The sequence below is a fragment of the Salvelinus fontinalis genome, chromosome 15 (genome assembly GCF_029448725.1).
Source record: "Salvelinus fontinalis isolate EN_2023a chromosome 15, ASM2944872v1, whole genome shotgun sequence".
Classification (NCBI taxonomy): domain Eukaryota; kingdom Metazoa; phylum Chordata; class Actinopteri; order Salmoniformes; family Salmonidae; genus Salvelinus; species Salvelinus fontinalis.
Window position 1 is genome coordinate 5,800,801 of NC_074679.1, and position 144,179 is coordinate 5,944,979.

The 144,179-nt window shown below is 42.4% G+C and overlaps 4 protein-coding genes and 1 pseudogene across 4 annotated transcripts; 2 read left to right on the forward strand and 3 right to left on the reverse strand.

The window, feature by feature from the left end:
• Window positions 1–10,187: 10,187 nt before the first annotated feature.
• Window positions 10,188–11,443, reverse strand: prlh2r (prolactin releasing hormone 2 receptor). The gene has a single exon (XM_055864056.1). The coding sequence runs from the start codon at window positions 11,434–11,436 to the stop codon at window positions 10,213–10,215; it is 1,224 nt and encodes a 407-aa protein (XP_055720031.1). The 5' UTR covers window positions 11,437–11,443; the 3' UTR covers window positions 10,188–10,212.
• Window positions 11,444–14,560: 3,117 nt separating this feature from the next.
• Window positions 14,561–19,298, reverse strand: LOC129811320 (coiled-coil domain-containing protein 32-like). Its single transcript, XM_055862536.1, has 4 exons — window positions 18,998–19,298; window positions 17,658–18,047; window positions 15,667–15,820; window positions 14,561–15,499 (listed from the first exon to the last, which is right to left on the reverse strand). The coding sequence occupies exons 2-4, from the start codon at window positions 18,037–18,039 to the stop codon at window positions 15,316–15,318; spliced, it is 720 nt and encodes a 239-aa protein (XP_055718511.1). The 5' UTR covers window positions 18,040–18,047; window positions 18,998–19,298; the 3' UTR covers window positions 14,561–15,315.
• Window positions 19,299–33,799: 14,501 nt separating this feature from the next.
• On the forward strand, window positions 33,800–36,554 carry LOC129811322 (pseudouridylate synthase RPUSD2-like). Its single transcript, XM_055862538.1, has 3 exons — window positions 33,800–34,662; window positions 34,843–35,139; window positions 35,367–36,554. Exons 1-3 carry the CDS (start codon window positions 33,958–33,960, stop codon window positions 36,162–36,164), a joined length of 1,800 nt encoding a protein of 599 aa, XP_055718513.1. The 5' UTR covers window positions 33,800–33,957; the 3' UTR covers window positions 36,165–36,554.
• LOC129811321 (protein dispatched homolog 2-like) lies at window positions 36,428–53,043 on the reverse strand. Its single transcript, XM_055862537.1, has 7 exons — window positions 51,965–53,043; window positions 44,066–44,488; window positions 43,383–43,506; window positions 42,681–42,808; window positions 42,208–42,326; window positions 41,867–41,964; window positions 36,428–41,488 (listed from the first exon to the last, which is right to left on the reverse strand). The coding sequence occupies exons 1-7, from the start codon at window positions 52,054–52,056 to the stop codon at window positions 37,988–37,990; spliced, it is 4,485 nt and encodes a 1,494-aa protein (XP_055718512.1). The 5' UTR covers window positions 52,057–53,043; the 3' UTR covers window positions 36,428–37,987.
• A 777-nt stretch (window positions 53,044–53,820) lies between these two features.
• On the forward strand, window positions 53,821–83,778 carry LOC129811323 (extracellular tyrosine-protein kinase PKDCC-like; annotated as a pseudogene).
• Window positions 83,779–144,179: the final 60,401 nt, after the last annotated feature.

Below are 144,179 nucleotides of genomic sequence, written 5' to 3' on the forward strand. Positions count from 1 at the left end.
CTAGCCCCCCGACACATAAACCACTGCAGCATAAATACTGGAGGCTGAGACAGGAGGGGTCAGGAGACACTGTGGCCCCATCCGATGATACCCCCGGACAGGGCCAAACAGGCAGGATATAACCCCACCCACTTTGCCAAACACAGCCCCCATACCACTAAAGGGATATCTTCAACCACCAACTTACCATCCTGCGACAAGGCCGAGTATAGCCCACAAAGATCTCCGCCACGGCACAACCCAAGGGGGGGCGCCAAACCAGACAGGAAGATCACGTCAGTGACTCAACCCACTCAAGTGACGCACCCCTCCTAGGGACGGCATGAAAGAGCACCAGTAAGCCAGTGACTTAGCCCCTGTAATAGGGTTAGAGGCAGAGAATCCCAGTGGAGAGAGGGGAACCGGCCAGGCAGAGACAGCAAGGGCGGTTCGTTGCTCCTGAGCCTTTCCGTTCACCTTCACACTCCTGGGCCAGACTACACTCAATCATATGACCCACTGAAGAGATGAGTCTTCAGTAAAGACTTAAAGGTTGAGAATGAGTCTGCGTCTCTCACATGGGTAGGCAGACCATTCCATAAAAATTGAGCTCTATAGCCGAAAGCCCTGTCTCCAGCTGTTTGCTTAGAAATTCTAGGGACAATTAGGAGGCCTGCGTCTTGAGACCGTAGCGTACGTGTAGGTATGTACGGAAGGACCAAATCGGAAAGATAGGTAGGAGCAAGCCCATGTAATGCTTTGTAGGTTAGCAGTAAAACCTTGAAATCAGCCCTTGCCTTAACAGGAAGCCAGTGTAGGGAGGCTAGCACTGGAGTAATAATATGATACATAATATGATACATTTTTGGTTCTAGTCAGGATTCTAGCAGCCCTATTTAGCACTAACTGAAGTTTATTTAGTGCTTTATCCGGGTAGCCGGAAAGTAGAGCATTGGAGTAGTCTAACCTAGGAGTAACAAAAGCATGGATAAATCTTTCAGCATGTTTGGACAGAAAGTTTCTGATTTTTGCAATGTTACGTAGATGGAAATAAGCTGTCCTTGAAACAGTCATGATATGTTCGTCAAAAGAGAGATCAGGGTCCACAGTAACGCCGAGGTCCTTCATAGTTTTAATTGAGACGACTTTACAACCATCAAGATTAATTGTCAGATTCAACAGAAGATCTCTTTGTTTCTTAGGACCTAGAACAAGCATCTCTGTTTTGTCCGAGTTTAAAAGTAGAAAGTTTGCAGCCATCCACTTCCTTATGTCTGAAACACAGGCTTCTAGCGAGGGCAATTTTGGGGCTTTCATCATGTTTCATTTATATGTACAGCTGTGTGTCCTCCGCATAGCAGTGAAAGTTAACATTATGTTTTCGAATGACATCCCCAAGAGGTAAAATATATAGTGAAAATAATAGTGGTCCCAAAACGGAACCTTGAGGAACACCGAAATGTACAGTTGATTTGTCAGAGGACAAACCATTCACAGAGACAAACTGATATCTTTCCGACAGATAAGATCTAAACCAGGCAAGAACTTGTCCGTGTAGACCAATTTGGATTTCCAATCTCTCCAAAAGAATGTGGTGATCGATGGTATCAAAGGCAGCACTAAGGTCTAGGAGCACGAGGACAGATGCAGAGCCTCGGTCTGACGCCATTATAAGGTAATTTACCACCTTCACAAGTGCAGTCTCAGTGCTATGGTGGGGTCTAAAACCAGACTGAAGCATTTCGTATACATTGTTTGTCTTCAGGAAGGCAGTGAGTTGCAGTGCAACAGCTTTTTCAATTTTTTTTGAGAGGAATGGAAGATTCGATATAGGCTGATAGTTTTTTTTTTCTGTGTCAAGGTTTGGCTTTTTCAAGAGAGGCTTTATTACTGCCACTTTTAGTGAGTTTGGTACACATCTGGTGGATAGAGAGACGTTTATTATGTTCAACATAGGAGGGCCGAGCACAGGAAGCAGCTCTTTCAGTAGTTTAGTTGGAATAGGGTCCAGTATGCAGCTTTAGAGTGCTCTTCACTGACAATTTGCAGTTTTGTCTCATCAGGGGTGATGGTCGGATTCGCGTTTATTGTCGAAGGAATGAGCGTTACACCGAGGCCTGTACTCTGTAGCGGGATCTATTTGGAGGTGGAGGGTCCGTCATGGTCTGGGGCGGTGTGTCACAGCATCATCGGACTGAGCTTGTTGTTATTGCAGGCAATCTCAACGCTGTGCGTTACAGGGAAGACATCCTCCTCCCTCATGTGGTACCCTTCCTGCAGGCTCATCCTGACATGACCCTCCAGCATGACAATGCCACCAGCCATACTTGTTCTGTGCGTGATTTCCTGCAAGACAGGAATGTCAGTGTTCTGCCATGGCCAGCGAAGAGCCCGGATCTCAATTCCATTGAGCACGTCTGGGACCTGTTGGATCGGAGGGTGAGGTCTAGGGCCATTCCCCCCAGAAATGTCCGGGAACTTGCAGGTGCCTTGGTGGAAAAGTGGGGTAACATCTCACAGCAAAAACTGGCAAACCTGGTGCAGTACTTAATGCAGCTGGTGGCCACACCAGAGACTAACTGTTAGTTTTGATTTTGACCCCCCCTTTGTTCAGGGACACATTCAATTTCTGTGAGTCACATGTCTGTGGAACTTGACCATTTTATGTCTCAGTTGTTGAATCTTGTTATGTTCATACAAATATGCACACATATTTAGTTTGCTGAAAATAAACGCAGCTGACAGTGAGAGGACGATTCTTTTTTTGCTGAGTTTAGAATATTGAGAATCGCAATACATATCATATCGTCACCAAAGTATTGTGATGATATGGTATCGTGAGGTCCCTGGCAATAAAACATATTGGATGATTCTGACTTCATCAGCTGCATACCAACGTGACATTTACATATTCAGGGTTGTGAATTAATTTGCACATCATTTGCACAAATCAAACTTAGCTTATGCACTTTGCAGTCCTTAAGCTATCTGAAAATCTTCTCAGACACCTGGCTGATGGCTTCATGGTAACCAAGCCAGACATATTGAGTGGTTGGAGTGGTTTCCAAAGCATCTGTTTATTCAAATTAAGTGTCAGTAAGTATTAGTCTCGGAGTGGCCCAATCCACAGGTTCTTCAATGTTATTTTAATGTTAAACTTTCACATCAAGAGCAACACAACCAACATGCTGCATGATAATCCAAAATGCTATACAATGGTATGTTCATTATCAAGTTCATCCTGTCATAATCTAATATACAAATTGTTAATTGTACTTGTTAAAACACAACATTTAAAGAAACACAAATCTACACAATATTACATTTACCTTTAACATTTATGAGTATTGATTCAAATTGGAATAGTAGTGTAATGGGACTACAACATTAAACATTTGCTCATCTTGACGATTATAAAAAACAAATTCTAAAATATTTCCATACACATCATAAATTATATTCAATCTCTTGAGCTGCATAAGCTATATGTACAGTAAAGTGTCTTAGGGAAATCTTTCAAAGATTTGCAAACAAATTGAACATCTGTCTCATTCAGTAAAGCATATTGACACTACAATTAATTCAGTAAAGCATATTGACACTACAATTCATTTAGTAAAGCATATTGACACTACAATCCATTTAGTAAAGCATATTGACACTACAATCCATTTAGTAAAGCATATTTACACTACAATCCATTTAGTAAAGCATATTGACAACACAATCCATTTAGTAAAGTATATTGACACTACAATCCATTTAGTAAAGTATATTGACACTACAATCCATTCAGTAAAGCATATTGACACTACAATCCATTTAGTAAAGCATATTGACACTACAATCCATTTAGTAAAGCCTATTGACACTACAATTCATTTAGTAAAGCATATTGACACTACAATCCATTTAGTAAAGCCTATTGACACTACAATCCATTTAGTAAAGCATATTGACACTACAATCCATTTAGTAAAGCCTATTGACACTACAATCCATTTAGTAAAGCATATTGACACTACAATCCATTTAGTAAAGCATATTGACATTACAATTCATTCACTAAACCATATTGACACCACAATTCATTCACTAAAGCATATTGACACCACAAGTCATTCAGTAAAGTATATCGACACCACAATTTATTCATATTGGGGCCGATTCCGAACCGAGTTAAGCGCGTGTAATGGAACGTAATTACCTTTTTATTAAACTTAAGCATGAGAATAGCAGGCTATTCACCGACTATTCGTTTGAGGTGGGAATTGAATAAAAGTTTCCACCACCTTTACGTGAGAGTAAACCATGAATAACGTCTAGCAAACCTACCGGTTCCAAGTGGAAAAAGCATCTACTTTATTCTGCACTGTTATTTACAGCTGGATAAGAGCTTTTAAGAAGAGCTGGATAAATGAGTAATCCGTTTGGATAAAGGAATTATAAATATAAATGACACTTGTTTTAGATATATTTTCCCTCATAATCACTGGAAACCAATGTGAAACCACTCATATGGCAGCAACCTGAAGCATATCAACATAGCAACTTTCCCACATGAAAGTTTATGAAATATGCAGAATTTAAATTGTACTGGCTTTTAATTTGCAGAGATGGGCACTCTCTAATTCCTTAATTATAGGCTACCCCGACTGTCTCTGTTTCCTATTTCTAACATTTAAATATTCACTAGTCACTATCAGTATCGACCGTCAGTAGACCTAATAACCACACATGTTCAACTGCCAATTTACTGTTACTTCCCTTCAGTTGGTATAGACTACATTATCATTCCATTTAATGACATTGTTTGGTTTACCTTAATTTGCTTCCTCTGTAAACTCCTTTACGGCCGTGTGGTTGTTGCTGAGGATCATTAGCAACAGTTAATCATGTATATTTTTTAAGATATGTAGGCTTATTATATCGTTGAACGCGACACAATACTTGGCTGTGTCAACACAGTTCGATGGTTAGTGTAGGTAATAGACGAGGGTATAGCCTACTATTGTACACTATTCTCCCTATTAGAATAGTATATACACTAATCTTACATCATTACCACGGGTTAAAGAACTGAATGTGGACATTTTCTGAATGAATCAAACCACCGTTTTCTTTCTTTCGTGCATAAAGGCTCTCCAAACCTGTTTTTTATGATTCGGACATTTTTTCCTAAACCCAAATAATCTTCAAGATCAGAGTATTTTTTAAATCGACCAATTGGTACTAAAACGGAGACGAATACGCATATATTTAGATGTCTGTCTTTCATTGATCCATAATACTCTGAACCCGTTCTCTCTATATATTCTAGTGAGTCTGTCAACCGAAATTCTAACTAAAAGGTACACCGTATTTAAATGTACTGAAAACCCTACTGAATGAAAACTCGACAAGAAAATCCACTCACAATCCAATCAGTAAAGCATACTGACACCACAATCTATTCAGTAAGTCATATTGACACCACAATCTATTCAGTAAAGCATACTGACACCACAATCTATTCAGTAAATCTTATTGACACCACAATGTATTCAGTAAAGCATATTGACACCACAATCTATTCGGTAAATGTCTGTTTATTTGATTCCTATATCTAGGTGGTCCTTTGTATCGATCAGATTCCAAGGTAAGACCCAAGTGCAGACTGAGTGAAGTAACAATGTTTATTGTAACAACAGGGGCAGGCAAACGACAGGTCAAGGCAGGCAGGGGTTGATAATCCAGAGTAGGAGCAAAGGTACTGGCCGGCAGGCAGGCAGTGGTCAGGGTCAGAGACAGGCAGGCTTAGGGCCAGGGACAGGCAGTGGTCAGGGCCAGAGACAGGCAGGCTCAGGGCCAGGGACAGGCAGTGGTCAGGGCCAGAGACAGGCAGGCTCAGGGCCAGGGACAGGCAGTGGTCAGGGTCAAAGACAGGCAGGCTTAGGGCCAGGGACAGGCAGTGGTCAGGGCCAGAGACAGGCAGGCTCAGGGCCAGGGACAGGCAGTGGTCAGGGCCAGAGACAGGCAGGCTCAGGGCCAGGGACAGGCAGTGGTCAGGCGGGCGGGTACAGGGTCAGGACAGGCAGGCTCAGGGCCAGGGACAGGCAGGCTCAGGGCCAGGGACAGGCAGTGGTCAGGCGGGCGGGTACAGGGTCAGGACAGGCAGGCTCAGGGCCAGGGACAGGCAGGCTCAGGGCCAGGGACAGGCAGTGGTCAGGGCCAGAGACAGGCAGGCTCAGGGCCAGGGAAAGGCAGTGGTCAGGCGGGCGGGTACAGGGTCAGGACAGGCAGGCTCAGGGCCAGGGACAGGCAGGCTCAGGGCCAGGGACAGGCAGGCTCAGGGCCAGGGACAGGCAGGCTCAGGGCCAGGGACAGGCAGTGGTCAGGGTCAGGGACAGGCAGGCTCAGGGCCAGGGACAGGCAGGCTCAGGGCCAGGGACAGGCAGTGGTCAGGCGGGCGGGTACAGGGTCAGGACAGGCAGGCTCAGGGCCAGGGACAGGCAGGCTCAGGGCCAGGGACAGGCAGTGGTCAGGCGGGCGGGTACAGGGTCAGGACAGGCAAAGGTCAAAACCCAGGAGGATGCGGAAAAAGAGAGACTAGGGAAAACCAGGAGCTGAGAGAAACCACTGGTAGACTTGAACAAACAAGACAAACTGGCAACAGGCAGAGAAAAAACACAGGTATAAATACACAGGGGATAATGTATGAAAACATGACTGTAAGTTGCTTTGGATAAAAGCATCTGCTAAATGGCATATATTATTATTAAAATATGTTGGCCAGCAAGTGGGATGGTTTTTAGCGGCTGAATGAAATTTATTCAGAGTGCGTTATGCGACTGAACAAGGTAAGTCTGAAAACCAAATACTGAGAAGTGCGTAGGAAAGGTATACATTCTTAAGTCTGAATCAGTCCCTTTGACATGAAATCAATTTTTTTTAATTTAACAAGGCAAGTCAGTTAAGAACAAATTCTTATTTACAATGACGGCCTACCCCAGCCAAACCCGGACGACGCTGGGCCAATTGTGCGCCGCCATATGGGACTCCCAATCACTGCCGGATGTGACGCAGCCCGGATTCAAATCAGGTACTGCAGTGATGCCTCTTGCACTGAGATGCAGTGTCTTAGACCACAGCACCACTCAGGAGCCCAATTCATATTGACACCAGAATCTATTCAGTAAGTAGTATTGACACCACAATCCATTCAGTAAAGTAAATTAGCACCACAGTCTATTCATATTGACACCTCAGTTAATTCAGTAAAGCATATTGACACCACAATCTATTCAGTAAATCATATTGACACCACACTCCATTCAGTAAAGCATATTGACATCACACTCCATTCAGTAAATCATATTGACACCACAATGTATTCAGTAAAGCATATTGACACCACAATCTATTTATATTGACACCACAATATTCAAAATGACACCACAATCTATTCATATTGATACCACAATCTATTCAGTAAAGCATATTGACACCACAATCTATTTATATTGACACCACAATATTCAAAATGACACCACAATCTATTCATATTGATACCACAATCTATTCAGTAAATCATAATGACACCACAATCTATTCATATTGATACCACAATCTATTCAGTAAATCATATTGACACCACAATCTATTCAGTAAATCATAATGACACCACAATCTATTCAGTAAATCATATTGACATCACACTCCATTCAGTAAAGCATATTGACACCACAATCTATTCAGTAAATCATAATGACACCACAATCTATTCAGTAAATCATATTGACATCACACTCCATTCAGTAAAGCATATTGACACCACAATCTATTCAGTAAATCATAATGACACCACAATCTATTCAGTAAATCATATTGACATCACACTCCATTCAGTAAAGCATATTGACACCACACTCCATTCAGTAAATCATATTGACACCACAATGTATTCAGTAAAGCATATTGACGTCACACTCCATTCAGTAAATCATATTGACATCACACTCCATTCAGTAAATCATAATGACACCACAATCTATTCATATTGATACCACAATCTATTCAGTAAATCATATTGACACCACAATCTATTCATACTGACACCATAATCCAATCAGTGAAGCTTATTGACACCACAATCTATTCATACTGACACCATAATCCAATCAGTGAAGCTTATTGACACCACAATCTATTCATTAAATGGCTGTTTATTTGATTCCTATGTTTATTTAAGCAATAAGGCCTGAGAGGGTGTGGTATGTTGGCCATTTTAAACTGGGTGGTTTGAGCCCTGAATGCTGATTGGCTGAAAGCCATGAAAGCCATATCAGACTGTATAGTGTCCTATAGTGTCTTGTAGTGTCAAATAAACAGCCATTTACTGAATAGACTGTTCTCTCTGCTACCTCACGGCAAGCAGTACCGGAGCGCCAAGTCTAGGTCCAAAAGGCTTCTTAACAGCTAATCACATGGCTATCCGTACTATTTGCATCCCCCCGCACCACCACCGACCCCCATTTTTACGCTGCTGCTACTCTCTGTTTATTATCCATGCATAGTCACTTTAACTCTACCTACATGTTCATATTACATCAATTACCTCGACTAACCTGTGCCCCCGCACATTGACTCTGTACCGATACCCCCTGTATATAGCCTGGCTACTGTTATTTTATTGTTACTCTTTAGTTATTTGTTATTTTTCAATTTTTTACTTCAGTTTATTTTATTAAATTCTTTCTTAACACTTACTTTTCTTATAACAGCATTGTTGGTTAAGGACTTGTCAGTCAGCATTTCACTGTAAGGTCTTAGACCTGTTGTATTCGGCGCATGTGACAAATATAATTTGATTTGATACCATGGGTTTGACTAAATATTTATTTTTTACAGCTCTAATTACGTTGGTAACCAGTTTATAATAGCAATAAGGCACCACGGGGGTTTGTGATATTTGCCCAATATACCACGATTCTGAGTTGCGTCGTGCCTAAGAACAGCCCTTAGCCATGGTATATTGGCCATATACCACACCCCCTCGGGCCATATTTCTTAAATATACTCAGCCTAAGGGCTGTTCTTATGCACGACACAAAGCGGAGTGCCTGGATACAGCCCTTAGCAGTGGTATATTGGCCATATATCACAAACCCCCAAGGTGCCTTATTGCTATTATAAGTCCGTTACCAACATAAATATAACAGTAAAGAATAATTTGTGTCATAATTGTGGTATATTGTCTGATATACACACCGCTGGAATGCTGTTTCAGCCAATCAGCATTCAGGACCCAAACGACCCTGTTTATTATCACAGATAATGACCACCATTTGATCTGCTTCATAGTGTGATAGTTTTGTTTGGCCAACAAAAGTTTTTAAAAATAATTCTGCATAAATTGTATTTTCATAGATATACAGGTAACTGACAAAATAACGGAAACACTTGAGTAAATTAAGGATACAAAGTATATTGAAAGCAGGTGCTTAATTAAGTTAATTAAGCAATTAACATCCCATCATGCTTAGTGTCATGTATAAAAAATGCTGGGCAGGCCATTATTTTGCTAGCCCCCTTTAGGATGACAATGCCCCCACCCACAGGGCATTAGTAGTCACTGAACGGTTTGATGAGCATGAAATTATGTAAACCATATGCCATGGCCGTCTCAGTCACCATATTTCAACCCAATTGAACACTTATGGGAGATTCTGGAGCGGTGCCTGAGACAGTGTTTTCCACCACCATCAACAAAACACCAAATGATGGAATTTCTTATGGAAAAATGGTGTCGCATCCCTCCAATACAGTTCCAGACACTTGTAGAACCTATGCCGAGGTGCATTGAAGCTGTTCTGGCTGGTGGAGGCCCAACGCCCTATTAAAACGCTATATGTTGGTGTTTCCTTTATTTTGTCAATCATCTTCTACCAATGACTACCAGTGACTGTAAGCTCAGAAATATATTGTTTTGTCATGGATCTGTGCTCGTTCAGGTGCAGCTGTCAGCTACATTGGTGCCAACCTCATCCAACCTGATTTCCAAATGTTTTGTTGGTTGACTTCTCAGCGATAGGGACTCCTATATCTCAATAGTATTTTCTTGATTACTCTCTCCTGACGTCCTTCTCAGAATTAATTAGAGGATGAGGTCAAAGGGGAGGAAATTGATCTTTCAGATACATCCTTTGCTTTCAGTGCTCTCGGCCATAAGGTGCTTCCTCGTTCAAACTCCAACTACATGTAATTATGGTCAATTATTGTAGTGGTTGTTGAGGACTTATGTGCCTGTCGTAATGGCCAACTCTCCTGTGGCATCTTGGTCCCCAGAACCACCGGGATGTCACCCAGGGTGGAGAAGGTGTTCACACGGTGCAGTCGGTGGGATGTCATGAAGCTGCTGCTGTTCCCCCTTGGCCCTCGACCCCCCACTCCTCTGTGACGGGGGAAGAGGTCACGATGACACAGGCAGGACAGGAACTTGTCGTGGAGCGACGCGTAGATAAATGGGTTGTAGCACGCCGAGCTCATAGCTAACAGGTGGCACGACACTTGGATCACGTTGACGTGGCTCTTGCCCAGGATGGTGAAGTCAGTATCCAGGTCGCGGATGAGATTGACCACCTGAAGAGGGAGCCAGGAGAAGGCGAAGCAGAGCACCGACACAAGGAGGAGGCAGAACGTCTTTCTTCTCTTTCGCCCCCAGTTCATTTGGTTAGAGACAGGACCCGCCGCCATCAAACCAGAAATGTTCCTTTGTCTCAAGTGGTAGGAGATAGCGAGGTAGGATGCAGACACAGCGGCGAGTGGCACAAAGTAAGAGAAGAGCAGGACAAAGCAGGAGTAGACAAGGCGTCCCCGCTCCTGGCCATGCCAGAACTCCTCACAGACGACCATGTGGAGACCGGTGGCGCTCAGGTCCAGGTAGCCAGTGTGGAGAGCCGTAGGAGTGGAAAACGCAAGGCTACACAACCAGATGACAGCCACCAAACCCCAGCAGAACTGGCAACCCACCCGCCTGCGAATGGGATAGGCCACAACGACGTACCGGTCCACTGCGATGGCTGTGAGGGACAAGACGGCTGCGAAAACCGTCGCCGACTGCATCAAGGTGACAAAGTGGCACATGAAGCGTCCGAAGAGCCACCCTCGCTTGTCGAAGGCATAGGAGGCTGTCAGGGGCACGCAGAAGATGCACATGATCAAATCAACTAGCGCCAAGTTGCCGATCAGGAAGTTGGTGGTGTTGTGTCTCTTCTTGTTGAGCCCGATGAGGATGAGCAGCAGGAGGTTGCCAGAGCAGGCGACCAGGATCACCATGGAGTAGAGAGGGATGAATAGGGGCTTCAGGTCAAATAGGATATCCAACCCAGTGAATGAGGAGGAGGACGATGAGGAGTAGGCAGGAAGAGATGTGTTCTCTACCCAAGAGCAGTTCAGAGAAAACTCCCTGTTGTCCATCCCTGTAACACACAACAGAACAGGGAATACATCAGAGAAAACAACATCAGAGAAAACATCATCAGAGAAAACAACATCAGAGAAAACAACATCAGAGAAAACAACATCAGGGAAAACATCACCAGGGAAAACAACATCACCAGGGAAAACATCACCAGGGAAAACAACATCAGAGAAAACAACATCAGGGAAAACATCATCAGGGAAAACATCATCAGGGAAAACATCATCAGGGAAAACATCATCAGGGAAAACATCACCAGGGAAAACAACATCACCAGGGAAAACAACATCAGGGAAAACAACATCAGAGAAAACAACATCAGGGAAAACATCACCAGGGAAAACAACATCAGGGAAAACATCATCAGGGAAAACAACATCAGAGAAAACATCATCAGGGAAAACAACATCAGGGAAAACATCATCAGGGAAAACAACATCAGGGAAAACAACATCAGGGAAAACAACATCAGGGAAAACAACATCAGGGAAAACAACATCAGGGAAAACATCATCAGGGAAAACATCATCAGGGAAAACAACATCAGGGAAAACATCACCAGGGAAAACATCATCAGTGAAAACAACATCAGGGAAAACAACATCAGGGAAAACATCACCAGGGAAAACATCATCAGTGAAAACAACATCAGGGAAAACATCACCAGGGAAATCGTATTACAATAAAGCAATGCAGGTCAGTAAAAAGAGAAACCAAAAGGCGATGTTGCATTTTACACTTGAATTAATGTTAAGGGGTACTTTGGCTGTCAAATCGCATATTATCAATGGTGTAATTGTGATATCTCATTCATTGTCTATTTCATCACCTCATCATAGTCTCTCATAGCATGGAAAAGTTCTGAATAATGATATTTAAAAGGCTAATTATCATCTTCCATATTCAACAACACCTACTGAAATATCAGTCGGGATAACCTTTGAAAATGAACTATGCCTCCTCAGCGCTTTGCCTCTCATTTGCAGGCTATGTGATTAGTCTATAGTTGAAATGTGAAATGATTGAGACTTGTTGGCATTCAGAGAGTTTTTCTGAATAGAGGTTATTTGCATTTTCTACATTTTAGCAGACGCTTTTATCCAGAGCAATTAGGGTTAAGGGCCTTGCTCAATGGCACCTCGGCAGTTTTTTTAACCTATCGGCACCAGCATTTAAACCAGCAACTTTTCGGTTACTGGCCTAACGCTGTTAATCGCTAGGCTACCTGCTGCCCCGTTTGGATTGACCTGAGCTGACAATGAGGTGCACTTTGCCCTGGACAATATCAGTCTTATGTAGTAATACATTCAGAACTCTGTGCATTCTACATTTCCCCCTCTATCCTTTGTTATTGTTGGGGAGAGAGAACTTGCCTGCCATTACAAAAATAAACATGTTCCATTCAAAAGGCCACAGCTACATTCAATTTAATGTTGTGGGGGGACAGGACAAGTTCCAAATGGTATTAGCAAACGTTCTGAATCTGATCTGGACTATTAAATAATACGATTAAATCATATTCAGATTTGACACGGATAGGCCACAATGTGTGTATTTAGGTCATGGCTAAACAGATTCTCCAAATGACAATATGGGTCAATAATAAAAGTGGGAAAGCACAATGTGCTCATGGATATGAGTCAAACTGTATTTCTGAGCTTGGTGCAGAGAAAACACGAGTCTGAGGTAACTGGGTTCTGTGTGCACCACAGGTGGACCTTGGTGTGAACTGGACCATGGGTAAACTTCAAGAAAATTCATCATGTTAGCCTAATCCACTTTGAAAAAGACAGATAGAGACATATATCAGTTAAGTCCTTTACATCATAAATGCCTCTGTGAGGAGAACCAAATCATTCATGATTTCATAAATATCAGGGTTGTACGGGACTCAAGAGTATAATATCTCAGGAAAATGTATCAATAATTAATTAATGAATCAATGAAGAGATTTAGACCAGTAGCTCTTTCACGAGTAGAGTTACTGTCCATGCATACTTGTCTACTAACATAGCCACTTCTAGGAAGACTGTATAAATCATAAAGTCGGTGCCTTTGGCTATAGTTATTGTTCCATTGTGGAAAAATGTTAATGCTCACTCACCTGACTAATAACTTGGCTTAAATTTCAAACATTTAAATCAGTTGACATGCAAACAAGATGCTTTCTGTATCATACTGTATAGTGGTCTTATATCAAATCAACGACACAGTCTAGGGCCATAGTTTGAAATAAATCTATTCCAGAATCTATATCATCTAGTAAAAAATGTAATAATTATACGCAAAAGCATGCACACCTAATGCCAAAGAAAAATCATAACTTAACTTATTTTACAATCCACGTTTTAAATATCCTATATTCTTTAAATTTCCCTTTGGAAGCAGCATTTCTATAAATATATAACAAAAACACATTGAATATATATTTACCTTTTTTTTTGTGTAGTTGAACAACTTCTAAAGAGATCCAGGAGAGATTCTTCAAAGCAACTCTTGTGAGAAGGATATCTGCACAGCTCCCTCCGTCAATCTGTCTCTCTTCAAGTAGTCCACCTTTTCACTGATGCATCTGAATAAGGAGCAATCTGACTGCTGGGGGGGGGGGGGGGGACTCCACAGCCGCATGATTTCATTCGCTCGAGTCGCCACTGCTGACTATTATCAAATGAAGTACATAAGAAAGTTGATATAATTCTGAATGTCACTCACTACTAGTTCTGTCAACATATTATTTGGCTGTGCGGATTTATTTACGTCTGGGTTATTTTGTGGATCACAATGCTGCCATCTAGGGGTGGCTATACAGTAGAGAATATACAGTAGAGGCATTAATGTACATTAATGTACATTAATGAGCGTAGTATATTTATCATACATGGTAATAATGAACGTAGTATATTTACTATGAACGTAGTATATTTACCATACATGGTCATGAACGTAGTATATTTATCACACGTGGTAATAATGAACGTAGTATATTTATCACGTGGTAATAATGAACGTAGTATATTTATCATACATGGTAATAATGAACGTAGTATATTTACCATACATGGTCATGAACATAGTATATTTATCATACATGGTAATAATGAACATAGTATATTTACCATACATGGTCATGAATGTAGTATATTTACCATACATGGCAATAATGAACGTAGTATATTATAATACATGGTACTAATGAACGTAGTATATTTACCATACATGGTAATAATAAACGTAGTATATTTATCATACATGTTCATGAACGTAGTATATTTATCATACATGGCCATGAACGTAGTATATTTATCATACATGGTAATAATGAACGTAGTATATTTATCATACATGTTCATGAACGTAGTATATTTACCATACATGGTCATGAACATACTATATTTACCATACATGGTCATGAACGTAGTATATTTACCATACATGGTCATGAACGTAGTATATTTACCATACATGGTCATGAACATGTAGTAGCTACATTTATAATGATTTCATCTAAGCTATTAATACTCTTGATTGGACTGGTAGACTGGTATCTTAAAAGCAGTGCAAAAGCTCGTTACAACATTATAGACCAACATAGTGCAGTAGCCTTACAAAAATGCAACCGGTGTGGTTTCAGGATATTACCCCAACAATTAACTGCTTTTTATTTGAAACATATCATAAAATCAACAACATTTGATAGGAGTAACATAAACAATGGACCGTTCCAATATTTGCAACGATATGTCACCGAATTCTTTCTCCTCAATAATAAAGACAAATACACATAAGCTAATAATGACAGTACAGGAAATCCAATCATGTTTCTGTCCAGGAATAACACATGATAACGTATAAAAATGTCTGCAGTGAACAGGTAGCTATTTCTCAGGTATGGGACTCTTGTCCTCTTCAGGGTTCTGAGTGGCTGCCTCTGGTCCGCTCTGTGATTGGTCCATAGAGGTCTGCTCTCGGCTCAGTGACGGCAGGAGGAGACACTCCAGCTCCTCAGCGCTGATGGCCACTTTCTCAGGTACCAGCCAACGCTTTAGATGCTCCAGGGTACTGTGAAGGGAAGTTATCACACATCCTATCATTACACAAAGAGGCAAGGTTGATAACAGAACAATCAGTGGACCTGTAAGAAACTTTATAAGCTCAGCCTTCAAAGCTGCTCAGTGATAGTGAGTTTATAGACTTACCTTTCTGCCTGTAGAACAAATGATGCTCACCTCTGAACTAGCTCGTCCTCCTGAAAGAGTTCCGAGCTCTGAGCGTCGTGCAAGAATCTATCCCAGCATTCTGTTTTGGCCTGAGATAGGGAGCGCAGCATCTCCCTGGACGTCACCTCAGTACACTGGCCCTCTATTCTCTTCAGACGGTTCTCTGAAAGACAGGATTTAAAATGAACTTCAATAGTATGCTAAGTAATATGGGACCTTGATTTCTGGCTTTCTCACAATCATTCCAAATAGCCAAGTCAAAAATTTGACTTTGCAGTGTGTTGCCAGGGGAGACCAGGATTAACAGTAAAACCTGTGTTGGGATACTTTCCCAATTCATTATCTTTCTGGACATAAAATGTTCTGCATGAACTAAAGCTTACACCTATCAAATCAAATTATTTGTCACATGCGCCGAATATCGTGAAATGCTTACTTCAGAGCCCTTAACCAACAATGCAGTTCAAGAGATAAGAAAATATTTACCAAACAAACTAAGAAGAAGAAAAAAAAGTAACACAATAAAATAACAATAAGGAGGCTATATACAGGGGGTACCGGTACCGAGTCAATCCAACATCAAGAATGGAAAGAAGACTGGCCCTCTTAACTACAGTAAAGCAATGATGCTCACCAACACTGGTCCTAGGTAGCTGTTGGGTATACAGGCTTTTGTTCCATACTAGCAAGGACCAGGGTTGATGGCTAGGGCTGTTATGGTGACTATATTACCGCCACACCTGCAGTCATGAGTCACGACTAGCGCTGTTAACGGTGACTGAATTATCGCCACGGCTGCAGTAAAATTCTACATGACAGTTGAGTCACGGTAATCTGGTTTTATGCATTCTGGACATGCATTAGTAGTAGCCTACCCAACTCGCTAACGATCATCAGGTCGCTAATGGCCTGGTTACTCAGGACTCTATTGTCCTGCTAACCACTCTGACATTAGTGGAAAACATGGTACTTGTGGATGTTGTTTCAAAGCCTAACAACAAATTGGTCAGCGCTTTCTAAAGTGATGATTCATTCAAAACGGCCATTTGCATATTAGAGCTAATGCATAAGCACAGGCCTATATATTAGCCCAAGCCCCCCCCCCCCCCCCCCAAAAGCTCAATTCAAATAATGATTGTGCCGTTATACAATACATAGCCAACCGCATAATTACACATGGCAGAAAAACATTAAACAAAATACTGATTTAAGATCTTTGGTAAATCATTTGTCTAGCCTAAAATAAACAAATTCAGATTTAGCCTACAATTATAGTGCATTTGTTTTGGATTTTGCATAGCCTATTAATAGGCTTTTTGTTAAATGTTAATTTATTTATTTAGCCTTTACTTAACTAGGCAAGTACGTTAAGAACAAATTCTAGGAACAGTGGGTTAACTGCTTTGTTCAGGGGCAGAATGAAAGATTTGTACCTTGCCAGCTCGGGGACTCGATCTAGCAACCTTTCGGTTACTGGCCCAACGCTCTAACCACCTGCCGCCCCATAATTAATAGACATTACCTTTAGCTACAGAATGTCTCACCACTGTGCGTTTCCATCTCCTCCCCTCTCTCCTTCATTCCTTTATCATGCGCACAAAGAGAGGGGCTGTCAACAGTTAAATTAAATACTTTGTTTCGTTGTGAAAACATGTTACTATCGATGTTCCCCAATAGATTTCACTTGGTTTCCCAAATTAAGCACGGGATAGCTGCAGGAACAGGGAGAACCCATTGCATAGAGAGTTTAGGCAGAACATTACATTTGCCGCAGCGAAATTACCGGAGTAGCCTACCCAACATGAGTGAAAAACTTATCGGCGGGAAAGCGGCCTCCATTCGCTATTCCAGTGCATATGGATGACATGTATTTCCCCCCTGCCCCTACCCAAGGTCTTTTGCATGACAATAATGGGCTGATAAAATTGAATGATCGCCACTACTAATAGCCATAGGTAAGGGTGAGTCATGACAGAAGGTCGATATTAGATTGACTTTACCTAAACTAGTAATGTAGACATCCGAGTCTTCCATAGGTTCCCAGACGCTGTGAGAGGAGAAACTCATAGACGTGCCATTAGATTGCAGGTCATTGCCAACATGTGAAGGTTGGAATGAATCTTTGAACAGAGCAGCATTATCCTCTCCTCGGCCTTGATCTTTCTCCTGCACATCAGGCAGGCTCCAGCAGATCTCTGACCACAGATCTCTGACCACAGATCTCTGACCACAGATCTCTGACCACAGATCTCTGACCACAGATCTCTGACCACAGATCTCTGACCACAGATCTCTGACCACAGATCTCTGACCACAGATCTCTGACCACAGATCTCTGCTGGACCGGGCCTTATGACTCTCAAAATCGTCAAACATCTTCATACAGTGGTCTGTTGAGACAAGCATCATCAACAACATAGTCAGTGGTGTAAAGTGCTTAAGTAAAAATATTTTAAAGTACTACTTAAGTAGTTTTGGGGGGTATCTGTACGTGACTTTACTATTTATATTTCTGCCAACTTTTACTTTACTACATTCCTAAAAAAAATAATGTACTTTTTACTCCATACATTTTCCCTCGCACACAAAAGTACTCACAACATGTTTACAGGAAAATGGTCCAATTAACACTTATAAAGAGAACATCCCTTGTCATCCCTACTGCCTCTGATCTGGCGCACTCACTAAACGCAAATGCTTAATTTGTAAATGTCTGAGTGTTGGAGTGTGCCCCTGGCTATCCGTAAATAAATAAAAAATTATAAAATTGTGCCGTCTGGATTGTTTAATATAAGGAATTTGAAATGATTTATACTTTTGATACTTAATATATTTTAGCAAATTCCATTTACTTTTGGTACTTAAGCATATTTAAAGACAAATATTTTGAGATTTTTACTCAAGTAGTATTTTACTGGGTGACTTTCACTTGAGTCATTTTCTATTAAGGTAGCTTTACTTTTACTCAAGTATGACAATTTAGTACTTTTTCTACCATGGAAAAAAGTTATTATGAACTACTAATAGCAAGCTCAATAATGAATTAAATTCTAGCTAGAAAGAGCAATGCAATTAAGTTTGAAGGTATACCAAATCCAAGGTGTTGGTAAACTGTCCACCCAAATTAGAAATGAGATAAGAACATTCTGATTCATTGTTGCAGTTTATTTGTTAGCTAGGATATTACTTTAGATGCAGCTAGCTAGTTAACGTTAATGATAACGCCAATTTAGTTAACGTTAGCTAGCTGCAACTAAAATAATCACCTTGCCATTGGAATTTGAAATTATAAATGGTAAACATTCACTCTGCTAGCTAAAGATGTTTATTGGTGTCTTACCTTCGACTTCAATTTAGAGCAGCTAAACCGTATTTTATCAGGTAGTATCTAGGACTTTACTTTGCTAACGTTAGCTAGCTAGCCTGCTCCTCTAGCTGGAAGAATCCCAAACAAATCTAAACAAGGCCATCCTTCTTTGGGGTGTTTTGAGTGATCTGACTAGAGAAGGTAACTGCCTGTCAAGTCATTCTGAGGTTCTATGAATGCTCATAGGCTTTCATTTGTGTAATCCCAATGTTATTGGCCAGCTCTGTGGGGACCAGGAAGTGTGTCCTACAGCTGGGTCCTACATGGTTGTCTCTAGTTACTACAGCCACAAAATCAAAATAGGTTAAATCGTTAAAAAAAAGCTTTTTGGTCTTAATTCATGGTTAGGTTTAGGCATAAGGTTAGCAGTGTGGTTAGGTTTAGGTTTGACCGTCCTACAGCCAGAGATAAATTTCTCTAATATTTCTGCTACAGCTGAGGCCAAATGAAATCATCATCATCATCATCTTTATCTACTTCATGTTCTTCTTCTACTTCAAGGTTTATTGGCAGACTACACCCCAAAAGGTGAATTACCGCAACATACGGGATGAATTAGAAGTGCGGGACGAAAACAAAAAGATCGCAAAAATAAGGTTATCAGTGTAGTTAGGTTTGTCTGGCCTTTTCTCTAATATCTTTGCTACAGCTGATGCCAAATGAAATTATCATCAACTTCTTCTTTTTCCATCTTCTTCTTATTGTTATTTTTCTCCTTCAAGCTTTATTGGCAGACTACACCCCAAAAGGTGAATTGCCGCCACCTACTGTGCGGGATGAAAACAAAAAGATCGCAAAAATTAAACAAAACCTCCAAGGAGCCTGAGAGTGCGGCACATCATCCTTTTGCCTCCATATAGGAGATCCGATAGAACGTCCTGACTTTCACCACCTTGACTTCCTTTACCCTTACAGGGCATTTCAAGAACTCTGGATCATGATCATTTACTCCACAATTGCAGCACTGACCTTCTTCACTCCAATCTTCAGTACACATCTTTCGTCTGCACACATTTGCAACATGGCCAATTTTTTTACACTTTTTACATTGTAGCATTTTGGGGACGAATGGTATTACTCCGTACCTTACAGCGGAGTCTGCTGAGGGGAGGACAGCTCATAATAATGTTGAATGGAATGGAAACCATGTGTTTAATGTGTATTTGATACCCTTCCACCAATTCCGCCACCAATCTCCTGTGGTACCTTATAAATCCCTCCTGTGGTACCTTATAAATCCCTCCTGTAGTACCTTATATACCCCTCCTGTAGTACCTTATATACCCCATCCTGTGGTACCTTATATATCTTTAAATGCATAGGGAGGTGTTCTTTGTATTAAAAAAAAGAACCAACGGACGTTCTTTCCTTTTTCCATTCTGGTCAGGTGATGGGTACTAACCACACCTGGGATTCTTTTACTTAGGAATTTAAACTCAACTTCCATCGACACCCCGCACATTACTCCCCTATCAGGCGCCCTGCTCCAAAGTTGAGATTCCCAATGCACTCTCTTCCTCAGAAATACAATTAATAAGAACAATCCCGCTCCTAGTCGCTTGAATTGACTCCACTTTTCTCAGCACCTGTTTCACCTTCCTCGAGACCAGGGTCGGACTTTGTGATTTGGAGGCCCCAGGCAAAATTGGCTATATTGTAAAAATTCATGAACACAATCATTTAGCTTTTCGGTCTTAATTTAAGGTTAGGCATAAGGTTAGCAGTGTGGTTAAGGTTAGGTCTAGGTTTTTAATCAGATTTTAAGACGATCAATTGTATAAATGGGAGGGAGGCGGTTGGGGGGTAAGCCATAATTATGACTTGGTGGGCGTGATAACTAGTGAAGGCCGACATTGGCAGATGTGGTGGATTGAGACGCAGCCCATGCAGCCCATGCAGCCCACTCTGGGGGAAAAAACAAGCTTCGACTGGGAAATTGTTTTTGAACGGTCATCCACCTGGGAATTCCAAGTCGGAAACTCAGACGTCTTTCTGGAGCTCTGACATTACAACCTGAGGATCACTGGCATCATGATTTGACAAAATTTTTTCAGAGTTGTCTTGAAAGCACCAAGACGTCATACCGATCTCCCAGATATTCATCCTTATCCAAAAAACACATCCCAGCCGGAAAACTAATACTTGTCTGCATTACACTTATCATATTCTTCAATTTTAGACAATTTCTATTTTGTTCCAGTCTTCGACTGTTTTCCATTCATCTTCTCCAACCTTACTCGACACGCTTCTTGTTTCAAACTCAACATCCAGTTCCATTTCCGTCATTGCGCAACCCAAATTAAATTTTGAAGATCAATGGTGGCTAGTACCAAGGTACATATCCATAATTGGGAAAAGCTTTACTACTCATATTAGTTTTACATCTGTAGCTTACTATAATACTACTTACATGTAGTATTTTACATGTAGTATTTTAAACCAACCCTTTTTGCTACATTTGCAATGTTTTCTGGCTAGCTAACATTAACGTTTATTGTTATTACAGAGAATTATTACACCATTAAGGGCATTGTGATGTCAGAGCATTATTACATCATTATAACCATTATGGTTTCAGATTATTATTATAGAGGGTTTGCAGTTGTCACAAATCACCTAGCAACCGCACCAGGCACCATGTTGGAAGACCAGAGTCAGTCTGTTTGATGTATAAACGTATTACATCTTCTGTTCCAGCCCTGCACTAACACACCTGATTCAATGTATCAAACCTAATTAGTTAATAATCAAGTGTGCTATTGCTGGGCTGTAATGGAAGTCTGCTCCCCCAGTAGATCAGTGGAGTGATGTTGGCCACCTCTGGTATTGCATTTGTTTTGTTCACCTGAAATTGTGCTTTAGTAGTAATAGCCATTTTGTTCAGGCATAAGCTCTCCAATTAGTTTTATTTGATTGTCTACAATTTTTCAGGATATCAGCCATGTGAACCCATTTTGCAGCTGATAATGGCATGCAACACCAATGCAGCCATAGGCCTACAGCAGCGGTTCCCAACTACAGTCCTTGAGTACCCAACACAGCACACATTTTTGTTGTAGCTCCGGACAAATATACTGATCTGATTCAACTCTTTGAAGGCCTGATGATTAGTTGACAAGTTGAATCATGTGTTTTTGTCCGGGGCTACAATAAAACTGTAATGTTGGGGGACCAGAGTGGGGAACCACTGGCCCACTGTATGATGGCATTAGACTTATCGGCATTTGCAATGCATCCCTTGACATTGTGCATCTGAGTCAGAGAATAGCTTAAAATTCTTTACATTGTTCAGCTATATGTTCTTAATTTAGAAACAATACCAGTAGACAATGTATGAGGCTAATTATTCGACTAGATTTTGTACATGCCTTGTGCTGATATGAACTTGTTAAATGCAAACTTTGTAATCTAGGTGGTGACATGTCTGGAAGGAGTAGAGGATGGGATCCTCAGCTTAAAACATACAACTACTACTACTTCCAAAGTTCAATGCCAGATACTTTTCTCCCAGAAGGTCTGAGTGGCAATTGGAGGTGCCACTGTGATGCTGAAGATGGTTTGCTTAAGACTACTACAACAATTACATTATCTATGCTACATGTGTTTGAACTGTAAAAAGAAAGACAATAGTTAGGCTATAAAAAATATGTTTTATTCAACGTGGCAAAGCAGAGATGACAAAATACTTTTAATTTCACCCATACAACAATATAGTCTATCATGAAAGTACAGAATGTTGACAATATCAACAATAGTTTTTCACATGTTCCAAATTACATTATATATTTATAAGTTTAAGGGGGCACTTTTGTCGTGTATTTTTCCATATATAGACACACCCTATGTGTTTTAATGAAATCAACTGTCTTCTACTGAGGTTGTCTGATGCTATAAGCATACTGTGATTAAATAATTTAGACACACAAATGACTCAAGAGGGAGCCAGAGATCAAGGTAGCCTAACCAGAAGAAAAAAACCTGTTCCGAACCTCCTCCTCCCGCTGCTGCTGGCCTTTGCTGATTCTGCCATTATGTTCCTGATGTTGCAGTTGCCATACCAGGCGGTTATATAGCCCGACAGGATGCTCTCAATTGTGCATCTGTAAAAGTGTGTGAGGGTCTTAGGGGCCAAGCCACATTTCTTCAGCCTCCTGAGGTTGCAGAAGCACTGTTGCGCCTTCTTCAACACACTGTCTGCGTGGGTTGACCATTTCAGATTGTCAGTGACATGTACGCCGAGGAACTTGAAGCTTTCCACCTTCTCACTGCGGTGGATAGGGGCATGCTCCCCCTGCTGTTTCCTGAAATCCACGATCAGCTTCTTTGTTTTGTTGACGTTGATGGAGAGGTTATTTTCCTGGCACCAGTACGCCAAGGCCCGCACCTCCTGAGGCTGTCTCGTCATTGTTGGTAATCAGGCCTACTACTGTTGTGTCATCTGTAAACTTGATGATTGAGTTGGAGGCATGCGTGGCCACGCAGTCATGGGTGAACAGGAAGTACAGGAGGGGACTGAGCACGCACCCTTGTGGGGCCCCTGTGTTGAGGATCAGCGAAGTGGAGGTGTTGTTTCCTACCTTCAACACCTGGGTGCGGCCCGTCAGGAAGTTCAGGACCCAGTTGCACAGGGTGTGGTTCAGACCCAAGGACCCGAGCTTAATGATGAGCTTGGAACCTGAACTAGAGACCTCGGTTTAAAAGCTGACAGTGTTTTTATACACCTTTATTTTGAATCCTGCCTGTCCCGGGATCCTGACAGATTCCGTATAGGGGGAGAGATATGAAAGCCCAGCTAGCCTAGCTGGCTCGGCGGTCTCAAATGGAGGTTGCTATTGAATGTTTCCAGCGCTGTAGGAGCTGTGTTTACTTTGCTTTGTTCTGGGACAATGTGGATGGTGCTGACTTTCAATGTAGCAGTTCGTTTCAGAGTGGGTGGCAAGGAATAAGTTAGCCCTAAATATTTCTAAAACTAAAAGCATTGTATTTGGAACAAGACACTCACTGAATCCTAAACGTCAACTAAATCTTGTGATTAATTAAGTGGTAATTGAGCAATTTGAGATGACTAAACTGCTTGGAGTATACCTGGATTGTAAACTGTCATGGTCAAAACATATTGATACAACAGTAGCTAAGATAGGGAGAAGTATGTCCATAATAAATTGCTGCTCTGCCTTCTTAACAACACTATCAACAAGGCAGGTCCTACAGGCACTAGTTTTGTCGCACCTTGACTCCTATTCAGTCTTGTGGTCAGGTGCCACAAAAAGGGACTTAGTAAATTTGCAATTGGCTCAGAACAGGGCAGCACGGCTGGCCCTTGGATGTACACAGAGAGTATTTTTTTTAACCTTTATTACACTAGGCAGGTCAGTTAAGAAAATCAATTAGTTATAACAGACAGCTTGGTGCATTCAACATGTCAATACCTCTCATAAATATCAGTAGTGATGAAGTCAATCTCACCTCCACTTTGAGCCAGGAGACATTGACATGCATATTATTTATATTAGGATGGCAGCGTAGCCTAGTGGTTAGAGTGTTGGACTAGTAACCGGAAGGTTGCAAGTTCAAATCCCCGAGCTGACAAGGTACAAATCTGTTGTTCTGCCCCTGAACAGGCAGTTAACCCACTGTTCCTAGGCCATCATTGAAAATAAGAATTTGTTCTTAACTGACTTGCCTAGTTAAATAAAGGTAAAAAAAAAAAAAAAAAAAATCTTATTTTCAATAACGGCCTAGGAACAGTGGGTTAACTGCCTTGTTCAGGAGCAGAACGACAGATTTTTACCTTGTCAGCTCGGGGATTTGATCTTCCAACCTTTCGGTTACTATTCCAACACTCTAACCACTAGGCTACCTGCCATCCTAATATAAATAATATGCATGTCAATGTCTCCTGGCTCAAAGTGGAGGTGAGATTGACTTCATCGCTACTGATATTTATGAGAGGTATTGACATGTTGAATGCACCAAGCTGTCTGTTAGAACTACTGGTACACAGCTCGGACACCCATGCATACCCCAAAAGACATGTCACCAGAGGTCTCTTCACAGTCCCCAAGTCCAGAAAAGACTATGGGGGGCACACAGTACTACATAGAGCCATGAATACATGGAACTCTATTCCACATCAGGTAACTGATGCAAGCAGTAAAACTTGATTTAAAAAACAGACACAAAAAACACCTTATGGAACAGCGGGGATTGTGAAGCAACACAAACATAGGCACAGACACATGCATACACAAACATGATAACATACGCACTAAACAAACACATACACATGGATTTAGTACCATAGATATGTGGTAGTGGTGGAGTAGGTGTGCTGAGGGCAGTGTGTTGTGAAATCTGTGAATGTATTGTAATTGTAACGGCAGCCTTCCTCCTCTTCACGAGAAGAGCGGGTGTAACAGGGATCAGACCAACACGCAGCGTAGCCAGTGCTCAACATGTTTAATTAAACGATAAACAGTGAACACTTACAACGAATACAAAATAACAAATGTGGCAAACCGATACAGCCCTATCTGGGGCAGAGAAAACACAAAGACAGGAAACAACCACCCACAAACCCCAACACAAAACAAGCCACCTATATATGGTTCCCAATCAGAGACAACACAAAACACCTGCCTCTGATTGGGAACCATATTAGGCCAAACACAGAAACAGACAAACTAGACACACAACATAGAATGCCCACCCAGCTCACGTCCTGACCAACACTAAAACAAGCAAAACACACAAGAACTATGGTCAGAACGTGACAGTAATGTTTTAAAAATTGTATAAACCTGCCTTAATTTTGGGGATCCATAATAAATACAAATTGAAAATACAAGTGTCAGCTACTCTCAATGAACAGCATTGTTACATAGTTTTCCTCTTGTCCAGATTGGATAGGGCAGTGTGTAGTTCGATGGCGATTGCATCGTCTGTGGATCTATTGGGGCAGTAAGCAAATTGAAGTGGGTCTAGGGTGTCAGCTGAGGTAGAGGTGATATGATCCTTAACTAACCTCTCAAAGCACTTCATGATGACAGAAATGACTGCTTCGGGGTGATAGTCATGTAGTTCAGTTACCTTTGCTTTCTTGGGTACAAGAACAATGTTAGACATCTTGAAGCAAGTGAGGACAGCAGACTGGGATAGGGAGAGATTGAATATTGAATACCTGGTTAAATAAAGGTGAAATAAATAAAAATGTAAATAATATGTCCGTTAACACTACAGACAGCTGGTCTGAGCATGCTCTGAGGACGCAGCTAGGGATGCCCTCTGGGTCGGCAGCCTTGCAAGGGTTAACACACATAAATGTCTTACTCACGTCGGCCATGGAGAACGAGAGCCCACAGTCCTTGAGAACGAGCCACGTCGCTGGCACTGTGTTATCCTCAAAGTGGGCGAAGAAGGTGTTTAGCTTCTATGCTCGCTTCAAGGCAAATAACACTGAAAAATGCATGAGAGCACCAGCTGTACCGGAAGACTGTGTAATCACGCTCTCCGCAGCCGATGTGAGTAAGACTTTTAAACAGGTCAACATTCACAAGGCCGCAGGGCCAGACGGATTAACAGGACGTGTACTGCGAGCATGTGCTGACCAACTAGCAAGTGTCTTCACATTTTCAACCTCTCGCTGTCTGAGTCTGTAATACCAACATGTTTTAAGCTGACCACCATAGTGCCTGTGCCCACGAACTCTAAGGTAACCTGCCTAAATGACTACCGAACCGTAGCACTCACGTCTGTAGCCATGAAGTGCTTTGAAAGGCTGGTCATGGATCCCATCAACACCATTATCCCAGAAACCCTAGACCCACCCTAATTTGCATACTGCCCCAACAGATCCACAGATTATGCAATCTCTATTGCACTCCACACTGCAATTTCCCACCTGGACTAAAGGAACACCTGTGTGAGAATGCTATTCATTGACTACAGCTCAGCGTTCAACACCATAGTGTCCTCAAAGCTCATCAATAAGCTAAGGACACTAAACACCTCCCTCTGCAACTGGATCCTGGCAATTCCTGACTGGCCGCCCCCAGGTGGTAAGGGTAGGAAACAACACATCCGCCATGCTGCTCAACAACACAGGGGACCCTCAGGGGTGCGTGCTCAGTCCCCTCCTGTACTCCCTGTTCACTCATGACTGCACGGCCAGGCACGACTCTAACACCATCATTAAGTTTGCCGATGATCACCGACAACGACGAGACAGCCTTTAGGGAGGAGGTCAAAGACCTGGCCGTGTGGTGTCAGGACAACAACCTCTCCCTCAACGTGATCAAGATGAAGGAGATGATTGTGGACTACAGGAAAAAGAGGACCGAGCACACCCCCATTCTCATCGACGAGGCTGCAGTGGAGCAGGTTGAAAGCTTCAACTTCCTTGGTGTCCTCATCACCAACAAACTAACATGGCCCAAGCACACCATGACAGCCATGAAGAGAGCACGACAAAACCTATTCCCCCTCAGGAGACTGAAAAGATTTGGCATGGGTCCTCAGATCCTCAAAATGTTCTACAGTTGCAACATCGAGAGCATCCTAACTGGTTGCATCACTGCCTGGTATGGCGACTGCTTGGCCTCTGACCGCAAGGCCCTACAGAGGGTAGTGCGAACGGCCCAGTACATCACTGGGGCCAAGCTTCCTACCATCCAGGACCTCCATACCAGGCGGTGTCAGAGGAAGGCCCTAAACATGGTCAAAGACTCCAGCCACCCAGTCATAGACTGTTCCATCTGATACCGCATGGCAAGCGGTACCGGAGCGCCAAGTCTAGGACCCAGAGACTTCTAAACAGCTTCTACCCCCAAGCCATAAGACTCCTGAACATCTAATCAAATGGCTACCTAGACTATTTGCATTGCCCCCCTCTTTCCCTCTTTTACACAGGTGCTACTCTCTGTTGTTACCATCTATACATGGTACCTTTAATAACTCTACCTACATGTACATATTACCTTACCTAACCTAACCGGTGCCCCCGCACATTGACTCTATACCGGTAACCCCCTGTATATAGTCTCACTATTGTTATTTTACTGCTACTTTAATTACTTGTTATTTTTATTTCTTATTCATATGTAACAGTTTAACTTTACGTCGTCCCCTCGCCCCGACACGGGCGCGAACCAGGGACCCTCTGCACACATCAACAACAGTCACCCACGAAGCGTCGTTACCCATCGCTCCACAAAAGCCGCGGCCCTTGCAGAGCAAGGGGCAACCCTACTTAATGTCTCAGAGCAAGTGACGTAACTGATTGAAATGCTACTAGCGCGCACCCGCTAACTAGCTAGCCATTTCACATCCGTTACACTCACTCCCTTTCAACCTCCTCCTTTTCCGCAGCAACCAGTGATCCGGGTCAACAGCATCAATGTAACAGTACAACTTTACGTCGTCCCCTCGCCCCGACACGGGCGCGAACCTGGGACCCTCTGCACACATCAACAACGGTCGCCCACGAAGCACGGTCGTTACCCATCGCTCCACAAAGGCCGCGGCCCTTGCAGAGCAAGGGGCAACCCTACTTAATGTCTCAGAGCAAGTGACGTAACTGATTGAAATGCTACTAGCGTGCACCCGCTAACTAGCTAGCCATTTCACATCTGTTACACATATCCATATTTTTTCAAACTGCATTGTTGATTAGGGGCTTGTAAGTAAGCATCTCACTGTAAGGTCTATACCTGTTTTATTCGGCGCATGTGACTAATACAATTTGATTTGAATATAGCCTATTCATGTCTGTCAGCAGCAATCGTGATTTAATTAACATTTAAAAACAGTGCTGAAAAGGGGATAACGTTAGCTAACTTCGCTAGGTGGGCCTACGTTGGTTGGAGATTATAGTTCATCAAGTGTGCAGTACTTACCATAACGTTAGCTAACTTCGCTAGGTAGGCCTACTTTGGTTGGAGAATACAGTTCATTAGGTCTACAGTACTTACCATAACGTTAGCTAACTTCGCTAGGTGGGCCTACGTTGGTTGGAGAATACAGTTCATTAGGTCTACAGTACTTACCATAACGTTAGCTAACTTCGCTAGGTGGGCCTACGTTGGTTGGAGAATACAGTTCATTAGGTCTACAGTACTTACCATAACGTTAGCTAACTTCGCTAGGTGGGCCTACGTTGGTTGGAGAATACAGTTCATTAGGTCTACAGTACTTACCATAATGTTCAGCCAACTGTTCAAAGTTTCTACCAAAGTGAACATTATCAGCTAACAGTAACGTTACATCGGCAACTCCGCCCTTCTGTTGTTTGACAGGCAGAGCAGACAAAGGATGGGGAAATTATTAACCTGAACCACTACTTGTCATGTATAGTTCACCTTAATTTTATATACAAATAATGATGGCCAATATTGAGAGATATCTTGAGGCTAACTTCACATATCTGAACTTACATGGTTAGGCTACTGTCTGAACATGAAAGCATGCAGTTACTTGCTATAGCATATATAGAGTCTTGCAAAAGTATTCACCCCCTTGGCATTTTTCAATTTTGTTGCCTCACAACCTGGAAGGATTTTTTTTGGAGGGGGGTGTTGTATAATTTGATTTACACAACATGCCTACCACTTTGAAGATGTAAAATATTTTTTATTGTGAAATAAGACAAAAAAACAGAAAACTTGAGCGTGCATAACTATTCACCCCTCCAAAGTAAATGCTTTGTAGAGCCACCTTTGGCAGCAATTACAGCTGCAAGTCTCTTGGGTATGTCTCTATAAGCTTGGCACATCTAGCCACTGTGATTTTTGCCCATTCTTCAAGGCAAAACTGCTCCAGCTCCTTCAAGTTGGATAGGTTCCGCTGGTGTACAGCAATCTTTAAGTCATACCACAGATTCTCAATTAGATTGAGGTCTGAGAACCTTTCCTCAATAGTATCTTTCCCCCACAGGAACCACACCTGTTGGCTTTCTCACAAACAATCGCAACATTGTTTCAATAATATATAGAACTTTTCTAGCAGCTCTGGTATGTAAAGCTTTTTTGAGGCCTTGCTCACAATTCATTATGTGGCAGCACAATGACCAAACAATATACTCTATGTGAGGCTCTCATATCTCAAATCATCTTAATATGATCATATCTTTGATCACGACACTGGTGAGGAGGATAGAGTCCTGGTTAAACTTTGACACAAAGTAGTTTGTGATAAATAGCACAATATGTTTAATCTGAGTATTTGTTATAGTCAAAATGATCCATACATTATGCTTTTTTTTACTCAAGTAAGAAGTTGTATGAGCTCAGGTCAATGAGGCCTACAGGCCATAAATAGCAAATAGAAGTTCAAAACTTGTAATGTTCACAATAACTTAAGTTGATAAAAAGATGTACCACAACATTAGGTGATAATATATGTATTATTATGGATTTATAATCAGCTATAATGGGGTGGTCATTTTGGACCGGGAACACAGAATTAATTAACAGGAAACGAACACAACAGGAGGGTTAAATTACAGGTTGTAATGCAACAAAATAGGAAAAAAAAACAAAGGGGGAAGAATACTTTTGCAAGGCACTCTAACTCTATGCATATTCGATGCATAGTCACTTCACCCCTACCTACATGTACAAATTACGTCAACTAACCTGTACCCCTGCACACTGACTCGGTACCGGTACCCCCTGTATATAGCCTCGTTATTGCTATGTTCATGTGTTACTTTTTAAGATTTTTTTTAACTGTAGTTTATTTGGTAAATATTTCCTTAACTCTTCTTGAACTACAATGTTGGTTAAGGGCCTGTAAGTAACCATTTCACGGTAAGGTCTACACTTGTTGTATTCAGCATTTCACGGTAAGGTCTACACTTGTTGCATTCGGCGCATGTGACAAATAAAGTTATTTTATTTTGATTTGAACTCTGATGATAGAGCTAATTGTTTTGCATCTAATCATCAGAAATGTTTACTTCTCACTATGCTCTTCAAGAGGCGACAGTTTTCCAACCAAATAGTAAACATTTATTAAACAATCCCTTGAAAACAGCACACAGTTGTCGCGGGGTCTCCTTTCCTCCCAGCAGGCAAATCGAATGTTCTGCACCTTATTGTGATGTTTTATTGGTGACGACCTATTGTCTTACAACTTTGTCTTTTTACAAAGGAAGGAAAGTAAATTAGTGCATTTTCCATACTGAAGAAAAGCATTTGTAATTCCTTCAATAACCAATATTGCTAGCATGCTCATCATTTATACAGTAATCTACACTCAACATGTGCTCTAATGCTGCAGCTCTTGGATCAGTTGGAGCCTGGTGGGAGACTGGAGTTGCCTGTTGGTCTGAAAGACTTTATGGGGGTGATTTATGTTCCCTTGACTGACAAGCGACACCATTGGCCAGTTATGTATACACTATATAAAGGGTATGTATTCACTATATAAAGAGTATGTATTCACCAAATAAAGGGTATGTATTCACTATATAAAGGGTATGTATACACTAGCTACATAAATTGTATATATAGTATACAGTGTAAAGCAGATAAATGGGCAGGTCATGAAAATCTTAAACCTTAACTAATGTCAGTTTCGTCACCGCCTGACTTTGCCTTTATTCATCATCCCACATCTAGAGTTGATCTCTTGAGAGATGCTGTTCTGTGTTTTTCTTTCCAGAGGTGAGCTCTGACTTCCGTGTGGTGTGGTTGCCCTTGCAGGACGTGACTTCCTTGTGGTGTGGTTGCCCTTGCAGGAGGTGACTTCCTTGTGGTGTGGTTGCCCTTGCAGGAGGTGACTTCCGTGTGGTGTGGTTGCCCTTGCAGGAGGTGACTTCCGTGTGGTGTGGTTGCCCTTGCAGGGGGTGACTTCCGTGTGGTGTGGTTGCCCTTGCAAGAGGTGACTTCCGTGTGGTGTGGTTGCCCTTGCAGGACGTGACTTCCGTGTGGTTGCCCTTGCAGGAGGTGACTTCCGTGTGGTGTGGTTGCCCTTGCAGGAGGTGACTTCCGTGTGGTGTGGTTGCCCTTGCAGGAGGTGACTTCTGTGTGGTGTGGTTGCCCTTGTAGGAGGTGGTGCTGTGTGGTGTGGTTGCCCTTGCAGGAGGTGGTGCTGTGTGGTGTGGTTGCCCTTGCAGGAGGTGACTTCTGTGTGGTTGCCCTTGCAGGTGATGACTTCCATGTGGTGTGGTTGCCCTTGCAGGAGGTGACTTCTGTGTGGTGTGGTTGCCCTTGCAGGAGGTGACTTCCGTGTGGTGTGGTTGCCCTTGCAGGAGATGAGTTCCGTGTCGTGTGGTTGCCCTTGCAGGAGGTGCCTTCCGTGTGGTGTGGTTGCCCTTACAGGAGGTGACTTCCGTGTGGTGTAGTTGCCCTTGCAGGAGGTGACTTCCGTGTGGTTGCCCTTGCAGGAGGTGACTTCCGTGTGGTGTGGTTGCCCTTGCAGGAGGTGACTTCTGTGTGGTGTGGTTGCCCTTGCAGGAGGTGACTTCCGTGTGGTGTGGTTGCCCTTGCAGGAGGTGACTTCCGTGTGGTGTGGTTGCCCTTGAGGAAGGTGACTTCCGTGTGGTGTGGTTGCCCTTGCAGGAGGTGAATTCTGTGTAGTGTGGTTGCCCTTGCAGGAGGTGACTTCCGTGTGGTGTGGTTGCCCTTGCAGGAGGTGACTTCCATGTGCTGTGGTTGCCCTTGCAGGAGGTGGTGCTGTGTGGTGTGGTTGCCCTTGCAAGAGGTAGTGCTGTGTGGTGTGGTTGCCCTTGCAGGAGATGGTGCTGTGTGGTGTGGTTGCCCTTGCAGGAGGTGGTGCTGTGTGGTGTGGTTGCTCTTGCAGGAGGTGGTGCTGTGTGGTGTGGTTGCCCTTGCAGGAGGTGGTGTGGTTGCCCTTGCAGGAGGTGGTGCTGTGTGGTGTGGTTGCCCTTGCAGGAGGTGGTGCTGTGTGGTTGCCCTTGCAGGAGGTGGTGCTGGTGCAGCAGCTATTGAGTTTTTAGATCTCCGTCTGTCTGCTGCCTAGCAACACTTCCCATTTGCTTATTGACTAAAACTGGGCAACAGATGAACATTATCCCAGAGGGTTGAAGAGGTTTGCCAAGGGCTTTTGGATTAATGACTCTGTCTGTGATTGCTAAAATCGTTCATTTAAGTGCTCCCGTTTTGTACATGCATTCAAAACATCGACCCACTGTTTGTTCCTCACAGATGTCTGTTTGTTCCTCACATATTCATGTATTTAATTTTACAAAAATGAAAGGGATATGACAACCCTCATACAAATTGAGTGATCGTACTTCACCAACCAACAGGAAGATGTCTTGATAAAAGTGAACATACATTTTTTTTAATGTCTGATGTGAATGCAAGTAAACATAATCTAACCTATAAATGATTACAATTAGTCTGTATCGGCAACAGAAAAAACAACCCTTTTTACATAACGATGAGAATAGATGCAGTTTAGTCTTTATTTTTTTAATACTGAAATGATTATACAGTAATGTCAAATTTATTAATATAAATATTGTAATGAAAACGCTTGTTTGTGTGTAAATGTATGGGAAATAATGTTGTTTTATTTGAGAGAGATGGGATTGTTTGGCTTTGGGCTTTTTTTATACACTTTGCTTCTATCAATTTAACCATTGCCTGTATAAGAGATCATAAATGCTATTTATTTAGGTCTATGATTTTATTATGTTGTATGTGTGAAGCATTAGGTGTGAAGCAATATTCAGTGTCAGGAGGAGGAGGATATTTGATAAGGCTTTGAAACGGACTACTAACATACAGTGGCGTCATCGACGAGTGCCCGTAGTCATTTGGAAGGGAGACCCATACTTTCATGGCTGCTTTCGGGAGATACATGTGAGTAGTTTGGACACATATTACATGTTATTTTATTTACCTTTAACCGACAAACAGTGGTTTTACAGAACTCCCTAGAGAAAACGATACTCTTTCTTAAATTTTATGGTACGTTATGTCAAGAACATTTTCTATGTTCTCCAAATCTTTAACAAACGCGAAATAACGCTTAATAACAGAACACTATCACGTGCTAGACCTTGGAATGCGCAATTGACAAACGTGACAAATTATAGCAATTTAATTTGTAAAGTAACAAAAAAACATACACTTTACAACTCAGTAAATGAGTTGTCATCTGGCCCACGTTTGCATCAAAACCATTTTACAGTAATGTCGCATACAATGGAGTCGACAGAAATGACGAAGGTGTCGGCGGTAAATACCTCAAACACTTCAGTCAATTCTACCACAGACGAGTTGAAAGAAACTTGTAAACGTAAGAGCGAAGAGAAGGAAGACCCAGAGAAAAGTAGTCGTGGAAAGAGACGACGAGGGGGTGGGAAGAAACAACTCCGTACAGGAGAGAGATACATTCCTCCCCCTCAAAAACGCAACCCCGGGGTAAGCTTCAGCAAAGAGCATTTTGATGAAACAACATACTATTTTGAAGGAGGTCTACGCAAAGTGCGCCCATACTACTTCGACTTCAAAACGTACTGCAAGGGACGCTGGATTGGGAAAAGTCTTCTCGATGTTTTCAGCAGTGAATTCCGAGCTGAGCCGTTGGAGTACTACGTTATGGCTTCCAAACTAGGACGCATCCGACTCAATGAAACACCAATGGATGACCTCTCTGTAACACTCAGGGTGAGTAAAATCTTTGTCTCGTCCCTGACTCTTCCTATGATTATGTTGGCTTGAATTAGATGGATACTGATTATGTTGGCTTGAATTAGATAGACTGTTGTCCCTCACGTTGTCCCTACATAAAAAAGAAAACATTCTGTGCATAATAAATATAGTCAGACTTGTCTTTTCCCCCCTCAGAACAATGACTTCCTAAGGAATACAGTGCATCGCCATGAGCCGCCTGTAGTCGGACGGCCACTGGAGATTTTGGAAGATAATGGGGAGGTTTTGGTAGTTGACAAGCCAGCCTCAATGCCAGTTCATCCTTGTGGGCGCTTCCGTCACAACACGGTCATTTTCATCCTGGGAAAGGAACGGGGCATATGTGGCCTTCACACTGTGCACCGACTGGATCGCCTAACATCTGGGGTGCTGCTCTTCGCCCGGACTTTGGAAGTGTCCCAGAAACTGGATGTGTTGGTGCGAGACAGACAGGTAAGACATCCTCTATTCCAGTGTGCACTAATCAATCGAAAAGGGACATTGTGTTTACTAATAATATTTATTTTTTATTAACTTATCCTAGAAATCTGGTCATCAGTTTGGATTAAATAGGGCCTCGAGTATAATCTCGCTCTGAGAGGGAACAAAACATATAGTTTGTTAAAGTTTGATATAAGTGACTGATACAAGTGACTGATACAGTCTGTCATCTTTTACAGCTGGAGAAGGAGTACGTCTGTCGAGTGGAAGGGGAGTTCCCAGAGGGTGAGATCATCTGTGAGGAGCCTATCCTGGTGGTCTCCTTCAAGGTGGGACTGTGCAGAGTGCATCCTAAAGGCAAGGATTGCCGTACAGTCTTCCAAAGGCTCAGCTGGAACGGCCACTCCAGTGTAGTGCGTTGCCTCCCTCTCACTGGCCGCACTCACCAGATTCGCGTCCACCTCCAGTTCCTGGGCTACCCCATCCTCAACGACCCTGTCTATGGCTCCTCTGCTTGGGGTCCCCAAAGGGCAAAGGGAGGCCTGAAGGGCATGAGCGACGATGAGCTTCTCAAAGCGATTCTGGAGGAACATCGCTTGAAGGAGAGTCTTCATCTCCTAGACATCCCAGATGAGGGAATGGTACAGGTGAGCAATGTGCGTACTGACGTCTGTGGCAAAGATGCTCAGACACCTCAACCAGAGCTGTTGCCACATGTTTGCAATTCTGTTTCAAGTGACTGTACACTGAGTGACGTAGAACAGAGTGCAAATCAGGTCCACAGCAGTCCAGCCTTACCCGGTGCAGTACCCGGACCAACTGATGAAAATGGGGATCAAACAGAGTCCACAGAATCTTCTCACTTAGCTGCTACAAACACGAAAGACCCTCTGTGTAGCGAATGTAAGATTGTCCGTCCGGACCCCACTGAGAAGGAGCTCATCATGTACCTCCATGCGTTACGTTATAAAGGACCAGACTTTGAATATTCAACTCGCCTACCTGACTGGGCCAAGGATGACTGGATTGAAGACTAAGGCACTGTAGTGATGTTGTACAACAGAAGAGCAGGCAGTGTACAATGTGATGTGCCCAATAGGATGCAAAATATCACTTGTTGTTTTGTTGAAGTGTCTTTGGACACTTGGTGAACCAAGCTCGGTTGTTAGTTCTATGACTCACGGTTCTGTAAATCATGAATAATTCTGTTTTTAAATTATATAATTCATTTCCCTCTGACTCACGTTAAGGGATATATTACATCGGACCATATATTTTCCATTGGACTCTAAGCCAGGAAGATGTTTATCTAGGATTTATTTTCAACAGCCCTTCTAATTGAAAACCAAATAAACATTTTCATGAAGTTTGACAATGAAATTGTATTTTCATGACATTGAATAAAACAACCCATTCTGCAGGAAAAATACACTCGTTTTTTTTTTTTTTTACTTTCCACCATATGAAAATGAGTACAAGTACCGTGTTATCTCAAGTTTAATAGTCATTGCAACCTTTCTGTTTTCTCTGCTCCTCAAAAGCCTAAAGTTAAGTTCTATCATTCCTTTCTCTAAGGCAGGTTATTTCAAAAGCTCATCCAAGACTTATGATCACTGAATCAGTTGTCAAAAGGAAACCCTTTCGGATGAGACAACTTCAAAATAACCCTGCTTGTAGGCACATTATACAATTCTTGTCAATTCTTCCCATTAATTTTTGCAGTCATTTCCATAATTAAACCCTTAATACATACATTATTCTGGGTTGTATTTTGAACCAAAAATACAACTCAAACCATTTTGCCACTATTGTAAAGGATAATCCCTTTCACATAAAACACATTTACATTTTATTCATGGAAAAACGACTGTTGCAAAGATTTGGCACATGCTGCACATTGTACACCATGATCCATATACTGCATGTGTTCTGTCAAGGCAAACATATATATTTAATCTGATGTTCCAGGAGGTGGTGAAATGTAGTGAAGGCTGCTCTGCGGATGTAGAACTACAGTTGTTGATTACCCAGTCAAGCCTTAGTAGAGATCGTATTACTCTACAAATAACGCTGATTCTACATTGCTTTGAACTGTGCTGTGAAGCTGGTTATCTACAAGTCATGTTTAATGATGGAAGGAGCCACCAAGCTGATAAAATCACCTTTGTCAGATTCAGGCCTGCCAATACATCAGTTGGTTTCATGTACAAGACCTTCGTTCTTTCATTATCAAAGGATAAGGCTCACTATATACATCTGCAGCTCCCTACTGTAAGTGTATAACAGTGCTGTTCAGGTCCCCTAAATAATTCATACACACAGAGTTGTCTTAAGTCACCAAATTGTTACATTTCTTGGCATTGACTTTGTACAACAGCAATGAGTGTTGTACATTCTAACAGTGAAGTGGTTTACAAAATGTATTTGACATTACACACCATTTCTAATCTACTTGTAGTGATGTAACTTCCATCACCATGTTATGATAAAATGTCTTGTTTTGATGGTGGGTGTGGAATACATAGCCAATCGCATTGTGTTCAAACAAAAGAGCCCCTTCCCTCACCATCTAAAATGTATTTTGAAATGATTGTAAAGTGTTCAAATTACATTATTGTCTAAGAATCTATCCAGACGATGGATATAGAGCAGGGTACTACAGTCAAATAACAAAAAGGCCAGTGATTATCCACGTTCCAGTGTCTGTCCAGCTGGGAATTTTCCAAAATGTGTAAATCCATTACAAAGAATCTTATTCACAACGTAACATTCTGCAGTTTCTGACTGAAATAATCAAGCGGACAGATGATAAACTGAACACTTCTGCATGCTTAGATTAGACTATCTTTTGAAATCCGATTCAGCTTTTATCTTCCCTCTGCCCATCTCGTTTGATCCACACATCAGGCAAATCTGCTTTACTGTTTGGCAACATCACTGGTCCTTCACTCTGGCTCGTACGGCCCCTCCCACACCCCGGAGAGGCTGTCTCATACGTGGTCTCTCTCAGGGAGAGACGTAGGGTGTCTCTCTTTCCGTTAAGGTGTCCTGGTTGTGCTTCCAGTTCTCCCTCTGCTTCAATAGAAGTCTGTTGGTTTGAGGGTCCAGGTTCAATGTCACTCAGGCAAGTCTCATTGGAATCCTCTAGCCCGTCAAATGAACTCTGAGATGACAGTAGGCGTTTGTGAGGGTGACGCTTAAAGGTACTATTAGGGGCCTCGTCCTTTGAGAGGGATGGCTGGTAAATTGTTTCTATTGTTTGACTAATGATGGTGTCCTCCATGCTTGAGGAAGAGGACAGCGATACGTTCCAGTGCTTGATGCCAGCAGACTGTCCTCTGCACGTCTTGCACAAGAGCCTTTCATTAGCCAGGTCACCTGGAGGAGCTACAACAGGCCCTAGGGTGTTTTCTTTGTATGGGGAAGAGGTCTGCAAAGCTGGGGGCGGGTGACAGCCTTTGTGGTGCCTCCCACAGAGCTCTTCACTATCTGCCTCAATGTTGCTCCTCTCCACATCCCTCCTGGGACTCAGCCCACCGAACTGGATGTCATCCGAGAGAACTGAGGGTCTGTTGGATAGCTTACTAGTACACGTGCTGTTCTCAAAGCTGTCACTCAGTTGACAGGCCAATGGCTGAAGCTCATACTGCTCAGGCTCCCTTCCGCCCCCTGCCTGTCGCTGTCTTTGACGCTGATGGTTCGGGTAAAGGTAATTACCCTCGTCTTTATTGAAATTCCTTCGAACTCTTGATCTTCCAAAAGCCCCGTTGGCTGCGCAGGTCGAGGACCTAGGTTCTGCTGCTGAGCAGGAGGGCAGACTTTCAGTCCCCGGTTCAGATGAACACGGCAACATTATTTTCCCACAGTTCTTTTGAGGACCGAAAAAGCAGCATAGGGATTGGAAAAAGAAAGTGGCAAATCCACATGCTACACATTTCACCAGAAATAAGAAAATCCCCAGCTTTCTGAACAACAAGGCAGTAGTAGGGAGCATGGCGATGCCCACACAACAGAAGGCCCCGGATCCTATTGCTACAGGACAGCTCATTCTTTTCAGAGAATGTGCAACTCTTCCAATTCTATCAGAGTGTGGAGCTGAATTATATGATATGCAGTAGTTGGCTAAAAAGTCGACAGACAGCCCAGCAGCAGCTGATATGAAGAGTGCCTCCACACCACTAAGCTGCCATTCTAGAAGGACCAGGAGGCCGATGGTGACAAAAACACTTCCTCCAACAGCAGCAGTGCCATAAATACTCAGTGGAATATTCCATGTGGTCAGAAGAAGCAATGCAAACGCTAGGGCTACAGAGAACCCAGTGACCACAAGGGTTTCTGAGCTTAGACATTGTTGCAAGTCAAATAGTGTCAACTGGCTCACGAACCATCCTTCCTTTAGTCCCAGTGGTGCGCCAGACATTTCACCATTAAACCATGACACAATATCATTATAGAAAAGGGTGGTGTGACTAAAGTCGTAGCTATAGCGGTGCGTAGTTCTAAATACCATTACCAGGGCTGCTATTCGACCATCTGCCTCAAAATGTAGGCCTCCAACCTCGGACACGTAGCCCTCTGCATGCCGCTCGGCCACCATCATGCTCAGGCATTGTTCAAAAACACCCGGTGGGTAAGGAAAGGGAATATCATTGCAGCAAAAATGGAAGGCATCCTCACTCTCTGAGCATCGTCGAATAGACACCCAGTGTACGAGTTGCTCGACAATACAGACGTTGTCTGTTGAGCCTTCGTTTTCAGATGATGATGATGATGGTAAATAAAAACTTTGGTTTTGAACTCTTCCACACAAGTCTCTCAACCACACCTGAGCCTCTGGGCTACTCATGTTAAACTCTGGATCCATAACTAAAGATCCATTGCTTTTTGGATCAAAGTGATTGCCGTTATCGGTTGGGATGACTCCCCATACAAGAGTCAATGTAATGAGCTTGTCCTCCCCGTTCACCAGCCGTTCAAACATGAATTGGTGGCGATATTCAGCGTCGTATCTTTCAAAGGGATGGCTAGAGCGGAATAACTGAGTTGCCCTGTTGTCTAAAGTGGGTAGTCTCATACCAGGGTCTACAACTGAGATGTATGTTCCTCCTGCGGCCAACACTGCGAACCAGCAGATCCAAATGTATCTGAACTTGACCACTCCACATGGGAGGATTTTCAGGAAAAGTAAATTGGAGGTGTCGGACAGTCCCCGCTTCAACCCTCGTAGCTTCTGACCCAAGGTGAAGAGGCAACGCTTTCGCGAGCTTGTGTCCCAGAACCCGCCAATACTTTTCGTGCAGCAAGGCTTCCATGCCTGTGCGGTAACAGAGGCTGAGGCAGGCACAGTGTAGCGCTCGCGTAATATGAGCGAGCTGGGCAGCCACGCAAGGGCGGAAAAAGTACAGATTAAGGAAGCTGTTCCCAGGTACACAGCAAAGCATCTGACTGCCGTGATGCTGCTCAGGAACCCCGAGAAGAACGTGGCACTAGAAGTCAGGCCTGATGCCAATATCAAATATCCGACCTCTTGGAGAACTCGATTGACTCTTATCTCTAGAGAAACGGGTGGATTCTGGGATAGTTGTAGATTCCAGAAATCAATGAAAGTGAAGGCGTGGTTAGAGCAACTACCAAACAGGATGAAAGCTGAAGCTAAGTTGAGAAAAGGGAAGAATGTCAGCTGAAAAACCACTTTGTAGAAGAAATAGGAAGTCAAGAGAGAACCCACAATTGCAACTAAAGACAGAGCTGATAGGAAAAGAGACTGCAAATAAAGGGCTATGGTGAGGAACAGTGAAACTACAGCCAGAACAGGGTAGATGGAGTCCCTAGCCAGGTAATACTTGAAAAGCTTTTGCTTGATGCCTAGGTCCATTCCTGTAATAGTAGTGTTCTTGTATGTAAGCTCACGACCTTCAAGGCTGTTCATGTATATCTCCATCAAGTGATCTCCTTTTTCCACCGGTAGAAACAGGAGGCTATATTTCAGTGACGGGACCTGATATTCTATTGTCTGTGGCCCTAGAAAGTCCTTATCAACCAGGTAATGCAATATCTGGAAAACGGCACGAGAGTGTTTGCACCGAGTCGGCACAGATGCACAGTTGCCTTGCGAGCCCCTCTCTGCACAATACGCCACCAGCCTCCCATCGTGGTAGTATGGGGCGCAATAGCGTAGTAGGCTCAGACTCTCTGACACTTGCACAGAGGTCAGGCTGAGACAGGATGAGGCATTGCTGAGAAGTGCCAGGTAGTTTCCCAGTGACCAACTTGGACAGCATCCTCCCCTGATTATGGCACCGTCCACTTCCAATCGGATATGTTGCTTGCAGAGATCTTGGAAGTGGGGTTGTGAACGAATCTGAAACATGGAGAAGAGAAGTTTGGCATTTACACACTTCTGTTGACTTATTCTCCCTCCACCTATGGCAAAATCAATGTAATTGATGTTCCATATATCTTTTTATTACAAGAGTAAATTGAAAGGGACAGATTTTATAGCAACTTTTCACATAACTTATTTTCATCTACCAGCTAATGGGGATCAATAACACCTTTTTTTGTTCTCTTTCAAATAAATATAAACGTTTTAAGATGTGTGCTATTAGTGCCTGCCAAGTTCTGTAGCCCAGAAAGGTATTTCATTTGTTTGAGTTGGCTCCCTGATTTTGTGGTCTGGTTGGTAATGGTGGATATATGGCAGATGGTCTGCTGATTTTTAAGATGCATGAAGACCTACCCTGGCCTGCTCCATCTCACACATGGAGTAGATCGCCTTCAGGCTCCAAAGACTGGCAGAGTTTCCAGAGCGGAACACAAGCTGGGCGTAGCGCTCTCCTGTGATGTCACAGATGGAGTCAAGAACATGGCACCCCTCAACAAAGACTGTCCTCAGTCTCCACTTACAAAAATGTATCTAGAGGGATTGCTTATGTTTTGCTCATAACTGAAAGTGAACACTGGAATGATGAAGTAGCTCGTGGATACCTAGATTTTTTTGATTGATACATTATGGGTATGTTTCCTGCTAAAGTTTTAGGAACATTGCTCTAGTAGCAGAGAGACATGTTAGTTGCCTACCTGGAGCGTCACAGAGGAATGTGTCTTGGGCCGAATCCCTGTCTAGCATTCTCTTAGACCGTTGCCTGGACGACTGTTCCTGGCTCCCACCGGCATCCCCTCCGCTACCGTCTCCATAGCTCAATAAAATAAACATGAACACAACACAATTATACATGAGACATCTATACAATTCATATCAATCACACAATAGCTAAATCAGCACCCCAAGCAACAATGGACATATGGACTCCCTATACAATTATCCAGCATTTAAAAATTGTAGCTATACTATATCATGTGCAAGTGTAACCCTGTTCCATCTCTATCGTGCCTCTTAACTGAAAGATGCCAAATTGTAGCCTGTTTTAGTGAGTAATTATAATCTGCGGCTGAGTGAACACAATGTCCCATGGTTCTACTCTGTTGTAGCAGCCATTTTGTGCAGGGCTCTCTGTGTGTGGTGGAGAGCTCCTCCGGTTTTAGCACAGTACCTCCCAGCTGTCTTGTCTTTGAGGTGTTGCGGTATCAGAGACAGTGTGTTTCCAGGCCCTGTGTTCTGCTGAAGCTTGGCCAAGGCGGACTGTCGCACCCCGATGTATGTTCCTCGAGGCTCAAACCCCTGCATTAAAAACATCAAAGTCAACGCAACAACATCTGACGACAACCGGAGCAGGAAAACAATACTGAATTAATTTACATGAGAAATATGTACGCCTAATGCTGACTGTTTGGCCTACAGTAGGTGAATAAAGACTGATTAGATGCTAAGGTGTAGTGACATACTAGAATGGATGCTTTGAAAATTAAAATTGATAGTGACATTGTACATACAGTGTTGATTGATATAGCGTTGTCTTCAATATTCTTCAAGATGTTTTACCCTGGTCTCTGCCATGGTCATTACATGTTGATCGCCATGAGTTTAACTGTACACATTTATTACACACATGGTAATTCAATTTGTTTATGTAACTATTCTTGACTGTTCGTTATACCTGCAATTGCACTGATATGGTTACACTTGTATTTCTGAGCTGACAAGATGTCATTTTTTGAGAGATCTGCCGGGTCTACTTTATTTACGGCAGCTTTTCAAAGAGGCAAGGGACGAGCTAAAAAAAGGGGTTTACAGTAGCTTTCGGTTTGACAGGAAGTTGGCAGAGAACGCGACAGTGCTGCAGAGAGGCACTCACCATCAGCGGGTCAGAGAAGTCTGGCAGGGGACCAATCAACAGGCCGGCTAGGGAGCATCCCAGGAGGACTACTGCACACGCGACGAGCACCACCAGAGGATACTTCACTACCACCTGGGAGTAACTGTCAAGAAAATGCCACAGGAAAAGAGGATCTCAGTGACACTTATCTCTAATGGGCTTTGCATAGTAAAAGGACTGTACTGTGTGTCTCACTCGGTCGGTGTGCTAGGAAAGTCTCATGGTTCAAGTATTTTTCAGTTAAGTACACCATTTAACATTAAATTTCAAAACATTGGTCACCAGTACTCATATTTTGAGTTATGCAATGCTATTGTGAGCTTACGACCATGTTGTATAGATAAATACTTTTGAGCGTACGACCATGTTGTATAGCTTAATGAAATACAATTTTGAGCTTAGAACCATGTTGTATAGCTAAATGAAAGACTAAATATATTTTTTGTCCTATTTACTGCCATGCACTGTGCACATTAAGGATGCAATGGAAATTGTAGGTCATTTTGCTGTTACACAATCATGTTGTTGTCGTGGATACTGACTTTCTAGGGATCCAGTAGAGTCCATCATCCCTGAAATAGACAAATAATTCTGCGTCATTGACCTTTTAAAAAAAAAATGGCATGATAATTATGCTTGTGTACAGCATACAGACTACAGACCTGACTGTGACCACATGATGCTGTTTGGACTGGTGGGGGCCACCGCCGTCATGGGAACCGTGCAGCCAGTGGCAGCGGACAGCGTTGTGACAGGAAGGAACATGGGAGGGGCTGCAGCTGCGACCCGTCTTGACAGCGCTTGTCGAGCAGTCGGTGTGAGGAGGACCCACAGTGATTGGGTGCGACTCCAGACAGGCTTTGCCTTTGATTGGCTTGTGATGGCCACAACAGTGACATTGTCGGTGCTGCTGTGAATGGTAGGTGCATCCCTGGGAGACTTGGTGGTAGAGCTGGGAGGAGGTGGAGGAGGAGGGTCTGGGGAGGCTGCAACTGTCAGACTGGTCCCCTTCGGTTTGGATCCGAGTGGCCTGGGCCTCCGGGCACACACTGTCAGGAGGACACAGTGACACCTCCGGTATCTCACTGTGAAAAGACAGAGGGGGGAAAGTGTATTCATTTATAATCCCTACAGTGGCAGAGTTTGTCATTGTCAAATGTACACCATAATTTTCGATAATCAATGTTTCAGCTCAGCTGCTTCCCTGGCTGCAACAGTTTTACTAAGCCTTGAGTAGGTAAACCAAATGAATTGTGTAAGGGGTGACTTCCAAAGTATTGTTGCGTTGCTTGAAACCCAATTTGGCAAACCAAATTAATTAGGTAAGGAATGACATCTAAAGTATTGTTCTGTTGCTTGAAGGCCCAATTAGTCCAAGAGATGCTCCATCTGCCCTGCCTGCATTTCAGCATCCAAAAGAGAGTCCTGTTGATGGAGACTGCAGTGGATCTGATGAAGAATGACTCATGTTTATGGAAGAAGTGCATTGCACAGATGTTATGGGTTAAGTTATGTGCTTTTCTTCCTCGTGTTTTCTCTAAAGAACAGGACATAAACTATACACAATGAAACTCTGCTGACTATCAGTGAGAGAGAGAGAGCTGAATACGTTAAGCACTATTAGTAATTGCGTTAGGCCTAATGACAAGTAACGTTTCTAAATCGGAATCCCTATTTACTGAACTGTAACTAATATTGAATGCACGTTATTACAATACTCTATAGCAGGGGTATTCAACTCTGAACCTACGAGGTTCGGAGATGGCTCGTTTTCTGTTCTACCTGATAATTAATTGCACCCACCTCGTGTCCCAGGTCTAATTAGAGGGGAACAATGAAAACATGCAGTGAAACTGGCTTTGAGGTCCAGAGTTGAGTTTGAGAGCTCTATAGTATTACCGAATTAAACAAGGCAACAGTAAACATGTCATCCCCCAACGAATGATGCAGCGTCCCCTCTTGGGCCAATTGAGATATCGCATGTGACTAACAGATTTCAGTTAATTTCTATAGCTCCCGCCTTGGGCCAATCAGTGTAATTAAAAAAAAAATGCCGGATCTCGATGGCAAGACGCATCATTCACCCAAGTTTAGTCAAAATTGCATTTGACAAACGTACGGAAACATATCCACAGTCCCCTCCCCGATTTCATTGTGGGGGACAACCAGACATTTATGCACTAGTCTAATTTCAATCTGACTTCGGTTAGAGGGTCAAATTACGTTATGGGTTGTTTTTCCAGACCTGGTCGTCTGGGTGGACTGAGACGCCACTTTTTTGACCCCCATCACCTCATCACCAAGGCGACGGGGTAAGTAAACAGAGAGCAGTACTTGAGGGTTTTATTTGCATTTCCAACCACCGGGGAGAGATAGGTGGGCAGCAAATTCATCACAACTCGACTGTGTGCCATTGTGCATTTTCAAAATGTAGCTGTATTAATAATAAAAAAGTGTCTAAAGATGTATCGGTCGCTTAAAAGTGTGGAGTCAATTTCTCAAACCTACGTAGTGGTTCCACTCAAATCACCCCGTCAAGATGACCGTTTTGGCAGGGGGAAGACAATATGTTGCTGTTGGGTGGCTGATGCGTCACCAGCTTGCTTCTGAACTTACTCAGGTGAAAGCATTATTTCTTTGCTGTCCAATTTAGAAGTTGCCATGTACCCCTCAGCTGACACATCACAAGCTGCACAGAGCACCGACGGCAGCATGATGGTGGGGGCTTCTGTGCTAGCAGCAGGTACTGCACTCCTTAGGACTGTGTTGCTGCAGTGGTAAACTCTGGTATTCACTGCTTCTCATTGACCACTTTTAATAGAACTAGGTCAATCTTGCATAGCTAGGCGATTAGTGGATCCAATTCATTATTGAACAGAGCAGTTACAAAAAATACCTCCAGCTAGGCGTTACGAGCCCCCTGCATGCAAGCTACGTATCAAACAACAATCGCCTGAGATATTGCCAATCTCTCAAATATGAATTGACATGGGAAACGTTCTATCAAAGGTTGATATGACATTTTATTTCAGTCTAAAGAGGGTGTTACTATGCCGATAGCCTGCTACATTGTATTCGTGTCATACTGTCGGCCAGTACCACCCTCGGTGGCACAGCGCTGTGCATTTTGCTAAACGTTGATATTACATCGTATTTGGGTCTAAAGGTGTTGATATGCTTACACTGCTGCTTTCATGTTTGGCCCCCGTACTACTACTGGTGGCCTGTTTAATGATTTTATGGAGATGGAATTAGCAAGCACGTTGTTCATGAGGGAACCATGTCAGTATTTGTCCTTTGTTTGAACCTCTTGGTTTCACATCATTTAACCACACTCTTGGTTTCACATCATTTAACCACTCTATTGGTTTCACATCATTTAACCACTCTCTTTGGTTTCCCAGAATTTAACCACACTCTTGGTTTCACATCATTTAACCACTCTTGGTTTCACATCATTTAACCACACTCTTTGGTTTCACAGCATTTAACCACTCTCTTGGTTTCACGGCATTTAACCACTCTCTTGGTTTCACATCATTTAACCACTCTCTTGGTTTCACGGCATTTAACCACTCTTTGGTTTCACATCATTTAACCACTCTTTGGTTTCATAGGATTTAACCACTCTCTTTGGTTTCACAGCATTTAACCACTCTCTTTGGTTTCACAGCATTTAACCACTCTCTTGGTTTCACATCATTTAACCACTCTCTTGGTTTCACATCATTTAACCACTCTCTTTGGTTTCACGGCATTTAACCACTCTCTTTGGTTTCACGGCATTTAACCACTCGCCTAATTATTATGATGCATTTGGTACTTCTCATGCAGAATTGAATATTGATTGTTGTGGTTGTTTTTTTGTTGGCTACTGAGTAAGCAGGCAGCTGATGCATCATGGGGAAGTTTGACAAGGGTACCTGAGTGTCAGTGGTTGCATATCATCAGTGAGAGTAGGATATGCAACAAAAACAAAAACATCTGCAATTCACAAATGTTTTAATACACACGTGTACATGTATGAAATAGGACAACATTTTTATTTTATTTTTATCATTAGTCAAGACCAATAGGTAACAGCTCTATGCATTTGCAAACAAAAAAACAGGTTTGGAAAGGCACTGCATAGAGATGCTACACTGACTACGGGATCTTTCAACTATTACCTCCAGCGTTGTCACTCCCACCTCCTGTGTCAATAACAGGTGTCTCTCGGCTTATCATTATGAAAAGGACAGAAAAGTATTTGTAGTATGTGCCTTTCTGACCAATATACTGAACAAAAAATATAAACGCAACAATTTTGATGATTTTACTGAGTCACAGTTTATATAAGGAAATCAGTCAATTTTAAATAAATTCATTAGGCCCTAATCTATGGATTTCACATGACTGGGCAGGGGCGCAGCCATGGGTGGGCCTGGGAGGACATAGGCCCACCCACTTCGGCGCAAGGCCCACCCATTGGGGATCCAGGCCCAGCCAAACATTTAAAAAAAATCCCCACAAAAGGGCTTTATTACAGACAGAAATACTCCTCAGTTTCATCAGCTGTCCCGGTGGCTGGTCTCAGACGATCCCGCAGGTGAAGAAGACAAATGTGGAGGTCCTGGGCTGACGTGGTTACACGTGATCTGCAGTTGAGAGGCCAGTTGGACATACTGCCAAATTCTCTAAAACAGCGTTGGAAGCGGCTTATGGTAGAGAAATTAACGTTCAATTCTCTGGCAACAGCTCTGATGGACATTCCTGAAGTCATCATGCCAATTGCACGCTACCTCAACTTGAGACATCTGTTGCATTGTGTTGTGTGACACAACTGCGCATTTTAGGGGCATTTTATTGTCCCCAGCATAAGGTGCACCTGTGTAATGATCATGCTGTTTAATCAGCTTCTTGATATGCCACACCTGTCAGGTGGATGGATTATCTTGGCAAAGGAGAAATGCTCACTAACAGGGACGTAAACAAATGTGTGCACAACATTTGAGAGAAATACATTTTTGTGCATATGGAACATTTCTGTGATCTTTTTTTTCAGCTCATTAAAAATGGGACCAACACTTTACATGTTGTGTTTCTATTTCTGTTCAGTTTATTTTTTTTGCATTATGAAACAAGCTTTCCATATGGCAGACACATGGTCTGATGCTCCTCTTTCCATATGGCAGACACATGGTCTATGATGCTCCTCTTTCCATATGGCAGACACATGGTCTATGATGCTCCTCTTTCCATATGGCAGACACATGGTCTATGATGCTCATCTTTCCATATGGCAGACACATGGTCTGATGCTCCTCTTTCCATATGGCAGACACATGGTCTATGATGCTCCTCTTTCCATATGGCAGACACATGGTCTATGATGCTCATCTTTCCATATGGCAGACACATGGTCTATGATGCTCCTCTTTCCATATGGCAGACACATGGTCTATGATGCTCCTCTTTCCATAGGGCAGACACATGGTCTATGATGCTCCTCTTTCCATAGGGCAGACACATGGTCTATGATGCTCCTCTTTCCATAGGGCAGACACATGGTCTATGATGCTCCTCTTTCCATAGCGCAGACACATGGTCTATGATGCTCATCTTTCCATAGGGCAGACATATGGTCTATGATGCTCAGCTTTCTTGTCCTCGGTGACCTCTGATTTCTTTTTTACTGAACCCCCCCCCCCCCCCCCCCCAAATGAAGCGCTCTTAGAGCTCAGAATACTTTTAAATCAACTTAAAGCAGAGTTGCCCAACTGGCGGCCAGCGGGCCGGTCGTTTTGTTTGTGGCTGACTTAAAGGGATATTACGAGATTCTGGCAGTTAAGCTGCAGAGTTCCACTCGTTGCATTAATGCTAGTTTAACATTAGCTTGCGAAACTAACTCTAAATTCCTTCATACTGCACACAGAAATATAAAAATGGTTCATCTGTGACGACCCTCCCTCTGTCTGCCGTATTCTCTCTTTGTTCTTGTTTCCTTATTAGGATGCCGGTGGGCGGAGTAGGGAGGGTCGTCAGCTACATGGGAAACACCTGGGCCCAGTGTGTCCCAGGATAAATACACCACTTCCCCATTCACGGAAGAGACTCTCTCCATGCAGACACCTTGATAGATTTTGTTGTGTATCTTGGTGCTTTTTGCTTGTTTGCTTTGGAACCTTTCAACACCCTGCATTATCACATTCATGCATGCTAAACACTCACACTACTGATTATTGATTACACACACCATTGTACTTAGTTAATAAATATATTTTGTTATTCTTATCTCTACGTTGTCTCCCTTTTTGTTACGGGCTTTGAGCCGGTTCGTGACACATCTGACAAAATCTCACATTATCCCTTTATTGACCTTCCTTTTCGTAGCCTCCCAAGATGCACCTATAGCACACATCTCAACAAAAATACTTCTACGTAGAACATTTAGGGCCAGTTACCCAGACACAAATTAGGCCTGGTGCTGGACAGCAGGACTAGTTTTCATCTGTGTTGGAGAAACCGGACATTAGTATTATTCCCTGTTAACTGTGTTTAAGTGTTTATCCAATAGTTCCCTAATCCACAAGTTGAACCAATTCATCAGTATGTTGAGAGAATTATATGTATCTAACCATAGCTATTACATAAAGTACTGTAATACACTGCAGACCAAAAGTATGTGGACACCCTCTCGTCGAACATCTCATTCCAAAATCATGGTGTTTAATATAGAGTTGGTTCCCCCTTTCCTGCTATAACAGCCTCTACTCTTCTGGGAAGGTTTTCCACTAGATGTTGGAACATTGCTGCGGGGACTAGCTTCCATTTGGCCACGAGCATTAGTGAGGTCGGGCACTGATGTTGGGTGATTAGGTCTAGCTTGCAGTCGGCATTCCAATTCATCCCAAAAGTGTTTGATGGGGTTGAGGTCAGGGCTCTGTGCAGGCCAGTCAAGTTCTTTCACACTGATCTCGACAAACCATTTCTCTATGGACCTCGCTTTGTGCACAGGGGCATTGTCATGATGAAACAGGAAAAGGCCTTCCCCACACTGTTGCTACAAAGTTGGAGTCTAGAATGTCATTGTATGCTGTAGCGTTAAGATTTTCCTTCACTGGAACTAAGGGGCCTAGCCCGAACCATGAAAAACAGGCTCAGACTATTATTCCTCCTCCACCAAACTTGACAGTTGGAACTATGCATTCGGGCAGGTAGCGTTCTCCTGCCATCCGCCAAACCCAGATTAGTCCGTTGGACTGCCAGATGGTAAAGCGGGATTCATCACTTCAGAGAACGCATCTCCACTGCTCTATAGTCCAACGACAGCAAACTTTTTTTTATGTGCGGCTGCTCAGCCATGGAAACCCATTTCATGAAGCTCCAGACGAACAGTTATTGTGCTGACGTTGCTTTCAGAGGCAGTTTTGAACTCAGTAGTGAGTGTTGCAACCGAGGACAGACAATTTTTCAGTACCCGGCGGTCCTGTTCTGTGAGCTTGTGTGGCTTACCACTTTGCGGCTGAGCCGTTGTTGCTCCTAGACGTTTCCACTTCACAATAACAGCACTTACAGTTGACCGGGTCAGCTCTAGCAGGGCAGACATTTGACCAACTGACTTGTTGGAAAGGTGGCATCTTATGACGGTACCACGTTGAAAGTCACTGAGCTCTTCAGTAAGGTCATTCTACTGCCATTGTTTGTCTATGGAGATTACATGGCTGTGTGCTCGATTTTATACACCTGTCAGCAACGGGTGTGGCTAAAATAGCCAAATCCACTAATTTGAAGGGGTTTCCACATAATTTTGTGTATATAGTGTATGTCCAATGTCGACAGCTAAACTAAAGCAGGGGCAATGTAGTGACTATTAGTTATCTATCAAACAACTGGCATGGTGGAGTTTTGCCCAGTGGATTTGTGGTTTCCCTTGAGCCGACCCTACGGTAGGCTATTGTGTCAGCAATGTCGTATGCATATCTGCATTATGCTGACTTGGGAGAGCACAGAGTGAGTGGGTGAGCTGAGGAATACCAGATATCTCTGGAGCCTGGGAGATTGCCTATTGAAGTGAATGTTAGTTGTGGATTGGGTGAATTGACTGCCACACTCAACCTGTTATTGGACTATTACATTTCAATTAAACATACTCTGGGGAGAGATTGGCTGCTATTGTAGAGCATTTGAGAACACATTTTACAAATACAAATCAATGTATTTCTCACCCACCAAAAACGAGTAAATGAAAGATGGACTTCTTCCTGTTTAGTCTTCTCCTGATTTACAATTCATGTAAGCATTGGCATGTTTGTACATTATAATAAATACAATATTGAAGAATAGGACTCTGAGAAATCCATGAAATGTATTGCTTTGGTCATCAACTGCTTACAAACACAAAGAACATTGATATTCATTGACAGACAGATTGATATATCCGACACTGACATAACGGCAATAATGGCTGGACAAAGCACCAATACAAATGTATATTTAATGATGCAGAGGAATAATTTAACAGCCGACTAGACAAACACCGTGCTTTTTTTGAGGTGAACAGAGAACGAAAGGCTACGTACCTTTGAAATGTCTCCCTTGCAGGTCTTTCAGTTCTTGGCGAATCCATGACTATAGCGTCTGCGCGCTCATCGGTGATAGAGCAAGTATCCATTCTATCAGTTACTTTTCTCCTGTCGGAAATTTCCAACTGGGAAATTGAGTAAATCAGCCTCGTGTTTACTACTTGGAATAGTAAGATCGGTTCTATTGTACAACGGCAAAAAAACGGATGGATGGATGTTTGAGTAACCCTATCTGCTAAAGTCTGGCTTGCTATTGGTCGACGTGGTGTGATGAGCTCTTCTGCTGTTGAGGAGAAGTTTAGATGACCGGGAATAGCACGGGCGCTGTTCAATTGAGGGTGGTGCTGGCCTATACAGTATGACACGGATACAATTTATCCAAGATAGTGCCTGCATTGTTTTGATTCGTGCGTAGCCCGCTATTCAAAACAATATCTGTTACATTTCTCTCTTCTTAATCTATTATTGACCTTTTTATATAGAAAGCTGACCGAATGCCATGAACCTGTAAGTCTGAATAATTTATTGTGAATAATACAGTATCAAATCAAATGAAATGTTATTGGTAAGCATCCACATATTTAGCAGATGTTATTGCGGGTGTAGCGAAATGTTTGTATTGTCACATAACTAGCCTATATAACGGGCAACTATCCTTTTAGATGAGATTGGCCGAAAAGCAGTAGTTAAATGATACCGTTTTGGTTCAAATACAAAACAGAAGACTAAATAAGATACACTTATATTTGTGTGTTTATTATTGTGGCCCCAGAGGGTTAGATTTGGGAAATACTCTTCGTTTTGCTTCCAAATATAATTACAGTACTACATTAATTAAAGTTTAGCTCCAGCTCATATTTTAGAGCCGTTACCTAATTTACCGTCACTGTAGCCATCAGGTGATGCCGCTCTTCTGCTGATAAACACTCTTCTGTCCTTTTAATGCAGACAGAAAAGGCACCTGGGACCTGAGAGGGAGCGAGTCTGCTCCTCTTTCGGTTACTCTTCATAAAGACATCATGCAGGCTCCTCTGGTGAATGATCAGTGGCACGCCAGCTGGTTTGTGTCTACATATGAATCATAATGCAGACACATCGTCGTCATCACTGATCCCATTAGTGTAGGCTGGAGGAAAGATCAATGGTGCTTTTTTTACACTCAGAGGCAACCATTGGAAAAATTGGTTGAAAATACCAAACGTATTCTGCCACAGAGACACAGTCTGAAATCATCCTTTATCAACAACTTGTCTGTGTCAAAACATTTGATTTAGATGATCCAAGCAAGCAGTTCCTTTTGTAGAGAAACCATGACTTTTTTGTTAGCTAGCGATTTATAATTTTGACTAACATTTTAAATATGCCTACAGAGTAGCATATTATGTCAAGACCCCATTGATGTATCTCACATTTAAATGTACATGTTCCAAACGGTCCCTTTTTTCCTTTCGAGAAACAGTCAATTAGCTCCAAAGAAATTCTGAGGTTATTGACTTAATAACATTTGAAACATGGCATTTCGCTCTTAAAATAAATCTATGCAAGTTTGAGTAGTCTATATGACAAGATACTTAAGTAGGCCTACAGATACACAGTACTCAGAATGAGCTTCAATCTGATTTTCACATGACAGATTTAACACTGGGTTTAGCATCTATATTGTAAGCCAATGTTGTACTGTAGCTACTGTACATTCCGTCTGTAAATAAGCTGCGAGGGTTGATCATGAAGCGTTGAGGCTAATGCCGCTACATCCTCAGCCCGCCTATAGCTTTGTCTACTCTGGATTAAGGTTGGACCCGAAACGACACCCATGGTAATTTCCTGTGACAGATTTCTTCTCGGTGAGTAGTGATGCGAGCAAAAATGTTTTATTTATGTCCTGGATACAGCTCAAGACAGAGCGGAAAGATTGCCCTAATAAGGGATACAAGAGGGTCCCAAAGGCAAGATGTTGCTTATGAACATGAGATAGGAAGATAAAGGGCCAGGAGTATTAAAAGGCATGCTATGAGAATTGTGATGATGGTTCCCAAATGAGCAACAAGGTATATTGTATATTTCAGTAAGGGAAGTGCTGAACTGTGAACAATATTTCACAATGAATCATCACGTCTGACCTTCAGTCTAGGATAGAAAGTAATGGTTAATAATTCAACGGTTACATTTTTAATTAGACCTATAGTTAGTTAAAGTAATTGCAAGCAGAACTGCAGGGCTTTCATCCAAGTATATTTCCAGTTCATTTTCCCTGGCAATTGGCTAGCTATTGTTCCTCTGCCCTTGTACCCGTAAGAAGATAATGCCATTTTGCTGATGAATACTGTGCATGGTGCCATTTAAAAAAAAAAGCCATCTAAAAACAGACTAGGAAGGTGTGTTGCTATGGTTACTCCATCCATCTGCATGAAGATGTTTACCTATCTTATCTCACAATGAAATAGCATGTTGATTTTTATATGTAATACATTTGTATTTTTACATATAAAAATCAACATAATCTCATTTGACCTTTTTTAGTTTAGACTGACAATCATCAAACTGTTATTTTCAATGTATCGTGGTGTTTGATTCCCCTGTAATCAGGGACTTATTTACAACTGGGACACCAGGTGGGTGATTCCCCTGTAATCAGAGACTGATTTACAACTAGGTATTTTCAACTAGGCAAGGAAATCCTCCCTTTCCTCATCTATTCTGGGGTAGAGAGGTTGTTGGATGAATACGTACATTTTGCGCAACATCAATCATTTGAAAGTAATCTTTTTGGATATTAGTTTGGAGAATGAGAGTGAAGTTTCCATTGAATCTATTAGAACGAATAAGGATCATATTGGCTGTGAATCAGCTTGTTGATATGAAAGCTGTGGATATCCTTGGTTCTGGTTATACCAGAATAGTGCTCAAAGATGTGCTATCGGAGGGACATTCTGTCGCGTTGAAGACTGTGTACGATAAAGGAATTGACATGGGGAGATGTCTCGCGGATTTTAAAGACCCCCCTTGGGCTGTCACAAGCTCCTGTCTTTCAAAACTGAAAAAAAAGAAATAGTTTTGCTGCAGAGACTGCAACATCCAAACATCATCAAGGTACGCGAAAAGGGTATTCATTGAATAAATACATACATTGCCTAAAAAATAGAATATAACTTTATTGATCTCCATAGACTAATCAAGGTGTCAGAAGCTTACACAAACACACAACATAGCCCTGCCTTAAAAAAAACCATGACCTACAGTGTTAGAAAACTAGACACTTCCAGCCCATCAGTGTGACTTAGTTGCCTATTTAAGGAGCTATCCCGTTCTCTGTGTCTATTATGCTCTGCTGCATGTGTAAAATGGATGAAAAGCCTCAATGTGTGTAACAGATATAACTTTACGTCGTCCCCTCGCCCCGACACGGGCGCGAACCAGGGACCTTCTGCACACATCAACAACGGTCGCCCACGAAGCGTCGTTACCCATCGCTCCACAAAAGCCGCGGCCCTTGCAGAGCAAGGGGCAACCCTACTTAATGTCTCAGAGCAAGTGACGTAACTGATTTAAATGCTACTAGCTCGTACCCGCTAACTAGCTAGCCATTTCACATCCGTTACACTCACCCCCCTTTCAACCTCCTCCTTTTCCGCAGCAACCAGTGATCCGGGTCAACAGCATCAATGTAACAGATATAACTTTACGGCGTCCCCTCGCCCCGACACGGGCGCGAACCAGGGACCTTCTGCACACATCAACAACGGTCGCCCACGAAGCGTCGTTACCCATCGCTCCACAAAAGCCGCGGCCCTTGCAGAGCAAGGGGCAACCCTACTTAATGTCTCAGAGCAAGTGACATAACTGATTGAAATGCTACTAGCGCGTACCCGCTAACTAGCTAGCCATTTCACATCCGTTACATGTGCATCTGCAGGACCTTCCAATGTATTTCCTCTTGAACCTCTCCTGACCTTGGGTCGCAGTTCTGCATCAGCAGCTGGAGGAGATACAGTGTCCCTCTGTTGGCTACTCTGCCCATTGCTCTAAAAATCCACCAAGTCTATTTCATCAATCCATTACAGTCTAATTTGCAACTTGATTGTAAGCGGTCGTAACTGTAGTTGTAGGCTACTGTGATGACTACCTTGATGAACACACTTTGCTCCTGAGTGGTGCAGCGGTATAAAGTGCTGCATCTCAGTGCTTGAGACGTCACTGCAGACACCCTGGTTCGAATCCAGGCTGTATCACAACAAGCCGTGATCGGGAGTCCCATAGGGCGGCACACAATTGGCCCAGTGTAGTCTGGGTTTGGCCGGGGTAGGCCTTCATTGTAAATAAGAATTTGTTTTGAACTGACTTGCTTAGTTAAATAAATTAAACAAAACAGTTATCTATTCACTGTAACAGACCAAAGTAATAGAGCACATTGTACTGGTTTGCCCTGAGAACGTGTTGAAACAGTTATGCTGCTTTCTGATAATTCTCTCCTGATAGGTTATACTGCACTATTTCCCCCCTGTAGCTCCGAGGCCACCGCGAGGACAGTAAAGGGGCAGGTGGTATCACAGCCATCTTGGAGCAGGGCATCCCACTGCAGATGATCCAGCTACTACAGAGCCCCTGGGAGGAACGCTTTCGGGTACGAAAAACTTTAGGCACTAGCCTTTCTCTCTCAGTTCTCTCTCTCAATTCAAAGGGCTTTATTGGCATGGGAAATACAGTTGAAGTCGGAAGTTTACATAGTCGTGGCCAAAGGTTTTGAGAATGACACAAATATTAATTTCCACAAAGTTTGCTGCTTCAGTGTCTTAAGATATTTTTGTCAGATGTTACTATGGAATATTGAAGTATAATTACAAGCATTTCATAAGTGTCAAAGGCTTTTATTGACAATTACATGAAGTTGATGCAAAGAATCAATATTTGCAGTGTTGACCCTTCTTTTTCAAGACCTCTGCAATAGGCCCTGGCATGCTGTCAATTAACTTCTGGGCCACATCCTGACATCCACCCCCATTCTTGCATAATCAATGCTTGGAGTTGGTCAGAATGTGTGGGTTTTTGTTTGTTCACCCGCTTCTTGAGGATTGACCACACATTCTTAATGGGATTAAGGTCTGGGGAGTTTCCTGGCCATGGACCCAAAATATCGATGTTTTGTTGCTCGAGCCACTTAGTTATCACTTTTGCCTATGGCAAGGTGCTCCATCATGCTGGAAAAGGCATTGTTCGTCACCAAACTGTTCCTGGATGGCTGGGAGAAGTTGCTCTCGGAGGATGTGTTGGTACCATTCTTTATTCATGGCTGTGTTCTTAGGCAAAATTGTGAGTGAGCCCACTCCCTTGGCTGAGAAGCAACCCCACACATGAATGGTCTCAGGATGCTTTACTGTTGGCATGACACAGGACTGATGGTAACGCTCACCTTGTCTTCTCCGGACAAGCTTTTTTCCGGATGCCCCAAACAATCGGAAAGGGGATGCATCAGAGAAAATGACTTTACCCCAGTCCTCAGCAGTCCAATCCCTGTACCATTTGCAGAATATCAGTCTGTCCCTGATGTTTTTCCTGGAGAGAAATGGCTTCTTTGCTGCCCTTCTTGACACCAGGCCATCCTCCAAAAGTCTTCGCCTCAATGTGCGTGCAGATGCACTCACACCTGCCTGCTGCCATTCCTGAGCAAGCTCTGTACTGGTGGTGCCCCGATCCCGCAGCTGAATCAACTTTAGGAGACGGTCCTGGCGCTTGCTGGACTTTCTTGGGCACCCTGAAGCCTTCTTCACAACAATTGATCCGCTTTCCTTGAAGTTCTTGTTAATCCGATAAATGGTTGATTTAGGTGCAATCTTACTGGCAGCAATATGCTTGCCTGTGAAGCCCTTTTTGTGCAAAGCAATGATGACGGCACATGTTTCATTGCAGGTAACCATGGTCGACAGAGGAAGATCAATGATTCCAAGCAAAACCCTCCTTTTGAAGCTTCCAGTCTGTCATTCAAACTCAATCAGCATGACAGAGGGATCTCCAGCCTTGTCCTTGTCAACACTCACACCTGTGTTAACAAGAGAATCACTGACATGTCAGCTGGTCCTTTTTGTGGCAGGGCTGAAATGCAGTGGAATTTTTTTTTGTGGATTCAGTTCACTTGCATGGCAAAGAGGGACTTTGCAATCAATTTCAATGCATCTGATCACTCTTCATAACATTCTGGAGTATATGCATATTGCCATCATACAAACTGATGCAGCAGACTTTGTGAAAATGAATATTTGTGTCATTCTCAAAACTTTTGGCCACGACTGTACACCTTAGCCAAATACATTTAAACTCAGTTTTTCACAATTCCTGACATTTAATCCTAGTAAAAATTCCCTGTCTTAGGTCAGTTAGGAACACCATTTTATTTTAAGAATGTGAAATTTCAGAATAATGTTAGAATTATTTATTTCAGCTTTTATTTTTTTCATCACATGCCCAGTGGGTCAGAAGTTTACATACACTCAATTAGTATTTGGTAGCATTGCCTTTAAATTGTTTAACTTTCGGTAGCCTTCCATTGAGAGCATCCTGACTGGTTGCATCACTGCCTAGTACGGCAACTGCTATGCCTCTGACCGCAAAGCACTAAAGAGGGTAGTGCGAACGGCCCAGTACATCACTGGGGATAAGCTTCCTGCCATCCAGGACCTCTACACCAGGCGGTGTCAGAGGAAGGCCCTAAAAATTGTCAAAGACCCCAGCCACCCCAGTCATAGACTGTTCTCTCTCTATAACCATATCTACATGTATATACTACCTCAATCAGCCTGACTAACAGGTGTCTGTATGTAGCCTCGCTACTTTTATAGCCTCACTACTGTATATAGCCTGTCTTTTTAGTGTTGTTTTATTTCTTTACCTACCTATTGTTCACCTAATACCTTTTTTGCGCTATTGGTTAGAGCCTGTAAGTAAGAATTTCACTGTAAGGTCTGTTGTATTCGGCGCACGTGACAAATAAACTTAGATTTTTATTCAGAAATGATTTGGAAAGGCACACACCTGTCTATATATAAGGTCCCACAGTTGACAGTGCAAAAACCAAGCCATGAGGTCGAAGGAATTGTCAGTAGAGCTCCGAGACAGGATTATGTCGAGGCACAGATCTGGGGAAGGGTACCAAAAAATGTTTGCAGCATTGTAGGTCCCCAAGAACACAGTGGCCTCCATCATTCTTAAATGGAAGAAGTTTAGAACCACCAAGACTCTTCCTAAAGCTGGCCGCTTGGCCAAACTGACCAAACGGGGGAGAAGGGCCTTAGTCAGGGAGGTGACCAAGAACGCGATGGTCACTCTGATAGAGCTCTAGAGTTCCTCTGTGGAGATGGGAGAACCTTATAGAAGGACAACCATCTCTGCAGCACTCCACCAATCAGGCCTTTATGGTAGAGTGGCCAGACGGAAGCCACTCCTCAGTAAAAGACACGACAGCCCGCTTAGAGTTTGCCAAAAGGCACCTAAAGGACTCTCAGACCATGAGAAACAAGATTCTCTGTTCTGATGAAATCAAGTTTGAAATCTTTGGCCTGAATGCCAAGCGTCACATCTGTAGGAAACTTGGCACCATTCCTACGGTGAAGCATAGTGGGGGTGGCAGCATCATTCTGTGGGGATGTTTTTCAGCAGCAGGGACTGGGAGACTAGTCAGGATTGAGGGAAATATGAACGAAGCAAAGTACAGAGAGATCCTTTATGAAGACCTACTCCAGAGCTCTCAGGACCTCAGACTGGGGCGAAAGTTCACCTTCCAACAAGACAACAACCCTAAGCACACAGCCAAGACAACGCAGGAGTGACTTCGGATCAAGTCCCAGAATATCCTTGAGTAGCCCAGCCAGAAGCCGGACTTGAACCTGATCGAACATCTCTGGAGAGATCTGAAAATAACTGTGCAGCAACACTCCCTGTCAAACCTGACAGAGCTTGAGAGGATCTGCAGAGAGGAATAGGAGAAACTCTCCAAACGTGTGCCAAGCTTGTAGTGTCTCAAGTCCGTAATCACTGTCAAAGGTGCTTCAACAAAGTACTGAGTAAAGGCTTTGAATACTTATGTAAATGTGATATTTCCATTTTTTTTGTAACAAATTTGCAAAGATTTCATAAAACCTGTTTTTGCTTTGTCATTATGGGGTAGTGTGTGTAGATTTGAGGATAAACAATTTAATCAATTGTAGAAATACGAATGTAACGTAACAAAATGTGGGAAAAGTGAAGGGGTCGGAATACTTTCATAATACACTGTACGTTGTTGTAACGATGTGCAAATAGTTTAAGTACAAAAGGGGGAGAAAAAAAAATGGGTTGTATTTACGATGGTGTTTGTTCTTCACTGGTGGCCCTTTTCTTGAGGCAACAGGTCACACATCTTGCTGCTGTGATAGCACACTGGTATTTCACCCAATAGATGTGGGAGTTTATAAAAATGTGATACGTTTTATTATTCTTTGTGGGTCTGTGTAATCTGAGAGAAATAAGTGTCTTGTCTATGGTCATACATTTGGCAGGAGGTTAGGAAGTGCAGCTCAGTTCCCACCTCATTTTGTGGGCAGTGTGCACATAGCCTTTCTTCTCTTGAGAGCCAGGTCTGCCTATGCCGGCCTTTCTCAATAGCAAGGCTATGCTCACTAAGTCTGTACACAGTCATAGCTTTCCTTAATTTTGAGTCAGTCCCAGTGGTCAGGTATTCTGCCACTATGTACTTTCTGTTTAGGACCAAATAGCATTATAGTTTGCTCTGTTTTTTTGTGAATTCATTCCAATGTGTCAAATATTATATTTTTGTTTTCTCATGATATGGTTGGGTGTAATTGTGTTGCTGTCCTGGTGCTCTGTTTGTGAACAAAGCCCCGCGACCAGCTTTCTTAGATGAACCTGGAGAAGATCCCCTATCTGTAGGTGATGGGTTTGTTATGTAAGGTTTGGGAATTGCTTCCTTTTAGGTGGTTGTAGAATTTATCAGCTCTTTTCTGGATTTTGATCATTAGCGTGTATCGGCCTTATTCTGCTCTGCATGCATTATTTGGTGTTTTACGTTGTACGAGGAGGATATATTTGTATAATTCTGCATGCAAAGTCTCAATTTGGTGTTTGTTCCATTTTGTGAATTCTTTGTTGGTGAGTCGACCCCAGACATTCACAACCATAAAGGGCAATGGGTTCTATAACTGATTGAAGTATTTTTTTGCCAGATCCTAATTGGTATGTCGAATTTGATGTTCCTTTTGATGGTGTAGAAGGCCCTTCTTACCTTGTCTCTCAGATCATTCAAAGCTTTGTGGAAGTTAGCCGAGGCACGTATAGTTTTTGTGTGTGCTCTAGGGCAACGGTGTCTAGATGGAATTTGTATTTGTGGTCCAGGCAACTGGACCTTTTTCGGAGCACCATTATTTTTCTCTTACTGAGATTTACTGTCAGGGCCCAGGTCTGACAATCTGTGTAGAAGATCTAGGTGCTGCTGTAGGCCCTCCTTGGCTGGGGACAGAAGCACCAAATTATATCTCTCTCTGCCTCGCTCTCTTTTCTCTCTCACTCTGCTCTCTTTCCTACTTCGCTCTCTCTGCTCTCTCTCTGCCTCGCTCTCTTTTCTCTCTCACTCTGCTCTCTTTCCTACTTCGCTCTCTCTGCTCTCTCTCTGCCTCGCTCTCTTTTCTCTCTCACTCTGCTCTCTTTCCCACTTCGCTCTCTCTGCTCTCTCTCGTTTGCTCTGCTCTTTCTCTAACTTCTCTCTCTGCTCTCTCTCTCTCTCTCTTGCTGTCTCTGACACACAGACACACTCAATCTCTCTCTCTACTGCACTCCTCCTCCACATCTCTGGAGAAAGTGCTAATCAGGAACAGCCCGTCCCCTGGCTCCCACTGGGGCATACCTGGGGTGGATGATAGGGGGCCCGGGGGGTTGGAGAAGGAGCTGCTGCTGGGAGGATGACATTCTTAGCCTGGAGTGGATTAACCCAGTCCCCATCTTCATTCCAACGGGGCCTGATAAAATACGCTGAAGAGACAGATGTCGGTGCTCAGGGGGATCTTGAATGTCGGCCTCCTCTCTCACGCCTTAAGCCCTCTACTATTTTCTAGTGTGCGTAGTGCCCCATATATGTCTGTCTGTGCGTGACACTGATTGTCTGTGTGTGACACTGATTGTCTGTGTGTGACACTGATTGTCTGTGTGTGACACTGATTGTCTGTGTGTGACACTGATTGTCTGTGTGTGACACTGATTGTCTGTGTGTGTGTGACACTGATTGTCTGTGTGTGTGTGACACTGATTGTCTGTGTGTGACACTGATTGTCTGTGTGTGTGCGTGACACTGATTGTCTGTGTGTGACACTGATTGTCTGTGTGTGACACTGATTGTCTGTGTGTGACACTGATTGTCTGTGTGTGACACTGATTGTCTGTGTGTGTGCGTGACACTGATTGTCTGTGTGTGACACTGATTGTGTGTGCGTGACACAGATTGTCTGTGTGTGTGCGTTTTGTGTGTGAGAGAACATGCATGCATGTTCATGTGTATACATCCAGAAGGGTTCCTGTTTGCAAGTACAGTATATGCTCATTAGAATACACGGTGAAGAGTCATCACGGGTAGTAATTTGGGGATCCGTGAAGGTGAGAAATGAGTAACAGTAAGGGTGAGGTGCCTGGTCCCTCAAAGCTTATTTGTCGCATACACAGATTAACAGATGTCAAAGCAAGTGTAGCAAAATGCTTGTGTTTCAGTAAATGTCTAACAGTACAATACTAATACACAAATAATCTCAATTTTAAAAAAGAAAAAAAAAGTCAAGATATTAAAAACATCTGAACGAGCAATATCAGAGTCCAGAATATAAATATGTGACCGACCGCCTCGACTTGAATATAAATAATATTACAGCGCCTTCAGAAAGTATTCAGACCCCTTTGACTTTTTCCACATTTTGTTACCTTACAGCCTTATTCTAAAATTGATTAAATTAATTGTATTCCTCATCAATCTACACACAATACCCCATATTGGCAAAACAAAAACAGGTTTTTAGAAATTTTAGCATATGTATTAAATATGAACAACAAATACCTTATTTACATAAGTATTCATACCCTTTGCAATGAGACTTGAACTTGAGCTCAGGTGCGTCCTGTTTCCATTAGTTATGGAAACAGGATACACTTGACAAACCTTTAGAAGACCTGCATCCAACTTGACAGAGCTTGAGAGGACCTGCAGAGAAAAATGGGAGAAACTCCCCAAATACAGGTGTGCCAAGCTTGTAGCGTCATACCCAAGAAGACTCGAGGCTGTAATCGCTGCCAAAGGTGCTTTAATAACAAAGTACTGAGTAAAGGGTCTGAATATTTATGTGATATGAGTTTTTTATTTTAAATACATTTGCAAAAAAACCTAAAGACCTGTTTTTGCTTGTCATTATGAGGTTTTGTGTGTAGATTGATGAGGAAAAAAAACTATTTAATCAATTTTAGAACAAGGCTGTAACCTAACAAAATGTGGAAAAAGTAGAGGGGTCTGAACACGTTCCAAATGCACTGTCGATGTCCTGTAGGGCAGGCAGTGTGCCCCCGGTGACGCGTTGGGCTGACCAAACCATCATCTGGAGAGGGCCCTGCGGTTGCGGGCAGTGCAGTTGCCATACCAGGCAGTGATACAGCCTGACAGAGTGCTTGTAAGGGTCTTAGGGGCCAAGATTAATTAGGTTGAAGATGCGCTGTTTGCCTTCTTCACCACAGTATCAGTGTGGAGGTACCATTTCAGGTACTCAGTGAAGTTTTTAACCTTCTCCACAGCGGCCCCGTCGATGTGGATGGGGGATGCTCTCTCTGCTGTCTCCTGTAGTCCACGATCAGCTCCTTTGTTTTGTTGAGGGAGAGGTTATTTTCCTGGTACCGCTCTGCCAGGGCTCTCACCTCCTGTCTGTAGGTTGTCTCGTCATTGTTAGTAATCAGGCCTACCGCTGTTGTGTTGTCAGCAAACTTGATGATTGAGTTGGAAACGTGTGTAACCACACAGTCATGGGTGAACAGAGAGTACAGGAGGGGGCTGAGCACACACTCCTGTGGGGTCCCCCCTTGTTGAGGATCAGCATGGCAAAGGTTTTGTTGCCTGCCTTCAACACCTGGGGTCGTCCTGTCAAGAAAGTCTAGGACTTAGTTGCACAAGGAGGGGTTCAGACCCAGAGCCCTGAGCTTAATTTGGGGCTCCCGAGTGGCACAGCGGTCTAAGGCACTGCATCTCAGTGCTAGAGGTGTCACTACAGATATGTAGTCAATGAACCATTTTTTATATACATTTTATTTTTTATTTTTTACCCCTTTTTCGTGATATCCAATTGGTAGTTACAGTCTTGTCCCATCGCTGCAACTCCCGTACAGACCCAGGAGAGGCGAAGTTCGAGAGCTCTGCGTCCCCCGAAACACGACCCGGCCAAGCCGCACTACTTCTTGACACTGCTTGTTTAACCCGGAAGCCAGCCACACCAATGTGTAGGAGGAAACACCGTACAACTGGCGACTGTGTCAGCGTGCATGCGCCTGGTCCACCACAGGAGTAGCTAGTGCGCGATAGGAAAAAGACATCCCGGCCGACGAAACCCTCCCCCTAACCCAGGCGACGCTGGGCCAATTGTGCGCCGCCTCATGGGTCTCCCGGTCGCGACTGGCTGCGACACATCCCAGGATTGAACCCGGGTCTGTAGTGACGCCTCAAGCACTGTGATGCAGTGCCTTAGACTGTTGTGCCACTCGGGAGGCCCCAATAATGGAGCAAGTGGGGACAACAGACTGGTATAGGGAGAGATTGAATATGTCCGTAAACACTCCAGCCAGCTCTAAGGACCCATGTTGGGATGCCGTCTGGGCCGACAGCCTTGTGAGGGTTAACACGCTTGAATGTCTTAATCACATCAGCCATTGAGAGCACACAGTCCTCGTCTGGAGATCGGGAGCACACAGTCCTCGTGAACGGCGGGGGCCCACGTCGGCAACTCGGTGTCCTCAAGCGGGAAAAGGTGTTTAGCTTGTCCAGGAGTGAGGCATTGGTGTTCGCAACGTGGCTGGCTTTCTCTTTATAATCCGTGATTGTCTGGAGTCCCTGCCACAATCTCTTGTGTCTGAGACATTTAATAGCAACTCCACTGTCGTTTTGCCTCTTTGATTGCCTTACGGAGGTCATAGCTGGTCTTTTTCTACACGTCTATGTTCCCAGTCATTTTGCCATGGTTAAATGCGGTGGTTCGCACTTTAATTTTTGCGAGAATGCTGCCATCTTTCACATGTTTTTGGTTTGGATAAGTTACAATTGTCACAGTAGGAACAATATCCTCTACGCACTTCCTGATGAACTTAGAGGTGACCCGGAACATTTCCCAGTTCCAGTCCGTGTGATCAAACACATGGCGAAGAGTCCATCAGTCTTTCACCCAACTCTTCTTTTTATAGTGGTGCGGCTGCACTGAGAGACGTTCAAGAAACTGGATGGGTTATGGGGGAGGCAGGTAGCCTAGTGGTTAGAGCATTGGGCCAGTAACCGAAAGGTTGCTGGATCGAATCCACGAGCTGACAAGGTAAAAATCGGTCTTTCTGCCCATGAGCAAGGCAGTTAACCCACTGTTAACCCACTGGGTGCCGAAGACGTGGATGTCGATTATGGCAGCACCTCTCTGATTCAGAAGGGTTGGGTTAAATGCAGAAGACACATTTCAGTTGAATGCATTCAGTTGTACTGACTAGGTATCCCCCTTTTCCCTTACTGCTCTTAAACCTGTGTACTGTGGTACGCCTGTAATTGCTCTTGTAACAACACTGTATTAGTAAGTTGTTAGACATGTTAGTATTTTCTTGCACACATTTTGTACCTACCACAGCTGACAGTCTAAACAACACATATGATGAAATCATCATCATCATGAATTACGATGTACATGACATACATGTCAATGAAAAACAGAGTAGACCATGACAACCATAACTTAAACAACATCATCAAACCTGCACATATTTTACCTCAGGTTTGTTTGGGCTTGGTGAGGCTCCTCCACTTCCTCTCCCACTCCCCTCTGGGCTCCGTGGCTCTGTTGGACTTCCAACCCCGTCAGTTCGTCATGGTGTCTGGGGAGCTGAAACTAACAGACCTAGACGATGCTAGCGTGACAGGGCCCACCTGTCAGACGGACCAGGACTGTGTCTTACAGTTCCCCCTCCGTAACTTCAGCCAGCCCTGCTCGGCCCAGGGAGTATGTGAGGGCCTTAATGCGATGAGGAATCTCTACAACGCCTACAGGTAATACAGCTAGCTGCACTCCCATTGTTAAACTTAACACCGGTAAAAAATATATTTTAAAGTGTTTTGCTAGATTGGTGAGATGTAGTCATTTCATTGCTAGTTTCTCAGACCCAGATGAAGTTTAAGCTTATCCTACAGTAACAAACAGCTCAATGGAGAATCTTAATTGAAAGTGAATTTAAGTACAGGTATAGGCTTAATCTAAGTCCAGGAAACCAGCCCCTTAGTAAAAAACAAGAACCATTGGTAAGGTAAATGTTATGTTGCATTATAGTCCCACTCTTTGTTGGTTTAGTTAGATCATACCTCGCTTTGTTCCATTTTGAAGACTACATTTATTCACTCATGATCCTGACAGGTTTACCTCACATTTGTTGTGATGAGGAGTCAACATTGCGTGACATATGTGACGCGACTTGTCTGAATGAGAAGTGTTTCTTTTGCCCCGCCTCAGGTATTTCTTCACCTACCTGTTGCCTCACCAAGCCCCAGCTGCTCTGAGACATCTGGTGGATCACATCATGAACTCAACGGGTGAGGACTGGAGTAGACTGAACATTAGTGATGGGCGGGATCGATACAGTTACGTATCGGGATATTATTTTTGATGATATGTCGTATCGCATTGTTTTGTCAATATCGCAGTATTATTTTTGTGCTGGTTCGCTGTACCTGCACAAACTAGTATTTTTCCTTCATAGCTCGTTCTCCATCTTCTTTTTAAATAGGGAGCCATTTTATTTTCAAAACGTTTATTTCCTTGACTGATCAAAACTAGTTTTCTCATGGCTCTCTCTTGTCCCTCTGCAGCAGACAGAGAAATGGTGAGCAATATGTTTGGAACATCGAATCGCAAATAAAATCACAGTATAGAATCGCAATACATATAGAATTAGGAGAATCGCAATACATATCTTATCGGCACCTAAGTATCATAATAATATCGTATTGTGAGGTCCCTTGCATTTCCCAGCGCTACTGAACATGACCCGCCATTACTATTATTCCTCTGGAAAGACATAATATGGCCTTTCATATGTTAGAGCCCAGAGTTTTTCCCTACAACTGTAGGCCCTGCACTTTGATGTGTTTTTTTTCTTCCCCCCACTGCATATGAATATAACTAGGCCTAGGGCTGTTACAGAGACCGTATTACCGCAGTCATATTCCATGTGATCGTTTAGTCATGGTAACTAGGCTTCTCCAAGCTCCGATGCTGCTGATGGTCATTAGTAGCCTACCAAACTTGCTAACTGCCTGGTACTCAGCACTCTATTGTCCCTCTAATCATTCTCACATTAATGCAAATGTAATCAAAAATCAAATCAAACACTTCATGAGAACCTATGAGCTCATGTTGTGCAACATTTCTGTAGGCTATGCAATTGCCTGAGAAAACAACAGAATTCTGATGGCCTCTAATAAAAAGAGGAGGATCCCGTCAGTTTTTTATAGGCTAGGCCTACTATATTTCTCAACTTTCCTAATATTAAGCATATTTCTTCGCTTTACAACAGGAGTATTCTTAATTTAATAGCCTACCTGGCTGGCATGAAATTGAACCACGGGGAAAGTGTCCTCCATTTGCTGTTTAAGTGCATAGATTATGTATTTTTTTTCTGCCGCTGTTCGGAGACAGGTGCATTGTAAGGCCTGGGTGTCGGAGTGTGGAGTCAAAGCGCAGGAAACAGCAGGTGCCAATACAAATGTTCTTTAACTTCTTATGGCTGCAGGGTGAATATTGAAAAAACTGGAAAATATGCGCACATTTTCAAACGGCCTCTTAAGAAATTTTTGATCTTCCAATATGCACATATTTACTATTATTGGATAGAAAACAGTCTATAGTTTCTAAAAACGTTTGAATTATTGCTCTAAGTTGAACAGAACTATTTTTACAGCCCATTTCCTATCCAGAATTGAGATTTCCAAAATGCTATGTCTCTCTTTAAGACCTTGTCTATAAAAGGTCATGACACTTAGGACCGTAGAAACACGTCATACGCCTTCATCTGGGTGTAATGCGGAAGTGAGAGTTGAAAGGAGTCGAATATCTCTTCCAGGGACTGAATACAACATCTTCTTGTGAGACCTGCGCAGTTTAATTTTTTTTCCGGGCGCGAGGCAGAACCTGGACTCGGCTCCTGGAATACGCTCGTTAAAGGTGAATATGACCTCTGCCTACGATATTATTTGATACATGTCACAAAATCATCCTAAAGTATGTTTTTTCAATATACTTTAATTATATTATTGCAATTTATTCTGGACTTTAGATGTGATGCGACGGAAGAATTTTTTGAAGAAAGACAGATTAGCGCCACACGGCCATTGTGCTTGCTAACCAAAGAGGGAAATATTTCGTTCTGGAACCCAACTAAAGACTGTACTGGACAATGGACCCCGTTACAACATTCTGATGGAATATCAACAAAGATAAGGACCCAATTTGGGATGCTTTTTCATATATCTGTCGAACTGTGCTATGCTAGCGCTTGACTAGAATCAATGCTGCCGTATGCTAGCTAATGTTGTAAGCTAATATAACGATATATTGTGTTTTCGCTGTAAAACACTTCAAAAATCGGAAATATTGGCTCTATTCACACGATATTTGTCTTTCATTAGCTATCCACCATATGTTTTTCTGAAATGTTTTATGAGGTGTAATTAGTAGTTGACGTTGGTGTCTGTATTTTCTCTGGCTACTCCCGTGTGATTTCAGACTGTAGCTATGCTGTAGCAATGATGGGAGCAGTAATGTAAAACTGATTTATAGCTAAAATATGCACATTTTATGAACAAAACATAGATTTATTGTATAACATGTTATAGGACTGTCATCTAAGGTAGTTTTTTCTAGGTTCTTTAGGTTGGTTCTAGGTTATTTAGGTTGGCTTGTGCATGCTACTTGAATCATAATTCATACATCATAATCATAATCATACGTGTCTGTCCACTTTTTTATTTGGTGGTGAGCTAACATAAATATATGTGGTGTTTTCTCTGTAAAACATTTAAAAAATCGGACATGTTGGCTGGATTGACAAGATGTTTATCTTTCAAATGCTGTATTGGACTTGTTAATGTGTGAAAGTTAAATATTTAAAAAAAATAGATTTTGAATTTCGCGCCCTGCAGCTGTTGTCATATTTGTACCGACGTCGGGCTTGCAGCCCAAACAGGTTTTAAAGGAACACGGACAAACTAGGCCACTCTACTAACACACTGGGTGTACTACTTAACCAACCCCAGACACGGGGGGAAAGGAACACAGTCCAGAAAACACGTAGCACAAAACCAACACCACTACTTACAAACTAACAATCCCGCACAAAGAAACGTGCGGGCTGGCTGACTAATAAGCCCAACTAATTACACCCTCATACAAAACAGGTGCACCCAATAAACACATAGGGAGAAAAGGATCAGTGGCAGCTAATAGGCCGGTGACGACGACCGCCGAACGCCACCCGAACAGGAAGGAGAGCCTGCCTCGGTCGAAGTCGTGACATGCATGATAACGGTCCATTCTAAGTTAAAAGTAATTTCACACACATAAATTATTTAGTACATGTAAAGACAAGATTAAATTAATAATAGTCTAATGGGTGACAATATTAGCCTATCACTTGAATGATGCCCAGTAAGGAAAGAAACAGCACGCCTTTTTTTTGCAACTTTTTCAAATCCTAGTCGCACAACTCATGTAGCCTAGCCCATAGGCCTATATGGTTTGTATCTCAACTACAGTGGCCAAATAACGTCTTAAAATGTAGCACATTAATCCGCTTTACAACAGGTGTAAATTTTAACCGGCATACATAGGCGGCAAGTGAGTTTCAAGTTTGGGGAAGATAATTTTCACCATACAAATGCCGCTTTATAATAAAGCATTACACACATAATCACATTTGCGGTCACTTTTGAGAACAGTGTTTTGTCGCGAATTGATTGCATTTTGGATTATTCTCGCTTTTAGCCTACTGCCATTAGCCTACTGCCACTTATAATGTGAATAAATAGCCTAATATTTGATCAACATTTTAAGCTAAACGTTCTGATCTGTTGCTTCAGCCCAAGGGCATAACGGCCACTTTGGCCTCAAAACGCTGAGAATTCGAAGCCTAGGGAGAATATTATCAATGTTTGCCAAATTGTGAATGAGAGACTGATAAAGTGTGTGAAGCCTGCACAAAAAAAAACTTTTTTCAAATCATCATTAGTTGCATCATGCAGCCTTAGAATGTAAAAAAATCTAAACATGTAGCCCAACATTTGTATCACAACTAAAGTTGCATAAATAACTCTAAATTAAGCACAATGGACCTGTTTCTTTTGTTAACCGCTCAACACAGAATGTGCGCACTTCCTCGGAATTCATTTATAGAACGTATCCTTTCTATTTTATTCAGCTTTGTTCAATTGTATTCTTCATACTATGAAATCATTGGAGATAATGCCATGGAATTCTAACCAAATCTTGTATGCTAAGTGAACTAGTGTATCCCACAGCCATGTGGCATAGCCAGATCAGGGCTTAACATATGTTATTCTGAAACGGACTACATTTTCTTTATATCATGTTTCTTTAGACCTGTCTAAAATAAATAATGGATTTAATGTGATGGTGTCAGCTATATTAAATTGATTTATGAGACCTTTTTAAATGTAGGTGTTCCAAAGGTCTGCATCAGTGGCTTGTAGGCTATGTGTGGAAGCCAGGAGATGCTAAACATGTTTGTTAATTAACGGTCAATTACCGTGAAACCGATAGTTATTAGCTTGACAATCACCAGCTGACAACATTTGATGATCGCCACAGCCCTAACTACAATAGGGCCATGTGTTTTGACCGACCACGTGGGTCTGCCTGACCAGGGAAAAACTCTTTGTTCACATTTGTGTGGGGAAGTAGTATTGTTCACATATAACCAGGCCATATGACTAATTCCAGTGGTGTTTCCCCTCATGCCTTTCCTGTGCTGACCTGTGTTTCTCCAGGAGAGATGAAAGGTGATGTGGATGACACGTTGGAAGCCTTTGAAGACTTGCTCCATCTGTACAAGTCCGGCATTCACCTGGACAACATGCCTCCATCATTAATCAGAGGTAATGTGCTGTGTCTCTGGTCTAAATGGCTTTTACAGTGCTCCAGACCCCTCCCCTCCGGCCCTTCACTCTATGAAATATCAATAACGACTGGCTTAGGTCCTGCAGTGATATTTCCATGCTCCAGCACTGGGTTATGCAGCTGCATTGTGAATAGTAATCATCGTAAACCTGGAAAGTAGACTGAGCGGACTGAGCCTGGTGATATTAAATCATGTTTTAGACAAACAGTGTTGTGATGTATTAACACTGTAAGCAGCTAGGTTCTGGCTAATGAGTTCTAAAATGAAACTGTAACTGTCCAGTTGACCTGTTGTCAGTTACAGGCTAAATGGATTCCTGGGCCTATAGGTCTTATGAATGGTCTTTGTTGATTTAGCATCAAGTTCAAATGATGGAACTCCATAGACCGAGGAGAAACACCAGAGTCTTTCAGACACGTTATGGGGCCAGAGAGAATACAGAGGAGAATCACTGTCCAAGACCTAAAGCAAAACAGATAAACCTAATGTCTCCCCTTTTTTCCAGATGATTTCTTCTACTGATTGTTCTTATAAAAGAACACTGTGTTTCTGGAGCTCAAACCTGTCACCATTTTGTTTCCAGCTTAAGTTTTCACTTTTAAAGTGAGCCTCTGTTTGCCTCACAAATTCCCCAACAGAAGCGCTTACCCCCCAATTAGTGCCCCCCAACATTTCCAGCCCCGGCCTTGTAGGTTTAGGTGAAATAATACCAATGGCGTAACACGACACCCCTGCCACCTTCCTCTCACTGTGAATGAGTTGACTTCCGTTCTGATGTTGGGTTGGAGCGAGGCCAGGCGGTCCTAATTCACATCCCATGCCAATGTTTAGCAGATAAGTTTGGCCCAGGCCCCACAACGTGTCTGAAAGACTCTGGTGTTCCCCCCCCCCCATTAGATTATGCAGTCATGAGAGGCATCAGCACCTCTGGAAATATGGAATCCAGATGCTGGCCCTCGTACAACCACCAAGGCTGCATGCTGTCGGTGCACAGCGCCAAGGAGGCGGCTTTCATCTGTAACTCCCATCCTCAGTGCACTAGCTTCAGCCTGAACAACCAGAGGACGTGGACAGGTTAGTGTCACTCGTTGTCACCCTTAAGACATTGACTGAACCGTGGTTGTCATCAGGGGTGGAATTGGAAAATTATGCTTTGGGAAGTCAACGATGTAAAATGCCAAATTTCACCTTTTTTAAAGTCACATTTTTACAGATCAAGATTATTTAAATTTGGGAACTCCTTGTTGTCATTAAAATTAGTAAATCATTCACGTTGAATCCCCTTAATGCAGAGTACTTTAAACCTGATATCAAGCTGCAGTTCAGATTTACTTTCATTCTGAGTCACTGGAGAACTGATCTTTTTTCTGATTTCTTTCCTTGCTTGTCTGCAGGCCGGCTCCTTACCTCACTCCGAAGCGGTTTCAGCTATCTGGTTCCAGATGTGAACTCGGAGGTGTATTTGAAAAAGACCAAAGCCTCACCGGGAACTATGGTATGAGGAGTGATACAACGGGAGTTGGGAAAATGGAGGGGGGGGGGGGTTGTTTTTGAAGAAAATAAATGAATGTGATATATTTTATAGTGCTTTTTCTCAGTGGCTGGTTTGATCTGGCAGATTTTCCCTTCAGGTATAATTATGAAAAAATGGTGCCCTCTCTGTTCCCACCTCCGCCTTGTGTGTTGTGTTTGCGAGGCAACATGGAGCCAATGGTAGAACTCCAAGCCCCTCTCTGAGGGGGGGGAGTGAAACAAACTCTTATACAAATACACTTTGATGATAATGCGCCTTGTGGTATTCCGTAGGAATACAGGTTTGTACGTCGAGGGCTGCGCATGGTATGAAGCATATAGGTGCTTACATCACAGCAGTCGACCTAGATGATCACAACCACTTCGTTCCCTCGTAATGGTCTTTGATTTGAATGCCAAGTTAAGTTAAAACCATATGCTAAAATGGAATTATCATTGCATTGTTTGTGTTTTATTTTGTACACCTTGTGGGTGTGAACCTGTTAAACTTTTTTCAATGAAAGAGGTTCTGTTCAATGATTACTTGCTGTTCTGGACTTTTAAATGTATTATTATTTATTTTTTAACCCCCTTTTTCTCCCCAATTTTGTGATATCCAATTGTTAGTAGTTACTATCTTGTCTTATCGCTACAACTCCCGTACGGGCTCGGGAGAGACGAAGGTCGGAAGCCATGCGTCCTCCGAATCACAACCCAACCAAGCCGCACTGCTTCTTAACACAGCGTGCATCCAACCCGGAAGCCAGCTGCACCAATGTGTCGGAGGAAACACCATGCACCTGGCCCCCTCGGTTAGCGCGCACTGCACCCGGCTCGCCACAGGAGTCGCTAGTGCGCGATGAGACAAGGATATCCCTACTGGCCAAACCCTCCCTAACCCGGACGACGCTAGGCCAATTGTGCATCGCCCCATGGACCTCCCAGTCGCGGTCGGCTGCGACAGAGCCTGGGCTCGAACCCAGAGTCTCTGGTGGCACAGCTAGCACTGCGATGCAATGCCTTAGACCACTGCGCCACCCGGGAGGCCTTTGTTCTGGACTTTTAATATGCTTGTTTTAATTTTTAAGATTGTTGTTTAATATTATAAATGCTTTGATATATTGTGTTTTGGAATCTGTCTGTTTGATAGCGTCGCTATAGGAATTGATCCCGTCTCTACTCCAACCAGCCAATCACACTTCACACTAATGTGTGGGCATGTGTATGCATTCCTTTCGGCACCCTCTCTTCTCAATCTGTTACCCATTTCAACGGGGGCGGATCCCACGACATATGGTGCCCTGACAAGTTTACACAAAGCCCAGGGAATGCGTGCCAACTTGCCAGGTCATTATAGGACTTACATGTAAATGCTCCTTGTTTTCAGGCCCTTTCTCATGGAACAGGTCCATAATACTAAGGAGCCCTGAGAACAATTCAAAGTAAATATCCTGTTATGGGACCAACCATCTTGCCCTGTTTGGGAGAGCTCCCGGGAGTTCCATTGAGAGGAGGATTATTGAATGCAGGTATGCAGAGCCAGAGATAAGCCAAGATCGGCCTGAGGTTGGCCTGGTAGAAGCAGGTTATGGAGGGCTACGGGAGAGTCTCATGGTCCCTGGTCCCCTACTGTCTAGGTTAGAACTGGTTGGCATGATGAGGCATTGGGTAGAAAATACTAATTCAATGACTGACTGGATCACTGCGTGTGATTCAGTTGGTAGAGCATGGAGCTTGCAACGCCAGGGGTTGTGGGTTTGATTCCCACGGGGGACCAGTACGAAAATGTATAAACTCACAACTGTAAGTCACTATCGATAAGAGCATCTGCTAAATTATTAAAATATAAATGTAAACTGCTTTCTGGACTGAGCTTTCAAGTAGTACTGGATATACATTTGAAAATGGATTTTAAAGAACTGATTTTAGCATTACAAGACTCCAAAAAATGGCCAATCATATCAGGTCCAGTACCATCGTTGGGCCACAGGTGTGACCGATTCAACAGACTGCTGGTATTACACATCTGGTTAAAAGACTACTTGTATCTCTGCTGGAGTCTCTTTTATTGATACATTTGACACCTTCTGGAAACAGAAGATACTCTACAGGAATGACGGAGTCCATCCAAATCATCTTGGCTCCTGGACCTTGTCCACGCATTTCAACGCTGCGTTGAAGCAATGACTGGTAAATGATCCAAAACCAGCTCAGTTAATCCCTCCCATTGTGACAATGAGTCGTCATAATGCTGCATCAAATGTACATGATCTTAGGGGCATTGGCAAACACGATGTAAGTCATTTAATTTATGTACCCCTAATTGCACCGAATACATCTGTTTATCCTACAGCTATTGTAAGCAGTAAACATGAGCCTGTAAACCTGAGTTACACTATTAGCACTGAGGCGGTGTGCTCTAGTAGGAAGACCACTTCATGCAGCTCACCCTGCACTATCAGCTCCAATGTAAATAAAGTGAGTAAGTCTACCTCTGATAAGCTTCTCAGTAAAGCATTAAAAACAATCAAGCAAACCAGAAAAGTGCTAAAAATAGCCCATATTCACATATGTAGCCTAAGAAACTAGGTCCATGAAGTCAATAATTGCTTGTAACAGATGACATTCATATTCTGACTATCTCTGAAACTCACTTAGATAATACTTTTGATGATACATTGGTAGCAATACATGGTTATAAGATCTACCGAAAATACAGAAATGCCAACGGAGGCGGTGTTGTGGTCTGTATTCAGAACCACATTCCTGTAAAGCTTAGAGACAACCGAATGTTAAATACTGTTGAAGTAATATGGCTACAGGTTAATCTGCCTCACCTAAAGCCCATTCTTGTGGGAAGCTGCTACAGACCACCAAGTGCTAACAGTCAGTATCTGGATAACATGTGTGAAATGCTTGATAATGTATGTGATATCAACAGAGAAATATATTTTCTGGGTGATTTAAATATTGACTGGCTATCATCAAGCTGCCCTATCAGGAAAACACTTCAAACTGTAACCAGTGCCTGCAACCTGGATCAGGTTGTCAGTCAACCTACCAGGGTAGTTACAAACAGCACAGGAATTAAATCATCAACATGTATTGATCACATTTTTTACTGACACTGCAGATATTTGCTTTAAAGCCATATCCAAATCCATAGGATGTTGTGATCACAATATAATAGCCATATCTAGGAAAACCAAAGTTCCAGAGGCTGGGCCTAATATAGTGTATAAGAGGTCATACAATAAGTTTTTTAGTGATTCATATGTTGATGATGTAAAGAATATTTGCTGGTCTGTGGTGTGTAATGAGGAGCAACCAGACACTGCACTTGACGCATTTATGAAATTACTTATTCCAGTTATTAATAAGCACGCAGACATTTAGAAAATTACTGTAAAAACTGTAAAATCCCCTTGAATTGATGAGGAATTTAAAAATTGTATGGTTGAGAGGGATGAGGCAAAAGGTATGGCAATTAAGTCTGGCAGCCCAACTGATTGGCAAACGTACTGCAAATTAAGAAATCATGTGACTAAACTAAATAAAAAAATAAAAATAAACTACACTATGAAACAAAGATAAATTAATAATGAATGATAGTAAAAAGCTTTGGGGCACCTTAATAAATTACATTTTGGGAAAATAAGCCAACTCGGATTCTTCATTCATTGAATCAGATGGCTCATTCATCACAAAGCCCACTGATATTGCAAACTACTTTAATGACTTTTTCATTGGCAAGATAAGCAAACTTGGGGATGACATGCCAGTTACAAACGCTGACACTACACATCCAAGTATATCTGACCAAATTATGAAAGACAATAATTGTACTTTTGAATCCCGTAAAGTCAGTGTGGAAGAGGGGAAAAAATTATTGTTGTCTATCAACAATGACAAGCCACCGGGGTCTGACAATCTGGATGGAAAATTACTGAGGATAATAGCAGACGATATTGCCACTCCTATTTGCCACATCTTCAATTTCAGCCTACTAGAGAGCGTGTGCCCTCAGGCCTGGAGGGAAGCTAAGTCATTCCGCTACCCAAGAATAGTAAAGCTCCCTTTACTGACTCAAACAGCCAACCAATCAGCCTGTTACCAACCCTTAGTAAACTTCTGGAAAAAATTGTGTTTGGCCAGATACAATGCTATTTTACAGTAAAAAAAATTACAACAGAATTTCGGCAAGCTTATAGGGAAGGACACTCAACAAGCACACCACTTATACAGTTGACTGATGATTGGCTGAGAGAAATTGATGATAGAATGATTGTGTGGGCTGTCTTGTTAGACTTCAGTGTGGCTTTTGAAGAATGTATGTGTTATGGCTTTACACCCCCTGCTATATTGTGGATAAAGAGTTACCTGTCTAACAGAACACAGAGGGTGTTCTTTAATGGAAGTCTCTCAAATATAATCCAGTTAGAATCAGGAATTCCCCAGGGTAGCTGTTTAGGCCCCTTGCTTTTTTCATTTTTTACTAACAACATGCCACTGACTTTAAGTGAAGTCAGAGTGTCTATGTATGCGGATGACTCAACACTATACACTTCAGCTACTACAGCAACTGAAATGACTGCAACACTCAACAAAGAGCTGCAGTTAGTTTCAGAGTAGGTGGCAAGGATTAAATTAGCCCTAAATATTTCTAAAACTAAAAGCATTGTATTTGGAACAAAACACTCACTAAACCCTAAACCCCCAACCAAAAATTGTAATAAATAATGTGGAAATTGAGCAAGTTGAGATGACTAAACTGCTTGGAGTAACACTGGATTGTAAACTGTCATGGTCAAAACATATTGATGCAGTAGTAGCTAAGATGGGGAGAAGTCTGTCTATAATAAAGCGATGCTCTGCCTTCTTAACAATACTATCAACAAGGAAGGTCCTACAGGCCCTAGTTTTGTCGCACCTTGACTACTGTTCAGTCGTGTGGTCAGGTGCCACAAAAAGGGACTTAGGAAAATTGCAACTGGCTCAGAACAGGGCAGCTTGTCTGGCCCTTGGATGTAGACAGAGAGCTAATATTAATAATATGCATGTCACGCTGTCTGTTTGAACTACTGGCACACAGCTCGGACACCCATGCACACCCCACAAGTCATGCCGCAAGAGGTCTCTTCACAGTTCCCAAGTCCAGAACAGACTATGGGAGGCACACAGTACTACATAGAGCCATGACTACGTGGAACTACATACAATTTGATTTAAAAAACACCTTATGGAACAGCAGGGACTGTGAAGCATCACAAACATTGGCACAGACACGCACGCACGCACGCACGCACACACACACACACACACTATACATACACATGTATTTAGTACTGTAGATATGTGGTAGTGGTGGAATAGGGGCCTGAGGGCACACAGTGTGTTGTGAAATCTGTAAATGTATTGTAATGTTTTAAAATGATATAAACTGTCTTAATTTTGCTGGACCCAAGGAAGAGTAGCTGCTGCTTTGGCATGTATATTTTTTTTTTAACCTTTATTTAACTAGGCAAGTCAGTTAAGAACAAATTCTTATTTACAATGACGGCCTACCAAAAGGCAAAAAGCCTCCTTCGGGGACGGGGGATAAATATATATAAATATAGGACTGTCACGCCTGACAGAAAATAACTACCCACAAAACACAGGTGGGAAAATGATAACTAAGTATGGTTCCCAATCAGAGACAACGATAGACAGCTGTTCCCGATTGAGAACCATACCCGGCCAAAACAAAGAAATACAACACATGGAAAAATGAACATAGAATGCCCACCCAAATCACACCCTGACCAAACCAAAATAGAAACATAAAAAGCTCCCTCAGGTCAAGGCGTGACAGTACCCCCCCCCCCCCCCCCCCCCCCAAATCACACCCTGACCAAACCAAAATAGAAACATAAAAAGCTCCCTCAGGTCAAGGCGTGACAGTAACCCCCCCCCCCCCCCCCCCAAATGTGCGGACTCCGGACGCAAAACCTGAACCCATAGGGGAGGGTCTGGGTGGGCATTTCTCCGCGGTGGCGGCTCTGGTGCGGGACGTAGCCCCCGCTCCACCTCTGGCTTGGCCCACTTAGGTGGCGCCTCTAGTGCGAGGACACTCGCCGCCGACCCCGGACTGGGGACCCTCGTTGCAGGCCCCGGACTGGGTACCCTCGTTGCGGGCCCCGGACTGGGCACCCTCGTTGCGGGCCCCGGACTGGGCACCCTCGTTGCGGGCCCCGGACTGGGCACCCTCGTTGCGGGCCCCGGACTGGGCACCCTCGTTGGAGGCTCCGGACTGGAGGGCGTCGCTGGAGGCTCTGGACTAGAGGGCGTCGCTGGAAGCTCCGGACTGGAGGCCATCGCTGGACGCAAGTATTTAATGTATTTAACTACAAATACCCTTTATATAGTGTATGCACACCCTTTATATAGTGAATACATACCCTTTATATAGTGATTACATACCATTTATGTAGTGTGTTCATACACATTATGGAGTTAATACATACACTTGAAATAGTGTATACATACCCTTTATGTACTGTATACAGTACCAGTCAAAAGTTTGGACACACCTACTCATTCCAGGGTTTTTCTTTATATTTGTTGAATAATAGTGAAGACATCAAAACTATGAAATAACACATTTGGAATCATGTAGTAACCAAAAGAGTGTTAAACAAATATTGTATATTTGAGATTCTTCAAAGTAGCCGCCCTTTGCCTTAATGACAACTTTACACACTCTTGGCATCCTCTCAATCCTCCTTCTAAATGCGTTTGAGCCAATCAGTTGTGTTGTGACAAGGTAGGGGTGGTATACAGAAGATAGCCCTATTTGGTAATAGACCTAGTCCATATCCAGGCTGTATCACAACCGGCCGTGATTGGGAGTCCTATAGGGCCGCGCACACGGGGCAGGCCGTCATTGTAAATAGGAATTTGTTCTTAACTGACTTGCCTAGTTAATTAAATAAAGGTTAAATAAATACAATTAAAAATAAAATATTATAGCAAGAAGAGCTCACATAAGCAAAGAGAAATGACAGTCCATCATTACTTTAAGACATGAAGGTCAGTCAATCTGGAAAAGTTCAAGAACTTTTCAAGTTTCTTCAAGTGCAGTCGCAAAAACCATCAAGGGCTATGATGAAACTGGCTCTCATGAGGACTGCCACAGGAAAGGAAGACCCAGAGTCACCTCTGCTGTAGAGGATAAGTTCATTAGAGTTTACTGCACCTCAGATTGCCTTCCAAATAAATGCTTCACAGAGTTCAAGTAACAGACACATCTCAACAACAACTGATCAGAGGAGACTTTGTGAATCAGACCTTCATGGTCAAATTGCTGCAAAGAAACCACTACTAAAGGACACCAATAAGCAATAAAGACTTACTTGGGCCAAGAAACACGAGCAATGGACATTAGACCAGTGAAAATCTGTCCTTTGGTCCGAAATGTGAGATTCTTGGTTCCAACCGCCGTGTCTATGTGAAACGCAGAGTAGGTGAACAGATGATCTCCTCATTTGCAGTTCCCAGCGTGAAGCATGGAGGAGGAGGTGTGATGTGTGGGGGTGCTTTGCTGGTGACAGTGTTGTGATTTATTTAGAATTCAAGGCATTCTTAAAAACCTCTTCAGGATCGGACCCTTTTTTAAAATTAGAAACGAAAATGACATACCCAAATCTAACTGCCTGTAACTTATGCCCTGAAGCAAGGATTTGTATATTATTGGTACCATTTGAAAGGAAACACTTTGAAGTTTGTGGAAATGTTAAAGGAATGTAGGAGAATATAACACAATAGATCTGGTAAAAGATAATACAAAGAAAAAAACAACCGTTCTTTTATATTTTTTTGTACCATCATCTTTAAAGTGCAAGAGAAAGGCATCTATTATTCCAGCCCAGCTACAATTTAGATTCTAGCCGCTAGATGACAGCAGTGTATGCGCAAAGGTTTAGACTGATCCAATGAACCATTGTATTTATCTTCCAAATGTTGTTTTTAAGACTGCACAAATGTGCCCAATTGGTTTATTAATAACTTTTCATGTTCAAAACTGTGCACTCTCCTCAAACAATAGCACGGTATTCTTTCACTGTAATAGCTACTGTAAATTGGACAGTGCATTTAGATCATCTTCTCTGATCTACGGATACCGGATGCGGGTTTAAATTCGACAACATACGGTGATCGCCACAAATAGTCAAATTAAACATTCCTGAAAATACAAGTGTCTCACATGCTTCAAAAGCCTAGAATCTTGCTAATCCAACTGCGTTGTCAGATTTAAAAAAGGATTTACTGCGAAAGAATACGATGCGATTATCTGAGCACAGAGCCCCATACCAAAATACATTTTCAACCAGCACAGGCATAACAAAATCACAGATTGCAATGAAATAAATCGTTTACCTTTGAAGATCTTGCTCTGTTTGCAATCCTAAGGCTCATTGTTACACAATGAATGGTCTTTTGTTCTGTTAAATCCATTTTTATAGCCTAACACGAAACATTTTGTGAACGCTTATCTCGTTGAATTTCGTGTCATTCAATTTTTGACGAAACATTCGACGTAAATACACAGACTAAACCTGACGTTATCCAGTCATGTTTGGTTTCCTTGCAATCAACTGTTTGTTTGTAACACAACCAAACTTGATGTGTCATTTCGCAGGACGTATTGACCCAAAGAAACCGATTGGAAGACAACAAGTAACGACCTCATTGTGCACCAATTATATGACCACTGTTTCGTTGATTGACTGTATTTTAACCCAATGACCACTGATCGTCTTGAAATTTAGCTGGGTATATAGCCAATGAGCAGAGGTAAACAGCAATATGTAATGTTTGTGTTTTGGAAGACCAACCCATGTAGTAAACTCCGGCGTAAAGACCGTCAATCTCCATTGAAGATTCATACCGGAAGGAGCCAAAATCATTACACACAGCACTGTTTCAGTAACAAGCATCTTCAGCTGTTTATTATATCAAATATCATGGCGAATAAGTCAGGGAAAGCTAAATCTAAGACTAGATATACGAATGTAGACAAACTTATAGAGGAAATTGATCGTGAAAGTGAAACATATGCTTTTGGAAGACGACTCAGTTAGCGACCATGACTCAAATGGAAGCATATTTTTTGAAAGGAGAGGACATTGTTTTGGACTGGTAAGTTCTTCTCATGCTAATGCCGTTGTTTGAAATTACTAATATAAAATATTATTTGTGATTGTTTTTACATTTTCTTTGCAATATATAAAAAAATTATGAAATGTGTAAAGTACACATTAGCTATACTTCCTCCAATGGCATGCTTCCTCAACTCAGTCTACATATTATGGATTAGAGGGAGCATGGTCGAGATGCGTGTGTCTGCCGCCAACGTGTCCATCCCCCTCTGAAGCTGGTTCATCCAGCTGGACCCCTGCTGTCTCTGGCACCACACCTCCCGGGCCATCTAGAGGTAAACTGTTCATATTTACACTTGAGGGCTATATACATAGATTTGATTTGATAGAGGACTGAGGGTCTTCCAAATATTGAAAGTGTGTAAATAGTTACCCATGTTATTTTGTAAATGTATATATATATATTTTTTAAATATTTCCCCCCCATTTTTTTCCCCTCCTGTTTTTTTTTTTTGGGGGGGGGGGGGGGGGGGGGGGGGGGTGTTAGAATACCATTTTGGTATTTTGTATATAGTTATTTGTTTGTATACCTTCACCAATTTGGCCACTTGGGTACATTTGGGCTACTTGTGTGGGACACCTGGGTGACTTCATGATAAATGTCATGTAGCACACTCATTTTGGAAGTTATCATTCTGAAACTTTGCACAAGTACTGTTGCCCTCTTATGTTTTTCACTGAAATTGTCCCCATATTCATATCTGAATGTTTGTTTTATCTTGTTCATTTTAAAGATGATGATACAACAATTAAAAAGAAAAAACGTATGTTTTTTTCATTGTATTATCTAAACCAGATCTATTGTGTTATATTCTCATACGTTCAATTCACATTTACACAAACTTCAGAGTGTTTTCTTTCAAATGGTACCAAGAATATGCATACCCTTGCTCCTGGGCCTGAGCTAGAGGAAGTTAGATTTGGGTATGTCTTCAGGCGGAAATTGAAAGAAGGGGGGGGTGGGGGTGGGGGGGGTGGGGTAAGAGGTTTTAACACGAATTTAAGCTTTCTGCCAATATCAGATATGTCTATGTCCTGGGAAATGTTCTTGTTACTTACAACCTCATGCTAATCGCATTAGCCTACGTTAGCCCAGCATCCCGCAGGGGACCCACCGATCATGAAGAAGATTTATTAACCAGCATGGCTACCACAGCATTCTGCAGTGATACGCCATCCCATCTGGTTTGTGCTTAGTGAGACTATAATTTGTTTTTCTACAGGACAATGACCCAACACACCTCCAGTCTGTGTAAGGGCTATTTGACCAAGAAGGAGAATGATGGAGTGCTGCATTAGATGACCTGGCCTCCACAATCACCTGACCTCAACCCAATTGAGATGGTTTGGGATGAGTTTGACCTCAGAGTGAAGGAAAAGCAGCCAACAAGTGCTCATCATATGTGGGAACTACTTCAAGACTGTTGGAAAAGCATTCTAGGTGAAGCTGGTTGAGAGAATGACAAGAGTGTGAAAAGCTGTCATCAAGCTAAAGGGTGGCTGCTTTGAAGAATCTCACATTTTAAAATATATTTTGATTTGTTTAACACTTTTTTGGTTACAACATGATTCCAAAAGTGTTATTTCATATTTCTATTATTCTACAATGTAGAAAAAAGTTTTACAAAATAAAGAAAAACCCTGTAATGAGTAGTTGTGTTCAAACTTTTGACTGGTACTGTATTTATTTATTTACTTGGTTTGTTAATGATTGTGGTCTGACACGCCAAGCGTAGGGCTGAACAGCGATGGATGCATCCTCCTTGCCATCACTGTGGAGAGACCCTAATTTGCGTGTTGCCTCAACAGTCATTAAACAGTTAGGGGAATCATTGAGGGGCTGTAAAAGTTAGCACCATTAGGAGATAATTAGGGCATAAAGTGCTGCATCATTAACATAGTGCCAGTAAATGGCCATCAGTCATATTAATTAAATGCAAATCCTTGGCTGGCTACCTGTGGTAATGACTCATGGAGCTGGCTCACTTCAGGCAGACCATTTCTTCAGGCAGACCATTAGAAATGAAGGCTAGTATGTATCTAGGAAGGCTGTAACTTAGAGCCAGTAAACACACAGCTTTCCTGAAGCCGATCTGGCACTGTAATTCCCCTTTAAAGTGCAGGCCAACATATTTAGTGAGAAAAACAAATTAGATGAATCATTCCATTATATTTCACAGAATTATATTTTTGCTGGCTTCCCAAGTGAAATCTGCCCCTGAAAGTCAATCTGCACAGCATCATCTAATAACATTGATATTTTTACGATCACATTTATTGGGCATAAATGGAGCAAGCACTTTGGGGTTGGGGAGTATATTACCTCCAGCGAAAGTAATCTTCCACGATTAGAGACGTAAAAACAGTCAGCGCCGATCCCAGACTTTGTCAGCAGGGAGGGTTTTATGAGGTGGGGGTTTGAGTTCTGTTTGGGAGAGAACCCTTAAGCTCTTCTGAAAAAAAAAGGGTTGGAGATCCAAGAAGAAGGATAGAGTGAGGGTTTTGGTCGGGGTCTAGGCGGGGCCTCGGGGGAGGGAGCCGAGCTCGGGTGAGAGAGCTGCCCAGAGCTGTCACAACCGACTGTCCCTTCCCCTTCTGCTTCAAAACACAACTCAACCTCCAGCCAGCCTAGATAAAGCAACCTACTCACTCTCTACTGTCATTTAGGGTCACAGAAGTGGTTTGAAGTGGCTGACAGGCTGTATTCCTTTCCGGTCTCTCTCAACATTATCTTTGGAGACAGCTCTCCCCTGGCCTCCACAGAAGTGCTGACGGAGAACTCTGTCTGACCCTAGGAGTACACGTTTGAACATCGTGACCGACCCAACATGGCGGCCATGTTTTAACACAACACAACAACTCAGCTGAATGAACCAACAACCTTTGGGTGCTATGACCTACAAGTGGCAGAGAAAAAATACTTGTGTAGCTTTTAAGTAGATAAGTGCGTGTGGAATAAAAAAAATTAAACAATTCAAAGAAGTTAGACAAATCAGGTGTCAATGGTGATGAGGTGTTTTGAGATGTTTTGTCATTGTTTTCACCTGTGAATTTGACATGTATGAAAATAAAAACATATTGCTGTGTTAATCTAAAAGACTTGTCTGTGATCACTGGGCTGTGATAACCTCAGTCCAACCTCGGCAGCCCAGCCTACAGTTCAGACACAAAGGCTGACTTTTATTGCATCCCCTTAGGGAAATGTGTCTTGCGTCTCACTTCAAACAAGCATAGTATGTCATCGCTCAGACCATTGACTTGTATTAAGAAATATGCTCAAATATTCTGATAATCTCATAACCTAATATAATCAGATAATGTGATAATATAATCAGATAATGTGATAAAATAATCAGATAATCTGATCAAATAATCTGATAATCTAATGAAATAATGTGATAAAATAATGTGATAAGAAGATGAGGAGATGAATGTGTTTGGAATAGGATCATATCTTCCACATCTGTTAATAATGCGATGATAAATACTTGTTCAGAGAAAATGTAGATTTATTAGGTCCTCACAGACTCCTTTGAATGCTCCCCTTTCACTATACTTACATATTCCATCCTATCCTGTAAATCGTGAACTTTCCATCATTATATGGCAGTTACGAGGTATTTATATTGCCTTCCTCAAGGCACTTTGACTCTTTCTCAATTGTCACTTTGGCTCGTTCTCATTTGTCTAAAAGTGTGGAAATTCCATTCCTTCCCTGCCTAAGCAAGTTGTGTGAGACTCTGGCATAATTACTGAGAAAAATGAGATAAGTGATTCTTTTAATCAGCATTTTATATCTGCAGGCCTTTGATTTGAAAGAGATGTTGGTTTAATTGACCCTGGTCCGTCAGTTGACTGCTCTTCCCTCTCTCAGACTCCAGTTGGCTCGTTGGAAGATCCCATCAACTTCTAGTGAATCTTTGTGTTCATTTCAACAACTTTCTACTTGTGATGTTCTAAAGGCCTTGCTTGGTGCGACAGGTATCCTAGTGGTTAGAGTGTTGGGCCAGTAACCAAAAGGTTGCTAGATTGAATCCCTGAGCTGACAAGGTAAAAAATATGTTGTTCTGCCCCTGAACGAGGAAGTTAACCCACTGTTCCACAGTAGGCTGTCATTGTAAATAAGAATTTGTTCTTAACTGACTTGCCTAGTTAAATAAAGGTTAAATAAAAAAAAAAAGATTAATGTAAAAAAAATCCACTGATCTGCTTGATCCTTTCTTTCTGCTCCCCTGATTACAGAATCATTGGCACATATTTTTTACCTGATAATTATCTTGGGTGCTATCACCAGAGAGATTGGAATGCGGCCGATGTGCTTCCTCTCCACAAAGGTGGTGACCCCCTCCGACCTCAATAATTATCGCTCGATCTCTAAACTGTCTTGCCTAGCAAATTTTTGGGAATCTTTGATCAACTTTCAGCTTAGATCTTTCCTTGATACAAAATGTTTTCTAAGTGTTTATCAATCTGGTTTTAGACCAGGTCATAGCACCATCTCAGCTGCATCCCTGGTTTTAAATGATGTGGTAAATTGTATGGACAAAAGGAATCACTGTGCTGCCTTCTTTATTGGCCCGTCGAAAGTGTTTGACACTGTCGACCGTGCTCTACCAATTGAAAGATTGTTTGCAATTGGCCTGGATCAGGTGTCATGTAATTGGTTTAAAAACTACCTGACAGACAGGACACAATGTGTATTCTATGATGGTGTTAAGTTTCCTTGATATTACGAAAGGTGTCCCACAGAGGTTGATTTTAGGTCCTGTACTTTTTACTTCCCATATAAACAATATTGGTCCATCTGCAAAGAAATAATACATTCCTGTATGCAGATGAGACTATTGTGTATGCTATAGACCCCACTGTTGACCAGGCTCTTTTGGAGCTACAATCTGCCTTTATTGCTTTGCAGAAAGCCTTTGTTAAACTGAAATTGGTACTTACTTGTTTTATTTATTCACTTTTATTTAATCAGGGGAGCCCGATTAAGACCAGAGTCTCATTTTCAATGGTGCTCTGACGACATAAAATAAAAGATAAAACTACAAGATACAAAATACAAAATACAATAACAAGTACATTACATTAGAACATCACAAACATCATTAACATCATAAACATCACAAACATCATTAACATCATAAACATCATAAACATCAAACATCACAAACATAATAAGCATCATAAACATCATAAGCATCATAAACATCATAAGCATCATAAACATCACAAACATCATAAGCATCATAAACATCATAAGCATCAAAAGCATCATAAACATCACAAACATCATAAGCATCATAAACATCATAAACATCACAAACATCATAAACATCACAAACATCATAAGCATCATAAACATCATAAACATCACAAACATCATAAACATCATAAGCACCATAAACATTACAAACATCATAAACATCACAAACATCATAAACATCATAAACATTACAAACATCATAAACATCATCAACAAATTGATAAAGGCAATCAAAAACAATTGAACACCTCGGTGAACTTGGTGAACAGGGTTTTAAACTGCCCTAATGGCGGGTAAAACCAAATATATTTCATTTTCGAAAAACGTATAAATGTATATTTTTCCTTTTTAAATGCCCCCTTATTTTACCAGGTAAGTTGACTGAGAACACATTCCCATTTACAGCAACGGAATGGGGAATAGTTACAGGGGAGAGGAGGGGGATGAATGAGCCAATTGGAAGCTGGGGATGATTAGGTGGCCATGATGGTATGAAGGCCAGATTGGGAATTTAGCCAGGATACTCTTACGATAGGAACCATGGGATCTTTAGTGACTACAGAGAGTCAGGACACCCGTTTAATGTCCCATCCGAAAGACAGAATTATGCATTAGTACATTGGATGGTGCCCACACTAACCGTGTCCCCACTTATAAATATCTGGGCATCTGGATTGACGAAAAGCTATCTTTCAATAAAAAGCACATTGATGAGTTAGTTAAAGAAGCTGAGAATGTAAAAGTGTCTTCTTCTTTCGAAAATATGTCATGCTTCTCGATACATCGCAAAGAGCAGATCATTCAGTCCACATTCCTGCTCTAGATCATGGTGACACCATCTCTATGAATGCAGCTGCCAATAAACTGGAACCATTGGATGTAGTTTATCACAGCGCTTTATTACAGGCGACAGGTTCAGTACACATCACTGCATTCTGTATCAGAAAGTAGGTTGTCCCTCTTTATTAAAGTCTGGTAGGTTGATGCATTGCTCTCTTTTTGTTTCTAAAGCTTGTCTACAGACGCTCCCGCTGTACCTAACATCATTACTAACCTTTAGAAAATACCAGTCTCGGTGATGGCTAACTACGGAAAACATTTTTTTTTTAATGATTTGCTGCCACTGGGGCATTTCAAACAGCTGATTGAGGATTTTTTTTTTAATGAAGAATGTGTTTGTTTTCTATGACAGTGTTTTGGTTTCTCTGTTTGGCTTTTTATACTGTATTGATGTGTACAGGGCTCATCTGCAAAAGTGACCTTGGGCTCAGCAAGATTCCCTGACAGTCCCTGTCAAAATAAAGGTTAAATAAAAAATGTAAGTCTGTCGCCACCTAACCTCCACTTCTTCACTGCACTGACCAGCTGAAAAGCCACACTAATGATGAGCACCATATTGTATTCACCTATCAAATCTGTTCTAATCAGTGCAGATAAAGGCTGGGAGACAAGATGACCGATTTTCACGCAATTGAGCCTTTGCAGTGTTGAGCATGGATACCAATACAGTGTGCAATTTGACATTGGCGCCCTCTAGTGGCAGAAATACACTACTACTTCTGCCAACAGAACCAAAGTATTCACAGAAGCAGTCCCAACGTTCGATCAGTTCGCACATTTATGCAGGAATCTTTTTAGAGTGAGGAGGTATCATTCCATAAAGCAATAGCTGTGTTCAGGATGAAATCCTCTCTCTGCTGCAGATGCTACATTCCCTTTGAAAAGTAACATTCGACAGTATCATGTTTCTCCGGTACGAAAAAGAACAGTAAAAGTAAATCTAAATATTTGTATTTGCTAATGTCTCTTTGTTTTGTCAAAATAATTTATCTCTTTTCCAGGAAATGTATTGAAAATGTATGGACATTTCAAATCTAAAAGAAAGCATGGATTTGACACCTTTTTTTGAGGTTCAGAAATCTAATGAGGAGGCCTCTCAATATTCATAAGATGAAATGAGTTGAGTCATCCCGATGGGTAGGGCTGCCAACAGATGTACTGTCCAATAGCAGCCTGGACATTAGTGTTATGATAGGCATGCTTAGGGTCCCGCAGTCAAAGCGCACTCGGGGAGACAGAGAGACCCACGGCCTGTTAGACGGTGGCCACTCCGCTCCAGGGTCTCACACAGCCTGCCGTGTAGAGGAGGGGCAGCACACACACTCTGTGAGAGGAGGAGAAGCGGGAGCCCTCTGACACAGCTGGAGGGGAGTGAAGACACTACTGACAGTCCCTTCGTCACCATGTCAGACTGCGGCTGCGAGGGACTGCCTATGGGTGAGTGTCAGACAGACAAACAGAAAAACAGACAGACAGGTAGACAGGCATTCAGACAAACGGAGAGAGAGGTAAAGCAGGCATAAAGACAGGCAGACAGAGAGGGCAGGCAGACAGACAAAGAGGGCAAGCAAACAGACAGAGAGGGCAAGCAGACAGACAGAGAGGGCATGCAGACAGACAGAGAGGGCAAGCAGACAGACAGAGAGGGCAAGCAGACAGACAGAGAGGGCAAGCAGACAGACAGAGAGGGCAAGCAGACAGACAGAGAGGGCAAGCAGACAGACAGAGAGGGCAGGCAGACAGACAGAGAGGGCAAGCAGACAGACAGAGAGGGCAGGCAGACAGACAGAGAGGGCAAGCAGACAGACAGAGAGGACAGGCAGACAGACAGGGCAAGCAAGCAGACTGAGGGGGCAAGCAAGCAGACAGACAGACAGACAGACAGACAGACAGGGCCAATCAGCTCCTTCCTGTGTTGGTCTGAGACCACTGGGACAGCTCACCCTGCAAATATTCAGCCAGAGGAGAGCTTCCCCTCATGTGACCATATATGGATACTTTCTTTTCTGTACTTTTCTGTCATATCGCGACTTATTTACATAACTGTGTGCATGTTTGTAGGAGAGAGGGGTTCTTAACAATGGTTTTCTGCTCGACAGTGCCTCACAGCGAGTGGCCGATAGTGGTTTCTGTGTCATTAAATTGACTGTAAGCAGTGTTCATTTCCAGAGTGGAACATGAGTTATCTAGTTTCTCTGACGTCAGCAACAAAGTGTAATGAGCTGTTCCCACATGGGGTTGTGTGTTTGGTGCGCCCACGTATCTGCTGTGACTGACGGGCATTAGGTGAGGGCTCATTTCACACAAGTACAGCATGAGACTGAGAAGAGCTGAAGGTTGACAGCAGCAACGGCAGGAGAAGGGAGATACAATGGGCCCCTGACCTCCCCATGGGGTCTGGGATAGTCCCTTCACTTTCTCACGCCATAAAACTGTGTAGCACTAAACTAGCTAAGCAGAGTGTAAGTTGAGAAAAAGGGACATGGGCATGTTCAAGACATCTTCATGGCTCATCCTTGGCCTCCCCGAGTGGCGCAGCGGTCTAAGGCACTACATCTCAGTGCAAAAGGCGTCACTACAGTACCTGGTTCGAATCCAGGCTGTATCACATCTGGCTGTGATTGGGAGTCCCATATAGGGTGTTGTCTGGGGTAGGCTGTCATTGTAAATAAGAATTTGTTCTTAACTGTCTTGATTAGGTAAATAAAGGTTAGAATATAAAGTCCTAACTATGTTGTGAGACATACAATTCTTTAAAGTTAATGAAAATAAAAGAAATCTGAAATATATTCCGATGTTTATTTAATTTGAATGAGTTTTGTTTTTCATTAACCAACTCAGTGGCCTTGTGATGTCCGCCCTTAAATTGGAAGGTTGGCAGTTCGGTCCACAGGTTGAGTCATACCATAGACTGTAAAAACGGGACTCGATGTGTCTCTGCTCAGAATGGGTGTAAGACCCTGTGGATAGACTAGTGTCCTGTCCAGTGTACTTGTATATCAAGCTGCCTCACGCTAGGAAAACAGGAGATAGTAGACCATAATAAACCTTTATTCATTGGCTACTTGGCTAATGTATGGCCATGGGAGAAAGAAGAAGAAAAGATTCACCTATGAGAATCAGCTCCACCTTCAAGCAAGAGAATGGCATAGCAGAGGTTTAATAATAGAAATAGAATGACTAGAGCAGACACTCCTATTCTCTCAGACACTCCTATTCTCGGACAGAGTATCTCTGTCCGGACCGGATCTATTGATACATAGATAACTGCTATACCAACACTTAGGTCCTTGTGGCACATGTTCTTTGTGCACATGAAGATTTATGGTGGAATCATGGTAAAAAGAGTGGGACAGCTATTATCCGGGTGGCCTACATAAATAGGCTGCACCGCGCAATAAACTGGATGGTTCGAGCTCTGAATGCTGATTGGCTGACAGCCGTGGTATATCATATACCACGGGTATGACAAAGCATTTATTGGGGTGACGGTTCACCTGCCGACAGGACAACGACCCTAAGCACACAGCCAAGACAACAGGAGGAGTGGCTTCGGGACAAGTCTCTGAATGTCCTTGAGTGGCCCAGCCAGAGGCCGGACTTGAACCCGATCGAGCATCTCTGGACAGACCAGGAAGTAGCTGTGCAGCAACGCTCCCCGTCCAACCTGACAGAGCTTGAGAGTATCTGCAGAGGAGAATGGGTGAAACTCCCCAAATACAGATGTGCCAAGCTTGTAGCGTCATACCCTAGAAGACTTGAGGCTGTAATCGCTGCCAAAGGTGCTTCAACAAAGTACATTGGGTTCGAATACTTTTTTTTTTCAATGAATTTGTTTTTGCTTTTTCATTATCGCATTTGTGCATAGATTGTTGAGGGAAAAAACGATTTAATCCATTTCAGAATAAGGCTGTAATGTAACAAAATGTGGAAAAAGTCAAGGTGTCTGAATACTTTACGAATGCACTGTGTATATATTTAAAATTAAAATATACATCTATTTTTAATGAGGCTACCCTACCAACTAACCCTATACTATTAAAATCTATCACCTTATTCCACTACTTTAACCCTGTCAGATCCTACCCCAGGCCAACGATGTGAGAGGACGGGACACCACTCACTCAACACACCCTGTAACTCTTCTGAAGTCAAATCTCGTAGCCCCAAATACTTCTCTGCTGCTGCCACCAAAGCATCTATTTTCGGTGACTTTACATTCCATCTCTGCGGTACAGTTGATAACCATTGCTATGAACGCTAACAAGCCAACCTTGCTTAAACATATCACTCGTTTGCCTATATCTCTGTTCTGGCACAGACCTACTATTCACGGGTATCCTCTCAGAATCGTTCACACTTGACCCATCCTCCTCTACTTTCATAAATGCCTCAGCATTGGACACTTTCTGTACTACTCTAAACCTGGCAACCTCAACGTGCCTCACGCACCGGACACCTCCGATTCCCAGCAACATTAGCACCCCTACAGTTGAAACATGACATTTTCCACCGAAACTACACATTCCTCTGTCCCATGTCCTCCTGCACATTTCCACATCTTTGGATTCTCCCTCCTACACACTGCTGCGACATGCCCGTAAATGTGACACCTGAAACACCTCAGTGCATTCGGCACAAAAGCTCTAACAGCATAGTTCATACAGTTGATGTTGGAAGATTACATACACCTTAGCGAAATATATTTAAACTCAGCTTTTCACAATTCCTGACATTTAATCAGAGTAAAAATTCCCTGTCGTAGGTCAGTTAGGATTAGCACCTTATTTTAAGAATGTGAAATGTCAGAATATTAGTAGAGAGAATGATTTATTTCAGCTTTTATTTCTTTCATCACATTCCCAGTGGGTCAGAAGTTTACATACACTCAATTAGTATTTGATAGCATTGCCTTTAAATTGTTTAACTTGGGTCAAACGTTTCGGGTAGCCTACCACAAGCTTCCCACAATAAGTTGGTTGAATTCTGGCCCATTCCTCCTGACAGAGCTGGTGTAACTGAGTCAGGTTTGTAGGCCTCCTTGCTCGCACAAGCTTTTTCAGTTCTGCCCACAAATTCTCTATGGGATTGAGGTCAGGGCTTTGTGATGGCCACTCCAATACCTTGACTTTGTTGTCCTTAAGCCATTTTGTCACAACTTTGGAAGTATGCTTGCGGTCATTTGGAAACCCATTTGCGACCAAGCTTTAACTTCCTCACTGATGTCTTGAGATGTTGCTTCAATATATCCACATACATTTCCTCCCTCATGATGCCTTCTATTTTGTGAAGTGCACCAGTCCCTCCTGCAGCAAAGCAGGAGGGACTGGGGTGGCAACATGATGCTGCCACCCCCGTACTTCACGGTTGGGATGGTGTTCTTCGGCTTCCAAGCCTCTCCCTTTTTCCTCCTAACATAATGATGGTCATTATGGCCAAACAGTTCTATTTCTGTTTCATCAGACCAGAGGACATTTCTACAAAAAGTATGATCTATGTCCCCATGTGCAGTTGCAAACCGTAGTCTGGCTTTTTTATGACGGTTTTGGAGCAGTGGCTCCTTCGTTGCTGAGCGGCCTTACAGGCTATGTCGATATAGGACTCGTTTTACTGTTGATATAGATAATTTTGTACCTGTTTCCTCCAGCATCTTCACAAGGTCCTTTGCTGTTGTTCTGGAACTGATTTGCACTTTTCGCACAAAAGTACGTTCATCTCTAGGAGGCAGAACACGTCTCCTTCCTGAGTGATATGACGGCTGCGTGGTCCCATGGTGTTTATACTTGCATACTATTGTTTGTGCAGATGAACGTGGTACCTTCAGGCACTTGGAAATTGCTCCCAAGGATGAACCAGACTTGTGGAGGTCTACAAATGTTTTTCTGAGGTCTTGGCTGATTTCTTTTGATTTTCCCATGATGTCAAGCAAAGAGGCACTGAGTTTGAAGGTAGGCCTTGAAATACATCCACAGGTACACCTCCAATTGATTCAAATGATGTCAATCAGCCTATCAGAAGCTTCTAAAGCCATGACATAATTTTCTGTAATGTTCCAAGCTGTTTAAAGGCACAGTCAACTTAGTGTATGTGAACTTCTGACCCACTGGAATTGTGAAACAATGAGTTATAAGTGAAATAATCTGTCTGTAAACAATTGTTGGAAAAATGACTTGTGTCATGCACAAAGTAGATGTCCTAACCGACTTGCCAAAACTATAGTTTGTTAACAAGAAATTTGTGGAGTGGTTGAAAAACAAGTTTTAATAACTCCAACCTAAGTGTATGTAAACTTCCGATTTCAACTGTATATCCTAACATGACTTTGTCAGGTAAAGACTCTAAATTAAAGCTCAAAAGATCAGACTGTGTCACCTCTGTTTTACCACGCTCTCGGCTGGGTCTGCGTCAAACCATGGGCGGGCATCACAGACACCAGGAATCTTCAACATCAATTGCTCCACAAGACAAAAAGGTTAAATAACTACACACCTTTAAGAATGTTAGGGTACCCACACAGCCATATTTCCATGTTACAGCGCTAGTTTATGGAAGACAGAGGTGACAACCTGTTATAAATGAGCTATCGAAGCATCTCCGACCACCTGTATGTAATGGAAGAAGGACGCCAGAATAGTGTTGTAACTGAAAAGTACTGTTGGCTGCAACTGTGTTAAAACCGATTAAAACAGTGTACAGTATGTGTATATTTTTGCATTTGTGAAATTATTTTGGTATGATGTGAATTTTGAGGGCTTTATGTTTCCAAAACCGTACCGCAAGCGCATTCTTAACGTTTTCTAAATGCTAAAAAAAGAGCATTGAGATTGTAGTTCCCATGGAGCCTGCTGTGGTCGATATGTTCAGCTGAGAACCCAAGACGGTTGGGCCCTCTTGGGTTCTCGACATCTGGGTTTCCACTAGATGGGCAAGTGGCAAAGTCAAAATTGGCTATACTAAAAATGTATGAAAACAAAATGTAGCTTTTGGTCTTAATTTAAGGTTAGGGTTAGACATCAGGTTAATGGTGGCGTTAATGTTAGGGTTAAGTTTAACATCTGATTTCAAGATGAGAAATAGTAGAACTAGACAGAGTTAAGACTTTGTCACTTGCCCACCAACCCTGACAGTCTCATGCGCTACAGCTGCCTACCACTAGGTGTCAATGTGCACACATGTTTACAAATGTGTACATTCCTTCAGTATGAGCAAAGGCTGGAAGCTGGTTGGAAGTAGAAATGTTTGTGGTTTGTCGTGGCAACAATGCATAAGAATGAATGTGAGACCATTTCAGCGTCTTATGGTACGAAGGAAAGTACCTGACTGGAAAAACATTATTAAAGTAGTGGAAACTGTAAGGCTTTCAAGAACTGTAATATGGACAGAGGTTATTTTGAGGTCTGATGCCTTTTATAGACACTTATTGCCTTTGGTAAGAGTATACATTACTCTTTATGAAGCATATTAACTAAAACATGACATATTGTAGGTTGTAATCATGATGTCAGCTATATTAAGTGAGAGAATCCACAGCACACCATATCTAAGTAAATTATTTCACTGTAAGGTTTCACTAATAAAACTTGATTTGATCTACCTGTAGGCCATGTCCAAGACACATGATTCTCTGTTTCAAGTCAAACCAAATCCATTTTTATTTATCACATGCGCCGAATACAACAGGTGTAGACCTTACAGTGAAATGCTTACTTACAAGCCCTTAACCGACAATGCGGTTTAAAGAAAAATCCCCCCCCCCCAAAAGAAAAGTAACAAATAATTAAAGAGCAGCAGTAAAAAAATATATGTTTTTCTTTGATGCAATCAATACCTTTACTCTCTAATTGATTTGCAGTGCTAGCTCATACCACGGTCATCCTGGGACGAGTAACAAAGGATGAGTAGGATGGTGTGGAGTAGGTGGTGGAGGAGGTGGCAGATTGGGTACCTGCCTGGTGTAACTGAGATGTATTATACATGTGATGAGAGTTGACAGTTCTGCGTGTGTGACAAATAGCCATCAGTTTTAACTCAGAGAGCTGCAGACAGTACATGAGGATGGGGATAGTTTCTGGGCCACTGATGTCAAACATCCCTCTATTGCTTGACGACATGTACCCCTAGTGATATGATGTCTATTGTGGCCTAGGTTCGCCTTACACACATTTTATTAGTGAGGTATTACAAATCTATCGCTGAATGTTGCTTTTAGTTTGAGTATTGATGGGGAATCCTCCAATCAAACTGCTAGGAATATTTAATCAAGGTATATAGCTAGTTTTACATGCAATTTGCGACAAGATTTACATGCAAATATTCTAAAAATGTATTCCCACCAGAGATGTTCCCATCAAACTGCCTTTTTGCGGATAGAAGTCTGTGCGTGATGACCTAGTGCACATACAAATAACTTTTCAGGTTAAATAAAAGTTATATCGTTTTTCATCATATTGTCAACTCTACTGATGGGTTTTGTCACAGCTGTTGTGTTATACAGCAAATGTACCCACTCTGGTCCTGACACGGGGTCTCTAGCCAACAGCTGGCAGATACAGTCTAGGTAGGCTACCTACATGATGAGATGATTGTGGATAAGAGCGATATTATTTTGTATTTGTCAAATGGCAGTCAAGCATCGATCATCATGTCACCAGAATATGACCCTCGATATGTATTGGAAAGGAGCTTCAAGCTCATCACCTTGCCCACTCAGCACGTGACATTCATGAATGTCGAATTATGGGCGATATCAGGTCCGTCCGTCGTGGCCGCTAATAATAATAATAATCATCCAAAAAGGTGGAGGAGTTGGGGGGGACAATGCTTAGTCCGGGTAGGCATTTGATTAGCTGTTCAGGAGTCTTATGGCTTGGGGGTAAAAGCTGTTGAGAAGACTTTTGGTCCTAGACTTGGTGCTCTGGTACCGCTTCCCATGCGGAAGCAGAGAGAACAGTCTATGACTGGGGTGGCTGGAGTCGTTGACAATTTTTAGGACCTTCCTCTGACACCGCCTGGTGTAGAGGTCCTTGATGGCAGGCAGCTTCTCCCCAGTGATATACTGGGCCGTACGCACTACCCTCTGTAGTGCCTTGCGGTCAGAGGCCGAGCAGTTGCCGTACCAGGCAGTGATGCAACCCGTCAGGATGCTCTCGATTTTGCAGCTGTAGAACCTTTTGAGGATCTGAGGGCCCATGCCAAATCTTTTTAGTTTCCTCAGGGGGAATAGGCTTTGTCGTGCCCTCTTCACAACTGTCTTGGTGTGTTTGGACCATGTTAGTTTGTTGGTGATGTGGACACCAAGGAACTTGAAGCTGTCAACCTGCTCCACTACAGCCGCGTCAATGAGAATGAGGGCGTGCTCTGTCCTGCTTTTCCTGTAGTCCACAATCATCTTCTTTGTTTTGATTACATGAGGGATAGGTTGTTATTCTGGCACCAGCCGGCCAGGTCTCTGACCTCCACCCTATAGGCTGTCTCGTCGTTGTCTGTGATCAGGCATACCACTGTTGTGTCGCCTGCAAACCTAATGATGTTGTTGGAGTTGTGCCTGGCCATGCAGTTTTGTGTGAACATGGAGTGCAGGAGGGGACTCAGCACGCACCCCTGAGGGGCTCCAGTGTTGAGGATCAGTGTGGCAGATGTGTTGTTACCTACCCTCACCACATTGGGGGCGGCCCATCAGGAAGTCCAGGATCCAGTTGTAGAGGTAGGTGTTTACTCCCAGGGTCCTTAGCTTAGTGATGAGCTTTGAAGGCACCATGGTGTTGAACGCTGAGCTGTAGTCAATGAATAGCATTCTCACATAGGTGTTTATTTTATCCAGGTGGGAAAGGCCAGTGTGGAGTGCAATAGAGATTGCATCATCTGTGGATATTTTTGAGCGGTATGCAAATTGAAGTGGGTCTAGGGTTTCTGGGATAATGGTTTTGATGTGAGCCATTACCAGCCTTTCAAAGTACTTCATGGCTACGGACGTGAGTGCTACGGGTCTGTAGTAATTTAAGCAGGTTACCTTTGATTTCTTGGGCACAGGGACTATGGTGGTCTGCTTGAAACATGTTGGTATTACAGACTCAATCAGGGACATGTTGAAAATGTCAGTGAAGACACCTGCCAGTTGGTCAGCACATGCCCGGAGCACCCGTCCTGGTAATCCGTCTGGCCCAGCGGCCTTGTGAATGTTGACCTGTTTACAGATCTTACTCACGTCGGCTATGGAGAGCGTGATCACACAGTCATCCGGAACAGCTGATGCTCTCATGCATGCCTCGGTGTTGCTTGCCTCGAAGCGACCATAGAAGTCATTTAGCTCGTCTGGTAGGCTCGTGTCACTGGGCAGCTCGTGGCTGTCCTTCCCTTTGTAGTCTGTAATAGTTTACAAGTCCTGCCACATCCAAGGAATGTCGGAGCCGGTGTAGTATGAATCAATCTTAGTCCTGTATTGGCGCTTTACCTGTTTGATGGATCATCTGAAGGTGTAGCACGATTTCTTATAAGCGTCAGGGTTATAGTCTCGCACCTTGAAGGCGGCAGCTCTACCCTTTAGCTCAGTGCGGATGTTGCCTGTAATCCATGGCTTCTGGTTGTGGTATGTACGTACAGTCACTGTGGGGACGACGTCGTCTATGCACTGTATTGATGAAGCCAATGACTCAGGTGGTATACTCCTCAATGCCATCGGAGGAATCCCGGAACATATTCCAGTCTGTGCTAGCAAATAGTCCTTTAGCTTAGCATGTGCATCATCTGACCACTTCGTTATTGATCGAGTCACTGGTGCTTCCTGCTTTAGTTTTTGCTTGTAAGCAGGAATCAGGAGGATGGAATTATGGTCAGATTTGCGAAATGGGGGGCGTGGTAGAGCTTGATTGGATGTTTGAAATATGTGTAGGTGATTTGAGTCATGCTTCTTCAGGAGTGGAATAAAGACTATTAGCACTTGAATGTTGTAAATAAATACTGTGTGTAGATACTGGAGTGATGTATGATTGTTAATTTTAAAAAATCATAGACCAATTTTTTATACTGTGTCCATGTGTGTGCAAGTACGTTAAATGAAACAACAAACTTTCAACCAAAACCGAACGTAGATGAATGTCTTTATATAGTCGTTTTTCCAACAACATTAAAAAATACATATTTTCAATGCCATAACAAATACAGATTTTCAACAATATGAAAAATACGTCTTTTCAACTTTCAAACCAAAACCGAACGTAGATTGGAAGTCAAGCCTAGTCGTCTTTTCAACGACATTTTGCTGCTAGGTGGGTACACATTCACCACCCTTTGAAGTTAGCCTAATAAACTGCATGGTTTTCCGAGTCATAGTGGGAGGACCACACAACATATCATTGTGTGAAGTTTACTTCCTCACTAGCTTTAAGCACCAGCTGTCAGAGCAGCTCATAGATTACTGCACCTGTACATAACCCATCTACAATTTAGCCCAAACAACTACCTCTTTACCTACTGTATTTATTTATTAATTTATTTTGCTCCTTTGCACCCCATTATTTCTGTCTCTACTTTGCACTTTCTTCCAATGCAAACCAACCATTCCAGTGTTTTTTAGTTTTTATTTTACTTGCTGTGTTGTACTCACTTCGCCTCCATGGCCTTTTTATATTTTATTTATTTATACATATATCTGTTTGCCTTCACCTCCCTTATCTCACCTCACTTGCTCACATTGTATATAGACTTATTTTTTTTCACTGTATTATTGACTATATGTTTGTTTTTACTCCATGTGTAACTATGTGTTGTTGTATGTGTCGAACTGCTTTGCTTTATCTTGGCCAGGTCGCAATTGTAAATGAGAACGTGTTCTCAATTTGCCTACCTGGTTAAATAAAGGTTAAATAAAAAATAAAAAAATAAAAAACTTCGATATGATGGCTATTATATCAATATTTGAGCATAGGTGTTTCCACTACTCTTTCTCGCATAATACACTTTACAGACACAAAAAGATCCCACCATGTCAAACAAACAAACTGTCTTGACGGCATTTATACAATTGTACAGGCATTTTCATCAGCCCAGTCGTGACTTTTTTCAAGTAATTAATCTTAATGAAATGGTTGGATGGAAACCAATAATGTATGTAAACCCTAGATTGCTGATGTTATATATTGGCCATTGAGAGGCGTTGTAGCCAGCGGTCGGCCATATTGGTACTCCCAGGTAGGAGCAGTCCTCCATAGGTATGAATGGAATTCTACAGTAGATCAATTAAATGTTTCAAGGGCAAATTACACATATTTAAGTATTTTGTTGTTGTAGTGGGGACAGCAACATTAGTACTCTCTAAGAAAGATATTTGTTCCTACTTATTTTTGTTTAACTCACACAATATAATTTTAAAGTATTCATTTAAGGTGTCTGTAATATAATAAATGTGTCAAAAACAAATGTAGATATTAATAAGTGCATTTATATAGCTTCCAAAAGTACCAAGATGGCTGCGTAGTGGCTTCAGTCATCCAGGGTTTATACACATCATTGATGCAAATGTGGTTTATGACATTGTATACAGTACATTGGAATGTCCTCAACCGTGGATGCTGCATGGTTTCACAAGCTGCGTTTATTCTTGGCTGTATTGATTTCAAATACTGGGTCTGTGTGCCTTTTGACTGTAGGTCTAGCTGAGATTACTTGAGTTGCTTTCCAAATGATGCATTCAAAGCCTGTGTCAGATGCAAAATAAATGTGTGTGTGTGTGTGTGTGTGTGTGTGTGTGTGTGTGTGTGTGTGTGTGTGTGTGTGTGTGTGTGCGTGCGTGCGTGCGTGCGTGCGTGCGTGCGTGCGTGCGTGCGTGTCCTGCTATCTGTGTGTTCCTATCTGTACAGGAAGTGGGGGAGGGGACAAACCCAAATTCAGAGCGGCCAAGTCAGATGTGATTAATATTGTAGTCGCTTCACAGAACATGATGCATCGCACGCCTCAGAAAATACAAAATGGTACGGACCTATTGGACCCGTTCTACACAGTGATGAAGTACTGTGTCCACTGGAATGCCTGCACTCTGTAGTCCAGGGGTTCTGAAACGTTTTCACTCGGGGGGGCCCCACTTCCAGCATTGGGCAACATTCCGTGCCCCCGCCACGTCTATGTCTATAGGCACAAGCACTATTCATGACACAAACTGTTCACAACCCTCTTTGTTGGTGGAGAGAATTTTGCAGGTTTAAAGCTTATTTCCTGCAACTCTACACATTTTGTCACGGGGTGATAAAGTACTACTTAAGTAGTTTTTTGGGTATCTGTACTTCACTATTTATAGTTTTGACAACTTTTACTTCACTATGTTCCTAAAGAAAATAATGTCCTTTTTACTCCATACATTTTCACAGACACCCGGAAGTACTCGTTACATTTTGACAGTAAAATTGTCCAATTCGCACACTTATCAAGAGAACATCCCTGGTCATCCCTACTGCCTTTGATCTGGTGGACTCACTAAACAGAACTGTTCCGTTTGTTGGACTGTTGGAGTGTGCCCATAACTATCTGTAAAAAAACAACTATTCTGGTTTGCTTCATATAAGGATTTTGAAGTGATCCACTCTTCTGGGAAGCAGATGCTAAACTACAGGACTGTTTTTCTAGCACAGACTGGAATATGTTCCCGGGATTCTTCCAATGCATTGAGAAGTGCACCACATTAGTCATTGGCTTTATCAATAAGTGCATCGAGGACGTCGTCCCCACAGTGACTGTACGTACAAACCCGAGTCAGAAGCTATGGATTACAGGCAACATTCCCACTGAGCTAAAGGGTAGAGCTGCCACTTTCAAGGTGAGGGACTCTAACCCGGAAGCTGATATGAAATCCTGCTGTGCCCTCAGATGAACCATCAAGCTCCAATACAGGACTAAGATTGAAACGCACTACACCGGCTCTGACGCTCGTTGGATGTGGCAGGGCCTGCAAACAATTACAGACTACAAAGGAAATCACAGCCGCGAGCTGCCCAGTGACACGAGGCTACCAGACAAGCTAAATCACTTCTATGCTCACTTCGAGGCAAGCAACACTGAGTCATGCATGAGAGCATCAGCTGTTTTGGAGGACTGTGTGATCGCGCTCTCCCTACCACCTGTATATAGCCTCCACATTGACTCTGTGCTCCTACCACCTGTATAAAGTCTCCACATTGACTCTGTACTGGTACCACCTGTATATAGCCTCCACATTGACTCTGTGCCCCTACCACCTGTATATAGCCTCCACATTGACTCTGTACCCCTACCACCTGTATAAAGCCTCCACATTGACTCTGTACCGGTACCACCTGTATATAGCCTCCACATTGACTCTGTACCCCTACCACCTGTATATAGCCTCCACATTGACTCTGTACCGGTACCACCTGTATATAGCCTCCACATTGACTCTGTACCCCTACCACCTGTATAAAGCCTCCACATTGACTCTGTACCGGTACCACCTGTATATAGCCTCCACATTGACTCTGTGCCCCTACCACCTGTATATAGCCTCCACATTGACTCTGTACCCCTACCACCTGTATAAAGCCTCCACATTGACTCTGTACCGGTACCACCTGTATATAGCCTCCACATTGACTCTGTACCCCTACCACCTGTATATAGCCTCCACATTGACTCTGTACCAGTACCACCTGTATATAGCCTCCACATTGACTCTGTACCCCTACCACCTGTATATAGCCTCCACATTGACTCTGTACCCCTACCACCTGTATATAGCCTCCACATTGACTCTGTACCCCTACCACCTGTATATAGCCTCCACATTGACTCTGTACCAGTACCACCTGTATTAAGCCTCCACATTGACTCTGTACCAGTACCACCTGTATATAGCCTCCACATTGACTCTGTACCCCTACCACCTGTATATAGCCTCCACATTGACTCTGTACCAGTACCACCTGTATAAAGCCTCCACATTGACTCTGTACCGGTACAACCTGTATAAAGCCTCCACATTGACTCTGTACCAGTACCACCTGTATAAAGCCTCCACATTGACTCTGTACCAGTACCACCTGTATATAGCCTCCACATTGACTCTGTACCCCTACCACCTGTATATAGCCTCCACATTGACTCTGTACCCCTACCACCTGTATATAGCCTCCACATTGACTCTGTACCAGTACCACCTGTATAAAGCCTCCACATTGACTCTGTACCGGTACAACCTGTATAAAGCCTCCACATTGACTCTGTACCGGTACAACCTGTATATAGCCTCCACATTGACTCTGTACCCCTACCACCTGTATATAGCCTCCACATTGACTCTGTACCCCTACCACCTGTATATAGCCTCCACATTGACTCTGTACCCCTACCACCTGTATATAGCCTCCACATTGACTCTGTACCCCTACCACCTGTATATAGCCTCCACATTGACTCTGTACCAGTACCACCTGTATAAAGCCTCCACATTGACTCTGTACCGGTACAACCTGTATAAAGCCTCCACATTGACTCTGTACCGGTACAACCTGTATAAAGCCTCCACATTGACTCTGTACCAGTACCACCTGTATAAAGCCTCCACATTGACTCTGTACCGGTACCTCCTGTATATAGCCTCCACATTGACTCTGTACCAGTACCACCTGTATAAAGCCTCCACATTGACTCTGTACCGGTACAACCTGTATAAAGCCTCCACATTGACTCTGTACCCCTACCACCTGTATATAGCCTCCACATTGACTCTGTACCCCTACCACCTGTATATAGCCTCCACATTGACTCTGTACCGGTACAACCTGTATAAAGCCTCCACATTGACTCTGTACCAGTACCACCTGTATAAAGCCTCCACATTGACTCTGTACCCCTACCACCTGTATATAGCCTCCACATTGACTCTGTACCCCTACCACCTGTATATAGCCTCCACATTGACTCTGTACCGGTACAACCTGTATAAAGCCTCCACATTGACTCTGTACCGGTACAACCTGTATAAAGCCTCGCTACTGTTATTTTCAACGTCATTGTACTTTTAATTTTTTAATTTCTTTACTTATCTGTTGTTTACCTAATACCTATTTTTTACTTAAAAATTGCGCTGTTGTTTAGGGATTGTAAGTAAGCATTTCACTGTAAGTTCTAAACCTGTTGTATTCGGCGCATGTGACAAATAAACGTTGATTTGATTTGATTTCCACTAGATGTTGGAACATTGCTGCGGGGACTTCCATTCAGCCACAAGAGCATTAGTGAGGTCGGGCACTTATGTTGGGCGATTAGGCCTGGCTCGCAGTCGGCGTTCCAATTCATCCCAAAGGTGTTCGATGGGATTGAGGTCAGGACTCTGTGCAGGCCATTAAGGTTCTTCCACACTGATCTCAACAAACAATTTCTGTATGGACCTCGCTTTGTGCACGAGGGCATTGTCATGCTGAAACAGGAAAGGGCCTTCTCCAAACTGTTGCCACAAAGTTGGAAGCACAAAATCATCTAGAATTTCATTGTATTCTGTAGCGTTAAGATTTTCCTTCACTGGAACTAAGGAGCCTAGCCCAAACCATAAAAAACAGCCCCAAACCATTATTTCTCCTCCACCAAAATTTACAGTTGGCTCTATGCATTGGGGCAGGTAGCCTTCTTCTGGCATCAGCCAAACTCAGATTCGTCCATTGGACTGCCAGATGGTAAAGCGTGATTCATCACTCCACAGAACGTGTTTCCACTGCTCCAGAGTCTAATGGCGGCGAGCTTTAAATCACTCCAACCGAAGCTTGGCATTGCGCAGGGTGATCTTAGGCTTGTGTGTGGCTGCTCGGCCGTAGAAACCCATTTCATGAAGCTCCCGTCGAACAATTCTTGTGCTGACGTCGGTAGTGAGATTTGCAACCATGGACAGAGGATTTCTACGCGCTGCGCGCTTCAGTACTCAGCAGTCCCGTTCTGTGGCCTACCACCTCGCGACTGAGCCATTGTTGCTCCTAGATGTTTCCACAGCACATAGTTGACCCAGGGCAGCTTTAACAGGGCAGAAATTTGACAAACTGACTTGTTGGAAAGGTAGCGTCATATGACAGGGGCAACTTTGAAAGTCACTGAGCTCTTCAGTAAGACCGTTCTACTGCTAATGTTTGTCTATGAAGACAAACCCTGTCAGCAACGGGTTTGGCTGAAATAGCCGAATCCACTCATTTGAAGTGGTGTCCACATACTTTTGTGCATGTGTGGTCTATGCTATTCAAATAGCATAGACCACACTAACCACACTGTCCACTATAGTTTCCCAACTGTCCATTGACCCTCAGTTGTATGCACACGAGAGCTATGCATTGTGGGTTAACCAGCCTCCCTGCTGCAAGCCTGGTTTATGGAACCTAATCCACACTTCAATGACATCATCAGCTCACTTGGCCTAAATGGGGAGAGAGAGATCAGCCAGTGATGGGTTGTGTGTGTGTGTGTGTGTGTGTGTGTGTGTGTGTGTGTGTGTGTGTGTGTGTGTGTGTGTGTGTGTGTGTGTGTGTGTGTGTGTGTGTGTGTGTGTGTGTGTGTGTGTGTGTGTGTGTGTGTGTGTGTGTGTGTGTGTGTGTGTGTGTGTGTGTGTGTGTGTGTGTGTGTGTGTGCGCATCTTTACGAGTTCATTTGTGCGCATGTTGAGCACATTTTCTTGTTGAGGGACACAGAGAACTTTATAACGTCATTGGCTGACTAGAAGGAATCCATGGAAGCCCACAGGGTACTGTGGACCTAGGACTTAGCTGTGAAGGTCAGGACGATGAGATATAGTGAACGGCAGTTACACATTGAAGTTACACAGTGAAAGGAATTGTGCATTGTATCTACGAAAGGATGGAGTAGTCGCTATAATTGCCCGTCAAAATTGAATAATGTTTAATTGGATTGAATAGGACTTGCCAGTACTGTGCTCACAGCCAAATCACAGGCAACATATCGTGCATACGACCTCTTGCTGTTTAACACTTGTGATTTGAAGAGATCATCAACCTCATTAGCAAACACACACAGATAGAGCCAGGCACATGCCAGTGTGATGGGACGTGGTGTGCTGTGTGTGTGTGTTCCCTCGCCCCAGATGGTACCGTGTTGCCCTCGCTATATAGGGTAGAGTGTGCAATTTGGGATCCATCCTGTGTCTTTTTGGGGCTGTGTCAGGCTGGGCTAACGAGGCTCTGTCGGTTCCTGTGGTGGGGTCCGCGCCAGCCTGACTGACACACTAAACGATCTCATCTTGACATCGACAAGATGTTTGACTGAGCCAGATCAAGCGTTGATGTTGTCGTCAAAGACCTAAGTCAATTTCAATTGGACAATAAAAAAATAAAAATTGATTTAAAGATTCAGCTTCAAAGTTAACTTTTGGAATAGCTTAATAACTGTGTTTCACACCCAGATCCTTTGGTGCTTTGATTGAAGGATTAATGGAATTTGTATGTAGCTCTATCTACTGTACTTGAAGCTGACTGTATACGTTAAGTGTTAAATGTATAAAAGCTGCTAGGTAATATGCCTATCCACAGCCTCCTCAGGATTACCGTCTATTTCCATCCCAAGGGCAGGTTCCTCCTTCTGCCTGAGGCTGCATCTCAGTCGTCTTACTAGCAATTTCCTGTCCTCGTCTCCTCATCTCTTCTCCTTCACCGCCACTTATTAGAAAACCCAGGAAGATGAAAGCTATATGGTGGATCTCTATGAGGAATTGGCATCCTGCTCCAATTTTTATCGCATCATTAGAGATTAAAGCATGGAGACGAGGAGAAGAAGCCACTTTATGCTATTGAGATGAAGCAGATAAAGAGAGGGGGAGAGAGGGGGAGAGCCAGGAGGAAGAGGAGGAGGAGCCATTTTATGCTATTGAGATGAGGCAGAGCAAGAGAGAGGGGGAGAGCCAGGAGGAAGAGGAGGAGGAGCCACTTTATGCTGTTGAGATGAGGCAGAGAAAGAGAGAGAGGGAGAGAGGGGGAGAGCCAGGAGGAAGAGGAAGAGGAGCCACTTTATGCTATTGAGATGAGGCAGAGAAAGAGAGAGGGGGAGAGAGGGGGAGAGCCAGGAGGAAGAGGAGGAGTAGCCACTTTATGCTGTTGAGATGAGGCAGATAAAGAGAGGGGGAGAGAGGGGGAGAGCCAGGAGGAAGAGGAGGAGGAGCCATTTTATGCTATTGAGATGAGGCAGAGCAATAGAGAGGGGGAGAGAGGGGGGGAGCCAGGAGGAAGAGGAGGAGGAGACACTTTATGCTATTTAGATGAAGCATAGAAAGAGAGAGGGGGAGAGCCAGGAGGAGGAGCCACTTTATGCTATTGAGATGAAGCAGATAAAGAGAGGGGGAGAGAGGGGGCGAGCCAGGAGGAAGAGGAGGAGGAGCCACTTTATGCTATTGAGATGAAGCATAGAAAGAGAGAGGGGGAGAGAGGGGGAGAGCCAGGAGGAAGAGGAGGAGTAGCCCCTTTATGCTATTGAGATGAAGCATAGAAAGAGAGAGGGGGAGAGAGGGGGAGAGAGGGGGAGAGAGGGGGAGAGCCAGGAGGAGGAGGAGGAGAAGCCACTTTATGCTATTGAGATGAAGCAGATAAAGAGAGGGGGAGAGAGGGGGAGAGAGGGGGAGAGCCAGGAGGAGGAGGAGGAGGAGCCACTTTATGCTATTGAGATGAAGCAGATAAAGAGAGGGGGAGAGAGGGGGAGAGCCAGGAGGAGGAGAAGACAGGGCACTCTGTTCGATGCCTCCGTGATGAGAACAATGGCTCCCCCAAAACAGATTCACTTAACCTTGAATTAGAGAGAACAATGTACTAGGTAGTTGAACTGTTGCTAGTAGTAGCCATTCTGTTGGTGTTAGTAACCATGTGAATCAAGGACAGAGCCCATGATAGTGAGTTAGTAGTAAAATAGGAAATGGTATTCTTTTTATTTTTTTATTCTGCACATAATGCAATTCTAGACTGTGACAGAAGACTAAGCGAGAACAAGGACTGTGACCCAGATTCATAAATCACAAGAACCTTAGCTTCTATGATCTAGCACTTCTATGAACATAGCACCGTGACATTAGAATAGAACTAACACGATGAAATAAATAGGTATATAATATTCCAAGTCCCTGTGTTTGACATTTTTTTTTTTTTTTTTTTAATTTTACCAGTTAAGTTGACAAAGAACACATTCCCATTTACAGCAACAACCCGGGGAAAAGTTACAGGGGGATGAATGACCCAATTGGAAGCTGGGGATAATTAGGTGGCCATGATTGTACGAGGGCCAGATTGGGAATGTAGCCAAGACACCAGGTTAATTAACACCCCTACTCTTATAATAAGTGCCATGGGATCTTTAGAGACCAGAGAGTCAAAACACCCGTTTAACGTCCCATCCGAAAGACGGCACCCTACAATGTCCCCAATCACTGCCCTAGGGCATTGGGGTATTTGTTTTTAGACCAGAGGGAAGAGTGCCTCCTACTGGCCCTCATCCAGGGACTGACCAGGACCAACCCTGCTGAGATTCAGAGGTTAATCAGGAGTGGGATGCAGGGTGGTATGCTGCTGGCTAAACATGAGGCACTTTGGTGTACTGTGGTATTGGCTGGTCATGTTATGATACTGGCTGGCTGGTTGTGATACTGGCTGGTTGTGATACTGGCTGGTTATGTTATGATATTGGCTGGTCATGTTGTGATACTGGCTGGTCTTGTTATGATACTGGCTGGCTGGTTGTGATACTGGCTGGTTATGTTATGATACTGGCTGGTCATGTTATAATACTGGCTGGTTATGTTATGATACTGGCTGGTTATGTTATGATACTGGCTGGTTATGTTATGATACTGGCTGGTCATGTTATAATACTGGCTGGTTATGTTATGATACTGGCTGGTTATGTTATGATACTGGCTGGTTATGTTATGATACTGGCTGGTCATGTCATAATACTGGCTGGTTATGTTATGATAATGTCTGGTTATGTTAAGATACTGGGTGGTCATGTTATGATACTGGCTGGTCATGTTATGATACTGGCTGATCATGTTATGATACTGGCTGGTTATGTTATGATACTGGCTGGTCATGTTATGACACTGGCTGGTTATGTTATGATACTGGCTGGTTATGATACTGGCGGGTTATGTTATGATACTGGCTGGGTATGATACTGGCTGGTCATGTTATGATACTTGCTGGTTATGTTATGATAATGGCTGGTTATGTTATGATACTGGCTGGTCATGTTATGATATTGGCTGGTCATGTTATGATACTGGCTGGTTATGTTATGATACTGGCTGGTAATGATACTGGCTGGTCATGTTATGATACTGGCTGGTTATGTTATGATACTGGCTGGTCATGTTATGATACTGTCTGGTTATGATACTGGCTGGTTACGTTATGATACTGGCTGGTCATGTTATGATACTGGCTGGTATTGATAATGGCTGGTCATGTTATGATACTGGCTGGTTATGTTATGATACTGGCTGGTTATGTTATGATACCGGCTGGTAATGATACTGGCTGGTCATGTTATGATACTGGCTGGTCATGTTATGATACTGGCTGGTAATGATACAGGCTGGTTATGTTATGATACTGGCTGGTTATGTTATGACACTGGCTGGGCATGTTATGATATTGGCTGGTCATGTTAGGATACTGGCTGGTTATGTTATGATACTGGCTGGTTATGTTATGATATTGGCTGGTTATGTTAGGATACTGGCTGGTCATGTTATGATACTGGCTGATCATGTTATGATACTAGCTGATCATGTTATGATACTGGCTGGTCATGTTAGGATACTGGCTGGTCATGTTAGGATACTGACTGGTCATGTTATGATCCTGGCTGGTCACGTTATGATACTGGCTGATCATGTTAGGATACTGGCTGGTCATGTTATGATACTGGCTGGTTATGTTATGATACTGGCTGGTAATGATACTGGCTGGTCATGTGATGATACTGGCTGGTTATGTTATGATACTGGCTGGTCATGTTATGATACTGTCTGGTTATGATACTGGCTGGTTACGTTATGATACTGGCTGGTCATGTTATGATACTGGCTGGTATTGATAATGGCTGGTCATGTTATGATACTGGCTGGTTATGTTATGATACTGGCTGGTTATGTTATGATACTGGCTGGTAATGATACTGGCTGGTCATGTTATGATACTGGCTGGTCATGTTATGATACTGGCTGGTAATGATACAGGCTGGTTATGTTATGATACTGGCTGGTTATGTTATGACACTGGCTGGGCATGTTATGATATTGGCTGGTCATGTTAGGATACTGGCTGGTTATGTTATGATACTGGCTGGTTATGTTATGATATTGGCTGGTTATGTTATGATACTGGCGGGTGTTGTTATGATACTGGCTGATCATGTTATGACACTAGCTGATCATGTTATGATACTGGCTGGTCATGTTAGGATACTGGCTGGTCATGTTAGGATACTGGCTGGTCATGTTATGATCCTGGCTGGTCACGTTATGATACTGGCTGATCATGGTAGGATACTGGCTGGTTATGTTAGGATACTGGCTGGTCATGTTATGATCCTGGCTGGTCATGTTATGATACTGGGTGATCATGTTATGATACTGGCTGATCATGTTATGATACTGGCTGGTCATGTTATGATACTGGCTGGTTATGTTATGATACTGGCTGGTTATGATACTGGCTGGTTGTGATACTGGCTGGTCATGTTATGATACTGGCTGGTTATTATACTGGCTGGTTATGTTATGATACTGGCTGGGTATGTTAATGGCTGGTCATGTTATGATATTGGCTGGTTATGTTATGATACTGGCTGGTTATGTTATGATACTGGCTGGTTATGTTATGATACTGGCTGGTCATGTTATGATACTGGCTGGTCATGTTATGATACTGGCTGGTCATGTTATGATACTGGCTGGTTATGTTATGTTATGATACTGGCTGGTAATGATACTGGCTGGTCATGTTATGATACTGGCTGGTTATGTTATGATACTGGCTGGTTATGTTATGATACTGGCTGGTTATGTTATGATACTGTCTGATTATGTTATGATACTGGCTGGTTATGTTATGATACTGGCTGGTAATGAAACTGGCTGGTCATGTTATGATACTGGCTGGTTATGTTATGATACTGGCTGGTCATGTTATGATACTGGCTGGTCATGTTATGATACTGGCTGGTTATGTTATGTTATGATACTGGCTGGTAATGATACTGGCTGGTCATGTTATGATACTGGCTGGTTATGTTATGATACTGGCTGGTTATGTTATGATACTGGCTGGTTATGTTATGATACTGTCTGATTATGTTATGATACTGGCTGGTTATGTTATGATACTGGCTGGTAATGAAACTGGCTGGTCATGTTATGATACTGGCTGGTTATGTTATGATACTGGCTGGACATGTTATGATATTGGCTGGTTATGTTAGGATACTGGCTGGTTATGTTATGATACTGGCTGGGCATGTTATGATATTGGCTGGTTACGTTAGGATACTGGCTGGACATGTTATGATACTGGCTGATCATGATATGATACTTGCTGGTCATGTTAGGATACTGGCTGGTCATGTTAGGATACTGGCTGGTCATGTTATGATCCTGGCTGGTCATGTTATGATAATAGCTGATCTTGTTATGATACTGGCTGGTCATGTTATGATACTTGCTGGTCATGTTATGATACTGGCTGGTTATGTTATGATACTGGCTGGTTATGTTATGATACTGGCTGGTCATGTTAAGATACTGGCTGGTCTTGTTAGGATACTGGCTGGTCATGTTATGATACTGGCTGGTCTTGTTATGATACTGGCTGATCATGTTATGATACTGGCTGATCATGTCATGATACTGGCTGGTCATGTTATGATACTGGCTGGTAATGTTATGATACTGGCTGGTTATTATACTGGCTGGTTATAATACTGGCTGGTTATGATACTGGCTGGTTATGTTATGATACTGGCTTGTAATGATACTGGCTGGTTATGTTATGATACTGGCTGGTTATGATACTGGCTGGTCATGTTATGATACTGGCTGGCTAATCATGTCATGATACTGTCTGGTTATGTTAAGATACTGGCTGGTCATGTTATGATACCGGCTGGTTATGTTTTGATACTGGCTGATCATGTTATGATGCTGGCTGGTTATGTTATAATACTGGCTGGTCATGTTATGATACCGGCTGGTTATGTTATGATACTGGCTGGTCATGTTATGATAATGGCTGGTTATGTTATGATACTGGCTGGTTATGATACTGGCTGGTTATGTTATGATATTGGCTGGGTATGATACTGGCTGGTCATGTTATGATACTGGCTGGTTATGTTATGATACTGGCTGGGTATGTTATGATACTGTCTGGTCATGTTATGATACTGGCTGGTCATGTTATGATACTGGCTGGTTATGTAACGATACTGGCTGGTAATGATACTGGCTGGTCATGTTATGATGCTGGCTGGTTATGTTATGATACTGGCTGATTATGTTGTGATACTGGCTGATTATGTTGTGATACTGGCTGGTTATGTTATGATACTGGCTGGTTATGATACTGGCTGGTTATGTTATGACACTGGCTGGTAATGATACTGGCTAGTCATGTTATGATACTGGCTGGTTATGTTATGATACTGGCTGGTTATGTTATGATACTGGCTGGTTATGTTATGATACTGGCTGGTTATGTTATGATACTGGCTGGGCATGTTATGATACTGGCTGGTTGTGTTTTGATACTAGCTGATCATGTTATGATACTGGCTTGTCATGTTAGGATACTGGCTGGTCATGTTAGGATACTGGCTGGTCATGTTATGATACTGGCTGGTTATGTTAGGATACTGGCTGGTCATGTTATGATCCTGGCTGGTCATGTTATGATACTGGCTGGTTATGTTATGATACTGGCTGGTTATGATTTTGGCTGGTCATGTTATGATACTGGCTGGTCATGTTAGGATACTGGCTGGTCTACTGGCTGGTCTTGTTAGGATACTGGCTGGTCATGTTATGATACTGGCTGGTTATGTTATGATACTGGCTGATCATGTTAGGAAACTGGCTGGTCTTGTTAGGATACTGGCTGGTTATGTTATGATACTGGCTGGTTATGATACTGGCTGGTTATGATAATGTCTGGTTATGTTATGATACTGGCTGGTAATGATACTGGCTGGTTATGCTATGATACTGGCTGGTTATTATACTGGCTGGTCATGTTATGATACTGGCTGGTTATGTTATGATACTGGCTGGTTATGTTATGATACTGGCTGGTTATGTTATGATACTGGCTGGTCATGTTAGGATCCTGGCTGGTCACGTTATGATACTGGCTGGTCATGTTATGATACTGGCTGGTCATGTTAGGATACTGGCTGGTGGTGATACTGACTGGTTAGGATACTGGCTGGTCATGTTTTGATACTGGCTGGCTGATCATGTCATGATACTGTCTGGTCATGTTATGATACTGGCTGTTCATGTTAAGATACTTGATGGTCATGTTATGATACTGTCTGGTTTTGTTATGATACTGGCTGGTTATGTTATGATACTGGCTGGTTATGTTATGATACTGGCTGGTCATGTTAGGATCCTGGCTGGTCACGTTATGATACTGGCTGGTCATGTTATGATACTGGCTGGTCATGTTAGGATACTGGCTGGTGGTGATACTGGCTGGTTATTATACTGGCTGGTCATGTTATGATACTGGCTGGTCAAGTTATGATACTGACTGGTCATGTTAGGATACTGGCTGGTGGTGATACTGACTGGTTTGGATACTGGCTGGTCATGTATGATACTGGCTGATCATGTTATGATACTGTCTGGTCATGTTATGATACTGGCTGTTCATGTTAAGATACTTGATGGTCATGTTATGATACTGGTTGGTTATGTTATGATACTGCTGTTTGTGATTATGGCTGGTCATGTTTTGATACTGGCTGGCTGATCATGTTATGATACTGTCTGGTTAGGTTAAGATACTGGTTGATCATGTTATGATACTGGCTGGTTATGTTTTGATACTGGCTGGTCATGTTATGATGCTGGCTGATTATGTTATGACACTGGCTGGTTATGATACTGGCTGGTTATGTTATGATACTGGCTGGGTATGGTACTGGCTGGTCATGTTATGATACTGGCTGGTTATGTTATGATACTGGCTGGTTATGTTATGATACTGGCTGGTCATGTTATGATACTGGCTGGTCATGTTATGATACTGGCTGGTTATGTTATGATACTGGCTGATCATGTTATGATACTGGCTGGTCATGTTATGGTACTGGCTGGTTATGTTATGATACTGGCTGGTTATGATACTGGCTGGTTATGATACTGGCTGGTCATGTTATGATACTGGCTGGTTATGTTATGATACTGGCTGGTAATGATACTGGCTGGTCATGTTATGATACTGGCTGGTCATGTTATGATACTTGCTGACAATGTTATGAAACTGTTTGGTCATGTTATGATACTGGCTGGTTATGTTATGATACTGGCTGGTCATGTTATGATATTGGCTGGTTATGTTATGATACTGGCTAGTTATGATACTGGCTGGTCATGTTATGATACTGGCTGGTTATGTTATGATACTGCCTGGTTATGATACTGGCTGGTCATGTTATGATACTGGCTGGTCATGTTATGATACTGGCTGGTTATGTTATGATACTGGCTGGTCATGTTATGATACTGGCTGGTTATGTTATGATACTGGCTGGTTATGATACTGGCTGGTCATGTTATGACACTGGCTAGTTATTATATGATACTGGCTGGTTATTATATGATCCTGGCTGGTCATGTCATGATACTGGCTGGTTAAGATACTGGCTGGTCATGTTATGATCCTGGCTGGTCACGTTATGATACTGGCTGATCATGTTAGGATACTGGCTGGTCATGTTATGATACTGGCTGGTTATGTTATGATACTGGCTGGTAATGATACTGGCTGGTCATGTTATGATACTGGCTGGTTATGTTATGATACTGGCTGGTCATGTTATGATACTGGCTGGTTATGTTATGATACTGGCTGGTTATGATACTGGCTGGTCATTTTATGATACTGGCTGGTTATGATAATTGCTGGTCATGTTATGATACTGGCTGGTTATGATACTGGCAGGTCATGTTATGATACTGGCTGGTTATGTTATGATACTGGCTAGTTATGATACTGTCTGGTCATGTTAAGATACTTGCTGGTCATGTTTTGATACTGGCTGGTCATGTTATGATACTGGCTGGTTATGTTATGATAATGGCTGGTTATGTTATGATACTGGCTGGTCATGTTATGATACTGGCTGGTTATTTTATGATACTGGCTGGTTATGTTATGATACTGGCTGGTCTTGTTAGAATACTGGCTGGTCTTGTTATGATACTGGCTGGTTATGTTATGATACTGGCTGGTTATGTTATGATTCTGGCTGGTTATGATACTGGCTGGTCATGTTATGATATTGGCTGGTTATGTTATGATAATGGCTGGTTATGTTATGATACTGGCTGGTTATGTTATGATACTGGCTTTTCTTGTTAGAATACTGGCTGGTCATGTTATGATACTGGCTGGTTATGTTATGATACTGGCTGGTCATGTTAGGATACTGGCTGGTCTTGTTAGGATACTGGCTGGTCATGTTATGATACTGGCTGGTCTTGTTATGATACTGGCTGATCATGTTAGGATTCTGGCTGGTCTTGTTAGGATACTGGCTGGTTATGTTATGATACTGGCTGGTTATGATACTGGCTGGTTATGATACTGTCTGGTTATGTTATGATACTGGCTGGTAATGATAATGTCTGGTTATGTTAAGATACTGGCTGGTCATGTATGATACTGGCTGATCATGTTATGATACTGTCTGGTCATGTTATGATACTGGCTGTTCATGTTAAGATACTTGATGGTCATGTTATGATACTGGTTGGTTATGTTATTATACTGGCTGGTTGTGATTATGGCTGGTCATGTTTTGATACAGGCTGGCTGATCATGTTATGATACTGTCTGGTTAGGTTAAGATACTGGTTGATCATCTTATGATACTGGCTGGTTATGTTTTGACACTGGCTGGTGATGTTATGATACTGGCTGGTTATTTTATGATACTGGCTGGTTATGTTATGATACTGGCTGGTCTTGTTAGAATACTGGCTGGTCATGTTATGATACTGGCTGGTTATGTTATGATACTGGCTGGTCATGTTAGGATACTGGCTGGTCTTGTTAGTATACTGGCTGGTCATGTTATGATACTGGCTGGTCTTGTTATGATACTGGCTGATCATGTTAGGATTCTGGCTGGTCTTGTTAGGATACTGGCTGGTCATGTTATGATACTGGCTGGTTATGTTAGGATACTGGCTGGTGGTGATACTGGCTGGTCATGTTATGATACTGTCTGGTTAGGTTAAGATACTGGTTGATCATGTTATGATACTGGCTGGTTATGTTTTGATACTGGCTGGTCATGTTATGATGCTGGCTGATTATGTTATGACACTGGCTGGTTATGATACTGGCTGGTTATGTTATGATACTGGCTGGGTATGGTACTGGCTGGTCATGTTATGATACTGGCTGGTTATGTTATGATACTGGCTGGTTATGTTATGATACTGGCTGGTCATGTTATGATACTGGCTGGTCATGTTATGATACTGGCTGGTTATGTTATGATACTGGCTGATCATGTTATGATACTGGCTGGTCATGTTATGGTACTGGCTGGTTATGTTATGATACTGGCTGGTTATGATACTGGCTGGTCATGTTATGATACTGGCTGGTTATGTTATGATACTGGCTGGTAATGATACTGGCTGGTCATGTTATGATACTGGCTGGTCATGTTATGATACTTGCTGACAATGTTATGAAACTGTTTGGTCATGTTATGATACTGGCTGGTTATGTTATGATACTGGCTGGTCATGTTATGATATTGGCTGGTTATGTTATGATACTGGCTAGTTATGATACTGGCTGGTCATGTTATGATACTGGCTGGTTATGTTATGATACTGCCTGGTTATGATACTGGCTGGTCATGTTATGATACTGGCTGGTCATGTTATGATACTGGCTGGTTATGTTATGATACTGGCTGGTCATGTTATGATACTGGCTGGTTATGTTATGATACTGGCTGGTTATGATACTGGCTGGTCATGTTATGACACTGGCTAGTTATTATATGATACTGGCTGGTTATTATATGATCCTGGCTGGTCATGTCATGATACTGGCTGGTTAAGATACTGGCTGGTCATGTTATGATCCTGGCTGGTCACGTTATGATACTGGCTGATCATGTTAGGATACTGGCTGGTCATGTTATGATACTGGCTGGTTATGTTATGATACTGGCTGGTAATGATACTGGCTGGTCATGTTATGATACTGGCTGGTTATGTTATGATACTGGCTGGTCATGTTATGATACTGGCTGGTTATGTTATGATACTGGCTGGTTATGATACTGGCTGGTCATTTTATGATACTGGCTGGTTATGATAATTGCTGGTCATGTTATGATACTGGCTGGTTATGATACTGGCAGGTCATGTTATGATACTGGCTGGTTATGTTATGATACTGGCTAGTTATGATACTGTCTGGTCATGTTAAGATACTTGCTGGTCATGTTTTGATACTGGCTGGTCATGTTATGATACTGGCTGGTTATGTTATGATAATGGCTGGTTATGTTATGATACTGGCTGGTCATGTTATGATACTGGCTGGTTATTTTATGATACTGGCTGGTTATGTTATGATACTGGCTGGTCTTGTTAGAATACTGGCTGGTCTTGTTATGATACTGGCTGGTTATGTTATGATACTGGCTGGTTATGTTATGATTCTGGCTGGTTATGATACTGGCTGGTCATGTTATGATATTGGCTGGTTATGTTATGATAATGGCTGGTTATGTTATGATACTGGCTGGTTATGTTATGATACTGGCTTTTCTTGTTAGAATACTGGCTGGTCATGTTATGATACTGGCTGGTTATGTTATGATACTGGCTGGTCATGTTAGGATACTGGCTGGTCTTGTTAGGATACTGGCTGGTCATGTTATGATACTGGCTGGTCTTGTTATGATACTGGCTGATCATGTTAGGATTCTGGCTGGTCTTGTTAGGATACTGGCTGGTTATGTTATGATACTGGCTGGTTATGATACTGGCTGGTTATGATACTGTCTGGTTATGTTATGATACTGGCTGGTAATGATAATGTCTGGTTATGTTAAGATACTGGCTGGTCATGTATGATACTGGCTGATCATGTTATGATACTGTCTGGTCATGTTATGATACTGGCTGTTCATGTTAAGATACTTGATGGTCATGTTATGATACTGGTTGGTTATGTTATTATACTGGCTGGTTGTGATTATGGCTGGTCATGTTTTGATACAGGCTGGCTGATCATGTTATGATACTGTCTGGTTAGGTTAAGATACTGGTTGATCATCTTATGATACTGGCTGGTTATGTTTTGACACTGGCTGGTGATGTTATGATACTGGCTGGTTATTTTATGATACTGGCTGGTTATGTTATGATACTGGCTGGTCTTGTTAGAATACTGGCTGGTCATGTTATGATACTGGCTGGTTATGTTATGATACTGGCTGGTCATGTTAGGATACTGGCTGGTCTTGTTAGGATACTGGCTGGTCATGTTATGATACTGGCTGGTCTTGTTATGATACTGGCTGATCATGTTAGGATTCTGGCTGGTCTTGTTAGGATACTGGCTGGTCATGTTATGATACTGGCTGGTTATGTTAGGATACTGGCTGGTGGTGATACTGGCTGGTCATGTTATGATACTGGCTGGTCATGTTAGGATACTGGCTGGTGGTGATACTGGCTGGTTATTATACTGGCTGGTCATGTTATGATACTGGCTGGTCAAGTTATGATACTGACTGGTCATGTTAGGATACTGGCTGGTGGTGATACTGACTGGTTTGGATACTGGCTGGTCATGTATGATACTGGCTGATCATGTTATGATACTGTCTGGTCATGTTATGATACTGGCTGTTCATGTTAAGATACTTGATGGTCATGTTATGATACTGGTTGGTTATGTTATGATACTGCTGTTTGTGATTATGGCTGGTCATGTTTTGATACTGGCTGGCTGATCATGTTATGATACTGTCTGGTTAGGTTAAGATACTGGTTGATCATGTTATGATACTGGCTGGTTATGTTTTGATACTGGCTGGTCATGTTATGATGCTGGCTGATTATGTTATGACACTGGCTGGTTATGATACTGGCTGGTTATGTTATGATACTGGCTGGGTATGGTACTGGCTGGTCATGTTATGATACTGGCTGGTTATGTTATGATACTGGCTGGTTATGTTATGATACTGGCTGGTCATGTTATGATACTGGCTGGTCATGTTATGATACTGGCTGGTTATGTTATGATACTGGCTGATCATGTTATGATACTGGCTGGTCATGTTATGGTACTGGCTGGTTATGTTATGATACTGGCTGGTTATGATACTGGCTGGTTATGATACTGGCTGGTCATGTTATGATACTGGCTGGTTATGTTATGATACTGGCTGGTAATGATACTGGCTGGTCATGTTATGATACTGGCTGGTCATGTTATGATACTTGCTGACAATGTTATGAAACTGTTTGGTCATGTTATGATACTGGCTGGTTATGTTATGATACTGGCTGGTCATGTTATGATATTGGCTGGTTATGTTATGATACTGGCTAGTTATGATACTGGCTGGTCATGTTATGATACTGGCTGGTTATGTTATGATACTGCCTGGTTATGATACTGGCTGGTCATGTTATGATACTGGCTGGTCATGTTATGATACTGGCTGGTTATGTTATGATACTGGCTGGTCATGTTATGATACTGGCTGGTTATGTTATGATACTGGCTGGTTATGATACTGGCTGGTCATGTTATGACACTGGCTAGTTATTATATGATACTGGCTGGTTATTATATGATCCTGGCTGGTCATGTCATGATACTGGCTGGTTAAGATACTGGCTGGTCATGTTATGATCCTGGCTGGTCACGTTATGATACTGGCTGATCATGTTAGGATACTGGCTGGTCATGTTATGATACTGGCTGAGTATGTTATGATACTGGCTGGTAATGATACTGGCTGGTCATGTTATGATACTGGCTGGTTATGTTATGATACTGGCTGGTCATGTTATGATACTGGCTGGTTATGTTATGATACTGGCTGGTTATGATACTGGCTGGTCATTTTATGATACTGGCTGGTTATGATAATTGCTGGTCATGTTATGATACTGGCTGGTTATGATACTGGCAGGTCATGTTATGATACTGGCTGGTTATGTTATGATACTGGCTAGTTATGATACTGTCTGGTCATGTTAAGATACTTGCTGGTCATGTTTTGATACTGGCTGGTCATGTTATGATACTGGCTGGTTATGTTATGATAATGGCTGGTTATGTTATGATACTGGCTGGTCATGTTATGATACTGGCTGGTTATTTTATGATACTGGCTGGTTATGTTATGATACTGGCTGGTCTTGTTAGAATACTGGCTGGTCTTGTTATGATACTGGCTGGTTATGTTATGATACTGGCTGGTTATGTTATGATTCTGGCTGGTTATGATACTGGCTGGTCATGTTATGATATTGGCTGGTCATGTTATGATAATGGCTGGTTATGTTATGATACTGGCTGGTTATGTTATGATACTGGCTTTTCTTGTTAGAATACTGGCTGGTCATGTTATGATACTGGCTGGTTATGTTATGATACTGGCTGGTCATGTTAGGATACTGGCTGGTCTTGTTAGGATACTGGCTGGTCATGTTATGATACTGGCTGGTCTTGTTATGATACTGGCTGATCATGTTAGGATTCTGGCTGGTCTTGTTAGGATACTGGCTGGTTATGTTATGATACTGGCTGGTTATGATACTGGCTGGTTATGATACTGTCTGGTTATGTTATGATACTGGCTGGTAATGATAATGTCTGGTTATGTTAAGATACTGGCTGGTCATGTATGATACTGGCTGATCATGTTATGATACTGTCTGGTCATGTTATGATACTGGCTGTTCATGTTAAGATACTTGATGGTCATGTTATGATACTGGTTGGTTATGTTATTATACTGGCTGGTTGTGATTATGGCTGGTCATGTTTTGATACAGGCTGGCTGATCATGTTATGATACTGTCTGGTTAGGTTAAGATACTGGTTGATCATCTTATGATACTGGCTGGTTATGTTTTGACACTGGCTGGTGATGTTATGATACTGGCTGGTTATTTTATGATACTGGCTGGTTATGTTATGATACTGGCTGGTCTTGTTAGAATACTGGCTGGTCATGTTATGATACTGGCTGGTTATGTTATGATACTGGCTGGTCATGTTAGGATACTGGCTGGTCTTGTTAGGATACTGGCTGGTCATGTTATGATACTGGCTGGTCTTGTTATGATACTGGCTGATCATGTTAGGATTCTGGCTGGTCTTGTTAGGATACTGGCTGGTCATGTTATGATACTGGCTGGTTATGATACTGGCTGGTTATGATACTGTCTGGTTATGTTATGATACTGGCTGGTAATGATACTGGCTGGTTATGTTATGATACTGGCTGGTTATTATACTGGCTGGTCATGTTATGATACTGGCTGGTCATGTTATGATACTGGCTGGTTATGTTACTGGCTGTTCATTTTATGATACTGGCTGGTTATGTTATGATACTAGATGCTTATGTTATGATACTGGTTGGTTATGTTATGATACTGGCTGGTTATGTTATGATACTGGCTGGTCATGTTATGATACTGGCTGGTTATGTTATGACACTGGCTGGTTATGTTATTATCCTGGCTGGTTATGTTATGATACTTAATGGTTATGTTATGATACTGGCTGGTCATGTTAGGATACTGGCTGGTCACGTTATGATACTGGCTGGTCATGTTATGATACTGGCTGGTCATGCTAGGATACTGGCTGGTGGTGATACTGACTGGTTAGGATACTGGCTGGTCATGTTTTGATACTGGCTGGCTGATCATGTCATGATACTGTCTGGTTATGTTAAGATACTGGCTGGTCATGTATGATACTGGCTGATCATGTTATGATACTGTCTGGTCATGTTATGATACTGGCTGTTCATGTTAAGATACTTGATGGTCATGTTATGATACTGGTTGGTTATGTTATTATACTGGCTGGTCGTGATTATGGCTGGTCATGTTTTGATACTGGCTGGCTGATCATGTTCTGATACTGTCGGGTTAGGTTAAGATACTGGTTGATCATGTTATGATACTGGTTGGTTATGTTTTGAAACTGGCTGGTCATGTTATGATGCTGGCTGATTATGTTATGACACTGGCTGGTTATGATACTGGCTGGTTATGTTATGATACTGGCTGGGTATGATACTGGCTGGTCATGTTATGATACTGGCTGGTTATGTTATGATACTGGCTGGTTATGTTATGATACTGGCTGGTCATGTTATGATACTGGCTGGTCATGTTATGATACTGGCTGGTTATGTTATGATACTGGCTGATCATGTTATGATACTGGCTGGTCATGTTATGGTACTGGCTGGTTATGTTATGATACTGGCTGGTTATGATACTGGCTGGTTATGATACTGGCTGGTCATGTTATGATACTCGCTGGTTATGTTATGATACTGGCTGGTTATGGTACTGGCTGGTTATGTTATGGTACTGGCTGGTTATGATACTGGCTGGTCATGTTATGATACTCGCTGGTTATGTTATGATACTGGCTGGTTATGTTATGGTACTGGCTGGTTATGTTATGGTACTGGCTGGTTATGATACTGGCTGGTCATGTTATGATACTGGATGGTTATGTTATGATACTGGCTGGTCATGTTATGATACTGGCTGGTCATGCTAGGATACTGGCTGGTGGTGATACTGACTGGTTAGGGTACTGGCTGGTCATGTTTTGATACTGGCTGGCTGATCATGTCATGATACAGTCTGGTTATGTTAAGATACTGGCTGGTCATGTATGATACTGGCTGATCATGTTATGATACTGTCTGGTCATGTTATGATACTGGCTGTTCATGTTAAGATACTTGATGGTCATGTTATGATACTGGTTGGTTATGTTCTTACACTGGCTGGTCGTGATTATGGCTGGTCATGTTTTGATACTAGCTGGCTGATCATGTTATGATACTGTCGGGTTAGGTTAAGATACTGGTTGATCATGTTATGATACTGGCTGGTTATGTTTTGATACTGGCTGGTCATGTTATGATGCTGGCTGATTATGTTATGACACTGGCTGGTTATGATACTGGCTGGTTATGTTATGATACTGGCTGGGTATGATACTGGCTGGTCATGTTATGATACTGGCTGGTTATGTTATGATACTGGCTGGTTATGTTATGATACTGGCTGGTCATGTTATGATACTGGCTGGTCATGTTATGATACTGGCTGGTTATGTTATGATACTGGCTGATCATGTTATGATACTGGCTGGTCATGTTATGGTACTGGCTGGTTATGTTATGATACCGGCTGGTTATGATACTGGCTGGTTATGATACTGGCTGGTCATGTTATGATACTCGCTGGTTATGTTATGATACTGGCTGGTTATGTTATGGTACTGGCTGGTTATGTTATGGTACTGGCTGGTTATGATACTGGCTGGTCATGTTATGATACTGGATGGTTATGTTATGGTACTGGCTGGTTATGATACTGGCTGGTCATGTTATGATCCGGCCTGTCATGTTATGATACTGGCTGGTCATGTTATGATACTGGCTGGTCATGTTATGATACTGGCTGGTTATGTTATGATACTGGCTGGTTATGTTATGATACTGGCTGGTCATGTTATGATACTGGCTGGTTATGTTATGGTACTGGCTGGTTATGATACTGGCTGGTCATGTTATGATACTCGCTGGTTATGTTATGATACTGGCTGGTTATGTTATGGTACTGGCTGGTTATGTTATGGTACTGGCTGGTTATGATACTGGCTGGTCATGTTATGATACTGGATGGTTATGTTATGATACAGGCTGGTTATGTTACTGGCTGGTCATGTTATGATACTGGCTGGTTATGTTATGGTACTGGCTGGTTATGATACTGGCTGGTCATGTTTTGATACTGGCTGGTCATGTTATGATACTGGATGGTCATGTTATGATACTGGATGGTCATGTTATGATACAGGCTGGTTATGTTATGATACTGGCTGGTTATCTTATGATACTGGCTGGTCATGTTATGATACTGGCTGGTTATGTTGTGATACTGGCTGGTTTTGTTATTATACTGGCTGGTCTTGTTATGATACTGGCTGATCATATTATGATACTGGCTGGTTATGTTTTGATACTGGCTGGTTATGATACTGGCTGGTCATGTTATGATACTGGCTGGTCATGTTATGATACTGGCTGGTCATGTTATGATACTGGCTGGTTATGTTATGATACTGGCTGGTTATGTTATGATACTGGCTGGTCATGTTATGATACTGGCTGGTTATGTTATGGTACTGGCTGGTTATGATACTGGCTGGTCATGTTATGATACTCGCTGGTTATGTTATGATACTGGCTGGTTATGTTATGGTACTGGCTGGTTATGTTATGGTACTGGCTGGTTATGATACTGGCTGGTCATGTTATGATACTGGATGGTTATGTTATGATACAGGCTGGTTATGTTACTGGCTGGTCATGTTATGATACTGGCTGGTTATGTTATGGTACTGGCTGGTTATGATACTGGCTGGTCATGTTATGATACTGGCTGGTCATGTTATGATACTGGATGGTCATGTTATGATACTGGCTGGTCATGTTATGATACAGGCTGGTTATGTTATGATACTGGCTGGTTATGTAATGATACTGGCTGGTCATGTTATGATACTGGCTGGTTATGTTATGATACTGGCTGGTTTTGTTATTATACTGGCTGGTCTTGTTATGATACTGGCTGATCATATTATGATACTGGCTGGTTATGTTTTGATGCTGGCTGGTTATGATACTGGCTGGTCATGTTATGATACTGGCTGGTTATGTTATGATACTGGCTGGTAATGATACTGGCTGATCATGTTATGATACTGGCTGGTCATGTTATGATACTGGCTGATCATGTTATGAAACTGGCTGGTCATGTTATGATACTGGCTGGTTATGTTATGATACTGGCTGGTTATGTTATGATACTGCGTGGTAATGATACTGGCTGGTCATGTTATGATACTGGCTGGTTATGTTATGATACTGGCTAGTTATGATACTGGCTGGTCATGTTATGATACTGGCTGCTTATGTTATGATACTGCCTGGTTATGATACTGGCTGGTCATGTTATGATACTGGCTGGTCATGTTATGATACTGGCTGGTTATGTTATAATACTGGCTGGTCATGTTATGATACTGGCTGGTTATGTTATGATACTGGCTGGTAATGATACTGGCTGGTCATGTTATGATACTGGCTGGTTATGATATGATCCTGGCTTGTCATGTCATGATACTGGCTGGTTAAGATACTGGCTGGTCATGTTATGATACTGGCTGGTTATGTTATGATACTGGCTGGTTATGATACTGGCTGGTCATGTTATGATACTGGCTGGTTATGATAATTGCTGGTCATGTTATGATACTGGCTGGTTATGATACTGGCTGGTCATGTTATGATACTGGCTGGTTATGTTATGATACTGGCTAGTTATGATACTGTCTGGTCATGTTAAGATACTTGCTGGTCATGTTATGATACTGGCTGGTCATGTTATGATACTGGCTGGTCATGTTATGATACTGGCTGGTTATGTTATGATAATGGCTGGTTATGTTATGATACTGGCTGGTCATGTTATGATACTGGCTGGTTATTTTATGATGCTGGCTGGGTATGTTATGATACTTGCTGGTCTTGTTAGAATACTGGCTGGTCTTGTTATGATACTGGCTGGTTATGTTATGATACTGGCTGGTTATGTTATGATTCTGGCTGGTTATGATACTGGCTGGTTATGTTATGATACTGGCTGGTATTGATACTGGCTGGTTATGTCTTGATACTGGCTGGTCATGTATGATACTGGCTGATCATGTTATGATACCGTCTGGTCATGTTATGATACTGGCTGTTCATGTTAAGATACTTGATGGTCATGTTACTATACTGGTTGGTTATGTTATGATACTGCTGTTTGTGATTATGGCTGGTCATGTTTTGATACTGGCTGGCTGATCATGTTATGATACTGTCTGGTTAGGTTAAGATACTTGTTGATCATGTTATGATACTGGCTGGTTATGTTTTGATACTGGCTGGTCATGTTATGATGCTGGCTGATTATGTTATGACACTGGCTGGTTATGATACTGGCTGGTTATGTTATGATACTGGCTGGGTTTGGTACTGGCTGGTCATGTTATGATACTGGCTGGTTATGTTATGATTCTGGCTGGTTATGTTATGATACTGGCTGGTCATGTTATGATACTGGCTGGTCATGTTATGATACTGGCTGGTTATGTTATGATACTGGCTGATCATGTTATGATACTGGCTCGTCATGTTATGGTACTGGCTGGTTATGTTATGATACTGGCTGGTTATGATACTGGCTGGTTATGATACTGGCTGGTCATGTTATGATACTGGCTGGTTATGTTATGATACTGGCTGGTAATGATCCTGGCTGGTCATGTTATGATACTGGCTGGTTATGATAATTGCTGGTCATGTTATGATACTGGCTGGTTATGATACTGGCAGGTCATGTTATGATACTGGCTGGTTATGTTATGATACTGGCTAGTTATGATACTGTCTGGTCATGTTAAGATACTTGCTGGTCATGTTATGATACTGGCTGGTCATGTTATGATACTGGCTGGTCATGTTATGATACTGGCTGGTTATGTTATGATACTGGCTGGTTATTTATATGATACTGGCTGGTCATGTTATGATACTGGCTGGTTATTTTATGATACTGGCTGGTTATGTTATGATACTGGCTGGTCTTGTTAGAATACTGGCTGGTCTTGTTATGATACTGGCTGGTTATGTTATGATACTGGCTGGTTATGTTATGATTCTGGCTGGTTATGATACTGGCTGGTCATGCTATGATACTGGCTGGTCATGTTATGATACTGGCTGGTTATGTTATGATAATGGCTGGTTATGTTATGATACTGGCTGGTCATGTTATGATACTGTCTGGTTATTTTATGATACTGGCTGGTTATGTTATGATACTGGCTGGTCTTGTTAGAATACTGGCTGGTCATGTTATGATACTGGCTGGTTATGTTATGATACTGGCTGGTCATGTTAGGATACTGGCTGGTCTTGTTAGGATACTGGCTGGTCATGTTATGATACTGGCTGGTCTTGTTATGATACTGGCTGATCATGTTAGGATTCTGGCTGGTCTTGTTAGGATACTGGCTGGTTATGTTATGATACTGGCTGGTTATGATACTGGCTGGTTATGATACTGTCTGGTTATGTTATGATACTGGCTGGTAATGATACTGTCTGGCTATGTTAAGATACTGGCTGGTCATGTATGATACTGGCTGATCATGTTATGATACTGTCTGGTCATGTTATGATACTGGCTGTTCATGTTAAGATACTTGATGGTCATGTTATGATACTGGTTGGTTATGTTATTATACTGGCTGGTTGTGATTATGGCTGGTCATGTTTTGATACTGGCTGGCTGATCATGTTATGATACTGTCTGGTTAGGTTAAGATACTGGTTGATCATGTTATGATACTGGCTGGTTATGTTTTGATACTGGCTGGTCATGTTATGATACTGGCTGGTTATGTTATGATACTGGCTGGTCTTGTTAGAATACTGGCTCGTCATGTTATGATACTGGCTGGTTATGTTATGATACTGGCTGGTCATGTTAGGATACTGGCTGGTCTTGTTAGGATACTGGCTGGTCATGTTATGATACTGGCTGGTCTTGTTATGATACTGGCTGATCATGTTAGGATTCTGGCTGGTCTTGTTAGGATACTGGCTGGTCATGTTATGATACTGGCTGGTTATGATACTGGCTGGTTATGATACTGTCTGGTTATGTTATGATACTGGCTGGTAATGATACTGGCTGGTTATGTTATGATACTGGCTGGTTATTATACTGGCTGGTCATGTTATGATACTGGCTGGTCATGTTATGATACTGGCTGGTTATGTTACTGGCTGTTCATTTTATGATACTGGCTGGTTATGTTATGATACTAGATGGTTATGTTATGATACTGGTTGGTTATGTTATGATACTGGCTGGTTATGTTATGATACTGGCTGGTCATGTTATGATACTGGCTGGTTATGTTATGAAATTGGCTGGTTATGTTATTATCCTGGCTGGTTATGTTATGATACTTGCTGGTTATGTTATGATACTGGCTGGTCATGTTAGGATACTGGCTGGTCAAGTTATGATACTGGCTGGTCATGTTATGATACTGGCTGGTCATGCTAGGATACTGGCTGGTGGTGATACTGACAGGTTAGGATACTGGCTGGTCATGTTTTGATACTGGCTGGCTGATCATGTCATGATACTGTCTGGTTATGTTAAGATACTGGCTGGTCATGTATGATACTGGCTGATCATGTTATGATACTGTCTGGTCATGTTATGATACTGGCTGTTCATGTTAAGATACTTGATGGTCATGTTATGATACTGGTTGGTTATGTTATTATACTGGCTAGTCGTGATTATGGCTGGTCATGTTTTGATACTGGCTGGCTGATCATGTTATGATACTGTCGGGTTAGGTTAAGATACTGGTTGATCATGTTATGATACTGGCTGGTTATGTTTTGATACTGGCTGGTCATGTTATGATGCTGGCTGATTATGTTATGACACTGGCTGGTTATGATACTGGCTGGTTATGTTATGATACTGGCTGGGTATGATACTGGCTGGTCATGTTATGATACTGGCTGGTTATGTTATGATACTGGCTGGTTATGTTATGATACTGGCTGGTCATGTTATGATACTGGCTGGTCATGTTATGATACTGGCTGGTTATGTTATGATACTGGCTGATCATGTTATGATACTGGCTGGTCATGTTATGGTACTGGCTGGTTATGTTATGATACTGGCTGGTTATGATACTGGCTGGTTATGATACTGGCTGGTCATGTTATGATACTCGCTGGTTATGTTATGATACTGGCTGGTTATGGTACTGGCTGGTTATGTTATGGTACTGGCTGGTTATGATACTGGCTGGTCATGTTATGATACTCGCTGGTTATGTTATGATACTGGCTGGTTATGTTATGGTACTGGCTGGTTATGTTATGGTACTGGCTGGTTATGATACTGGCTGGTCATGTTATGATACTGGATGGTTATGTTATGATACTGGCTGGTCATGTTATGATACTGGCTGGTCATGCTAGGATACTGGCTGGTGGTGATACAGACTGGTTAGGATACTGGCTGGTCATGTTTTGATACTGGCTGGCTGATCATGTCATGATACTGTCTGGTTATGTTAAGATACTGGCTGGTCATGTATGATACTGGCTGATCATGTTATGATACTGTCTGGTCATGTTATGATACTGGCTGTTCATGTTAAGATACTTGATGGTCATGTTATGATACTGGTTGGTTATGTTATTATACTGGCTGGTCGTGATTATGGCTGGTCATGTTATGATACTGTCGGGTTAGGTTAAGATACTGGTTGATCATGTTATGATACTGGCTGGTTATGTTTTGATACTGACTGGTCATGTTATGATGCTGGCTGATTATGTTATGACACTGGCTGGTTATGATACTGGCTGGTTATGTTATGATACTGGCTGGGTATGATACTGGCTGGTCATGTTATGATACTGGCTGGTTATGTTATGATACTGGCTGGTTATGTTATGATACTGGCTGGTCATGTTATGATACTGGCTGGTCATGTTATGATACTGGCTGGTTATGTTTTGATACTGGCTGGTCATGTTATGATGCTGGCTGATTATGTTATGACACTGGCTGGTTATGATACTGGCTGGTTATGTTATGATACTTGCTGGGTATGATACTGGCTGGTCATGTTATGATACTGGCTGGTTATGTTATGATACTGGCTGGTTATGTTATGATACTGGCTGGTCATGTTATGATACTGGCTGGTCATGTTATGATACTGGCTGATTATGTTATGATACTGGCTGATCATGTTATGATACTGGCTGGTCATGTTATGGTACTGGCTGGTTATGTTATGAAACTGGCTGGTTATGATACTGGCTGGTTATGATACTGGCTGGTCATGTTATGATACTCGCTGGTTATGTTATGATACTGGCTGGTTATGGTACTGGCTGGTTATGTTATGGTACTGGCTGGTTATGATACTGGCTGGTCATGTTATGATACTCGCTGGTTATGTTATGATACTGGCTGGTTATGTTATGGTACTGGCTGGTTATGTTATGGTACTGGCTGGTTATGATACTGGCTGGTCATGTTATGATACTGGATGGTTATGTTATGATACTGGCTGGTTATGTTACTGGCTGGTCATGTTATGATACTGGCTGGTTATGTTATGGTACTGGCTGGTTATGATACTGGCTGGTCATGTTATGATACTGGCTGGTCATGTTATGATACTGGCTGGTCATGTTATGATACTGGCTGGTCATGTTATGATACTGGCTGGTTATGTTATGATACTGGCTGGTTATGTTATGATACTGGCTGGTCATGTTATGATACTGGCTGGTTATGTTATGGTACTGGCTGGTTATGATACTGGCTGGTCATGTTATGATACTCGCTGGTTATGTTATGATACTGGCTGGTTATGTTATGGTACTGGCTGGTTATGTTATGGTACTGGCTGGTTATGATACTGGCTGGTCATGTTATGATACTGGATGGTTATGTTATGATACTGGCTGGTTATGTTACTGGCTGGTCATGTTATGATACTGGCTGGTTATGTTATGGTACTGGCTGGTTATGATACTGGCTGGTCATGTTATGATACTGGCTGGTCATGTTATGATACTGGATGGTCATGTTATGATACTGGCTGGTCATGTTATGATACTGGCTGGTTATGTTATGATACTGGCTGGTTATGTTATGATACTGGCTGGTCATGTTATAATACTGGCTGGTTATGTTATGATACTGGCTGGTTTTGTTTTTATGCTGGCTGGTCTTGTTATGATACTGGCTGATCATATTATGATACTGGCTGGTTATGATACTGGCTGGTCATGTTATGATACTGGCTGGTCATGTTATGATACTGGCTGATCATGTTATGAAACTGGCTGGTCATGTTATGATACTGGCTGGTTATGTTATGATACTGGCTGGTTATGTTATGATACTGCGCGGTAATGATACTGGCTGGTCATGTTATGATACTGGCTGGTCATGTTATGATACTGGCTGCTTATGTTATGATACTGCCTGGTTATGATACTGGCTGGTCATGTTATGATACTGGCTGGTCACGGTATGATACTGGCTGGTTATGTTATAATACTGGCTGGTCATGTTATGATACTGGCTGGTTATGTTATGATACTGGCTGGTAATGATACTGGCTGGTCATGTTATGATACTGGCTGGTTATGATATGATCCTGGCTTGTCATGTCATGATACTGGCTGGTTAAGATACTGGCTGGTCATGTTATGATACTGGCTGGTTATGTTATGATACTGGCTGGTTATGATACTGGCTGGTCATGTTATGATACTGGCTGGTTATGATAATTGCTGGTCATGTTATGATACTGGCTGGTTATGATACTGGCTGGTCATGTTATGATACTGGCTGGTTATGTTATGATACTGGCTAGTTATGATACTGTCTGGTCATGTTAAGATACTTGCTGGTCATGTTATGATACTGGCTGGTCATGTTATGATACTGGCTGGTCATGTTATGATACTGGCTGGTTATGTTATGATAATGGCTGGTTATGTTATGATACTGGCTGGTCATGTTATGATACTGGCTGGTTATTTTATGATACTGGCTGGTTATGTTATGATACTGGCTGGTCTTGTTAGAATACTGGGTGGTCTTGTTATGATACTGGCTGGTTATGTTATGATACTGGCTGGTTATGTTATGATTCTGGCTGGTTATGATACTGGCTGGTTATGTTATGATACTGGCTGGTATTGATACTGGCTGGTTATGTCTTGATACTGGCTGGTCATGTTATGATGCTGACTGGTCATGTTATGATACTGGCTGGTCATGTTATGATACTGGCTGGTCATGTTATGATACTGGCTGGTCATGTTATGATACTGGCTGGTAATGATACTGGCTGGTCATGTTATGATACTGGCTGGTCATGTTATGATAGTGGCTCATCATGTTATGATACTGGCTGGTCATGTTATGATACTGGCTGGTTATATTATGATACTGGCTAGTTATGATACTGGCTGGTCATGTTATGATGCTGACTGGTCATGTTATGATACTGGCTGGTCATGTTATGATACTGGCTGGTCATGTTATGATACTGGCTGGTCATGTTATGATACTGGCTGGTTATGTTATGATACTGGCTGGTTATGTTATGATACTGGCTGGTTATGATACTGGCTGGTTATGATACTGGCTGGTCATGTTATGATACTCGCTGGTTATGTTATGATACTGGCTGGTTATGGTACTGGCTGGTTATGTTATGGTACTGGCTGGTTATGATACTGGCTGGTCATGTTATGATACTCGCTGGTTATGTTATGATACTGGCTGGTTATGTTATGGTACTTGCTGGTTATGTTATGGTACTGGCTGGTTATGATACTGGCTGGTCATGTTATTATACTGGATGGTTATGTTATGATACTGGCTGGTTATGTTACTGGCTGGTCATGTTATGATACTGGCTGGTTATGTTATGGTACTGGCTGGTTATGATACTGGCTGGTCATGTTATGATACTGGCTGGTCATGTTATGATACTGGCTGGTCATGTTATGATACTGGCTGGTCATGTTATGATACTGGCTGGTTATGTTATGATACTGGCTGGTTATGTTATGATACTGGCTGGTCATGTTATGATACTGGCTGGTTATGTTATGGTACTGGCTGGTTATGATACTGGCTGGTCATGTTATGATACTCGCTGGTTATGTTATGATACTGGCTGGTTATGTTATGGTACTGGCTGGTTATGTTATGGTACTGGCTGGTTATGATACTGGCTGGTCATGTTATGATACTGGATGGTTATGTTATGATACTGGCTGGTTATGTTACTGGCTGGTCATGTTATGATACTGGCTGGTTATGTTATGGTACCGGCTGGTTATGATACTGGCTGGTCATGTTATGATACTGGCTGGTCATGTTATGATACTGGATGGTCATGTTATGATACTGGCTGGTCATGTTATGATACTGGCTGGTTATGTAATGATACTGGCTGGTTATGTTATGATACTGGCTGGTCATGTTATGATACTGGCTGGTTATGTTATGATACTGGCTGGTTTTGTTATTATACTGGCTGGTCTTGTTATGATACTGGCTGATCATATTATGATACTGGCTGGTTATGTTATGATACTGGCTGGTTATGATACTGGCTGGTCATGTTATGATACTGGCTGGTTATGTTATGATACTGGCTGGTAATGATACTGGCTGGTCATGTTATGATACTGGCTGGTCATGTTATGATACTGGCTGATCATGTTATGAAACTGGCTGGTCATGTTATGATACTGGCTGGTTATGTTATGATACTGGCTGGTTATGTTATGATACTGCGTGGTAATGATACTGGCTGGTCATGTTATGATACTGGCTGGTCATGTTATGATACTGGCTGGTTATGTTATGATACTGGCTGGTTATGTTATAATACTGGCTGGTCATGTTATGATACTGGCTGGTTATGTTATGATACTGGCTGGTAATGATACTGGCTGGTCATGTTTTGATACTGGCTGGTTATGATATGATCCTGGCTTGTCATCTCATGATACTGGCTGGTTAAGATACTGGCTGGTCATGTTATGATACTGGCTGGTTATGTTATGATACTGGCTGGTTATGATACTGGCTGGTCATGTTATGATACTGGCTGGTTATGATAAATGCTGGTCATGGTATGATACTGGCTGGTTATGATACTGGCTGGTCATGTTATGATACTGGCTGGTTATGTTATGATACTGGCTAGTTATGATACTGTCTGGTCATGTTAAGATACTTGCTGGTCATGTTATGATACTGGCTGGTCATGTTATGATACTGGCTGGTCATGTTATGATACTGGCTGGTTATGTTATGATAATGGCTGGTTATGTTATGATACTGGCTGGTCATGTTATGATACTGGCTGGTTATTTTATGATACTGGCTGGTTATGTTATGATACTGGCTGGTCTTGTTGGAATACTGGCTGGTCTTGTTATGATAATGGCTGGTTATGTTATGATACTGGCTGGTTATGTTATGATTCTGGCTGGTTATGATACTGGCTGGTTATGTTATGATACTGGCTGGTATTGATACTGGCTGGTTATGTCTTGATACTGGCTGGTCATGTTATGATACTGGCTGGTTATGTTGTGATACTGGCTGGTCATGTTATGATGCTGACTGGTCATGTTATGATACTGGCTGGTCATGTTATGATACTGGCTGGTCATGTTATGATACTGGCTGGTCATGTTATGATACTGGCTGGTTATGTTATGATACTGGCTGGTTATGTTATGATACTGACTGGTAATGATACTGGCTGGTCATGTTATGATACTGGCTGGTCATGTTATGATAGTGGCTCATCATGTTATGATACTGGCTGGTCATGTTATGATAGTGGCTCATCATGTTATGATACTGGCTGGTCATGTTATGATACTGGCTGGTTATATTATGATACTTGCTAGTTATGATATTTGGATGATCATGTTATGGTACTGGCTGGTTATGATACTGGCTGGTCATGTTATGATACTGGCTGGTCATGTTATGATACTGGCTGGTCATGTTATGATACTGGCTGGTCATGTTATGATACTGGCTGGTTATGTTATGATACTGGCTGGTCATGTTATGATACTGGCTGGTTATGTTATGGTACTGGCTGGTTATGATACTGGCTGGTCATGTTATGATACTCGCTGGTTATGTTATGATCCTGGCTGGTTATGTTATGGTACTGGCTGGTTATGTTATGGTACTGGCTGGTTATGATACTGGCTGGTCATGTTATGATACTGGATGGTTATGTTATGATACTGGCTGGTCATGTTATGATACTGGCTGGTTATGTTATGATACTGGCTGGTAATGATACTGGCTGGTCATGTTATGATACTGGCTGGTCATGTTATGATACTGGCTGATCATGTTATGAAACTGGCTGGTCATGTTATGATACTGGCTGGTTATGTTATGATACTGGCTGGTTATGTTATGATACTGCGTGGTAATGATACTGGCTGGTCATGTTATGATACTGGCTGGTCATGTTATGATACTGGCTGGTTATGTTATGATACTGGCTGGTTATGTTATAATACTGGCTGGTCATGTTATGATACTGGCTGGTTATGTTATGATACTGGCTGGTAATGATACTGGCTGGTCATGTTTTGATACTGGCTGGTTATGATATGATCCTGGCTTGTCATCTCATGATACTGGCTGGTTAAGATACTGGCTGGTCATGTTATGATACTGGCTGGTTATGTTATGATACTGGCTGGTTATGATACTGGCTGGTCATGTTATGATACTGGCTGGTTATGATAAATGCTGGTCATGGTATGATACTGGCTGGTTATGATACTGGCTGGTCATGTTATGATACTGGCTGGTTATGTTATGATACTGGCTAGTTATGATACTGTCTGGTCATGTTAAGATACTTGCTGGTCATGTTATGATACTGGCTGGTCATGTTATGATACTGGCTGGTCATGTTATGATACTGGCTGGTTATGTTATGATAATGGCTGGTTATGTTATGATACTGGCTGGTCATGTTATGATACTGGCTGGTTATTTTATGATACTGGCTGGTTATGTTATGATACTGGCTGGTCTTGTTGGAATACTGGCTGGTCTTGTTATGATAATGGCTGGTTATGTTATGATACTGGCTGGTTATGTTATGATTCTGGCTGGTTATGATACTGGCTGGTTATGTTATGATACTGGCTGGTATTGATACTGGCTGGTTATGTCTTGATACTGGCTGGTCATGTTATGATACTGGCTGGTTATGTTGTGATACTGGCTGGTCATGTTATGATGCTGACTGGTCATGTTATGATACTGGCTGGTCATGTTATGATACTGGCTGGTCATGTTATGATACTGGCTGGTCATGTTATGATACTGGCTGGTTATGTTATGATACTGGCTGGTTATGTTATGATACTGACTGGTAATGATACTGGCTGGTCATGTTATGATACTGGCTGGTCATGTTATGATAGTGGCTCATCATGTTATGATACTGGCTGGTCATGTTATGATAGTGGCTCATCATGTTATGATACTGGCTGGTCATGTTATGATACTGGCTGGTTATATTATGATACTGGCTAGTTATGATATTTGGATGATCATGTTATGGTACTGGCTGGTTATGATACTGGCTGGTCATGTTATGATACTGGCTGGTCATGTTATGATACTGGCTGGTCATGTTATGATACTGGCTGGTCATGTTATGATACTGGCTGGTTATGTTATGATACTGGCTGGTCATGTTATGATACTGGCTGGTTATGTTATGGTACTGGCTGGTTATGATACTGGCTGGTCATGTTATGATACTCGCTGGTTATGTTATGATCCTGGCTGGTTATGTTATGGTACTGGCTGGTTATGTTATGGTACTGGCTGGTTATGATACTGGCTGGTCATGTTATGATACTGGATGGTTATGTTATGATACTGGCTGGTTATGTTACTGGCTGGTCATGTTATGATACTGGCTGGTTATGTTATGGTACCGGCTGGTTATGATACTGGCTGGTCATGTTATGATACTGGCTGGTCATGTTATGATACTGGATGGTCATGTTATGATACTGGCTGGTCATGTTATGATACTGGCTGGTTATGTAATGATACTGGCTGGTTATGTTATGATACTGGCTGGTCATGTTATGATACTGGCTGGTTATGTTATGATACTGGCTGGTTTTGTTATTATACTGGCTGGTCTTGTTATGATACTGGCTGATCATATTATGATACTGGCTGGTTATGTTATGATACTGGCTGGTTATGATACTGGCTGGTCATGTTATGATACTGGCTGGTTATGTTATGATACTGGCTGGTAATGATACTGGCTGGTCATGTTATGATACTGGCTGGTCATGTTATGATACTGGCTGATCATGTTATGAAACTGGCTGGTCATGTTATGATACTGGCTGGTTATGTTATGATACTGGCTGGTTATGTTATGATACTGCGTGGTAATGATACTGGCTGGTCATGTTATGATACTGGCTGGTCATGTTATGATACTGGCTGGTTATGTTATGATACTGGCTGGTTATGTTATAATACTGGCTGGTCATGTTATGATACTGGCTGGTTATGTTATGATACTGGCTGGTAATGATACTGGCTGGTCATGTTTTGATACTGGCTGGTTATGATATGATCCTGGCTTGTCATCTCATGATACTGGCTGGTTAAGATACTGGCTGGTCATGTTATGATACTGGCTGGTTATGTTATGATACTGGCTGGTTATGATACTGGCTGGTCATGTTATGATACTGGCTGGTTATGATAAATGCTGGTCATGGTATGATACTGGCTGGTTATGATACTGGCTGGTCATGTTATGATACTGGCTGGTTATGTTATGATACTGGCTAGTTATGATACTGTCTGGTCATGTTAAGATACTTGCTGGTCATGTTATGATACTGGCTGGTCATGTTATGATACTGGCTGGTCATGTTATGATACTGGCTGGTTATGTTATGATAATGGCTGGTTATGTTATGATACTGGCTGGTCATGTTATGATACTGGCTGGTTATTTTATGATACTGGCTGGTTATGTTATGATACTGGCTGGTCTTGTTGGAATACTGGCTGGTCTTGTTATGATAATGGCTGGTTATGTTATGATACTGGCTGGTTATGTTATGATTCTGGCTGGTTATGATACTGGCTGGTTATGTTATGATACTGGCTGGTATTGATACTGGCTGGTTATGTCTTGATACTGGCTGGTCATGTTATGATACTGGCTGGTTATGTTGTGATACTGGCTGGTCATGTTATGATGCTGACTGGTCATGTTATGATACTGGCTGGTCATGTTATGATACTGGCTGGTCATGTTATGATACTGGCTGGTCATGTTATGATACTGGCTGGTTATGTTATGATACTGGCTGGTTATGTTATGATACTGACTGGTAAGGATACTGGCTGGTCATGTTATGATACTGGCTGGTCATGTTATGATAGTGGCTCATCATGTTATGATACTGGCTGGTCATGTTATGATAGTGGCTCATCATGTTATGATACTGGCTGGTCATGTTATGATACTGGCTGGTTATATTATGATACTGGCTAGTTATGATATTTGGATGATCATGTTATGGTACTGGCTGGTTATGATACTGGCTGGTCATGTTATGATACTGGCTGGTCATGTTATGATACTGGCTGGTCATGTTATGATACTGGCTGGTCATGTTATGATACTGGCTGGTTATGTTATGATACTGGCTGGTCATGTTATGATACTGGCTGGTTATGTTATGGTACTGGCTGGTTATGATACTGGCTGGTCATGTTATGATACTCGCTGGTTATGTTATGATCCTGGCTGGTTATGTTATGGTACTGGCTGGTTATGTTATGGTACTGGCTGGTTATGATACTGGCTGGTCATGTTATGATACTGGATGGTTATGTTATGATACTGGCTGGTTATGTTACTGGCTGGTCATGTTATGATACTGGCTGGTTATGTTATGGTACCGGCTGGTTATGATACTGGCTGGTCATGTTATGATACTGGCTGGTCATGTTATGATACTGGATGGTCATGTTATGATACTGGCTGGTCATGTTATGATACTGGCTGGTTATGTAATGATACTGGCTGGTTATGTTATGATACTGGCTGGTCATGTTATGATACTGGCTGGTTATGTTATGATACTGGCTGGTTTTGTTATTATACTGGCTGGTCTTGTTATGATACTGGCTGATCATATTATGATACTGGCTGGTTATGTTATGATACTGGCTGGTTATGATACTGGCTGGTCATGTTATGATACTGGCTGGTTATGTTATGATACTGGCTGGTAATGATACTGGCTGGTCATGTTATGATACTGGCTGGTCATGTTATGATACTGGCTGATCATGTTATGAAACTGGCTGGTCATGTTATGATACTGGCTGGTTATGTTATGATACTGGCTGGTTATGTTATGATACTGCGTGGTAATGATACTGGCTGGTCATGTTATGATACTGGCTGGTCATGTTATGATACTGGCTGGTTATGTTATGATACTGGCTGGTTATGTTATAATACTGGCTGGTCATGTTATGATACTGGCTGGTTATGTTATGATACTGGCTGGTAATGATACTGGCTGGTCATGTTTTGATACTGGCTGGTTATGATATGATCCTGGCTTGTCATCTCATGATACTGGCTGGTTAAGATACTGGCTGGTCATGTTATGATACTGGCTGGTTATGTTATGATACTGGCTGGTTATGATACTGGCTGGTCATGTTATGATACTGGCTGGTTATGATAATTGCTGGTCATGGTATGATACTGGCTGGTTATGATACTGGCTGGTCATGTTATGATACTGGCTGGTTATGTTATGATACTGGCTAGTTATGATACTGTCTGGTCATGTTAAGATACTTGCTGGTCATGTTATGATACTGGCTGGTCATGTTATGATACTGGCTGGTCATGTTATGATACTGGCTGGTTATGTTATGATAATGGCTGGTTATGTTATGATACTGGCTGGTCATGTTATGATACTGGCTGGTTATTTTATGATACTGGCTGGTTATGTTATGATACTGGCTGGTCTTGTTAGAATACTGGCTGGTCTTGTTATGATAATGGCTGGTTATGTTATGATACTGGCTGGTTATGTTATGATTCTGGCTGGTTATGATACTGGCTGGTTATGTTATGATACTGGCTGGTATTGATACTGGCTGGTTATGTCTTGATACTGGCTGGTCATGTTATGATACTGGCTGGTTATGTTGTGATACTGGCTGGTCATGTTATGATGCTGACTGGTCATGTTATGATACTGGCTGGTCATGTTATGATACTGGCTGGTCATGTTATGATACTGGCTGGTCATGTTATGATACTGGCTGGTTATGTTATGATACTGGCTGGTTATGTTATGATACTGACTGGTAATGATACTGGCTGGTCATGTTATGATACTGGCTGGTCATGTTATGATAGTGGCTCATCATGTTATGATACTGGCTGGTCATGTTATGATACTGGCTGGTTATATTATGATACTGGCTAGTTATGATATTTGGATGATCATGTTATGATACTGGCTGGTTATGTTATGATACTGGCTGGTTATGATACTGGCTGGTCATGTTATGATACTGGCTGGTCATGTTATGATACTGGCTGGTTATGTTATGATACTGGCTGGTTATGATACTGGCTGGTCATGTTATGATACTGGCTGGTTATGTTATGATCCTGGCTGGTCATGTCATGATACTGGCTGGTTATGATACTGGCTGATCATGTTATGATACTGGCTGGTTATGTTATGATACTGGCTGGTTATGATACTGGCTGGTCATGTTATGATACTGGCTGGTTATGATAATTGCTGGTCATGTTATGATACTGGCTGGTTATGATACTGGCTGGTCATGTTATGATACTGGCTGGTTATGTTATGATACTGGCTGGTTATGATACTGTCTGGTCATGTTAAGATACTGGCTGGTCATGTTATGATACTGGCTGGTCATGTTATGATACTGGCTGGTCATGTTATGATACTGGCTGGTTATGTTATGATAATGGCTGGTTATGTTATGATACTGGCTGGTCATGTTATGATACTGGCTGGTTATTTTATGATACTGGCTGGTTATGTTATGATACTGGCTGGTCTTGTTAGAATACTGGCTGGTCTTGTTATGATACTGGCTGGTTATGTTATGATACTGGCTGGTTATGTTATGATTCTGGCTGGTTATGATACTGGCTGGTTATGTTATGATACTGGCTGGTAATGATACTGGCTGGTTATGTTATGATACTGGCTGGTCATGTTATGATACTGGCTGGTCATGTTATGATACTGGCTGGTCATGTTATGATACTGGCTCGTTATGTTGTGATACTGGCTGTTCATGTTATGATACTGACTGGTCATGTTATGATACTGGCTGGTCATGTTATGATACTGGCTGGTCATGTTATGATACTGGCTAGTCATGTTTTGATACTGGCTGGTTATGTTGTGATACTGGCTGGTCATGTTATGATACTGGATGGTTATATTGTGATACTGGCTGGTCATGTTGTGATACTGGCTGGTTATGTTATGATACTGGCTGGTCATGTTGTGATAATGGCTGGTTATGTTGTGATACTGGCTGGTCATGTTATGATACTGGCTGGTTATGTTGTGATACTGGCTGGTCATGTTATGATACTGGCTGGTCATGTTATGATACTGGCTGGTTATGTTGTGATACTGGCTGGTCATGTTATGATACTGGCTGGTCGTGGTATGATACTGGCTGGTTATGTTGTGATAATGGCTGGTTATGTTGTGATACTGGCTGGTCATGTTGTGATAATGGCTGGTTATGTTGTGATACTGGCTGGTCATGTTATGATACTGGCTGGTCATGTTATGATACTGGCTGGTTATGTTGTGATACTGGCTGGTCATGTTATGATACTGGCTGGTCATGGTATGATACTGGCTGGTCATGTTATGATACTGGCTGGTTATGTTGTGATACTGGCTCGTCATGTTATGATACTGGCTTATCATGTTGTGTCACAATTACACACCTATCCTATTATATTGAGTAAGGAATTAGGACATTTTACAATATATATTTTTCAGATGACAAACAAATGACAATCGAAATATTGATTTGTGGATGGATGAACCCAACACATGAGTGACTGTACTGCTGATTAACATGACCAGTCCATCACATAGTGTGGCTTCTGGGTTTAAAGGTTATTATTCCTGCCCCCAAGAAATATTCTGTGAGTGATGATTTTTTTTTGTATGGACAGTTGCTGTTGCTTTTGCTTGGTGAGACATACCAAGCAGAGGTCTGAACACACGCACACGCACACACACGCACACACGCACGCACGCACGCACGCACGCACGCACACACACACACACACACACACACACACACACACCACTGCTATTTCCACTCTCCCTTCCACAGATGAGAACATTAGTAGGAAAGGAGGTGATGACCTGCTGTCACCAGCCTTATTATGTTCACACTATCCGGCTCTCACAGCCAGATGAGCCAGTGTAAGATAGAATAGAGCTTCAGTCTGAGGCTCTGGCAGTGTGCTGCCCAGACCGCTGATTACCCCTTCATGAACCTTGACCCTCATTACTCTGGCTCTCTCTCAGCCCATCAGACAGACTAAAACCATTTTGGTTCCCGTTTTAATTTGTGTCCTCAGATCTCCAACAGACACATTGGTGTTGACCTAGCCTCGTCCCTAGGCTAGGGTTGGCCAAATAATTGACTATTAGGCAATTTGTGTGACACACCCCAGTAACACCCGAACACTTGGTGAAAAACTTTTACACAAAGACAAACATTTTGGCTGCGATCCATTTAGAGCATATTGGGTGCCCTCAGATCTCTCCAAACGGGACAAATTGAGGTTGACTCCAATGTTTGACTAAGGCTAGGGGGACTTAGTTTTGTGACGCACCCTAGTAAAAACACATTGGGGTCATCAGCCCCCAGGCAGATGGTAGGTACATCATAGAGATAGGGATTAATCCTCTCGGACAGCCATCTACCTTTGATTGTGGCTTTAATCCTGGCCCACTGGCAGACTGACGGGCCCTATCTAATACTGCCCCAAAGCTGTGGGGGTGGGCAGGGTGGGTGAGGGATTGGGGTGGGGGGACAGGGCGGGGGGTGCGGGATTTGAGGGGACAGGGTGGCGGATGGGGCGGTGGGGATGGAGTGATGGGGATGGGGTGAGTGGGCGGGGTGGGGGGGGGGGGGGCAGGGTGAGGGGGAGTAGATCCCTCCTCCAGCTGCCACCCGCGGGATACCCCTGCCTCACTTCCCCTCACCCAACCATCGTATTACCTCACCCTCTCCTTCCCTAATCTAGAACTGCCCTCATAAAAACTGGGGGAGGTACAATAGAATATACGCTCTAATCTGACTGGATTCTAACTTAGTCACAGTAAGGCTTTTCTCAGACAATATTGTAATTTTCATTTGAGGACATCTAAAGGAAATACGTACCATTGTGTTTTATACATAGGCATATGTGTACATTGGTATTTGTTGTGTGTGTAAATGTGTATGACATACCACTATGCCAGGAGAAGAACCGATCAATATGAACTCCAACAGACAGATAAACATCTTTCAAAGGGTATCCCCCATCATTCATATCGTGACGCAGATGGA

Coding starts and splice junctions, on each gene's coding strand:
- prlh2r (XM_055864056.1), bottom strand. CDS start 11,436: ATGGACAACAGGGAGTTTTCTCTGAACTGCTCTTGGGTAGAGAACACA.
- LOC129811320 (XM_055862536.1), bottom strand. CDS start 18,039: ATGAAGATGTTTGACGATTTTGAGAGTCATAAGGCCCGGTCCAGCAGA. Junction 15,821..17,657: donor TGTCTACATTACTAGTTTAG/GTAAAGTCAATC, acceptor CCTGTCTTTCAG/AGAACCGTCTGAAGAGAATA. Junction 15,500..15,666: donor GAGGACGAGCTAGTTCAGAG/GTGAGCATCATT, acceptor TTCCCTTCACAG/TACCCTGGAGCATCTAAAGC.
- LOC129811322 (XM_055862538.1), top strand. CDS start 33,958: ATGGTACGTTATGTCAAGAACATTTTCTATGTTCTCCAAATCTTTAAC. Junction 34,663..34,842: donor ACCTCTCTGTAACACTCAGG/GTGAGTAAAATC, acceptor TTCCCCCCTCAG/AACAATGACTTCCTAAGGAA. Junction 35,140..35,366: donor TGTTGGTGCGAGACAGACAG/GTAAGACATCCT, acceptor CATCTTTTACAG/CTGGAGAAGGAGTACGTCTG.
- LOC129811321 (XM_055862537.1), bottom strand. CDS start 52,056: ATGGATACTTGCTCTATCACCGATGAGCGCGCAGACGCTATAGTCATG. Junction 43,507..44,065: donor CATCATGTGGTCACAGTCAG/GTCTGTAGTCTG, acceptor TTTTCTTGACAG/TTACTCCCAGGTGGTAGTGA. Junction 42,327..42,680: donor AAAGACAAGACAGCTGGGAG/GTACTGTGCTAA, acceptor TATTTTATTGAG/CTATGGAGACGGTAGCGGAG.